General features: G+C 41.2%; 4 protein-coding genes across 8 annotated transcripts in view; 2 read left to right on the plus strand and 2 right to left on the minus strand.

Moving 5' to 3' along the window:
• Positions 1-29,222: 29,222 nt before the first annotated feature.
• On the minus strand, positions 29,223-64,485 carry FHDC1 (FH2 domain containing 1). The gene is given in 13 exon segments (XM_050338366.1): positions 29,223-32,454; positions 34,961-35,125; positions 37,323-37,440; positions 39,759-39,829; positions 40,724-40,831; positions 40,934-41,004; positions 43,665-43,765; positions 43,847-43,932; positions 51,904-52,006; positions 52,574-52,635; positions 59,370-59,680; positions 59,683-60,001; positions 64,390-64,485. Coding segments are annotated over 12 exon segments (3,411 nt in total). The 5' UTR covers positions 59,852-60,001; positions 64,390-64,485; the 3' UTR covers positions 29,223-30,408.
• A 5,496-nt stretch (positions 64,486-69,981) lies between these two features.
• Positions 69,982-111,123, minus strand: ARFIP1 (ADP ribosylation factor interacting protein 1). Of its 5 annotated transcripts, none has more exons than XM_050338154.1 (10): positions 110,964-111,123; positions 106,761-106,840; positions 101,038-101,139; positions 92,682-92,796; positions 90,084-90,155; positions 88,494-88,603; positions 84,616-84,837; positions 81,023-81,180; positions 78,764-78,938; positions 69,982-71,572 (listed from the first exon to the last, which is right to left on the minus strand). In XM_050338154.1, exons 2-10 carry the CDS (start codon positions 106,836-106,838, stop codon positions 71,417-71,419), a joined length of 1,188 nt encoding a protein of 395 aa, XP_050194111.1. In that variant the 5' UTR covers positions 106,839-106,840; positions 110,964-111,123; the 3' UTR covers positions 69,982-71,416. The 5 variants fall into 5 exon arrangements, with proteins under 5 accessions (XP_050194111.1, XP_050194110.1, XP_050194113.1 ...); XM_050338153.1 differs by having other exon boundaries at positions 90,060-90,155; XM_050338156.1 differs by lacking the exon at positions 90,084-90,155 and having other exon boundaries at positions 110,964-111,122.
• An 8-nt stretch (positions 111,124-111,131) lies between these two features.
• On the plus strand, positions 111,132-114,363 carry TIGD4 (tigger transposable element derived 4). The gene has a single exon (XM_050338151.1). The coding sequence runs from the start codon at positions 111,337-111,339 to the stop codon at positions 112,879-112,881; it is 1,545 nt and encodes a 514-aa protein (XP_050194108.1). The 5' UTR covers positions 111,132-111,336; the 3' UTR covers positions 112,882-114,363.
• Positions 114,364-128,902: 14,539 nt separating this feature from the next.
• Positions 128,903-134,627, plus strand: part of TMEM154 (transmembrane protein 154) — a 19,157-nt gene continuing 13,432 nt past the window's right edge. The window contains exon 1 of the mRNA XM_050338642.1: positions 128,903-129,051. Within this exon, the coding sequence (XP_050194599.1) occupies positions 128,922-129,051 (130 nt within the window). The 5' untranslated portion in view covers positions 128,903-128,921. The remainder of the gene's footprint in view (positions 129,052-134,627) is intronic.

The raw sequence follows: 134,627 nt of genomic DNA on the forward strand, positions 1-134,627 counted from the left end.
AATTAATTCAAGCTTATTTATTAGGACAGTGCCTAGGGCCCCTCAAGGTGGGGCCTTATTATGTTAGGCGGGTAAAAGCAGAACAAGCCTCTGCCCCAAAAAGACTTATACAAGTGTATTTCCTTGTACAAGGATAAAATATAAGCTCAATGACTAGCTGTCAAGGGGACTTTAGGATAATACTCTAAAACATGCTGGAAATTATTCTAGGAGGAAAGTGTCTGCCTGGATAGTTCAAAATGCCAACCTTTTCATACTGCCCCATCCTCAAGAGATCTGCTACAGAAGTAGGTAGTCAGTGTCAAATCCCACAGGAGGGTCTGCAGTCTGTAGTAAACACCTAGGACTTGCCTGATTATCAGGGTTGATTTTCCACATAATTACTTGGAAAGCTAATGGTCCCACTGCTTCAAGGGTCCTGGTAGCAAGTGTCCAAACCTGTATGCAGTTTAATACCTGACATCTGACCTGACATACCTGACACTCTTGTACCTGTTGACTTCTGAGTATTATTTGCAACATATGGTTTGCAACCAATTTGTTTGTATTTTGCAGCTTCCTTGGATTTTCTTTTCTCTCTTTGTCTTTTTTTCTTTTTCCCCACCCAAAGATGCCCCAGGTTGCACAGCCTTCTAGCATGTTACATGCACATTTCTGAATTTACCGTGGGTACATGGGACTCACTGGCATGGGCAAATTCTTTATATTAAGTAGTGCTAGTAGTAATATTGGCTATTTTTCTGTTCTTTTGTATCTTCAAAATGTTACATTAACTATCTAAGCTGCTAGAAAAGCTTTTCTCTAGCAGCATTTCAGATTTCACAAACCCATCTGTTTGCTCTGTGCCCAAACTCTCAAGATTGCAGTGCAGATACAATGGTAACCTATTGCAGAGAAATGTCAAACCTGACCTAATCTCCACTTGAGCACATATGTGGGTATACACAGCCCTGTAAGTTGGATGTGTCCAGCTAAGGCCACAAACAGTGGACACTATAACTGGGGGGGGAGCAGTTATATATGATGTGTAAAGAGTGATTTCAATAAGACTGACCCTTAGTTTGGATTAAGAGACCACAAGGAAACAACCCAAGCAAAAGAGCAGTTGAGAGAGTGTTGCACACAACTTTGTCTGTATTAGCCTGTTTGGATCTGGAGGCAAAATGGCTGTCAGGCTTTCTTGCCAGCTTTGACATTAACAGGAGGCAGGGAAGCCAAGGAATTGCACGCCGGCCTTGAAGTGAGAAAGCTTGAGCCCTATGAGCTGCTGGTTGAGTGACAGAAGGTGTACTTCACTTCCCCGTGCCTCTCTCTCCTTTCCCATCCATTGCCACTCTTTTAGATCATGAGCTCATATAGAGAGAAGCTGTTTTCTTATTCCATCTATGAACAGCAGAGCCCTGAGCTCAGCTGGGCCTCTAGGCACCAGGTTAATATATGTAATAATAGTGTGGTACAAAAAAACAAAGGCATAACAGTTTCATGACGGAACGCATCTCAGATGAGTTAATGTGTGCAAAGCACTTTGAAGTTGAAAGGTTCTGCAGTGTGTAAAAGCTGAGCATTGCTTTCATATGGATTTGTTGATCCTGAGGACTCACGAAGCTACTCAAAACATGCCTCTACGCAGCGAAGTGCAGAGTGCGAATCCCTGCTATGCACTCCAATCTCCAAATGGAGTAGTATGTCCAAGGAATTCCTATTTGAGGATGTCATTAAGAAAACCCATGTCATTATAAGCAAATATCCTTAGTTTTAGCACCTCTCTATATTAAAAACAAGCATCCCTAGGGAAAAATGCAAATAGGCTTTTCACAGTCGTGCTGATTTTGGCATTATCCCTTCTCCATTGCTTTGAGTCACTCTCACTTTCTGGTTCTCCTACGTTAAGTTGCCATGGGAAATACAAAAATTCAAAGAAAAAGTGTTACAACCTGCCAACAGCTTGACATAAATCTTAGCCATTCTGGCTCCTGAAGCTGAATTGGCTTTACAAGATTCCCTGAAGCCCAACTCATCCCTGGCCAGGAATAAATGGCATTTTGTGACTCCATATCCAGCCTTTCTGGGACTGAAGTCGAGACCCAGTCCAAACATTCCCCAATAGACTCCAGACCCTAACTGCTACTTAGGATCATGCTTGTTTTAGTTGCTTTCATACCTTACCACCCCTTCTGGATTATTATTTACTGCATTTCTGGGGAAGGGAGCACCCTAGCTCAGGATCAAGGACCTGTCTTGTGAGGTGACACTCAGGAACACCCAGTGATGGTCCCAGAGCTCGTCTTCTGACTGAGACAAGATGCAGGAACTGAGCAAAACACCCCCTAAAGAAAACAGAAGAGTTACGGGAAAACAAGGGGTAACACAGAGCAGTTTTGTGCCTAATTTTGGTGGTTCTGCATAATTTGAACTCTTCTGCACCGTTTTGTGTATCTATTACAATAGAGATCCACAGCAATATGCACGCTTACACATGCATCTACCCAAAGGGAGAAGAGCTGTAATTAAATCCGCCTGACGGACTCCCACCGTGCCCACGAGCCGTGTCCCCTCCCACGGCCACCGCCGTCCTTCCCAAGCCAGTGCCACTAGATGGAGCTGAGTAACAAAATTCCTCCCAGGCCACGTGCACAGCTGCAGCATCAGCGGCATTGCCCAAGTCGCAGGTTGCAACTTGTTTCTTGCTTACTGGGCACTAACGTTTCCCTGGCCAGTTGATACAGGGACAAGCCGTGGCGAATTGTCATTAAGAGATTGCAAAACCGTAGTTCCCATCCACGCTGATTCACCCTTAGCAGAGGATGATGTCAGTCCGGGTAGATTTGGCAGCCAGAAATTAGTTTGGGAAATGAAAGGAAGGGCTTCTGCATGCTCCACAGTTTATGGTGGAAAAACCTCCTCTGTAATGGCTTCTTTAGATTATCTAGGGAACAGAGAGTCTGGCAGCTCCTGGCCCTTTAGTGAAGCATTTTTGCTGATCAACAGCCTTCTGAGAGCCTGGGAGACAGGGGGGAAGCATTTCTGCTTTCCCTGTCGTTGCCTCTCCAGCCTTTCAAATGATCCAGTGACAGCAAACTGGACACGAAACCGCCTGTCCTCCTTGGCGAGGGGTAGTGCAACAGAGAGAAAGAAATACAGGGAAAAGCAATCATAAAATAAACCCTCAGCCTCATGGTCCAGACAGAGCAGAAATTTGAGGGAAACAATCATAATGCAAGCACATCTGGTAGGAAAAAAAATTGTCACTCTCATCTTGCATGGGTAGTGGTGCTCAGAGGTGAAAACTGGCTCAGTGGAAACACACAGCCCTGGCACACCCCATTTGAGAGAAGTGACACTGCCAGGTCTTGTTTACACAAAGGTTTCCATAGATAAACAAGTATGGTGGCAGGAAATCTGCTTATAATTTTTTAAAGATGCTACAAGTAGAGGAGATTAAAAAAAAAAAAAAGTGGGAGAAAGGTAAAAATAAAACCCATTAGCAAATCAGATAATTGCAATATCTACAAAAATTTTAGGATGCATACTGTCAAGCTGAATTTTCATTTTATCTGTTGACAAATACAGTGGACTGCTGTGAGCTGGGAGCAGAATGCAAACACAACCATAGTTTGTAACATCTACCATTATTTAGGTTATATGTTGAAATGGGAATAGGGATTAGCTATATCTGCATTACAGTGGGTCCAATATAAACTTCGGAGAAAGCAGTGTAAAAACAGAATAAAATCTTAAACTTTGCAATGCACTCATACAAATTACATGGACATGTGAGAAGAAAAGTCATTAACAAACCATGGAATGAATCTGCAAATATACTGTTTCTGCTCCAGTCTTATCCAGTATTATCAAAAATAAGCCTATTTTTGTATTTACCTAATCAAGTGGATATATCTACAGAGGCAGAGATACACCAATCTCTTAATTTCTTTACTCCATGAGTGTGTCATATTATGGTAACCTCAGTTTAAGATTATTACAGAATTAATGCTTTCTGCATCCCAGCTCTGTAAGGAGGCAAATGTCTGCAGGCAGACACTACTGAGATGTTGTAGCGGTACATTATGCAAAGTGGGTGCTGCACTAGTAGGTTCCTATAATGGTAGCCAAGTGGCTAACCAGTCGGAGGACCACTTTTTCCAAGCCAACAATACTAAGATACTTTGCAGTCAGGTATGTTAAAGCCTGCAAGAAAGGGTGTGGTACACTCACAAAAGCATGTCTGTGGCCAAGGTGTTCCCAGGAACGTGGGGTGAGTCACCAGTGTCACATTGTTTAATTGCTTGTGACAGGTGACCTCTGGTAGCCGCATTATTAATAAACAGAAGTATGAGTGAGCTTTGCTACATGCAGGCAGCAATGTGTGATGTGATCATCTGATGCTTTACAGAAAGCCTCAAGAAGCACACTGGACTGAAAATGTAGGATTATAGCCTGACAGAAAAAATGGGCCCTCTGTGCCTGATGAGCAGTTGTGAGGAGATTGATAACTTTTATGAGTTTAGCCATATAATTATCCCACTGTAATGAACGGAGATAGCTTTTTAATTATTTCTAATCTAATTTGATAGTTAAATTCAGAAAGCAAATCAGTATCTACTGTAGCTGATATTTGATGTTGGGGAAGCTGGAAAATAAAACTTTTTTTTTTTCCCTACCTTTTTGGGCTTTAGGTGAACTTAGATGGCATCCTTAGACAAAGGTAATTCATCATTTAACTGCAGCTGTGCTTCCTGACTTAAGCAAATGGGAGTTCTGGTGTGGCACTGTCACTTTACAGCCTCCTTGGCAGAGGTGCTCCGTTTCCCAGGCCCCACGTTGCACCATTGCCTGCGCCACCAAGGAGGTTTTGCCTCCAGACCTGCCGAGGCTCGTCGGCCACCCAGCACGCTCGCACACCAGCCTCTGGTCAGGACTCCCACTTCTGCTGGAGCACCTTTTGGAGAGGGAAAACTCAGGAACCTTCGTGCCAGCCCAGCCCATCATGCCTATGGTGCTCAGGGAGCTGGACACAGATGGCCCTGAGCCTGAGCGCCCTGGCCGGGCAGCCGGCAGCCCAGGTGACTCTCTGCAAGGGCGTGCAGGTGGCAGGGCTAAGCATGCCAAAGCCTGCCCTGAGCACAGACGTGGCCTGAGGGCTCTGCAAGATTTGCCTCTGCCCTGCAAGAAACATATGGTCACCTTGCACTTTTGGGGGCCCTCCTCTTGGCTGCTGTGCTCCCCAAGTTTATGGAGCAGCCAGCACATGGAGCCTCACTGCCCTAAAGTTCAGCTCAACCTCAGTTTATGGTGCATATGAAGAAGATGCTCCCTCATTCTCGCAGACACAAGGGGATGGTGGCAGCGTGGCATTGCCCCAGAGCCAGAGCCATGTTAGTGTCCAGTCTGGGGATCCTAAGCTCCCGGTCCCACAAGACTGATGTTATCTCCTACACATCCAGGCTGCTAGTGGTGACGAGGAACACTTTCAGCTGCTGTTGGCCTGCCTGCTTTCCAGTACCATGGACCCAGTGCCTCCTGACATAAATCTGAGCTGAATACAGCCTCAGGCTTCAACTCACATTAACCCTACTACAAGTTCATACAGTGTGGTGCAGCCAAGGAACTCAATGCAAGAAACTGAAGAAGAAAGGGCAGAGAGAAATAAAAAGAGAGGATGGAGGGGTTTGCCACCTGTGCTAGGGACATGGCAGAGAGCAACTGGAGGATTTCTCACAGCCAGTTTCAGATCATCTTTCATTTCAGAGGCAATCCTGCCTATGAGTTGCAACACCTTACCCTGAGACCCTGCATAAAAAAGGCAAGCATAAATTGGTTTTGCTGTTCAGGGGTTTTGCGCAAGGGGAGCTGTGTCTGTGTTTCCACCCAGCTGTCAGCCCCTCACAGCTGAGTATAGGGCTTAATGACCCAGTAAGCTGAATGGAAGGTACTTTTTTCACTGAAAGGCAGTGGTTTGTACTGGGAGAAGGTGGAAGAGAGGCTCTTTCAGCAGGGGCAAGGCTGCTAACACTGCCAAATCTCTGTCATATGGCCATAGTTTGCAGCATCTTCCAATTAGTTGTGGAACTGGGCAAACTGCTCTTCCTTTCTAACAGAAAGGCTGAAATTGCCCAGTAGGTGATGGGGGGAGAAAAGAGGCTAATAAATTCCTTGTTCTCTGACACTGTGGAGAGCTGAATAGCCTGGAGACAGAATGACCCCTTGGTTTTTGGGTCTGAGAGAAACAACATTTTTTTGTCTCAGGTTTTCTCTTCATCCACCAAACTCCAAAATCAATTCTTCAGCCAGCTCTAACAATGATTTTAACATCTAGCTAAGAAAGATGTGTATTCTCTGTATGTATATTACCACTGACATTGCTCACCATAGGTTTAGCACTAAACATGGTGGTGATGTTTCTTCCTCCCTGACTCTTCTCCTCTGCTTGTAACCCCCAGGACCAGTTCCTGCACTTACCAAGATGTTGCATGTCCTCTTAGGACAGACAAGAGATTGTTTTGAAGTCCAGCATCTGTTAGTTGTTGTTTACAGCAAAAGTGTTGTTTACAGCTGTTGTTTTCAGCTTTGAGCTGAGATCAATGCAATGGTTTTAAGTATTGGAGAAAGTGTAGAATTACTATAAATCTTCCTGTCATTTCCTCATGTTTGTCTACTGTGCATACGGGCTCCAGGCCACAAGCTCCAGTGAAGCCTCCAGAAACAGACTGCAAGGGGAGACATGAAAGACGTACACCCAGTTTTGTCAAGCTGCTAAAATTAAAGCTGGTCAGAGCAGTGTGAGGTGTCCTGCAGGTAGCAGTATGGTGTCTCTTTTCTAGGACCCTTTCACGAGGTAATGATGAAAGTACAACAACTGTCAGGGAGGCCTCTTGCTGCCCTAACTTCACACGCAAAAGCCTTATTTGGTTTGCCAAAATAAAGCTGGTGCCTCTCAACAGTAGCAATACTCATGCCTACAAGTGGCCTGTCTGGCCTCTCCCAAGTTATCTGTTGTGGTCACATCCAAAGACCCCAAGTCAAGATCAGAGGTGGGGCTGTGGTAGATGTTGCGGAAGTCCCACACCCTGCCACGATTTCCATGCCGGTGTGGAACAGGACCGGGGAGCCAACAGCTGTCTGTGGGGATGGTCATGCCTAATGGCAACACAGTCAGCCTGGAAACCGTGTTCTGGGAACTATTTGATTCTTCAGACTCACTCATAAAGGAAACCAAACAAACCCTTGTACAAATAAAGTCATTTAGCTTTGAAAGCTATCCCAGCCAGCTCTTGGTGTCCCTCACAGGCTGACGCAGACTGTCACAGCCTTTGTGGCCCCACTCTGCAAGGTCAGGGTGGCACAGAATCCTTCAAGCAGCCAGGAGGGGTGGGAGAGTGGAGCAGGCAACACTGCAGGGATGCCCCATCTCCTGCCACAGAGCGCATGCCTGGTGGTACCTCACCAAGGGCTGTGAGCGAGAGCCAGGGCTCCTTACACCCTCAGTAAGTCTGCCCCTGTCAAAAATTGGGTGGAGGGAGCCTAACCCCACACAGCTGCAAGGCAGTTACAATGGGAACGCAAATTAAAGCCACCCATTTATGTAAACTACCTCAAAGTACTGAATGCAAAAACAGATGCATGGAAACAAAATTGCAATACCAGTTTCAGGCAGGATCCACTGGAGCACAAGATGAATTATATACATATAGGATTTCAAAGGGGATCATTAGGACAGGCTGAGTTCTACCCACGTCTTAATGACCTGAATAGATTAGCCTCTCCCTCCTTGCTGCCTTGTGCTATCTGGCTAGGGGTTGACACTGCAGAGATTTTCGCTTCGCTTCAGGCCTTACAGCACAGTTTCAGCTTCGGGGAGAGGGCAGGGGGGCAATGACGTGCTGCTGCATCCCAGGAAGCTCCCACCACCCTTCCGGGAGTAGCTTGTTTGCAGAGACAAGCCCTGTGGCCAGCCTCAAAGCAGAAAATGGGCAAAGTGGAAGGAGAGGAACCTAGCTGAGTGCACTTGGAGTGGGCAAGGAAGAATAAGGGGGAAGAATGCCTGAAATGAGCTTTTCTGTGGTGTTTCTCAAGCATCACTAAAGGAAAGAGAGAAAAAACCCAGAATGAACAGAGGACAACAAAGGAAAAAGTATGATATTAACAGGATGGAGAGTTAAAGACAAAACAAAAAAAACCAAAAAGAGATGCATCACAGTCATAAGAGGTACCCGTGCACCTTGCAGATCCCTCCTCACAACCACTGCTCTCCATTCTGTGAAATAAGTGCCTGTTGTCCAATGGGGGAAAGGCTGAGCATGGTCTCCTCACAGCCCACACAGGGTTTCCCTGCAGGGCACGCGCTGCCCATCCCTGCGCGGAGCAGCTCTGCCCTTCCGGAGCATGGGTAAATAATCCCACGTGCACACACCTTGGGGCGAGTACATTTTTCCTGGGTGAATACAGCTTTTCCAAGTGACCGAGATAGGATAATCAGGAGTAAGAGACCGGATTATACAGTAGGGCTCAGAAATTTTCATGGAAGCCTAGGAATGCAGTGCCACGAGTAAGCCCTGCTGTCACCTCTGTTATTTTTCAAGACCTGTTTCCAAAGGTAATTTTTTGTTTGCAATAGCCTTGGAGCCGCTCTGGATTTATTCTCTGCAGATCACATCCACTGACTGTCCCCTTATCAGGGCGGTTGGTGTCCTTATGACCCCAAGCCTATAGCCCCTGAGGGAGCCCTGTTGCAGCCACAGCAAACACCCCATCAGGTTTCCCATGCCCTACATGCAGCTGAGGGTCTGGATGGCCACATATAAGAGCCGCCCCAAAGCTGTGACTCCTTGCAAGGCAGCAGGAGACCTTGGGATAGGGCAGATCTAGGGCCAGTGTTGGCATCTCTTAACCCCAGGCAGGCAGGTTCAGATGAGGCAACCTGACACAAACTATGTTCTTCCTCTCTCTGTGCCAGGCAAAAAGTGCTGCTGTTTGGGTTCCCATGGCATTTATTTTATACCCTTTTATCCTAAAGCTCTGTGTTCTTTAATGTAATAAACAAATCACAGGTCTTGTTTTACATATCTCTTTTCGGTACTTTTTATGCTTGTCTAAAAAATGCCTAGCAAACCGCTGCATTAAACAAAAATGAAGTCGAGCTTGGGGCTCCAGTACCCAGAGCCCTGGGGTTTCACAGAGCCTTCTTTGTAAAGCTTCTATTTCTGTCTGATTAAGCTATCTAATTCTCAGAGGTTAAGCTATCTAAACTGACTGGGTACTGAAGCATTTAAAATGTAAATGCACTGAACTTTAATCACAGCCTGCAGATTTCCCCTCACTCTCTCTCCAACTGTATATACATGGTAGCTGTTTCCTTGCAATTTCTTGATGTTACACCTGCATCTAGTGTCACTCACATATACCACAATGAACCAGAGCATGCTGGGGGGAAGGACAAGGTGTCCGGGTGTAGGAAAGCAATGTTGAAGGTGCAGTTAGGGCAGCTAATTTGTCCTTGTTTTCCCTCTCTGTCCTGCTGCCCCTCATAGCCTAGCATGCTCCATGTCAGTACCCACACTGTTGGCTCAGCCTGCCCTTCGTCAGGCAACAGTGCTGCCCATACGAAAGTCAGGAAGGGGGAGGAAGGCAAAAACACAGCTCTCCAAACAGGGACAATTTATGCTCCCACATTAACGCACTTCAGACAAGTGAGTGCTGCCAAGCTCTCCTCCCTCCCAGTACCTCACAATGATATTCAGAACTCCTTTGATTTTTTACATTTGAGAAAAATCCTTACAGAAGGAGTATTTCCAGTCTGGCACGGCGTGCCCTGGGAAAAGAAGACAACTACAGTTGTTCTGCAGCTCTGGCCCATAGGGGTTGGGGGGAAGAATGGGGCAAGCCTGATGCAACCCTGCAAATCCCAGGACTAGGCAGCTCAGGGACTTCCCAAGCTACAGGCTGCATCTGCAGCAGCAGATCTAACAGGCCTCTATAGCCTGCTTTCCCATTAATTTGCCTAATTGCTTTTTGAACAAATGTATAGTTTCAGCACCTGAAGCATCCCATGGCAATGAGTTCCACCAATTAATTATGGTTGTGTGAAAAAAAGACTTCCTCTTCTATGCCTTAAAAAATATCTGCCTGATGATTTCATTTAACATCCCTTGGCTCTTGCCTTATGACCAACTGCTTCCATTCCTCCTGCTGTTCATCACGTTGCAGACCTCTGCAACCTGTAGCTTCAAGTTCTCCCTTTTCTAGGCTGAAGTTGAGTGATTCAGTCTCCTCTCATACAGATAGCATTGCACATCTCTGATCATTCCTGTCATACGTCTCTCTGCCTTTCCCCATTCAAGTACAGCCTGAATTTCAGGAGTGCCACACACCCACAACCCTGAGGTTGCTCAGTAGGAACTGAAGACATTGGGTCCCACATCCTTTAAAAAACTGAACTTGCTGCTGTGGTTTATGCCCCAAAACTGGCTGCAGCCATCTCAGCGGGTGTGCTGGGGACATTGGCACTAACCCTGCCTTTGGTGTGGGGGTGGTAGCACCGTGCCTGGCTCCCACAGCTTCTGCGGACAGTGCCATGAAGTGGCAGCCATGGCCAGCTCTGGCACTTGCTTCTTGACACCTCTGTCACTAAGCCCACAAACAATTGGTGACTGCCACAACATTTGTATTTGAGATCATGTGGACAATAGAGGTAATGTGTTCATTGAGCAATTGTAAGCATTACCTCAATGAAACATTTATAGGCTCTTGCAATAGAAGTATTGCAGATAGGAGAAGAAATGACCTCAGACAGGATCAAATATGCAAAGCTAACTGTGGCTGTGGACTTCTCCCACAAGATAAACAAGTGGCTCAGCCCTCTAGGGGAACAGCAGGAAAGGGGAATCCCAGCAAGCTGTTCTCGTGCCAGGTTGTTTTTTTTCTGCAAGGCTTTAGTAGGAACCATGTCTGGGAATCCCAGGATGGCCCTGCTTGCCTGCAGTGGCCCTGCCTGAGGACAATGCTGTTGGACCTCCATTTTGCTGGAGCCCCTCATCCCAAGCCCTGCACACCATGGGGGTAGCAGGCCTGTGCCTACTCTGTGTCACCAGTTTCTCTGAAACTGAACAGGACACAAATACAGGCATGGGTTTTGAAAGGAGGCAGGGAATATTTACAAGGGCTGGGCATGCAAGGTGACTTTCTCTCACTCCTGAGATGCAGAGGTGATTCCAGTGCTCCACCCTCTCCAAGAGAACTGCAAGGAGAAAAGTCAAAATGCAGGGCAGAGAAAAAGCCATGACTCAAAGCACTATGCCCACCTCCCTGTATCTCTTGGGATAACAACGCACCAGCCACTTCTCCAGTCACTGCAAATCCCGTGGGGCTGCTGTGTGCCAGCTTGGAGATTATCTTTGCCATCTCTGGCATTTTCCTAGCTCAGTTTATAATCCATCTTTCTTTAAGTACTCTGTTTTTCTTAAACAACGTTGCTATTCTCTTCAAAACATAGCTCTGTTTATTCAAAACAAGCAAGGGTTGGTATCACACCACGCCAAATGGCAGCCGTGTTGCTGCTGGGTGGCGCTTGACAGCGCTGAGCTGCAGGTGACAACTCCTTTTTCCAGTAGGTGAAAGAGGCAAGGGCCAACAAGGATATGCCCACAATATCTGTCGGGGCAGAGATTTTTCATCTGGTTGCCAGCATGGATTACAGTCTGAATCTTCCTTTTCTTTAGGTGAAAGCGTTTACAGACATTTACACCATTCCTTCTCTAAAGTTATTCCGCAAAAGATGAGCGAAACAAATTGTTGGCTTAGCAGGAATGAGACAGCTCTTCTTTTACACAGGGGATTTTGATTGCGCCCTGTTATTTCATCTCTTTGGAATATTCACTAGACAAAGTAATTTTCCTGTCTCTGAGCAGTGCTAAGCTGTCAGACTCCTTTTCTCTGAGCAAAAGGTAGTGCAGCATCTTCTCCCCACACAAGTGCTTTTTTTGGAAAATAAAAAAGGAGAAAGAAAACCACCCCCATTCCCCACCACCACCACTCCCCACCCCCCCCTGCCCCGGTCGCTTATAGGCATATGGTTTTCCAGAGATAGCAAGAAGAAAACTGCGCCTGATCATATGAAACCCCAGCACCCAGAAATTACTCCTAGCAGGATTGCCACTCCAGGAGAGCCAGCCCCACCTGGGAGCATAATGCCATGAGGCTCATTTGGCAGCTAAAATAACCCACCCTGCAAACATCCTTCCATTTAGTTTTAAACAGCAGTGGGTCTGAAATTCAGCTTCAAACAGGATGGGGGGGAGGTGGGAGGTGAAGGATTGGGGCAGGGCAAAAAGAGATTACCCAGAGCCCTCCCTTGCAACCAGTGCAGACACTGCCCATGTTGTTTCTTTAATTGGGGAAACAATGTGCTCTTTCAGGGGCTGCAGGTGGCTTGGGGCATTGCAGAAAAGGGACATTATGACTTTCCATGATAGCGCGGTTGAAAGGTTTGGAGCCTATGTACAAAAAAGCCTTTGCTGAGGGTATTGCTGCTGCATCAAGTATCAATGAAAGCTGCATCTCTGCTGTTATGAATCTGATCACCACAGAAAATGAATGGGAAGCATTAAGAACAGCAAAATAGCATTTCAAGCTGCAATGAACAGCATCTAATTCATCAGTGAATAGCAGGCCTGGGTCAGTGAAAGAATAGCTCTGATTGAAAGAAATATGGAAGAGCCTTGAGCAGTCTGCAGGAGCAGATGGGCAAAAGAAGTAACCATATACATATACAGCCAGCTCCAAGCAGGGCAGTCTGGCTGGGTGTAGGGTCTGCAGCTCCCCATGTGAACCTGTTTACGGGACCTTTAATATCCTGCCACTCCCTTGTCTTTGGAAATAAGCTGCTCTGAAGAGGAAAAACAACCTGTATGTGCAACAGCATTATAACCCGGCGGTTTACCTCCAAACATCACGGTCAACCCTTCAGAACCCTTCAGAAACCAAACTCGATAAAGCATAAAGGTGTTATTAGCATTTCTACACTTAGGGAAAGTAAGGGTATGTAGTAAAGTCAGAAGCAGAATTTGACCTGACCCTGTTTCTCCACCAGCCCCTGTTCCTCTAATTTCTGGGATGCTGCAGTGATGAGAGCTGCAAAACCCAAAAGCAAGCCCTGCTGTCTCCACTACCACAGCAGGACAGCCCAGCCTCAGGATGTTATCAATTGGTGCCAGGGACCACTTTTGGCACGAAACACCTGCTTGTCCACAACCTCAGCCCAACTTGCCCTCTTGCCAGGATTTGTCAGGCTCTGCATAGGTTTTTTTCTATGTGTGTGGGATCCACCTGATGCTGGTGAGACCCTGTTGATGGTACCACAGAGAGTTAGCTGGGACTTGGGCTCTTGGCCCAATGGGGCTGAGCCAATGCCAGGACAGCGTCCCCCTAGTTCTGCACTGCTTTGGGCTGCACACTGGGCTTTTACTCAGGGATTTCTCTGGCTAACCTCTCCATGGCAGATGCTGTCTTCAAAGAGCAGTGACACAGGAATAGCAAGACAGCTGATGAGGTTTGATGGCTCTTTATTTAGGGGAAATCCTCCTGACTATTGCCCAGGGCAAATAAGACTCAGAGGCTTGAATTCCCAGAGGAGGCATTGATGCACCAGATCAAAGCCTGCTCTCCAGCTGTCACTGCAGAGGCATCACCTCCAGCCATAACAGGAGGTTATAAAAACAAAGTCTCTCCCTGACACATCCCAGGCTCCACTAAGAAACCAGCTCCAAAGAGGGGAAGGTGAGAGAGACCCAGCTACAAGTCCACTGTGGACTTTTTGTGCAAGGGGCAGGCTCCCAGAAAATGCTGTGTAATTGCGGCTCTGGATGTGCCAGAACCATGCAGGAGCTGGGGCAGGGGAGCATGTGTTCCTTGGCTCTGCCTATTTCTTGCATTAACTCCTATAGTCAGGGATGCATCTGTTTGCTTCCACTGTTACACTCTCACACAAGGGAACTGAAGTCCAGAGCACTGTGAGACTCCTGAGTTATTAGAAGTTCTGGGGTATTGGTTTTTAAACCAAGAGGGGCATAGGGTCCTGCCACTGGCAGTGTGATTTCTCTCATATGAAGGCTTTCCAAAAAGTCTCGCTGCTGCTGGCACCTCATAAGGAGCCTGACTACATGTGGGCACAGGCTCTATCAGCCTGCTCGTTCTACAGCCACAGGATTCACTTGCAGGGCACCATGTGTTCCCACAATGGTGGCTGCCCACTGGGGCCAGGCTGCCAGCACTGCTGGCACAGACCATGCCAAGCTGTGTCAGAAGCAGCTGGCAGCCCCACGGAAAGCTCACCGGGTGCAGAAAAGACCAAAGAGTTGAGCTGTGTTAGTTGACATTGCTTCAGTACTTTATATCACATTTTGTAGCTGTTGATGTTACAACTCCTTCAAGGTACTTCAGTATGAAAGATAGCAAGGTCCCTGCCTTGGAGACCTTACAGTCTAGTACAGACAGGTAAACATAACAAGTAGAAACATTAAACTTTAGGTAGGGAGTGGGGACAGGTTGAGGGAGTACGTACAGAAATTATCTTTGGCACATCAAAGAGCTGGAAGAAGTCCATCAGAAGAACCTTTAGGCTATTTATGTATTTCAGGTAGCAAGATAAAATCATGAATAATGAGTTCCTGCAGACTCTTTGCAGAACCAGGACTGAAGCAAGGCTTACAGAGACTCTTCCCTGCTAACATATGTCCTTCAGATGGGGAACACTGAATCCTCCCCAGATTTACATTGCTGTCTTTTAACCAGTACAGAGAAAAGAAATAAGAGGCAGCACAAGCACACTAGCATAAGGTGTTGGTCCCTGTCCATAGCTATATGATCACATTGTCTATCAGCCCAGCACCGTCCTCAGCATCCTTGTCTTTTCTTCTTTCTTGTCACCACAGACTGCTTTTTCTGAGCTCCCAAGATACCTACCTCCCCAAAACACCCTGTTTTCAAGTCAAAGTTCCCAATCTTTAACCCTGCTCTCCCACACCATACCCAATCCATGCTGCCTTCACAGAAACATTGCAGAAAGAGGGAAGTTACACATCAAAGAGAGGAACAAATAGACCTAGCTTCACCAGAGCTTGCTGTCCCCTCAGCCCCTGTAGCCAGATGGTCAGCGTCCACCAAGGTACAGTACAGGGGCCATCCTGGCAGTGCCTGCCTGCAAAGATTCTCTGGACAGGGGCAAAGGACTCAGACACTTCCCTTACAGGCTTTCAAAATTTCAAACTATTGGAGAAATCAGAATTTCCTGGGTGAAGCAGAAAGGCAGATAACCCACTTGTGCTATGCTGTCAGGCAGTGGAAGGTTCAGGCCTCCAAGTATCAGAGACAGTTTGGGCACAGACCAGGAGGTGTTTCTAGGTTTATTCTCATTTGTTAAGGCTTTCTTAAACAGACTGACACAAAACATGGACTCCTTCCCTTACAATGCAAAAATATTTCACCTAAAAAAAGGCAAACATACATGGCAGCACTATAGCCATTTTACTGCCAAACAGATCAAGCCAAGTCATTTGCTCAAAGGCATCCTGTGTGTAGAGAGGCTGGAGATCCTTCTCATCAGGTTGATGCAGGTTCTGCCAGCCAAAGCCCATAGCCATGGTGTGGAGTGCAGTTACAGAGAAAAAAAAGCAGCTCCTGCCCACTCTGCTGCTCCCATCTCCTGTGCTGCCTCTCCCACCCCTCCAGCCCCAGCACCGCTGCAAAGAGCTGAGTGAAAAAAAGCGTTAACCTTTTTTAAAAAAGGATTTTTTTTTTTTAAGCTGAAAAAACAACCTGGTCTAAACCATTATTTCTCTGACAGATAAATTCTACAATCCAATTCATCCTATAACAGCTCTCTATGAGCAACTTTTCAGGCTCCATCCTTCATCAGCCGCTTGGCAACTGAGTTAGGACTCTTCTACTTGATGGCAAATAATTGCAAGAGATTGCCACTGTTTTATTGTTGGTTTTTTTTCTCTTGCTGTTTCAGCCTCAGTTTGCCGGTCGCCATCTCACTTATCGTTGCTGTGGGTCAAGGAGCTTGGCGGCATTATGGTATTTTCAACTGGAGAAGGCTCTCCCCAGACAACTCGAACTGCTTCCCTGCAGCCTGCCCTCAGGGCACACGGAGAGACACAGGCAGGGCCATGCAACCCAACAGCAGTGGCAGCCACAATGCAGCTTGGGTGGTGAACTGAGTGGCAGGCAGGTCATTTGTCTTTGCATGGCTGGGGTCACACAGGGCTAGTGAGACGCTGCCTCTGCCTTAGCCCCCTGATGAAGTCAGAGATAACTCAAATTTCTTTTTCCCTCCTTTTTCCCCTTGTGCTCCCTCCAGCCAGCAATGCCAGAGACGTGCCCTCCCAAATCAGCCAGAGGGGACCTCCCTGTCCTTGCAGCTTTCCTCACACCTCTCCCCACCATGGTACCGCCCACCGGTTACACAAGCCGGGATACAGCTCCCTCCCTATCCCTTCCCCTCACCTACACACCCCCTTGTTTCCCTTCTGTTTTGACGACCCTATCAAACAGCTGTGGCAAAGTGGAGGCAGGTCTCCATCATCTCCTCCTCAGGCATGTGGATAACAGACACAGCAGCAGGGACAAGGCACAGCCTCCTCAGCCCATGCGAGCAGCCGCTTATCTCTACAGAGGGCATACAGATTTGAAGGTACAAAGTACTCCACAGTATATCTCACAAGGAGTTACAAAAGGCTTTTAAGTTACCAAACTTTCTCTTTCCCACTTATTTGGCAGTGGACACTGTAAATCCATGGTAGACTATAGACTGCAGCTCTCTGAGGATGGGGTCATCTGCTTGCCCTGGGGCACAGTGCCCAGCACTTTGTGCATAGCTACCCCCATCCATTCTGGGCTCCGCTGCTATAAAATAATTTTTTTTTTTTTTTAAAAAGCACCATGTAAGTGACAGGAATCACCAGTCTCTTAAAGGCAAGGTAAACAATCAGAGAGAAAATCCCTCGCAAGGGTTGGCTTAATCCATGCCAAGAGAAAAGGATATTTGTTGCACAAATAAAGTGAGTAGGAGCAAGACTTTCCGGCCTGACTAGTGGAGAGGTCTGTAAATCAAGGCTAGAGCTCCTAGCCACGTATATGAATCAATTAAAGCACTCAATGAATCATTTATTTTCAACATAGGCAATCAGTAACAATGGTTTGATGTTCAATTGATTTCTCATTTGTCTTGCTCCCCTGAGTAATGATGAACAACTCACCACTTACGTGGTTCATGCCTCAACCCGACTACTCCTGGAGCAGCTTCTTCTTCAAGGAATCACACCGGGCACCTGCTCCTACCTGCTAACATTTCGTACCTCTTGGTCACTACCTGCCAATGCCTTTGGCTCTGCTCATTTCATTCCCTATGCTCTTCCCTCTATGTTCTTCATTCTTTCTCCCTTAAAAACAAACAAACAAACAAACAAACAAAGCTTTGTTTCCAATGTGTGTCCATAGAGCCACAGATTCTTCATGAAGTAGCATCAGCATCCTACTTCTCAAAAGCTCAGAATATCAAAAACTGCCAGAGAAGCAGTACAGCAGTAATGTAAAACAGACTAAAGAAAGAAGGGAGTCTTTACAATATTTTCTATATCCATACACACTTTCTCTACCTCATATTCTGGGCGCCTCATGGTACATTTCCCTCGTTAGACCCAGGCACATACCAAAAGGAAGCCCTCGGTTCACATGCTGGGCTATGCTGAAATCTCAAGCGATTGATACATCGTGCCAAAGTGAGGAGTCCTTCAGTCACACAGTTAATTTTGCAGTGTGCAATTCACAATGCTATCCTGATAGCTATCCTGAAACAAGACAGCTTGGCTGTGCCTGTTGACTGTTCCTAGCAGATACAAGGCACCCCTGGAATCGGGCCAAGAAGAACACAAGCATAATCCTATTATGACAAATAAACTGATAAAAGATGGGGGAGAAAAAAAAATGTCGTGGCGTGCTGAGCTTTCTCATTCAGGAAAACAAGGTGCCTGCACGTATCTTGCAGAGCTGAGCACTGATTTGGGGACACTGGGAACAAGTTTCCTGGGGGGGTCCGAGGCTCCCACCACGCTCACCCATGCACTCCCCTGTGTGGAAGGTGGAAGGCAAAGGGGGGGAGCTACACTGCCTCCTATGCCCAGCAGGACTACAGCCTCAGCTTGGTCACTGCCAACACACCAAGGCCCAGTGGCACAACGAGTGTCACAGAGGCTATGAGTGACATCCAGGCATCGGTGAAGGACTGAGAGCAGACTGCTTGGGCTGTATTACAGTGAATATCGGGGATATATGAGCTGTACTTCACCTGTGTCACCCTGCCTACAGTCACCCTGGGAGCATCCCCTCCCCAAAGTATCCGCTACCCAGCATGTGGCTCTGAGGCTCCTTTTCCCCTCTGACAAGCCAGGCAATCAACCAAGAGATCTTGCTTCTTTGTCCTTCCCCACCACTCTGTAGCTCTTCAAAAATCATTTTTGGCCATATTTGTGCACAAAGCAGGCCAAAGAGAGCTGCGTGACCATAAACAACTTGTTTCCTCTGTGCTCAGAGCATTTCCAAACACTTTTGCTTTTCAGCCATTTCAGTGGACAATATCTTAAAACATCTCTTCCATTTATAGCCATGATTCAAAGATTTTAGCTCCTTTGTCCACCTCCTCATCTCTAAAGCTTTCAGAGAGCAAGGGCCACCTCGGGGAACCAGCTGCCAGTGCCACATTTCCAGCTCCTGTAGGAGTGAGATGTGGAAAACAGCAACCACCCTGCACCCCTTCCTATGCACACATACTCTGACTTTTTTAAAACAGGCTCAATAGAAAATATCCAGATTTTCAAGATTACCCAACACGCTGCACTGAAAGCTGTTGAGACATCTCTCCCAAAGTCATTTGCTGCATTTGGGGAGCGCCACGAATGCTGCGGTTATGACTCAAAGGAGTAAGAACAGCAGCTAAGGAAAGTCCTTTCAAAAGGCTCCAGATTCACCTCCGCAGAGCGGGCACATTCAGAGTTCACCGAGCCTGAATTCGATATTAGCTGCCTGATGTCATCGCGATTGCAACTCACTTCCTTAAAACCCTGCAAGCCAGAACAGAGCCGGTATTCACGGAGGACGTGCAAATAGTGCCCCTTGGTGCTCCGGCTCTGGCTTGGGCCATGCTCAGATGCATGCTTGCAAAGAGCAAAGTAGCTCTTCTGGTGAGGTAAAAAGCCTTTCATCTGATAGTTTCCATCTTACCTACAGAGTCATTGGAGACCTTCCCAAGTCACACAGTGCATTCCACAGGTATAGAGGCTTCTTTGCTCCAGTTTAGCAGCTCATCCCTTTTGCCAACTAAGCAATCAGGCTGCTGTGAGATCAACAAATGTTAAAGTCAGACTGGGAAGTTGAATGGAAGGAGGAAAACATACCAGCCCAATTTTCACAAATATTTCACATGTGGTGCTTGGTACCATTGGACTAACATGCTGCTGAGAACCACCACACTCATCCTCAGTCGAGATTTCCATGAGGCCTCTCCGTGACGCAAGACAACATCCAGCCTGGGGAAGGGAAAATTAGTGGATGTGAGCAGGAGGGTTTGGTGGTACTGTTTGATGGTCTACAGTGAGGAAGTCCCATCTGGGATCAATTTTTTCAGTCCTATCAGTGATTTCTTTATCTAACCCACACTGTTGCATGTGGTTAGCCACCAACATGCACCTAACAGAGTGAAGAAATGGAAAGCAGCTGCCAAAACATTACTTTGGGGGTTGTCAGCACTGTGCAATTAGCACGAACACGTGTTGATGCCTTTCCCAGGAAGAGGGATGATGGCCATTACACACACAGTTCAAGGAGTAAATATGCATGGGAGTTGGTCCCTGCTGACTGCTCCTTGCTGCAGCTTGCTGGCTTCCTGCATCCTGGGCACATACTTCAGAACCAGCAGATGTGGCACCTTGAAACCCCAGGGATCTCTGGGACTAAATTTCCTCCACTTTCTCTTGAGGTCTGAACTCCAGCTGCCAGCAATAGAAGCAAGAAGCAGCTTTGAGCTTCTTCACTGTCATAGACACAAATTCCAGCTTCATCAAATCCATCCCCCTCAACCTTTCTTAACAAACAAAAGGAGTTGATTTTTAATTTTTGTAAAATTCTCAGCCTTGTGCAACTTCAAGAGGATTTTAAAAAGTTACCAGTTTTCTGCACAGGTCTTGATTTTAGAAACCCACACATTTAAAATAAATAACTAGCACTTTTCATAGCATTTAAAGATTTGGGTTACAAGAAGGAGCACAGGATTAATAATTTTTTATATTTTAAATCAAAAAAGACCACTTGATGCCTGCTCAGAAAGCAGCACTCTCTTTGAAATAACGACAAATCCAATGGAAATGGAAAGCTGCCACAAATTAATTTTTTAGAAGAGGCAAAAGCACTTTATGTCAGCTGGAGTTAAACTTGAGTAAATCCTTCAGCTGGGTTTGGCAAGTGAGTTTGAACCAGTATCTCAGTAACTCAGCTCTGTGGGCAGGACACAGTATGCAAAGATTACGTCATCAAACTTCACATTGTGATCACCCAGAATAGGCAATACCGCTTGGAGAATCATGAAAGGAGATGAAAACAGTCAATGGTAAGAGAATTACTTAAAACTAAGTCCTTTGTAGACTCTGTGCCACATCATTCCTCCTTGCTTGACATGTTTTGTTATGAAAGCCACCTCAAATTACTTCTACGTATCTTGCAGTATCTTCCTTCTTTCCTTCTTTCCCTGCCTGAAGGATCTTTGCCTTGTTTGGTCCCGTAACACTGAATCACATACCCAGTTAGGTCACCAGCAAGTTCTTTGCTGGGATGCCATTTTTGCTGGCTCCGAGAGCAGAGCTCCACGTGACTTTATCCTTATTCCCCTCAGCAGGCGATGAGATCACCCTTCTGGTGGCCCAGGAATTGTTGCAAGTCTTCTCAGGCTGCAGTGATTCATGGGGAAGCTGCTGGAGGTGGCTTTGGTGGAGCATGGCACATGTGACTCACCGCTGTGCTGGATAAACACCCGCACCGCAGAGAGCTGGCAGGGCGCTGGCACAGGCCAAGCCGTGGCTGCTGGAGCAGGGCTGGTCCCAAACAACAACTGCAGAGCCCCTCCTCCCTCTGCCCCACTCCAGCGCCAAAGAGCGCAATTCCTTTGGTTGCCATAGCATGGGACTCCGCAATAACATCAATAAAGCAAAGTGACACAGGATGAGGCCATCTGTTTTATAGTCACCTCAAGGCACTGCAGCAAAGGTGTTGTGCTCAACTGAGAGATGCTTCGCTGCCGTAGCCCAGTGAGCAGGAGTGATCATGGAGCAGCATGGCTCATGTAGGCACCAAAAAGTAAAAAGATTATGGAAAAAAAGGAAAAGAAAGATAAAAAGGAGTCCTCTCTTCTGAAAATCAGCCTTTGAGAAAATGGTCAACTGAGAAGCAGGTGGCATAGCCACCGTTTAATCTGCAGAATAGCTCCAGGCTTGTCATCAAGTTAGTGGAAGGGAAGGAGGGAAGGAAACCCGGGAAAAGGGGGGACAGAGTCAGAGATTCCTTTTTAAAGAATGTCAGTAAATGAATCATTAGATGTTATCACTGTCTCCTCAATTACAGAATGCTCAACACAGCCTCAAGGGGGAAGGGAGAGAGGTTTACTGAAAAATGCAGATTCCTAGCTTAAGGGACAGGAGGACTGGACCAGCTGCAGAAGACAACAGGGGGAAATCACAACTCCGTTCTTGCAAAGGCTTAATCCGTGAAAAAGAAATATGATAATAAGAGCTTGCCAGTTTGGCACAAGCATTGTAACAGATCCAGTTACCAGCAATTAGACACTCCACCCCGATTAATTTGTGCTAGAAAATCCTATGACAGTTTTAAACAGAGAGCTTGATTATGTGTTGGAACTATTTACCAAAGGTTGGGGTGACTTCTCTGTCATTTAAAATATTGTATATTAAGGCTGGACATTTTATTCAGAGCTATTTACTGTACTTTAAATGAAACTTATTCAGAGAAGTACATTCATTAAACAAGAGGTTAAACTTGATCGTACAATGGACCTCTGTGATTAGTCGTGGACCCACTTTGCCAATTCATACTGCATTTTCAAGCTACACATTCTTGCGAATCTCTGCTTTATAATACTGCCAGTTGCTTCTGCAATTACGAAATGTCTCCTGCTGTATTTCCACATGCCCTTCTCCCACGAGTTGCTTATGCCACATTTCACATTATTTCAGATACTCCCTTTGTGCGGGCTGGGGACGCCACGGCCTCTGGGACTCTATGGGCACAGGGCTGTGCCCAGTGGCCTCGCTCCTCTGCTTGTTGTCCAGGTGAGGAGCAGCCCAAGATTTCAGGGATATTCCTCACAATAGTTTAAAGAGCTCCCCATGCTTACACCCCACTCATGGCCACTTGTCTGTGCCTCTGTGCTGTATCTTCAGCTGGCAACTCATCTGTAAATTGTCTTTTGGGGTCTGGTTTGGCTGGTATTGTTTAGTGGATCCAAGTGGTCAGTGAAAATTGGTTACACTCCTAGTGCAAGGTACACACAGGAAGGGCAGGGGTTGAGATTTGGCTTGTACATTTGTATTTTCCCTACAGCCATCTCCTTTGCTGCCTTACTCATTACGAGGTCCTTCAGAGCACAAGCTCTGATCTGGGACCATCTCCACTGGGGTATGAACCAGCTTCATATTTTGCAGAGACCACTAAAAGCACCATCAGGAGCTGCTACATGATACAGCCCACGCTCCATCCAGTCAAGTTACAAGTCTCTCACAACAGATTGCATCAAATCCGTCACAGCAACCCAGGCAGTATTTTGCAGCGATAGAAAATATTTTCTGGATTTATAGGCTTCTTGGTTAGCCCCTGCTTTCCACACTCCATACAAGTATTTGTATGACTTGGGATGCCCACAGCGGCTCTTCTGTAAGTCTGAGCGTCCTGGTTGTCCTGGTTTCATTCTTAAAGCCACGTTGAAAGAAAAGACAAGCATCAGAAGAATCGCATTTATCAGGAGACTTGCTGCTTAAATTGTACATGCAGAAAGACGAGGCATCCCATCCTGCAGGACACAAGTTCATCACTGGGAATACTTACTGTAACTTAGTTATTGTATTTGACTGGGTTAGTCCTTTAAGAAGAGGGTAAGAAGACATCTGCCAGGAAGGGCTGACCTGTTTTGCTCACAAGGGTCATTTCTCAGTTTCCCATGGATCGATTATGCCACTGCCAGCACCTGCCCACATTCACCTGTGCTCAGGTTAACAGCACTGGACCGATTCTCACCGTGGCTACTGAACATCTCCCACCTGTCCTCCTCTTTCTTCATCAAAACTGCAAATATCCACCCTTTCCCTCAAGCCTTTGCAACTTTCAGTGTTCTTTTTTTCCCCTCTGGTTTCTCTTAAGCCCCAAACTTCTTTCTTTCTTGCATTCAGTAGCTTCCTTCTGCTTTGGAGTTTTCCCTCAAATTTCTTGCCCAGCTCCTGCCTTTACTTGCTTTACTGACTTCACATCACCATCAGCCACCTAAGACAGGCAAGCATTAAAAATTACAATATATTCCTTGAACTAGGTGGCAAACACTTTTCAAGCCATAGCCTGCAGAAGAGGGGCATTTTCCTTAGCATTTTCCCATCTTCAGCACCCTTATTTCAGAAGCAGAATCTTATGCCTCCCCTTTATAACCACTTTGTGCTAAGAACAAAACTCTTTGGCCCTCAGCAAAGTGACCTATGTGTGAAATTAGCTTTTCTTGGAGCAGGAGGCTGGGCTGGGCCACCTCTAGAGATGCCTTCTCAGCTCAACTATTCAATGGTTTAGGCTATAACCTCCTGGGAGGAAAGACGTTCTTAAACAGGATTCAGTTGTTTTTAGAAGGAACACATGCGACACCAAATACTTGCAGCAATAAGCAGTGCATACCCTATATAAATATGCTGTGCATGCATTCCAAGTGCTTTCCCTTTCATGTAGTAATTAATCACTTCCAGCAGAACTAAAACTGAGTAGATATGCTTCAAGACCCATCTTTGGGCTTTCATGTGCTATCTCTTATAAAGAGGTCCGTTGTCCTGCCAGAGAAACGCAAAATCTCCTGGAGCATTAACCCAAATCATGAAAAGCTATGTGCACATTTAAGGAAGAGTAATACAATTATTTTGCTCCGGTGCACAGGGAAGCAGCACCAAAGTGACTGAGCAAATCTATTTGCTTGTGGTACCGAGACTATGGGTGGGGTTAGAAATCACTTCGCAAACGGCTTTTTTAAGCTGTCGTCGACAGTCTTTCATTAGGGCTTTTTAGACACCGCAAAGCTAAATTAGTCACACCTTTATTTGAACAGACTTTCCTCACCCACCTCTGCAAAATCACCCCATGTACTCAGCTCCTCAGCTCCCCTTGCTCTCCCGTAAGCTGCCTGGCGTGGAGGACGAGTGACATTCATATAGAAAAGAAGCAAAGATGCACTTCTGGGTAACAGCCTACTCCAGCTACTCACTTGCAGTGACAAGGCAAAGCTGCAAAATAGAGACATGCAAGCATTAAAAACTGAGTTAATTTTGTTGCTCTATTCCCACACCTTACTGGAAGCTGGCAGCAAAAAGTCTCAGCTTGCAGATTTTGCAGACAGACGTTTGGGGAAGGACTCACATTGGCAGAAACAAGAAAGCAAGCAATGGAGCAAAACAGCCACTGGAGTCAAGAAACAGAAAAAGCAGGATGAAGCAAATGGAAGAGTATAGAAAGCTTGCCACGTGGAAATAAGATAAAGAGAGGAATGAGTTATTAGCAGAGGATGGAAAATTATAACAGAGGAAACAGGAGTGGGAGGAAGCGGTCATGGGATGTAAAGGGGCAAATACAGCTGTAAAAGGGTGGGGAAAAATCAAAACCACATTTACACCAATTTTTCATTCTAAAACAGAGGATTAAAGATTTGCATAGGGAATATATCTGAATCAGTTTAAAATGCTGCGTGAGAAACACCAGAAACCTAAACACGAAGCTAGCAACGTGTCCTAGTTTCAGCCCCAGAACTCAAGCAACTCCAGCAGTTTTCAGAGAATTGCTTTCTGCAGTGATTCAGTGGAGTCAGGCACAGGGGAGTCCCAGTTTCTCCTGGAGACTGTGATTTAAACCTAGAGTTGCCAGAAACAGCAGAGAGAGAAAGTGGCCCATATGGGTTCTGAACACTTGTCTCCAGTTGTGCCTATCCATTTGATTTTGCCACATTTTCCCTTATGCACTTTTCCCTAGGCAGCACATCAGTTACTGGGCTTCAGTAATGCATAACACCCATTGTGCAGGTATCCACCTTGGAAATACATTCAGTTCCTTCCCACAGCTTGTGCTACCTGACCTGAAAGATGTAAAATCTTACTCTTTTGAAGAAACTATTGAAAGTGCACATAGAGAGTCAATCTGTTTACTTAACCCTACAAAAAAGGCCTATGAGAGCAAGCACTAGGGAAGTGATGTGGATAGCAGGTTTACATCCCTCAGCCCTGCTTTACTGCTCTCTATTGAAGGTCACTTTTTTAATTCTAATGACAACAAAATGGGAGACTAATGGAAAATAAAATTAATCATAAGGAATTATTTAGAAGTGGAATCAAACATTTTTTAGCCAGCTCCTCTTGGGTGCCCAAATTAACACTGTCTGGGTTCAGTTGCTAAGGTTTGTATTTCAGAGCAAAGAGGAAGCGGTCACTGGGATGCATTTGGGAGCTAAACAGTTCTTGCTTTTATGCCTATTTTGCTGCTGGATCACTGCAGCCATTGAAAATATCTGCTGCCTCTGTGCAGCAGAGAGTTATTTGAAGCTAACAGCTCTGTTTATGCGTCAAAGTCCTATTGTTTAAAAAAAGACAAAACCCAAAGTAGATAGAGTTTATATCTTTGCTCCACTTGACCCACGAGGAGGCATCAAAGGTTTTTGCCTTTTATTTTTGAATAGAACAAAAAAAGGAGCTATTGTTCAGACCTGATGAAAAGCAGAAGAGGCACATCTCTGTTCAAAGGGAGTCTGTCTGCTTCAGATGGTGTGAATGGTCTCAGAAACCCATGTAACTCTCTCCCCTCCATGCAGACAAGGCCACCCTTGCTGAGTATTTGCTCAGCCATTGCCAAACTCACCCTAAACAGCACCACTGAAGTCAACATGCTCATATCCCCAGTGCTTCAGTGCTACAAGTAAGGATATCAGCAGCTAGAGATTAATGAGGATTTTCTCTCTATTTTTTTATCAGAGAAAGTTGCCAGCTGAGGCAGTGTCTACCCTGCAACCTCAGCCTTAAGAAACCACCTATATGGCAAGAAAAAACAGCTGGCTGGAATCAGTTTTCTCTGAGTGCAGATAGTTGGTGCTGGTGGTGGTGATCACACACCTTACACCAAGAACCTTGACATGTCCCTTGCCTCAGCGTCACTTTCTTTTGAAGTTGCAAGGATATTTGCTCAGCTGCCACTTTTAATGGCATAAAAGATTTCCAGAGTGCATCTTTCAACCAGGAGAACATATCAAGAGTTTCTAATATCAGTTCACAAGTAATAAAAAAGTAACGTATTTCTGGCTATTTAGATAGTGACGTGGCTAAAACAAACTCCTTTGTTTCCAGCAGCTGTTAACAATACCTGTAGGGAGCTGTTCCCTAGGCAGTTATCTCTGGCACTGGCGGCAGTAGGATGTAAACAGCATGTATCAAGTTAATGGAAAACACTGAGCAGCCAAATCTGAAAGGAACTGTGTTTAGCTGGGCCTCTCTCACAGGGATTACGTTCTCACATGCAGCGGCGGACAGGTCTTCCTGGGGGCGGACAGCCGGGGCTCTGCGGCGGCGCTGCCGAAGCAGCGAGCCCGGCCGAGGGTGTGCAATTACAGCCACGGGGTGCGAGCTCGGGGTCAGCGCCCACAGAACGCGCCCTGAGCCTCCAGCCTGGCGCTGGCTCGGCTCGGGTTAGGAGGGAGCCAGCGTGTGGCTGTCTGCATCCGTCCGCACAGATGTGCCCTTGGATTAGAAAAATACCGATGGGCTATTTTGAATGAGACCGTCCGGACTTGTACACTGTGGGAGGTGTGATGGGAACCCTTTCTGTCTTTCTTGATAATTTAATGAGCTGTTGTAATGAGGGATGCACCGAGCCCCTCATTTGTATGCAGCTCCCACATGAGATGTGAATATTAAATTCCTCTAAGTATGAATCAGCACCCCTTACTCCCACGGCCATCCTCTATCTCTCAATCTCCACCAGGCTCCATCAGATTCCCTCATGGTCCCTCGGGCTCCCCCAATTCACTGCCACCTCAGCAGCCACCAAAAGAGACTGATGTACCCCTCGTCCCAGTTGGAAGCATCAGCCATTCAAGAGAACAAAGCTGGAGAAAAGGTTTCAGTTCTTTCTTGAAAACCAACTGCAACCAGGCACCCTGGCCTGTTAGTGTTTGGGAAAATGGTATGACATGGGAAATTACAGCTACAGGGAATCACTGTCTCTGACAGCTGGTAGTTTAAATAATGAATTGATAATTATAAACCCTTTTGACATAAAAATGAAGTTTAAAAAAACATAAACTTTTGAGACACACCTTTTGCTGGTAAAGGGCTTTCCCACGTAGATTCCACCAGCAGCCATCACTCAGCACTGGCAGACAGCAGGTGCTTGCCACTCCAAACGGGGAGAGACACACTCACCAAACTAGAAAAGTCAGGGGCTAAACAAGTTTGCAAATAGCAGCAATTCCAGTCCAGAAATCATTTCCATAGCAGAGAGGAGGAAGAGCTCCCTAAGGACAAGGAGGTTGGCTGGATTTCGCTTTTTTTCTGCTGAATAGATGTTCTTTTGTATGCAGTAAAGAATGAAAAATAATGGGAGAATGGGACAAAATTGAAAAATTCAGAATTGCCGTGTAAAAGCCACCACCTGCTCCTGCAAAACAGGTCATTCTTTATTTCCACAGTCTTGGGAGTTGTAGACCAGAATTTCTCAATAAAGTGTACTAAGCTAAAAGGCATGAAGATAGCGACAGATCCAGACTTGTTAGTGCCATGAACATTTGCCTTGGCCACAACATACAATATGTACACAAAGTGCTGCATCTACCATCTAATGCCTTCCCTGTTATACCTAAAGATGTGCGGAAAATCCCACCTCAGAAACATTCAGAAACCCAAGTTCAATTGCAGTTCTTAGTTCAAAAAGAAACCATGATTTCTGCTGCAAAGTCTTTCCACAGTCACCTACACCCAGACTCAGCTGCTTGAAACCTCCAGGACAAAAGCCAAGAGTATAACAGGAAGGAGAAAGTACGAACCTCATACCCAGTAAACGGGAACTTTATTAAACTACCGAGTTACTCCGAAATGTATAAATGTTCCATTAAATACAGTCAGTTTTCTTTTACACCGATTCATAGAAATTTATTTACATGTTCCAAACATATTTAAATTATTTTTCAAGCTTGCTATCAATAAAATTTGTTGGTTTTTTCTTTTTTAAAAAAGGAAAAAAGAGAATAATCTGCTCTTGAAGATGTGCATACATCCACACAGATACAAATAAGAAGGGAGATGCTTTTTTATCTAACCCACAAGGGAGGCAGTATCCAAAAAGCTTATGGCATTTCAAGCAAAATATTTGCTCTTGCCGAAAAGCAGGCTATATAAATTCTCCCTGTGGGACAGACTCAAACAAGAGGCCCTATGCAATACTTCATGGTGGTTGGGTATGATGTCTGCATCAAGATTTGCGGGTACGTGGGAGGAGCTAAAGGCGCCTTGCCAAATTCAAACCTCAAAGCTAGCTGTCCCTGATACTAGCCCGTGAGAAGAATGTGAGCAATTAAATGGCTCATTCTCACTGAATTATGCTCTCCCAGCACTGAGGGATAGAGCAGACAAACAGATCTACCACTAGTAAGTCAGTGCCCCTTGTCCAAAGAGATTTTCCTTTTATTTTTTATTTTATTCTTAAGTGAGGCTTTCTTCATAAGTGAATAAAAGGCAACTCTTTAAATAAGATGCTTAGGAGAACAGCAGTTTCCCTACCTACATACATTTCTCTTGGGGAGATGCACAGCATGCTGAATGAGTTCTCCCTCATTCTCTTTATCTTAGTATGACAGGAGTTAAAATTTGTATCTGCAAGAAAAAAAAAAGGTGTTTTTATTTTGCAAAAAGCTTATCAAATACTAGTTTAATTCCTTTAGAGTCTTTAAACATTAAAAGCCACATTTGAAGCAACCAAGGAGCTCTACAAAAACATTGTCATGCGTAAGCTCTGTGTTTCATGCTAAATATTCTTGTTGACAAGGAGAGGGAGTGGAGAAGGAGGAGGAGGCAGGGAAGCTAAAGGCTCAATCAGAGCCATTGCAACATTCAAGTAATTTGGTAGTATATAAACCAGTGGAAACATGGAATGGTAAGAAAGTGCTCGGCACTACATTGCAGCCTTCAAGAGCTGAACTGCAAACATCCTGATATGTAACATAAATATATGGCACTTCTGTATGACCAAAAGCTGGCAAGTTTGCTTGTGATCAAAACAAGTCAGGAGTAGTCATCATCCCAATGGTTACGGATGGCCCTTCTAACAGGCACAGCCTCCAGCTGTGCTATTCAATGCAGCACCAGCCATACCTACGTGTGCATGCAAGACAATGCTGCCACATTCTTGGAGAACGAGCCTCCTGCCCAGCAGAAAGCCTTTTCCAGACACACATACACATTCATAAAACATGCTATAAATTCTTCAGAGAGGTTAAAGATAGCCACAAACAGTAAATGTCTTGTTTTACAGTTTTTTGGCCAGCAGTTCCCAGTCTGTCCAATTGCCAGCAATGGACTTCGCAACAGGCAAAAAGATCTCCCGAATCCAAGGAATTGAAAGCAATGGAAAGCACAATCACCTAAGTTTGTTTTCAGTACTGTTCCACAGGATTCATTTTGACATCGAGTAAGAAAACCAACCAGCACAAAGGCTTGAGTCTTAGGAAGAATCTTATGTACACAAAAAAACTGGCCTATATCCACGTTTTCTGTCACAAAGTGTTTCATCTTGTAGTTAAAACTTCTTAAAACTTTTTGGCTTTTGGTGACCTTCTGTATCATAAACACAAAGATTTGCTCTTCTGCTTGCATTCCATCACAGTAGCTTCAAATACATTCAAATTCATAAAAAAGGATTTAGACCAGAACACAATTACTTGCCCTTCTCCAAAGTGTGCTGTACTTTAATGAGCACATGTTGCCATTTATTGGCAACATTACTGTTTTAAGGAATTTCACTACACAGACATCCAGTGCTTGAACAAGTGTTCACATTGCAAGGTTAAAAAACCCCTCTCCCTTATTTCAGTAATGGCTTCAGTATTTTACCAATTGTGGTCCGGTTTGCATCTTTCAGTTTAAGAGAGGCCTTTTCCACTGTTCCCTGCTCCTTTGGTGCAGGCTCTGCTGTAGTGCTGATGGCTTCTCCCTGCAGGATGCTTCTTCCAACCACTCTGGCACTACTCGCTCTCTTTAAGGTACTCACACTGTTCTCCTTTGGATTCGGATCATCAGAGGCTGCTGCTGGCTTCACTTTAGGCAGCCTCTGGGACACAGACCTTGTGATGGGTGGAGGCCTGGATGAGCTGGACAGATCCACTTTTGCGCGCTTTGAAGAAGAGGCCACTGTATTCCTCGCAAAGTTTGGGACAGCAGATGGTGTTTTGGGAATACTGACTGTGGCAACCTTGGTGTCATCTGTAGGAGTCTGGGGTTTTACACTGGAGCGACACATCTTTGTTTCGTCCGTCTTTGATTTGACATTACTCCTAACAGGTTTAGAGCTTGGCTTCTTGAGAGAGACTCTGTCCCTCTCAAAATGAGCACTGCTTGAGGTGACAGTGCCCCTTCGTAACTTTGGCTCCTCTACTGACATGCTGTGCCTGTAAGGACTTCTTGGCAGTGTGTCTGTTGTGCCCCGGACAGAGCTGCGATGAGACAGCCGACTTTCCACTGTACTAGTTTCACGAAGGACTGGCTTGGCTTCTGGCTTTTTCACACTGCTTGGCGCCCTGTTTGACCGAGAAATAGGCACCACTTTCCTCATACTTTCATTCTCAGAGGCATTCAAAGTTCTGACAGGTCTGGAAGGAGCTGTGTGGCTAGGACGAGTGCCACTGGGTTTTGAGGAGCTTGGAGATCTATCTTTTAGAGAGTTTCTCTTTGGTCCTGCTGGATCTTTATTTTTTACGGGCTTTTCTTTAGGAATGGTGTGCTTGCTATTGGCATCATCCTTATCATTTGGAGAAGTGTGAAGAGACAGGTCCTTGTCAGAAGCAGAATTCAGATTTGAGAAGAAAGTTCTAGCCCTGTGTTGAGCATCATTCCCAGAAGAGCATGCTTTGACAGCCTCACTTCTTATTTCATTGCCTGTTGATTTAAAATCATTTCCCTCTTCAGAGTCCAGTGTCAAAGAACAATCAGTTGTCGTATCTGACACGTAGCACATTGGCCCGTCCTCCCTACTTGCCGAAACACTCGTATCCACAGACATGGGGCTGCTGCTGCTGGGCTCTGAAGCTTCACTCTTGCGACCCACTGCCTTGGTTTGATGGTCATGGACCTCTCTGGAACTTCTGCAAGCTGGAGGCAGGTCATCATCGGCAGTGCTCAGGGAATGAAAGCTTAGATCATCTAGAGTCTCCAAGTCTGTTCCACCACCATCCTCTAAATATATTAGAGGTGCATCCTCTGCAGGCTTTGCTCCTTGAATGTCAAACTTATGTAATCCTTTAACAAGTTCACGCTCCTCAATTGCCAGGGCCAGGGCATTTATATCTGTGGACTCCTCGCAGGAAACGTTGGAAGTGTGCACGTTGCAGTCGGTGCTCCTCTGTGAATGACGGGCACCAGGACCAGCTGAGCTGCTGAAGTGACTGGGCTGAGCTGGAGGCACCTGCGCTAGGCCACCACCTTTCACTTCCATTTCAGATTGTTGGGGTAAGTTCAAGGTATTTAAGTTGAGATCTCTTGTTTCTTTGGATTCAGTCCAGACTGCGTTTGGTCTTGCTTGTCGGGTGTTTGCACGGGGAAGGCTGTTAAACTTGTTTGGATCCTCATCTTTTGAGATTTCCAGGAAACTCTGCAACTCCCTGTCTGCAGTAATCCCCAAAGAAAGTCGAGAGCGTCTAGAATTTGTGTTTCTGTACAAAGGGCTTTGAGGTCTCTGCTGCAAGAAGGGAAGAAACTCCCCGAGTCCTTTCTTGGCCAACATCTCCACATCATTTTCACTGCTGCTCCGCCCAAAGCTCCCAAGCTCTCCAGCTGCCCAGGATCGACGCTTCTCCTCCAGCTCCTTTCGCCTTTGCAGACTATGAAGCTCCTGCATCTCTCGCTCTCTGTTTTCCTAAAGGGGAAAAACATATATACATGACTCAGAGGACAGTGTCCTATGCACGAGAACAAGACACACTGGTTTATCTCTCCCTTTATTTCTTCCCATCGAAGTTAGCTCCTACTGCTATCACCCTCTCCCAGCCTCCAATAAATATGCACACATGACATCACCATGGCAACCACAGCCTGCAACTATTAACCCTATAGAGAGCAGTTCCCCACATAACTAATGATGACAACACATCAGTCTGGTCAGCATAGGCAAAAAAACACAAGTCTCTGCAAAGACCAACAATGTGACCTATCAGACCCAAGTAGATGTCAGGTCATAGAATATCCTGAGTTGGAAGGGGACCCACAAGGATCACTGATGTCCAACTCCTGGTCCTGCCCAAGACAGCCTCAAAAATCACTCCATGTGCCTGAGAGCATTGTCCAAGTGCTTCTTGAACTCTGGCAGGCTTGGTGCTGTGACCTGGGGAGCCTGTTCCAGTGCCCAACTAGCCTCCACTTTTGCTAAAAAGTTCCTACTGTAAGATGGAGCACTTGAAGTCCTCACTGAGTTTAAAGTTGGCAGTTTTATCAGGTGAGTAAACATCTATCTAATCATTACATTCATATTTTAAGACAAACTTGTTTGACAAGCACACAGCTAACAGCATGGTCCTTCCATCCTCCCTTACTACAATTGCAATTGTTCCTCAGGAAGTGCCATTTCTACACAATGCGACTTCCCTCTATCACTACAGATTGGAGATTTTGCAAAAAGTCATTGCTTAATTGCATATGGAAGCAAATAGAGAAGTTAACACAAACCCTCTCAATACTTAGACATCAACTAACACCACTCAAGGACCATTAATCAATGTCTCGCTCCAATTCTGGATCTCATATTCACTGCTGGCTTCAAAAACTGGCAACTATTGTAGAGAGGTTGCCCAGGATAGGATGGAGATTTTGGCAGCTAGGCTGAGGGATTTTGGTTCAGGAAGCCATAGAAGAGGTAGTTTGTCTTTGAAAGACAACAGAATAACACCTTTTTACTAAAATAATTACTGGTGATTTCCTGCAAATATCAACATTTTAACTGTCACCTCTAGGCTTCACATTTAATCCCACTGTACCTTTGGTTGAGCTTTCTGGGTTACTTTCTGAAATAAAGACTCTGGTTTGCTGCAGCCAGTACAGCTGTAGCAAAAGAAAGAAGTGGGAGGCTGGTCTTGACAGAGGGTTCAAAAATTACATAGTTTTCCAGCATGTTGTTAAATCTATTCTGATAACTGGCACACTCTTTAAAAAAAACACACCTATATTTGTCTGAAGCACTGTCTAGTTTGATCTTCCCACTGTTGTGACAACAGAAGAGCTGCATAACTAGAAGAAGTCACCTGAAAGCTTTCAGTAAACAAAAGCCTAATGCTTTTTGATGAATGGATTAATCTACACCTCTTAAAGTAGATTGGAGACTACACTGGGCTCTGAAAGATAAGATGCATTAGAGACTTAAGAAACCTGAGCAGCTAAGAAAGGAAAAATGTCTGTGGCAGATAGCTTGCTTTCACACATATGGAACAACAGAATGAATTCTTGCCAAGTGCTAAAGCTCAGTTTTAAATACTGCTTTGTAAAGACAAACGGTTAAGAAGAGGTGTAGATACTGTTATTATCATCATATTCCATATTAGATGCAGAAAATTTTAACCCCACCCAGAACATGTTTTAGGAGATTTTACTCAAATGAAAAATCTATTTTAAGCACATACAGACATGTTAAAAGACGGTAAAAAATGTTTAAACATTTGAAATATGTGCACACGGTCACTGTGGTACAAGCCACCTCTTTAAACTGCTGGTTTTGCTGTCCACACATCACATTCATTTTTCAGAACTGCTATCTTTATTCTGAATTGTTCTCTTAATTTTGCAGGAACGGTGGTTAGTCCATGCTTAGTAAGCAAATCTTCTCAATATTTCCAAGTAAGAGTCTAATTTGTCATATTTTAAAGCGTAGCTACTTACTACAGAGAGAAAAAAATCCCCATTGGACCTCAAATTAATAGCTATCCAACAACCACTCGTAACGTGTGACTATGAATTAAACCCCCAAATATCTGAACGTATATGCATGAAGTCATCTCTTGCTAAACTGACTGCAATAGTGATCACCACGTGGTTCTGTACATTTGTATAATGCTCACACACACGTGTAGCTACGTGCTGTCTCGGGTGGCAAAGGATAGGTGAGCTAATGGTACAACGGGCATGTTAGCTGAACATCCTGTCAGCTTGCTACGCATCCAGATGGTTCTCTTTTTGCCAAACTAAAGCTGTTACACAAAGTGCTGTCAAATGCGGATTGCATAAGGCACAGAAATAAAGAAATGTGTGGATACAACTAATTCATACTATTTATAAAGGCCTAAAAATAGTTGTAACAACAGGTAGACTTCGCTGAACCAAAACTGTAACCAATGCCAATACTTCTCCTTCGTCTTGGTAAACTTCAGCATTCTTACCTTGACAGCTGTGTTGAATCTTATGCAGAAGTCCCTAAATATCTGGAAACATTCATCCAACTTCATAGTTTCTTTATCTTCACAGAAAAAGTCAATGAGAGCATTTCCCTCCTTTTGCAATTCTCGTTTCTGGTGTTCAAGCTCCTTTAGATGTCTTACAGCAAACTGCAGCAAAAACCATATACAGCATGAACCACACAGAAAAATTAATGTCACTACAGGCCATGTACATATTAGGATCTTATGAAATTCATGTTCCAACCTAGAAGTTGTTACCAAGCCTGGGAAATTAACATTTTGAAGGAGAACTCCTACTAACAAAAGGAAACATGTCATCTCAGTCAACTGAATAAAGTCAGTCAGGAAAATTGGATAAACACCAGGAAGAAGTCCAAAAGCCCTTGAACAAATTTAGAACTTCAATTTTTAGATGAGTAAAACCAAAGACTGTACTAGGATACTGACAGATCACCAGGGAGCCCCTTAAAAGTTCTTCATTCCTTAGTTTCCCATTTCCCCTTCAACTTTCAACCAAGCATAAAGGATTAATTCCTCCTCCCCACTCTTCCAAAAAGGTACATGAATAGATTCATGGATATACATTACAAAATCAATTCCTTCCTAAGGTGACCCTAGACCACAATAAAAAAAGGTTTTCATGCCAGAAAGGCAGGGAACTGCTGGAAATACGTGTATTTTAAGACATTCAGAAAATGTTCCCATAAAGTAGCACTTTGAATCATAAATGTAGAGCTATACACACAGGATGGAAGTAGATCAGTGCAAACAGATTGAGGAGGAAGAAAATAAGGCTGTGATTAGACTTCGAGCTGCAGAACTGCTTAAAACACTTTGCCCAGGTGCTCCTGTCTCCTCTATCTGCATCACCAGCCACTCACTTCTATCCTTACCCAATGCCAGATCTGAGACCACATGTGACTTAAAGCAACCTGATGAGAAAAGATAATTTTCAGACAAGTATGTTCTAAGACTCTAACTCATGAACACCTAAATACTTTTGGTAATGTAATACTGGGGTGGGAAAAGGCAGCTGGAGGCACTGGTGACCATTTGAGCCAAGCTTACTTTCAGGAAGTTACCTGGAAGATTATACCAGTAGGGTAGGAACAAATATGACTTTCTAGTCTTAAGAAAAAAAAAAGAAAAAAAAAAAGGCTCACAATAAAAGCTGGAATGAAGATAAACTGGACAACTGATAAAAGCATACATCGAAAATCAGTTCCTACCAAATATTCGGTACTTTATTCATGAGGGTGAGATAATCAAAGCTGACTTTTATATCAGCTTGGCTATCACCTTAATTTAGAAACAAAAACCGGAAGTGCTTATGTAAGGTATGCATTTGTAAAATGATTTTTTTTCCCAACATTTCTTTTGGAATGTGGCCTAAACAAGGTTGTAGTGTTACATAAAACCAGCTATTAAATTTTTAAAAATCCCAAACATGTTAAAACATAACATTAAAGAGTCTGGGTGCAATGGATAAAAGCCAACAATTCAGAGTGAATGAGGACAAGTATTTCAATCTTAACCCACCCCTTTCTTCATCAGCTTTTCATCTCCTGAAAAACTGCAGGGACTATTAACTATATTTGCAAGTTGAAAATCAGGGCGGTTAAGTTCCGGATCAACACCTGCCTTCTTACTTTTAATAATTATCTATAACATGAAACACAAAAATAATTTAAGTATAATATGTATTTCTCCAAGCATTAGCACATACTCAGAAAATACCAAGAACTCTGCTTTAAAGTTAAGTGCCATACACATTCAGGCCTGTAAAGTCACTGCAGTACTAAAAGAAAAAGAAAAAAAGGAGAACCCACCCGGAAATAATGGAATGGCTCAGAATAAGACACTGTGCTAAGGGTGAATTAGTAGAGAAAACAGTCCCTTAACCTTCCAGCTTCTAGTACCTCTTCAAAAACCCAGCAACAAAGATTTATATTTACAGCACAGTCTCAGCTAAAATTAATGTGCTCCAGTATAATGTAACATGCAGATACTATATTTTGGGTAGCTGCAAAGTACAAAACCATTGACCACTCCAAATTGTCTTATATTTTAACTCCTGATCTTCATCAGTCATTTCACATGCATTAAACACGCTTGCCTAACAAGCCTGGGGCAATGTACACTCAGTATCCCTCCCTGTAAAAACACAGTCCAACACTCTTACTTGACAAATAGCATGAGGTTGGAACACCTTTGTACAACTGATAGGGGAGGCGTATTAAAATAACACTTCTGTTTACTAACATGTCCATACAAACTGAATTCAGCTGAGGAATGCTCCTGCATTCAGGTGACACTAACACATTAACACAGATACCCTACAAACCTGGAGAAAGCTTTCCATCTGGTGAAAGAGTTTTGGGTCTCGTCGAATGCTGTCTTTAACAGATCTTGCCTTGAGAGACAGCGAGTGGAGCTCTGCTTCTACATTATCAATGGATAACCTAAAAATAGCATATAAGGAGAATGTTTATCAAAGGAGAAGGAGTCGCCCACAGGTTAGCCACCACATGCTGCAAAAATGGATGTTTTACATGAGGTGCAACCTGGTCATCAAACAAGACCTGCCTGTTCAGGAAATCTTTCCAGAGTAGACACTGAAGGTTAGGAGAGAGATAAGCACATTTCTTCTAATTTGCAACCTGAAAAGATTCCCATGGGGTGTGGTTTCACAATTAACTACCCACCCTTACCACGAGAAAGGGTAATGCCACCCTGCCTCTGACCAGATGTTCCTTTTCTCTCCCTGGTGCCAGTGCTAGCACTCATTTTCTAGATGGCCAGCTGTATCTGTGTACTGAAAATTAACCTAGGAGAATGGAAAAGCCAATTTGCTTCCTTTGCTTGGTCCAACTGATTGCATCACTGTTCGAGTGCAGGAGCTGCCACAGAAAGGGGGCCGCAAGGAACTGTCAGCCAGGACTACCCATTTTGGCAGTAGCATCTGGCATCATGAAACTGCATGCTACATTCTTCTAAGCAGTCACAGCAACACAGTCTACACAGTATAAACACTGCAGTCATAACATTTCATCCTTCTACTACCTACCAGTGCTGCTCTTGTGGAGAGGTAACTCAGAAACTGAAGATCACAGGAAGGAGCTCTGATCTGATGTAATCTAAGCGTTCTCCTGGGAGACCCACGTTCTATACAGTGGCAGTTCCCACCTAAATCTCTCAGTCACTTTGAGAGTGAATGCTTCTAAATCTATGGCATTTCCTTCACAAGAGAACAAGCCTTTGCCTAGGAATTGAAGCACTACGGTCTCCCAAACGATAAAGATTAACAACTGCACACATACTTTGAACCAGCAGCATGACCTTCAAATAGTAAAGCTGAAGAAGTTGTGGCAGACCGACTGGAGTGCACGTGGCAGTGGATGGTGACAGCATGCATAAGTTTGTCAGTGCACACACAAATGAATATAATGTGTGCTGATTTTTCTCTGCTTACTTCATCTGCAAAGATAAGTTCCCTGTTCTGGGCAGATCATGGGTGTTTTTGCAACTAAGAAAAGCAGTAGAAAATACAGGCTACTTTTTTCTGCCTTTGAAGGAGGAAGAGGATAGCCTACAAGTAAAGAAGGCAAGACAATAAAAAATTAAGAACATAACGGTAGATGTTTTAACATGCTCTAATTGGGAGAATTTATGAGCAACTTGTACATGACAGTTCTCTCTAAAGATCTTCCTCATGACCCATGGTGAGGCACTATTTAATTTTGTTTCATTTTCCTGTACAGAGTGCATTCCCTGAATAGACTTCAGCATGAGTTACAACAGAAGATTTTCAGCATTAGCAAATGTGATCAAAGGACAAAGTGGTTAGAAAAAAAAAAAAATCACCAGATTTGGTATTCTGCCTGTTCCCCTGCTGTTTGCCAGGGGGCTTGGATGGCAAGGAAAGCTACATTCCCCAGCAGGCCACGTGGCAGACTGCCAAAAAGGTGTGTGGGTTGGATGGCAGAGAGCCACACAGGTGGTCCCTCAAAAATTTTTTTATTAACTCCATGGCCACTCCTTTCCTCAGAAGATTTCAGTCTTTTGCAGACATTACTTAACTCTCCATCAGATCTAAGAGACTGGATCCATTTTACAGCTGGGAAAAGAATGTAAATAGATTGCCCAAAGCTCAAGAGTAAGGAAGTAGCAAAACTGGGAACAGAACTTCAGCATTGCTAGCTTCCACATTTAGGATTTAGATCATGCTGTCTCACATAAGCAAGTACAGTTATCAAGGTACGAATCATGTTCAATTTAAAATTATGCAGCTTGAGACTTTAGGATGATAAAAATGCAGAGCCAACAAGCCCTTCAGATTTCCCATCTAAGACAGCAAATAGAGAGGAAGCAAATGGAACCTCAAAAATTATCTAAGCAAAGCCAGGGCCAGCACCTGTAGCTGATACCAGATTTGGAAAAGTACTGTAGCCTTCTCAGAGACAGATGAAAATTGATTTAAGGAAAAACAGTAACACGCTTTTAGTTCAATCCCTTAAAAGTAATGAACACGCACACGTACTTGACAGAGACAGAACTACCAAACCCCTATGGAGATCATGTAATAAAAAACCTCATACCTGAAGGCACATTGCAGGCATACTTCTGCTAGTAAATGGAAATTAAGCCCTCAAAGCTACAGTAAACATTTGTAAAGATCTGTTTTTGTGCCAAGACTTCCCTGAACAGGCTTCATTGCTTCACAAATAAGAAAATTCCAAGTCACGGTCTAACATAAGTTCTCAGTTTTCTTTTAACTCACCTGGCAGCATCATGAACACTCCCGATTTTTTCTGAAAAGTTGAGAAGAGCAGCATCTTTCTTTTGGGCTTCCTGAAACAAACACAACAAAACCAAAACACACACAATCCATTAACATTCCACCACCATGCCAAAGTCCCTAAGTCTGGCAGTTCTGAAGCTTCTGGGAGGGCACTTAAAGGTTTCTCTCTTGCATTTTTTTCCCATTCAATCCTAACATAACTGAGTGGAGGACATCCCTTAAAGAAAGGCAGGGATTAGAACTGGAAACTTTAAACTCCAGCTTCCATTTTCCAGTGTGCAATAATAGCTGATTCTGCTAGTGAACATAAGCCACATGTATTAATAAGGAATGTCAAGGAAAGAACAATTTAGTGATGCCATTGTTTGAGCAGATACAATGTTTCCTGTGCAAACATCAATTAATACCCTATTGTTTGCTGGCTGGAAATCTGTTAAGCCAGTTTGTACACAGATAACCAAAGTGACATATAGAAGTATTTAAATTCTCTCCCTTCTAAAATCAAGAAGTTTGAAAGGAAGGAAAAATAGCTTGAAAAAAGTCTGCAGCAGCTTTACAAACTTGTGTCAGTCACTGAAGGAGAAAAACTATCAAAAAGGCTGCTCAAAAGATCCAGTAAGAAGATTGAAAGAGTATTTTATCAAAATAAGCCACTTCCACAGTGTAAGAATTCAGGACAGTAAGAGAAAATCTACAATGATGAAGTTTAATGGAGGCAAATTTGTACATGATATAAAAACCTACGTTTTCTACGGGTTTCTGGACAGGATGACCAGGTAGAGGTAAACTGGTGAATTTTGTGGCAGGAGAAGACAGGTGAAGATTAGATCAAAGCTGTAAAAAAGCTGCTCTTTTCTGAGCAGCTATGGCCCCTTCTACTGTCTATCATTTATGGACCTACATTTGTAGCAGTTGCTTATACCAGCAAAATAGTTTTTCTATACCAGAGCAACAAAATGCAGCAGACTCATCCCAGGTTTGTTTGCTTTTGTGTCCGCCAGCTTGAGCAGTGACGACAGTTTAAATCCAACAGCATTGCCAGCATAACCTCCCTAAAAAGAAACGAGCAAACAGTTGAGGCATGACATCAGTGCACTGCAATACTAACAAGGAAGTATGGTCCATCAGCCATCTCCCTTTTGGATGTCACTTACCGCATTCATAATATTCCCAGCCTGAAGGACCAAGTGCAATATGGAATGCAGTTCCTCACAAGTCATTAGCTCTGTAAGGAGCAAGAAAATTGCTGTCTAACAAGTGTTTGTTTAGAAATATGCACAGTCAGTTACCAAACTCCTCTTCATCTCAAGCTTTTTTATTTAAAAATTTTAACAGGAAACTACAATAAACTGTGAAGAGGTCGTGGGAAAAATAATGCTAGTATATAACTCCAATTCACGAGCACAATTGACAAACCCCAAGTGTATGTTCAGACTTTAACTTAGCAAGTGTAGTTATTTCCAAGGCGACTTCCAGCAGCTAAGGAAACATTTAGGGCCTAATCCTGCAATGTGTGAAGTGTCTCATGCAAATGGTTAAGTAACCTCACCACCTACTAATTCCAGTGTGAGGCAAGTGTTCTGCACCCTGCAGGATCCATTTGCCATCTGCCAGGATCAGGCTTCTGAACAATTATTCTTTTTTTAGCACACTTGGCCATGAGGCCTGAAAAGATAACAGGCAGTTTTTAAATCTTCCTTCTTACCCCACTCCCACTATGAATAATTATTTTATTTCTGTATGATCACCAACTCAGAGGAGCATTTATTTTACTTCAGTCACATCAAAGATGATTTAGTATAAAGTTATATTCAGTGTGATGCAAAGAGTCAAATGGAATAAAACTGCCTTTTAAAGCTTTTCCATCAAAGAAGCCTGGTTTGTAGGTATTTCCATTTCTTGCAAAATGCACAGAACTGCTTTATCCAAATTCATACACCTTTCCACCCAGCCACATATGAGCAAAGAACAATACATATGCTTAGAAGGCACCAGAGAGATTGCCCTTGAAATGAGATGCAGAAATTCAGAACTGTAAAGAGTTAATAAATTAGCATTACACAAGTGGCACAGCAAACTAAATAACTCCAAATTTGCAAGTGCCCATATGGCAAGAAAATCACCATGAGCTGGTTTTAATGTAATATACTATACTTTAGACTGATGAACGTAATACGAGGTAGAATCCTTTTGATTGCAGTGTAAATACTTTAAAAATCTATTTTGTTTCCAAGTTCACATTCTATAATTTTTATCCTGCATTCAACTGCTCAACACAATACAGTAATCTGTCATTTTGGAAGCAGATAGCCCTTGTAAATTTGTATTTCAGCATTAGGTGCCTAAAAACATAGAACTAATTAAATAACCTTTGATCTAACAGACTATAGGTGAGGAAGCAAGGAGGAAGAAAGACGAGACAATACAGAAAAGAATAGCAAATTTCACAAGGCCAAGGAGAGAAGGCAGCTTGTAAAGACTTTGCATAGTAAGAGCCTGCTCTGCGTCACTAGGACATACATCCATTTGCAGGCTAGATGAGAATCCATCAGGCTATTTAGACCATCCTAACCCTTAGTGATTGTCAGCATTAAAATTTAAGTGAGTATTGTCTCAGCTTAATTACAAGGAAAGAAACCTAGGAGATAGCAATAGAAAAGCAGACATAATTCCTAAACAACTTCGGGCTATCAACAAACCCTGAAGTGAAAAGTCCAAATGGAGAAGAGCACATGACACAAGTGGACTGAAAACAGGGAAGGTTCAGTCAGTCTGATTTGCGTGACTGGCCTGTCGCAGGAGTTGGAGACCAAAGTGTCTCCTCTGGAGGGAATTAATTCATAAGTTTACAGATGTCCTGGGTGAAGGACGTGAAGGACACTAAGGCGCGGCTGCTTTTACACATAACATATTCCCTCACATATGTCTGCTCAAAACACGAAGAACAATGATTTGAAAGAGATCCTAATAAAAGGCCAAACTCAAACCTTATCCTAAGCTAAGGCACATTTTCCTAAGTCAAGGACTAGCTCAATCCCCACTGGTGGGAAAAACACAGCAGGCTTTTTTTCATTTGCTTTCATTTAAAAGGACTATCCTAATCACCAGTGCTAATAGTTGAATATTTTAGTACTGTGCCTTTTTATACCTCTAGAAGCAGTCTAAGCAGGGCTCTACTAGCCTGTCAAAAACATTTCCAGCATGAAATTGGAATTTCATATTGAGGAACAGGGCAAATAGCCACTCGAGACACTAGAAAGCGTCAGCATTAATGTTTAACTCAAAACAGGAAATAAAGTATTTTCCTGCAGAGCAGAAGACACATCTGCAGCATTTCAACACTTTCGAAAGGTAAAGAACAAAACAGACACGTAGAGAAACACAGAGAACTGAAACAGAAAACATAGGAATAGCAACAGTATTCTCTACAATAAATTTTAGCCTATTGATACTGCCACCTTAAAAGGAAATGGCATATGAAGAAATTTAGAAAGTAATTTTCTCTACGAATCTCTGAATTCTCTGAGCAGAAAAGTTAACAAGCACATTCCATCAGAAGGAGAATGGTGCAGGAATGAGCAAACTATACTTGAAAGACGACTTATCCTCATTTGGTCATGGCCACCTTTGCTTCTCTAAGTTTAAGATACAGTACTTGTGGGCTTTGGTAATGAACTTGTTGCTAGTGTGTCCAAAAGTCTCCAGATTTTTGATTTTGGAAGCAAAGATTCACCAGGCACACCCTGATGGCATTTGTCAGAGGGGAGTTAGCTTCCTTTTAATAGCTAAGGTACCTGAAATTCAAGCTCTAGTCTTCGTAATGCAGACTAATTAACATGCTAACAAAAACAAGAGTATTAGGCATGTCCCAACATATTTAATTACCTTTTGTTGCCCGTCTTATAATTTTCATGTCATTCTGTAGAGAAGCACAGGAGGGTGAGAACTCCCTCTCCAACACCATGGCTTCAATCCTAAGAGCATAGCTGGAGCACACAAACAGGTTTAGAACTGACAGCCAAAACAGAACATTTATTATGAACAGAATAAACCTGCTATCTCCTTACTTTGGCACCTGGATTAGTAAATACATGAAGGAATCAGCTTGAGACAGTTTTGATACATCTCCATCAAAGGCTTTTAATTTCTTTACCTAGAAAAGAGAAAAAAACACTAGCAAAGAATTTTATCAATTTTATCAAAGTCAAGATTAACCTGACTTTGGAAGCGAACAACTTGAAAAGCAGTAAATTTAACAGAAGGCATTGGAAAAGTCCACCTAGTGACTGAATGGCTTCACCGTCCCAGGCTCCTGTAATTTGTACACACCCCAACCGCAAAAAAAAATTAAAAAAATAACTCTTCTCCCAGAAAACACAGTCCAATGGAAGAAAATACAATGCCACCATTCTGACTGGTGATTCTGATTTCTGAGCAATGTTTGCTCTCATCACTATGTTTAGGACGCTGATGATGATCTGAAAAACGATCCTTAACTCTTCCACGACTCTGATATACACTTGGGCATAGTTTAACTGTGTTCAGAATTTCCAGCAGAGGACTGCCTGGATCTCTTTGGCACAATGAAGTAAGATGACAGTTATGGGGTTTTTTCCAAGATATTTGCTTCAGACATTCCCCTAAAACACTCTTAAGGGATAAACTGAATCCTCTTGAGTTTGTATTTTTTTCATTCATATGAAATATTTTAAAGACAAAGGCAATCTTGCACTTCAAGTAATTTGTTATCAGTACTCTGAAAACACCATTAACATGCAAAGGAAGTATCACCACATTAATATTGGCGATCTTCCTTCCCAGCTCCACCAAATCCATACATTTGCGTGATCTGGAAGCCGCTGATCTGCCCACATACTCACTATTTGTTTATATAGAAGAATTGAAAAATACACGCACGTATGTTTAAGTGTAACCGGAATTTCTTCCACATCTTCCAACACAGCATCTGGGTCCGAAAGCACAGCTCACTCTCAGTTAGCTGTGAGTTCATTCAACCAACACATTCACACCCAGCAGCAGTTGTATGTTTCCACTGATTTACACACCAGCCCATCATCCTTCTTTTTTATAACATTACACTGAAAGCCCATTAACAACCACATTTACACAGATGGTCTTCAGTTTTAGAAAGCATATTAAGTTATCCTGGAGAGAGGCACACTACATCAGGACGTCCACAGTTACCACGTTGCCATGATTTAGCAAGATATCAACAGGTTTTTTAAAAAATCAGTTTCCAAATTAATCACTTAAATTATTTTCCTCATCACAAAAAAATAGATGTTGACAACACATTAAGAAAGAGAAATAAAACCAGATTGAATTCAGACTAGAAAGGAATTCCTTTTCAAATTAAAAACACACAAACAAACAAAAACAACTAACAAAAACTTATAACCAAGAAAGAGAATCCTAATCAGAGAGCAATTTTTATTCAGGCTATCTAACTCTAGTTCCTAACAAACCCCCTTCTCCCCCTTTTAACTCAAGACACTCAGACAAAAGCTCCTCTAAAGATAAACAGTATACCCATTTTTTGAGGCCTGAGAAAACTCCTAATTTACCGAGTAATTCAAGAAGTCTGCCAACAAAAAAACAGGAAAGACAAGACTTGACAATGCTGATAATTCTAAAGTATTAAACGAGCAAGAAACAAACCCAAAATAAACACTTTTTGTACATCATGAAGTGGGAAGACATCTACTATCTTAGTCTTTTCTTTACAGGTGTTCTTTAACCTAGCTTCCAAAAAATAGTGGTCTGCAACCTAAACAAAAAACCCTGAGAATTCTCAAACCTCATTTTACCATGTTGAAAACATCAGAGTTTGTCTGAAAAGGATACAGGTATTCAGATATAGGAGAGGGGTAGGAAAGAAACAAAAGCAGCCCACCAAAAAACCCATCTCAAGTCACCAAAATGAAGATCATATAAACCACAGGTAATTACAGGAAGATGCAATTTGAAGACTTAACTGCACAAAAATTGAACAAGAGATCCTGAGATACTCAAAGGAATATTAACATATTCATGCTACCTGTACTATACTTAAATGTACTTTTGACAGTAAGTAGCAATCAATGTTTTCTATGTAGAATTTTAGTTTTACAGACTCTAGATGAAAACCTCTTTCTTCTACCTACTCGGAAAAATGCCTGGAGTGCTCCAAGGGAGTACTAAATCCCAGAATTCATTCAGAGGAGGAATGTCCCTAAACATGCACAACAGAAGACATTACTGAGGCTGCCTTTTGATAGGTAGCATGGGGAGTGAATGTCAAAATGCAAAAAGCTTTGGGTCATGGTCAACCCAGAAGACAGTCTATGTAACCAGACTTAAATCAATACCTGGTTACACTTTTCCCAGCCTACATCAACCATCTTAACTCCCACTTTTTCCTTAGGCATTCAAAACTAACTTTACAAGAAGCAGCAAAGCAGCTCACCCAACAAGTCCAAAATCCAAACATGGTAGACAGTGACCCATTCCACAGCAGACAAAACAGGAACGTGAAAGATTTATAAGGTTTTCACCTTGAAATTCAGCACAGCATGAATTTCAGCTTAGCATGATTCTCCATACGTGTAAGTTTTTCACATAGAAGACTAAATCATCCATTAACTTGGCCTTAAAGCAGTAAATAATCTGGGAAATAGCTTAAGGTAAAGATAGGACAATTTATTTTCTGATCCCTCTTTATTACAAGTTTCATAATGGAAAAAGACCAGTTATTTCACCATGAAGCAAAAAAGAAAGTTATTTGATTTCACTGACACTACCTATAAACTAAAAAAACAGGTTCTGAGCCTCAAAGCTAAAAATTCCTGGAACACATTTTTGATGTCTATCCTTACACATTCCAAGGGAGACTACTAAAAATCCCACGGGACCGGCCTCTTCTCTCTGCAGCCATGTTGTCCAAGTCTTCCCAAAGAGAACTGAGATTCTCTGATGGCTCTTAGAAATGAACGTCAAATTCAAATACCAAATGCAGACAGGAACTGCAAAGAAACTATGGGGATTGACAACAGTGTTCTCTGTTAATCACATTAACAGATATAGTAGATAGGTTTATTAGTCTGAGAACAGAAGAGAGGTAAAATTGCAGTGAGTAACCCTCTCAGTTCAGGCCTTGCCCTCATCTTTTCAAGCACAACAAAATCTTTTCCACAACAGTAGACAGCCACTTACCAAGATATGGCAGTGCAATGTATATATGCAAGAGAGCATAATTACATTGTATGCTCAGTTCTGTATTACTCAAATTGGGTGCAGAGCTACTAATTTTAATTTTTCATTATATTTGTATATGGAATATGCATTTGCACTGCCCATGCATGCCCATGCACACTAAATCAGATTTTAGATACAGAAGGTTCTCACATATGTAATTTGCTTAATTTTAAAAACAGTTATGAAACATAGAAAGCCTGATCTTTGAATTGATTTGTGAACAATTGCAGCAGATATGCCTATGGCAAGTATGTCATTATACCTCACAGACAGGAACGCTAATGCATTCAAGCTTTTGGTCATTTCTGAGCTACCAGTAGCACTCCCAGTGGAATTTTACTTTATGGCATAAAACAGGTATGTGGTACGTCTACGCAGGAATAAACATTTTCTCTGAGTTTTTTTATTTAATATTTCCATACCACTGCAAGTATTCAGAGCACTAACAAAAAAGACAGTTAAAAAATACCAAAACCCCAAAAGGCACCACAGTGGAATCCATCTACAAGGGCATGTGGGAAACTAATGTATTAGGCAGTGAGGCTCCATGGGGCACAAGTCCGGGCAGTGGCAAACCACTATGAGCAAACGATAAAAAGAAATGGAGAAAAACCTGCAGGTTATCATAAAGGGCAAAAAAGGAAGCAGGAGATGAAAGCTCTGAAGGATGGTCAGCCCTATACAGCAGTGGCTGAGGAAAGGACGGGGCAGTTAACTACACAGACATGGTTTGAAAAGGGTAGAGCTGTCTGACAGAAACAGTTCCAGCACAGCAGGTGACAGATGACTAGGGTTTGAAAACAGAGTATACAAGCAAAGGACAGGTTTGAGACATTATAAAGGAAGTTAAGACACCGTGTTGATAACCTGGGTGTGCGTGTGTGTGGGTGAGCTGATTACCAGTATGATATGCTCTCTTCTGTATATATTTAAAGTACAAATTCAGGCTATTCTAGCTCGTTAAACACTGGACTCTCAACTTTTACCAGTCTGGGCCTGCTGAGGAGTGCAATGATATGCACATAAAAGCAGCTAAAAGTTCCTTCTCTGCTTTGGTCAGGATGCCAGTAAATGAAAGCTGTCAGCCATTTCAACAGGATATCGTTAAGAAACAGTTAGGAATCTTTTTAGAAGTGATACAGCAGAGAACGCCATTCCATAGGGATGGTTCCCTGGGAAAAAAATGAACTGAAAAAAAAGAATGAAGCAGAGGAGATTCCAAATAGGCATTTCTTTCTCTTACAAAACTGCTTAGCACAGTATGGTGCAAACAGCAGGACTTCTAAGAAGGCTTATAAAAAATCAGTGATCTTATCTTACTTGTTAATATATTGAGAATTTTTATACATTTGCTTGGTCTTTTTATTTAACCACTGTATAGTGGCCAGGCTGGTGCCATACCCACAGCCCTAAACAAGGTTCCTGAGTGGAACCTGGCAGCAAGCTCCAGGTTTGCCACCTTCAAGTATTTGTCAACTTTTTCAAATTGAACATTTAAAAATGCCCAAATGTTTTCAGTTTTATGAAAGACTTCACAGCAGTGCCAATATTTCAACAGCAGTCTTATTCAGTTTGAGAAAACCATTCAGTAAAAAGCCAGTATTTGCATTTATACACAAAAAATCCCAACAGATTTGATAGCTGTTGGGATTTTTCATAGAAAAGAGCTAGAAAATTACCAGTACTGGTACCTATATCTGCATGTAAATAGAGTTGCCACAATACAATACCGCAAATGAAAAGAATAGTTTAAAAGTCAACAGATGACAAATGTATTTGGTAACGCAAGTACTTAGCCTCTGTTGTAAAAAAAGCTGGAACATCCATCAGGTACCAGAGATGATATCAACTAAAATTATGTAAAATGTGTCACAAATGTCAAGCTACTGACCAGGGGCACATTCAGGTAATGTGACTGTGTATCACAACACTTCTAGATAAAGTAAGATTAGAGTACAAAGCTGGCATTTATTCACACTAGACAAACTGTAAAGGTCTTGGTAAAAAAAGAAGAAACTATTTGGTCCAGAGCTGCCCTTTCTGCAGCTATGACCATGAAAGAAGGGTATTCCTCTCCCTCCTTTCACTTTTGCAGACTACGGATTTATGGTACCACATAAAAGAAAAAGCAGAAGACATCTCCAAACACAGTTACTGGTGTGGATCACAAGCACAGCATAAGGTAGTTAGTTGGCTCTCATTCCAACCTGCAAGAAACCTGTGCTGCTGGGAAACGTGACTCTAAAAACGTGACTGAGCTGCTGAAAAGAGCATGAAAAAGGGAGCTGCAGAAGCCCACCTATGGTTACACCAAGACCGTTTGCACTGGTAACTGAATAGCAACTAACCACCTAGGATCTGACTGCTTAAGTCTCTGCTCAGAGTAATTCTCAATCCCTACAACAACAAAGCAGTTCTTCAGGAGAAGGGGAAGTACCTAAAGGACAATCCCAGGGAATCCTTGCCTAATGACAGGTGCAACATTGTGCAAGGACAGGCCAATGTGATGACACCTTGCCAAAGCTGTCTTGTGATAAGATAAAAAGAAATTAAGGAGTATTAAACAGAAGAGGGAACAGCAGAACAAATAACACCACTTTACCTGGTATCTCTAGTGATTCTGGATTATTTATATGTGGGACTGTATATTTCTGATGCCTTTACCCTGGCAAATGGTGAATCACTATTCTAGGAGACAGGTATTCAGACTAGAAGGCAGACAATGAACACACACTTAGGGAAAAAATGCTGAAAAAGACAAAACCCAAAAGCCCTGAGGCTGATAAAAAGAATGAATTTTTTAACTGCCTACACTAAAATTTTAGGAGCCACAATAGTAAATGAGTTATCGGACCCATTTATTCTTTGACCACTTCAAGCATGGAAACATGAAGTCATGGAAACATTTTTCTGTATCAGCAGAAGCATCAGTCCCTTACACTCAGGATTTTCTCCCTGTCTTGCCTGCCACCACCCACCCAGCTTTCAAGAAGAAAACTCCCCAAAAGTTAAACAATTATGGGGAGAATAACAAAGAGAACAGAAGTTTTTCCTTTTTCTGATGCATGGAATAATTAAATAAACACAACTTCCTGCACAGTCGAAACCAGCCTCTTTCCAGCCTTCCCTTGGGAACAGCAACAAATCTACTGTCTAGTGTCCCCTAATTTCTAATACTCTACTGCACCATAAAGTATCTTTTTTTAATTTCTCAAGTGACTCCTTAAAAGCACTTTTTAGGTTCTCTGGTCCCACTATCTTGAGGAGCAAGTCTGTTGTCAAACCATCTACTAGGAAATAAACACACCTTTTCACTCTCAGCAGCACCTATTGGACAGCTAAAGCATCTACTTGAGTATTGCAGAAAAAATTGATAAAATTCAACAACTTGTATAACAGTTCTAGCTGAACGACAATATTTGTATCACATAGAATACATTATGTGAACGATTTTGTACTTGTCATAAAATAACAACCAAGATCTAAGCCAAAAAAAGAAGAAAAAAATACTTTTCTTTCAGTCTAATTGGCTGAATATACACAAGTTAACTAGGAGACACTAAGTTAGCACTCCACTGTTCACCTCTGCCTGACTCCTTCAAAGGAAGCAGATAAATTCTGTTTATATACAGGAATATGTAGTACAATTCAAACAAAGTGCGAAGGGAGAATGGGTCTGAGGTCCCAGCACTACTGTTGCCTTTTTTTTTTTGATTAATTACATTTCAACTTGTTGATATCCCTCCAATGCCAAATGATATATTAATCAAGTATAATAACACGATTTTTACATGATTCTCTGCAGAGGCACTCAATTTAGGGTTATAAATTTGACAGCAAAGCAGTATAACATGTTCTGCTGTTGCAGATTTGCTGCTACACAGAGGAAACAGAGTGCCTTGTACGACCTTGAAGTGGTAAAGCATGTGAGTTGACTGTTGATCTGTATGTGGACTTTAACTTAGCAATTTCCCAAGTTTCAGCCGTCACTTTGATGCGAAGCACTCAAGCAATTCTAATGCTAATTTTGTCGAGTTTGTGGTTTACATTACTCCCAAGTGCATACAAATGGGTCAGTGCAAATATGTGAGCAGACAAGGAACTGTACATCATTAAGCAGGGCTCCCAGGTTGGTCAGTGAAGCTTCACCTCTTTAATCCTGTGAACAGACTTGAAGTTTGAGACCAGGACGGGAGAAAGCTGTACTTGCATGTTGGTCATATGGAGAGCACGAGAACGTTGGGAAGGTGCTGTGCTAATTCTGTGCCTTCTAACACGACTCCTTTGAGCACAAAGCCATGTTAGCAAATTCAATGGGTGCTGCACAATGGAGCTGCCTTCCTATGCTCTTGAAACCAAATGACCCAGGCCCAGGAGCAGGCAAATCCCAGATGCACCAAGAAGGTCAAGGAACCAGAAGGCAAAAAGACAGTAGCATAGGGCTACCAATATTCAGCTCACAGACACTGTAATGGGAAAGCAGGAGGCAGATGCCAAAGAAGTGAAATTTGTTTGCATTAGAATATACTTTGATTCTGACTTTTCTGACCTCCCCATACCAGAGTTATCTGCACACACGAGGGTTCTAGGTCTTGCTAAGATGTCAGTGGGACAGAAGAGACCATCACAAAAGCAAAAGGATCTTATCAACTCCTTAAAAGCAGGTGGAATTAATTGATGTGAAGGGAATGACTACACTGCGACCTCAATACCACATGTCAAATGAAGATTAAATATTTGCACTCAGTGGTTTCCTATCCCCTGGTCTCAGGAAGGCATTGGGATTCCTCTTTTAGAGACCCTTCATGTTGGAATCCCAGGCAGTAGAACTCTACAAAAAAGGTAAGTTCCATGTAAAAACATTATTTACCTCCTCTGCTTCTGGTAATAATTTAAGAAATTCGTGTAGCAGTTCAGAACCATAGGGCTGACTTCTTCCATGATAAATATCTTCAATGATGGATTCAGCAGACCTTGAAAAAACAATTGAGCATACATATTTCTAACACTTGCAGGACGAATAGCTACACAGATTGTAAAAAACGTGCCTGAGTTACTCAGTGGAATTACAGTGAGGCTACGGATGCATCAGTGTCCACAGCAGCACTGTTCTGACACCACTTTTGGGCATGCCTTTACTGAAAGGCAGCATTTTCAGCAAATACATAGAGCAGTGAAACAGCTTGCTCTTAGAAGTTCCTCACCTTGCCCCTTTCTACTAATTGTTTATAAAGAGAGGAAGCCAGTGAAGGGCAGTTTGCATGCAGTATTCCATGAGGTATAAGGGCTTCCCTTAACTATGCCTGAAAACCTGTTAAAAACTGGTTAACATTAGCAAACTCTAAATGTTTGGTGCTAAGTCATAAAGGAACTCAAAACTAAACATATTGGAATACAAATTACGTCAAATTACGCTTGACAAACCTGAACAGAACTGTAAACTCCACGAGGAACAGAGCACAGTATACATTTGATGAGCACTATAAAGAATTTCACACGTCTGTAGCTTGCACTAGCTGCATAGAAAAATCAAATCTTACTTTTTGAATTGTTTGAGAAATATCCCAATATTCATACTTCTTTTTGCATCCAAAATGGAAACCTGAGAGAGAAAGCAAGAGAGATTAAGCTAAGAATACCTAGGAAAATAGCACACAATGCACACATTGTTTCTTAAATTGCTACAGATAATTGTGTGCCGTTTCCACCAAATCACAGGCCAAATGAATACAGTCACTTCTCACAACCAAGATCATGTATTACAAAACTAGTTTTTACCAGGGAAATGCACAGCACACTCAAACACCTTTGTCCAAGTGCAGAAAAAAATAATCCACAGCACCGTGTACAGAAGAAATCAATATTTTTATTCCATCACACAGTAAAAATGTTCTTCTTGCTTATTTCACAATGCTGCATGGGTGAAATGTTACTTTTCAGGTAGTATGTTGTATTACATTTGAAGGCCTCAAGGTTAGGAGCACCACACTTCAAAACCCACGTTATTTCAGAGGTTTTGTAACAAATGTGAGGATGGGATTTCTAAGCAGAGGTCAGTACGCACTACTGATTTCATTCATGCAAACTAACAGCCACACTGATTCACAGAAAGATAAGTAAGCTGATCTTGAATCAAAACCTGAGACAGATAATGCTCAAAAGGAAGCAAAAGAAAATCCATAATAAAATAACAGTCTCCCCCCACTTTGTATTTTAAAGTTGATTTGCTGCATCATCTTATGTGTATAACTCTGGAGATTAAGCAGAGAAAAAAAACCCACAACATTTTCCACTAATTAATTTCCACTAATTAAAAAAAAAAATTAAATAAAAGTGTTATCTCTTTTTCTTCCTGTAACAGTATACAAGTTTAAACCTGAGAAGTTTGCCCTGTTTTAGCAAACTGTATCCTTAAGGTTAAAATTTTACCACAGCTATTGGTGATAACAGTTACAAAAGTCATGAGATTTACAAGGACAAGAGAATTGTTTCACCTTAACAGTGCCACCTGACTGCTACAATAAAACAGCTCAATACATATAGATGTTCAAGACTACTACTGGACTCATGTTTGAGGTTTTGACAACTGGAAAGGCATTTTGACCTCTGTGACGGAGCTCAAATAATAAATACTTATATAAATGCAACATTGGCATTGCCATGAAACTGAATTAGCTTGCAGTCAGCTAGTGACAGTGAAAATATAGGTATGGACTATCCTCAACATACACCCAGGAGACAGCCTCCTCCTCTACTGAAAATAGTGAACCATATTGAAAAGTTTTATGAAATTCTGGGATTTCCTAACTTCTGAAAACAGCAAAGACTAGAAAACTCAGGAAATATCAGCATATTAGTTTCAATTACATGAAATTAGATTGCTAGCCTGAAGCCCTTCAGTTTTAGCATGCGCAAAGATAAGAGGACCGTGGTTTATTCTCCTGTTATCTTGGGAGTTGAGTGGCCCCTAACAGATCATTAAGGAAAAGCCCCTTAACACAGGACCTGTTCAACTATCTCTCTGCCTGCAGTATCTAATCTTTTTCAAACGTTTTACTGCAGGGACCTCTCACTGACCTCTCAAACTGTGACTCCACTCTCCAATTGCTCTGGTCACTCCTAATTATCTGACTTCTCTGTGGTAAGCCTATAAACTTTGCCATCATGATTTGGCTTTTGATTTGTTGGAGTTTTTTTAAGCATATTCACAATCAATCTTCTGTATATATTATTTTCAGTTAGTCATTAACTGTTAACAAGATGACTGACCATCAGTTGGGTAAACCTTTGGTTTTTATGGCACAACTCAGATTTACAGTACAACCTCAAACAAATGAGAGAAATTTTAAACATCTTTCCATGAGGAAAAACAACAGACAGGAACATACACAGCTGCATTTGTATTATCAGCACAATATAAAAATGTCATAGCTGTTCTTGTGTACTAGGGATTTTATACACAGTTCTTTCTCTGTGTATGAACGTACACTACTTTTCCCCCTAATTTCTTGTTTAAGCACACAATCAAAACACATCTCAGGTTTTGGTCATTCTTGGCTTGGTGTCTACTTTGAGCTTATCAAAAGTGTTTGAAAAAGCTGTCATTGCATAACTCCTTCAAGAAGTCTCCAGATGGGAGTGTGAGGAGGGGAACCTGGCAAATATTCCATAAATACTCTATGCCTTGCACACAAATACAGTATCATCCATGCCACATTCAACTGCATATTAGATTAATAATCTTAGCCTCAACATCTGTTTGCAATGTCCACTCTTCTCCACCGAGATTTCATTTGATTTCACCCTTGCAGAAAGCTGTCTGCTGTTGCTTTTCACCTTTCAAACACTACTGCAGCTGCTTCTAAATTCTGCTCAGTCTGCTCCAATCTTCTGTTCATAAAGGCCTTCAACACTGGGGCTGGCACAGCATGCTCCAGATCTCTGTTTGCCATCTAAAGAGATTTTAATGTGCCATCCACCAGTAATACCCTTGGACTTACTGACTCAAAGAGTTACACTGGACTGGAACCAAAAATTGAGAACAGACATTCCTATTCTCACTGGGATTCTTCATGTCAAAGAAAACTCTCATATGGATTCTTATGATTTACTTTAGATAAATTCAGGAGAGCTTTCTCCATCCCCATCTTCTTCAACTCTCTGAAACTGGAAACACTACAATTCCCACAGACACTTTCCATCATGTCAACACCTGCACTTTGCCATTCAATGCAAATCATCACAGGCTCACACATTTGCCACTTCTGCTTCATAAACAGTGCAATCTTTGAAGCATGGACACCGATTCACTCATGAATCTGCTTCTCCTCACCATAGTATTCAACCCAGTATGTTTCCAAAATCTGCAGCAGGCACAGATTACAGAGCCTCAGTTCAACAAATGTTAATCCACCACTGAAATGTTCACTGTTTCGATGTAATAACAGAAGGGGAACATAAACTTGAGTACCGTGGTGAAGCTGTGATGATGGTAAGAGGATATCTACTCTGAACCCTGACACAGATTTGCAATGAACACAAAAGATTCAGAGGAGTGTTCTGGGACACACAAAAAGCCTCTCATCAAAACTGACTTTGTAGTGACTGCAGAAATGCAACAGGAGTTTCTTGCCATGAAATAGTCAATGAGGAACAGGAACATGACAAAGAGGATTTATGACAGATTAGTGAAAGCAAAACACTGTATGTATACTTTGTAGAAGAACAACGGGGTTTCACATGATGGGATACATTTTACAAATTAGAGCAAGCATGGAATATCCTGGTGGCTCAGGTTTGGTACTGAAAGTTAGGAAGGATAAAAACAACTTCCTATTTCAACTTCCACTGCACTTTACAACAACTGTCGAGTTTAATATTTTGGCCTCTATTCTCTGAGCCACATGCACTGCCTGGAGTAGTTGAGGAAACATGTACTTCCACAGTGCAGAAGAGTGAACCTAGCAGGTTACTAAAGGGCTGTCCCACCCCTGTCATCCTCCCTTGTCACGTTCCTAGCCTGCTCTTTCCCTTAGGCAGGCACTGGTACTCATCTCATTTGGTTCTTGCTGTTAGTTCTTTGCTGGATTAACTGGTTGAATCAGCTTTCAAGAAGGTGGAATGCACATCAGAGCCAGTGCAGAGAAAACAGAGAGAGATGGGACAAGAGACATCCTCTTCACTCCTTCCATCTTCCTTCTCTCTCTTCCTCTCACTAGCCCATTGTACAACCTCTGGTATTCACTGTACCCTTTCACAAGTCATCAAAGCTGACTAAAAGAGCAGAAAGCAAACTAAGAACCCCACAGCATTCTGCTGAGCTACTTAAATATGTTTACGGAGGATCCAGTATCCCTATTATATTATCCAATATTAAATATATTATGGAGTGAGGTGAGGTACAGGAGCAGAGGGACAGTTCAAAAGACAAAGCAAGACCAGCTCCTCTGGCTGACAGCTGTTCTGCCCACTCTGCTGCCAGGCTTGCTGTAAGCATGGGTGAGTGTATTTTGTGCCATCCTGTGACACCACTGAAGGACGGCGAAAGTAAATTGGTGTGTAAACTTTACCTCTACACCCCCTATTTTTCAGAGGCTCAAATTACATGGAACCACAGGGCAAATTAAGCCTTTAGTCAAGGAAACATGTTAATTAATCTCCTAAGGGTTTGGTGAGGGATTGTTTACAAAAAGGAAAGCATTTGCTGTAGGAGTTTGACTCAAACCTCAAAAGGGACTTCTGTTATAATGACAATGTTACATCTAAATCACCAGCAAGTGAGGAATTAAAAGGACACGCAGTGTTGTAAGCTCCCAGATGCATAGGACTTTTCCCAAAACTGGTCGTAATTTTATAACCACCAGTGCTCTCTGGAAAAGGTATGAATGCCCCAGTCTCCTCCACAGTCTCTGGGGCAGTGCCCTAAATACTGGCTAAAGAGTCACTCTTTACCACTTCCACAGAAGCTACACCACTGCACTGAGGGAAACCCTACTGCTGCACTCTCCAGCCACGCACTTCTGTACAGCACTTTGGACATGTGCTGCTTTTTTCAGATTTGAATCTAAGTGATAGTAGAGTTCATGCAATTAAAGTAATTTTGGAAATTTCTTGAAATACTACGCCAACTAGGCCAACTCCAAGGAACATTTTCACTGCTAGACCACAAAGCACTTTCTAAAATCAGCTAAGAACAGAGGCAATGAAACAAAAAACATCTTGTCCACCTTTCCCTGCCAGCCAGCAACACAGCCACAAAGAGAACTACAGCTCCCTGAGCCCCACGCTAACACGCTCTCCACAAGGTCACACAGACACTGTGCACCTCAGCCTGCCTCCAGCTCCTTTCAGCCTGTGTAGGTTTTACTACAGTGAACTGAGGATAATCATCTTGAATTAAAGTAAGTGAGCAGCACCTGACAGCACCAGTGATGGGAGTAACAAACATTTCCCATGTCTCAGATCTCCAGACCCCTGGCTGAACAATGCCTGCCTGTAGTCACGTTAAGCAGGTGAGCTGTTGCGCATCTGTACTTCCGCACCTCCAATAACACGTAGCTCCTCGGGATTATCTCCTTCCCTCTTTGCTAAGCAGATAGGACTGCAAAGTCCATTAACACATAAGAAATTGCTCATCACTGTCTGACACACTGCTGCAGCATGCTTGACGAAGCTTAGAAACGGTGTTGAACGTTTTGCCACTTAAGTGGCATCACTCAGAGGCAAGTGCTGTTGCCTCACCACCTGCCACATGCAAAGTCACACAGGGAGCCCTGAACCAGGGTGCACAGGCATCAAGCGGTGCAGATGCACTGGACCACCATATCACCTCCACACAGATGCACAAAAACAATTAACTTGTAGCAAAGCAGGTTTTTGCTTCCAAGGCAGTATACCTTGGTGAATCCCTTATTTTGCAGGCCTCTAATTTTCATCTCTAATGCTGTATAAGTTCTGGAGCACACTGGGGTTTTTCTCTGCCCCAGTTACTGCACACTACGGGCCACATTCTGTTTTATGAAACTTACTGTAATTCTGTAATTTTTACTAGAACTAGATCTTCACTACACAGCAGTTCTGAAAGGGGGAGCTTCTAAGAAAAACACAGCATCCATACATGGCACAGGAAGTCCACTCACTACACTCCTGATTTGAAGATGAACATAGCCTGAACACAGCACAGAGGTTAATGACTACCTCTGATGATGGCTCCAATTACTACTTCCCGATGTCAGGGCTTCAGAGCCTGCAATACACACACCTTTCAAAACCTTTAATTTTAGTCTGTATACAACATGCACGCTATCAGTACATTGGTTTCTCATCTTGTCCCTGCTGATCTTATTTCGACATCTCCCGAATCTTGCAAGAAACCAGCAACTTTCAGTCCCTATTTTCTCACTAAAAATTGTTGCACTCTTAACCCCATGCCCTCTGTATTTTGTTTACAAGCTAACATGGATGTAGACACACACCAGTGATTAAGTCTGCATTTCAGCCCTCCAATTACTTCACAGAAAGATCAGCTGAGACAATTCAATTCAGGCTTCACAAAGAGGCTGTCTATAAATGAGGATTTAAGAACTAGAAAAGCTACTTATCAGTTCACTAGAGAGTGTCTGAACCTGAGAGTACTCAGTATGTAGCACCTCACCACCAGAACAGAAACCAGTGACAATCTTCAGACCTTGTTAGAAGGTTATTTTAATGCCCAGAAAAAGCCAGGTAGATGAAATAAGGTTTTCATGAGCAGGAAAGCCATGTTTATGAAAGGTGAAACTTTACCTCAATTAAATAACAAATACCCTTAATCACTATATTATGTTTTATATCCTTGCTGTCATTCTGACACTTCCCTTCCTGATGTCTCTAGGACACCAAGGGTATATACAGCATTAACCCTCGCAACAGGACCTTCTTCTCTCCTGCCTGGTGCACATTTACATGTTCAACATCTTGTCTGCACCACAGACATAGGGAAGGAGCTGAATAGAAAGGCAACAATCCACCTGTGTTCCACCCTGGAAACTCAAGGGCTATCCAACATGAGTAAACACAGATGCCTTCAGCTCCCTCCACTTATTCATATTTATTTTAACAGGTGATCAAATCACAGCACTTACCAAGTTAAAATAATAAAACACTGTTAGCTCTTTGAAAAACAAATATGTGCCACTAAGAACAAAGAGTTTATCCTTCCCATCGCTCCCCTCTCCTTCAAATCAAGACAAATTTGCCGTAAGGATGAAACTTGACAGAGAAAGAGACAAAGGCGAGGCAGAATTCACATAACTCCTACAGCATTATGTAAAAAAGAGGTTTTACTTCAATTCTTACCTCCTCTTTAGTCTCTTTAAACGAAGACTTTGAAGATCGACTTCGGGAGTCCTGGGGCTTGGTTTCTTCCTGCTGCCCAAACAGTTCCTCAATTGTCTTTGTATCAATCTGATACTGTGGTCTTGCAGCAATTGTCCAGATGTTGTTTTTACCACGGACTTGTTCTTCAGGGATAGTTTTCCAGAAAAAGCTCCGCATTCGTTTTTTTTTGCCGTGGTTGTCATGCCCATTTATCAGCTGTGGGGGCAGGGGTAAGTTGGGCCCAGGCAGTGGAGGAGGGGGTGGTGGTGGGGCAGCATCGCCGGGGGGAGCGGAGGGGCTGGGGGAGCCCCGGTGAGGGGACATGGTGGAGGGGGCGGTGATGCTGCAGGCTGAGAAAGTTGAGATGCTGTCGTCGTATCCTCGTTCATTAATCCCGTTGCGACTGGAATAGCCCCATTTTCTTTATCATTGACCAGGGAGAGACAATTCATAACATGCATTTTATGGCCTCTCCAAAGAGGAGAGTGTTACTTCCTTGGATGGGTTTGAAACATTGAGCAGTGAGTGCAGCAGCCACTGGTAACACTCCCTCTCAAACCCTAGTCTGCCAGCAGCAGCAACACAAGAGGGGACTGTATCATCTTCACAACCTACAACAAAGGACAATAGGGAGACTCAGATCAGAGAGACTGGATATTGTCCCTCGCACTGAAAAGACACCAAAATTAAGGTACAACAGCTATCAAGTTTTTAATCCAGAAGGGAAATTTAGTGACTCAAAAGTCTTTCACAGGGCAGTTGTGTAATATTTATCCACACCAAGATTTTAAACAGCTTTAGGTGCCTAGATTTCAAGAACATATATAAAAATAAGAATACCTCTTAAATCACCCACAGGAGATGTTGAAACTACCTATTAATCTCAGTTCATTGCAATTTTGTAAGAAAATATATTTATCTCAAATCATTAAAATAAACCAATATTATTCTACTCCTGATTTCAGATATGTTTTTAGAGGTGACCATACACAGTTAGAAGACGTAAGTATTAACTATGGTACTGGATTAACTGGATCAAAGAGACCTTCTTTGAATTCACAGCTCACATGAATCCAAACTGCATTAAAATAACAAACTAAGATTTAACAATGTAACTTAAGATATAACAATGTAACTTAATGTACTACTTTTTTTGTCTTCACATTTTTCACACAATTGTCAATAAGGGAAAAATAGTGTGCAGTCCCTAAGCTCTGTATGTTCACTGATATGAACTTATAGTATTGCTGGTCTGGTTATACTACCTCCCAAAACACACTCAGAGAAGAAAGACCACAGTTGATTAAGCTGCCCCTTGTAATTTACTTCAGCATCTAAGTTAAAAGAGCTAGTTCAGTAACAGAGAGGAAGGACAGAGGAGCTGACAGGAACAGGATCTTACACATCCTGAGCATTGTACATATGCAAAGATTTAAATATTTGGGAAAACTTTTACATCTAGCTTATCTCATGAAACAACAGAAATCACAATAGCTTTTAGTATTTTCTCTTACACTGTCAACTTCTAAATGAAGATGCTGTTACTGACAGCAAACCTTCAACTAAGAGTATGACGTCCACAAAACCTACAGTTTTGATAAGCCAAATCTTTTGAAACAGATTTCTCATAGAAAACAAATTAAAGTGATTTAAGTACAGATCAAAGAGGGATCCCGTGATTCTAAGGAAATTTGGAAGCTATCTAAAAAAAATAAATTTGGGAATTGACCAAAAAAAAAAAAAAAAAAGAAAAGAAAAAATCAAAGTGCCACACAATACAAATTTAGACAGAAGACATACAGGCCCTAAGCAAAAATCAGTCACAGAGAAACTCAAAAGAAAAAGTTGAAGTAATGCACTGGCACAAGAACAACATCAAATCAGAAATTTGGCACCAATTTAGTGGTATGCCTCTTCAGCAGGGTTCACATGGAGCTAAGAGCAACCCAGATCAATTTGACATTGTATAATAGTGATGAAAAAACTTCGCTACTTTTGCCAGGGATCCATCACCGTACACGAACAAACAGACACAAGTCACAGGAATAAGCCTTAGGGTAAATTCTCTCTTGGTCTGCAAGGAAGGGCTCAGCCACTCACAGCTTCACTGAAGCCAATGGAAACAGATAAAAAAATGATCCACTGTACCTTTTCTTCTCAAAAGCTTGCACAGGTACCAATGAAATCCTCTCTCCTACTTCAGACTTTCTAATCTTATGCCTTACGTTCTACAGGTATTCACAAGAAGAGAAAATGTATATCAAATGTGATGTTTAAATCACAGGAATGATGGAAAATATTCTAATGGTATGGTAAAAAGGAGAAAAGCTACAAAGAAAGTGGATCAGGATAGAGTGTTTCAAATTTAAGTCAGCATTAATATCCAGCTGCTATTACAGGGCTCTGTATGTTCACGCCTCTCCTTCCAAGTTCATGATCATAGAAGCAGAGAGGCATAAAAAAGCAGGTGCAAGGTGGTGGAAAGAGATTAACCACTCAAAGCAATTAAGTGTTGCATTAATTTAAAGAAATACTCCACTAGGAAAAACACTTTTCCTGCCTAGTACTTATTTAAAAATTAAAAATGTATTAGCTAGTTTTCCACCATCACAAAGCAGTATTCAACATTATTATTACTTTCTAACTTGGGTTCCCACAGATTAAAAAAAAAAAAAAAAAAGAAAAGAAAAGAGAGACAGACAGACAGACTGACCAACCATGCCCCTGGCAATGTGCAAGAACCTAATTTTGAAGCTTTCAATAAATCCAGATGCTTTAGGAAAACAGGATCAAATCCTAATGGAACAAAGTTGTAGGCGATGAATCATCAGAGTCCCAGCACTAACATATAGGAGTGGAAAACGACTGATCTCAGACCTGAGCGCTTCTGAGCTAGACAAGGGACACTCCTAGTGAAAGGAGTGGAGAAGGCACAGGGAAGAAAACATCCCAACCTAGATGTAAAGATAGATAAATAGAACAGGAAAAACTGTATTCAAGCCAACTGTTTTCAAGCCCTGTACTGCTTTAGATGAGGTAACAGTCAGCCAGAACTAGGAAAGGGGAAGAATCAGCATTTGGAAGGAAGGCATGAAAGGAGAGGCACAGCATAAAGGCTGGCATTCAGCTTTGTTTTCTGACAGATAAGCACGATTCAGGTGACAGAGGTCACCTGCTTGTAAGAGGATGGCGGTCTCAGTCTCGAGTTACCAGGTACCAGGAGACTGGTCAGAATTCCCTTCTCATGCTGCCTCTCAGAGTAGTGTCTCAAAGACGTTCCCAGTGCTCCCACCATTACCGTGGGTGGGAGAGGAGAGAAGCTGGCAGCCGGGACAGGCACTGGGCTGCTTGTTGGTATCAGCAGGTGCCTCTGAGCAGGAAGTACAGCAAGAGGAGGTGGGGAACAACGCAGCCGTTCCAACTGTGAACTACTAAGACACGCTGGGACTCGGATGCGTAATAGAAGCCAAGCAAAATTTTAACTCCTGAGGAGCCTCTCTGCACTTTTCAAAGGATTAAAGGGGAAAAAAAAAAGGGAGCCAAGAACAAACGTTTAAGGTGTCCCAATTATACACTTCATTATTGCACGTTTGTTACCCAAAACAGTCCAAGAAGTACAAGAGCTCTAAAGTAACGTCTTTACTGTACATTTTAATTGTGTCTATATTTGGCATAAAAGAAATATTTCTTTGTCTCATTCATTGTTTTAGCCAACCTAATGTAACTTGGAAATGTAATTTAAAATGTAGAGGGTGGAGACAACTTTCTCCCCAAATAAGAAGAGAAACACTCTAAAGTAATTTGTTTCTTGCAAAAAAGGCAGTTGCCACCGAGACGAACACACATTGTGTTTGCATACACAAATTAACAGGTGAAATGCCCGATGCACTGAAGGGCATTTCATAATTCATACTGCAAGATATTACTCCCTTTAACTCACACCTTAAGTTCTTTCCTGCCCACGTTTCTGTGTCAGGCGCCCTCCAAGTTCTCACGAGAACGCTGGTTTTGACACCAAAGCCCAACCACAGTATTTGGATGTCTGTGTCTCAACAACTACTGCACAAAGGGGCAAAGGGAGCCACTAGTTGCTGACTGCAAAGAGAGGAACTGCAAACACCGATAACCAGCCCCTGATCCTGCCAAAACCCGCGGGTTACAAAGAAGACAGAGCTTGAGCTATCACAGCAACTTCAAACTTCATCCCTTGATGCGTCCAACAAAACCCCTGGTAGGGAACCACGACCCTGCCAGACGGCCGGGATGGGCAAAGAACCCCCGAGCGGGTCCCCACGCCAGCAGGATGGGCATGGGCAGCGGGCCGGGACCTTGCGGGTCTGGTCTGGGAGCTCGATTCCAGCTGGGTTTGGCTTGGGCTCCCAGCCGCAGGAGCTTCCTCCAGTGGAGCAGCCCTCAGCCTCAGCGCCTTGTTTTCCGTCCTGGAGCAGGTGCCTGGCCCGCTGTGGGGTCCCTGCCGCCGGGACCACCCGGGGCGCCCCGAGAGAGATCCTTACTCCGCAATTCCCTTCCACCGACGCCACAGGCCACGGGGGCAACGCGGGGGGCGAGGGCGGCTCGGCTGGATCCGGGGCAGCACCGCGCCCCGCTCCCCTCGGACTCCCGCCGGACCCGGCGTCCTGAGGCGCCCCGCCCTCAGGGAGCGCCCCCCGCCCGGCCCGGCCCGGCCCGGCCCGGCCGGAGCTCCCGACCCCCGCCCCTGAGGGACGCGCTCGCCCCGCCACACAGAGCCGGGGGTCCCCGCGGCAGCCCCCGCCCCGCCGTGCGGGAGGAGCGGCGGCGGCTCTCAGCCCTGGACAGCGGGAGGTCGGACCCCGCGGGGAAGGGGAGCCCGTTTCCCAGCGAGCGCTCACCCCTCCGCCGCCTCGGCAAGGCGGGGAAGGACCCACGGACGCGGGCGGCGACCCCTCTGTCCTCCCCGGCAGCGCGGAGCCCCTGCCCGGCCCGGGGAGCCCCGCGCTCACCCCCGCTCCGCTCTCACCTCTCTGCTCAGCCCGGCTCTCAGCCGCGGCGCAGCCACTCCGGTGCCGCTGCCGCCTCCTCCTCCTCCCATCGCGCCCGGCCCGGCCGCCGGCGGGAGCGCGGGGCGGGGCAGCGCAGGCGCGGCCGGGCGGGGCCGCGGCAGGTGACGGTGAGGGCGCGGGCAGCGCCCCGGCGGCGGGACGGGCGGGCACCCTGTCCCTCCGTGCCCGGCCGGAGCCTCCGAAACGCCCGTGCGGGGAGGAGAGAGACCCGCTCCCCAGCGCCGGCGCCGCCGCGACCGCGTTCGGAGATGCGCAGTGGCGCCTGCGGCGGCACTCGGTCTAAGCCGGCTCCTGCTGCGCTGATCCGTTCGCACATCCATCCATCATTTCCACGCACGCTGTCACCGCAACTATCGCTATAGAAACAGGACAGCGGTGCTACCGGCAGCGCGCTCGGCTGGAGGGAACGGGCAGCCCCTCTATGGCTGAAGCCTTTCGCCCTCTGCCCTCGCTCCCAAGGAAGCGCATCCCCTGTCCCATCCCGCATCCCTCATCCCTCACCGGGCGCTCCCCGCCGGCTCAGCCCAGCCAGCCCCGGGGAAGCAAGCAGACAAGACGGGCGCGCTGGCTCGGCCCCTGGAGTCTCTAGAGCGGGTGATGTGAGAGAACTTCAGACGAATTTAAGATGGGATCATAGCCCAGGGTTACGGCGCTCTAGGCGGCAGCGCACGAGTTGTGGATATCTGGAAGCAAAAATACCATCCACTGATGAGACAGCAAACAAATACGTTGTTCTAAAATATTTTATCAAGAGGTTGAATCCTATTTCAAAAATAAAACCGTCTTCCCAAAAGGAGGAAAGGTGAAGAACTTCACTCGCTCAAGTCAACAAACACACACCAACACTACTTTTTACAGGAGGCAAATTCCAAGGTGGAAACAGAAACTTTTCCTGTTCTGAAGAAGGAGGGAGGAAGAAAGAAAAAACCCTCACCTCCAGCCTTGCTCAGTCAGCCACCAGAGCCTCCGAGCTGAGAATATGAGAGAGAAAATAACACCTTGGCACAGCAGGAGGACAAAATCGTGTCTTACTTCAGTGTGTAGTGCTTAAGCTGTGCTACTGCCTCTGCTCAGGGTTTGGGAGGTAGGAACCAGAGGAAGACTGGGAGACCAGATGGCCTCCTGGAGCCCAGGCCCATGGCTGCTGAGGTTACACCATCCCCTTACAGTTCTGTGGCCACAGATCTGACCTACTGGTCTGGCAAGACAGCCTGTCTGAGTCACTCAATTAAAAACAAAATAATATTAGAACAAAAGGAAAATTTAGGGAATGCAGTGTCAGAACCTGATCATTTAAGCTCAAAATTCACTGAGTGAGAAGAGTTCAACTGCAGTAAAAGGCAATTCCCATCACACCACACATCTCCACTTGGCAGGCTTAGCAGCAGCTGGAGAGGACACGCTTTGCTTTGAGCCAGCATGGACATTCCTCGAGAGTGTCAGGTCACCCCTGAGGTCATCAGCAAGGAAGGGCTTTGCCGCCTGGACTGCAGCTGCTTGTGTTGGAGCCAAAGAGACTTGTTTTCATTGCTGCCAGTCATGAGTACAAATGTTCACTCAAAAAGACGGAAAGAGCAAGCCAAACAAGAGACTTGCATAATGGCATTGTATTGAAAAAGTCAAAAACCGAACAGGACAGCAGAGGACCTGGAAGCCAGTCCGGATGTGAAGTTAAACTCTTCACTTATCCCCACCCTGTGGGTTTGTTCTCCCTGAACTTTTCCAAAACACTGTGTTAGCAAATTAAGTTTTTAGCTGATTTTTCCCCTAAACATGTTAACACTCAACAGGCAAATATTTTGCCCACATGGCTAAAATGAATCTAAGTTACAAAAAACAGAAAACAGGTCGTTACTGTAGGAAGTATTAGGCAACTTTAATAATAGGTAGATCAAGCAGCCCCACCTATAATAAACAACAAATGCACCTCCCTAGAACAGATAGCATTTAGATGAGTTGGTATACTACAAAACCAAAAGCATATTGTTAATTTTCTAAGATTTCTAGTTAATGAAATGCTCAAGATTGTTTTCAAGATGAGGTTTTTTTTCTTTGAGAGGAAAAAAACCCCTTGTCTTTAGTAAACTCCACTTTTCCTTAGAGCACAAAGAGCTTCTAATTCTTTAGGCTGAACATGAATTTAATGACTGAAGAGATCTAATGGAAAAAAAGCAGTTTATACCACCTGAACAAAAGATGTCATCATCTTCATTATAAGCCCTCAATTCTACAGTGTTTGGATAAAGGCAGGAGAAAAAGTTAATTGTGACACTCCAGTCACATTAAAACCAAGTTTTATTTGGTTTCAAAACTAAGCACTGTGGTAGTTAACCTCTCAAAACAAATCCTTGCAATTAATTACCACTATCACATAAAACTAGCATGATGCATACACACATGTGAGAAAGACAAATCAAGACTAATAAGGCAACACTAGTTTCCAGCATTATTTAACTCTCAAGTGCTTGAATTTAAAGGCTTTAGTATTCTTTAAAAGGCAGTAAGATGTATAATTATTTCATTAGCACAGTAGGACACCATTTGCTAAGTACCATTTAGTAGGAACACAGTGCTGATAGCTGAACTGTTCCTGACTGAACCAATGGATTTATGCTGCCATAAACAGCAGTAACAGGGCAAACCTGAACTAAACATTTGTTTCAGGTTTATTTGTTCTATATCTGATCGCTGCACTTAATTAAGAAGTCTTATCAAACAGCCACACTGGTACCCATCTCAGCTCTACCAACCGATGTTGCAAGGGGACTCTGCAAAGATACTCCTGATCTCTCTTTCTCCTCCTCCTGGAGTAACAAATACTCCCATTTTTCCCCATAGCCATTCTCTTTATAACAGGTTCTCATAAGAGAGAAGACTGAGTGTATCTGCTCAGAAAACAAAGTTCTGTTCACCTACAGCCATTATAAAAAGTTGAACACATCCTTTATTGAGTGTAAGCACTTAACAGAAACACACCCCCAATAGTGGACAGCACAGAATTGTTGCTGCTCCTGCTCCCTTCTTAAAACCCTCTTTTTCTTTTTTGTTTTTGTTTTTTTTTTCAGAAAGGCAGCTGAAGTGTAAAAGGCAGTGCTTTTGTGCCAGCGCTCTCAGCTGGAGGAAACAAAGGATTTGCAAACCACAGACTGAGCTTTCATGTCCAAGTCCACTGCTCTGCAAGGTTCATATGCTGCTGCTCTGCATCTCAGTACAGAGGCTCTGATGAAACAGCAACACATCATTTCCACTGCTTCCTCACCAATTCATGCCCCCTTCTCCAAGGCAGGCACAAGCCATCCTATTACTGCTGCCATACCACAGGGTAAGGTGCTTCCTTTGTTCATTTCAAACTACTGCCATGATGACAAAAACGTGTAAACACACCCTGTCTACCTGGCCATTTGGTTTCTACATAAGACTCATAGAAATGAAGAGACAGGACTTTGGTAAAAATAGGTGTAGAGAGGTGAACAAGACTGCTGGCAGACACACAGCTGTGCTTTCTAAGTATCCCTAGCTTTAACACCACAACCACCAGAAAGAACACAAAGATGTCAAAGAGCTATTAGGAAGGCCAAGTAACAAGAATAGAGAGAAATATAAACCAAGCAACAGTCAACTCCTCTCTGGATCTTCTCATACAAAACCCCCTTTCAATTTGACACAGCTTAGTTGTCAGTAGTGGGGTAAGTTTAGAGTGGGGACTATCACAAAATATGAAGAGATTAATGACTAATACAAAAAAATCTGTGACTAGTACAACCCTCACACCAAGCATGCAGCATGGAAAAGATAACCAGACTAAAAAGAAACAAGCCTAAAGATAATTGCAGATGGGGAATGCTAAATAATTACAATATCTTATACTTCTTGTAACACCACAACAAGGAACAAGAGCAGATAAGCAGAGCATAAAAAGTGCATATACCCCCCATTCAGTTCAAACGGAGTTGAGGGGAACATTTAGCTTTCCTTTTGCATTGCTTTGATCATTTTTTGAAGGACAGACAGTCAAGAGATAAGGTTTCTGGGAAAACCAGTTGACTGAAGATTGAGAAAAAGCTGTTACTTTAATGATGCTGGTGTGTTACTGTACTCTGCTTGTACAGACCTCTCTTCAAACCAGAAAGGTTCTTTGTAAGGGGCTTGGCAAAGCATAGACTAAGCCAAAGAGTATTTTTAGAGCAGAAAAGCTGCTGGTAGAATTCAGACAAACAAAATAACAGGAGCAACAAGTTTCAAACAAGCTGGAAGTACATATAACTTACAGTATGGCCACCGAGGATCAAAACAGCTCCCTGGGTCTCTGGTGCAGCAGCTACAACAGCATATTTGAAAATGCTACTAATTGCTCTGAATTCTTCATCCTGAAAAACCTTGTGCAACACTATAAGCTTTAACAGAGAGGAAATCTTTCATGGACAAGACACCACTAGGTGGGTATTGCCACCTCTACAAACAACCCCCCCGCCCCCCATTCCTGACAAGTGTCTGCCTAGATAAAAGCTGCATTATAACCTTAAGATATTTGTGGTGCTTTTCTGGGATCATCAGAAAGCCTGACAACCATAATTACTTTCTATTAGAAAATCTGGAAGTGTCTTTTCTTTTACAATCCCTTGATACAAGTTTCTAAATTTGGTTAGATCTAAAGAGCTAATTTTGAATATAAAATACGAGCTTGAATTATTTCATAGGCACGTATATTTCAGTGGAGACAAAGAAAATAAGTTAAAAGTACTACAACAGGCTACTATCAGTTAATAATCTATTAATCAGCCAAACAGAGAACCCTCTTCACTGAGGCTACCAATTGCAATAATTGCTTTGGTGAGTGAAATGGAAGCAACTCGTCCTTCCCCCTCGTCTTAAACAATACACAAACAGGTTTTAGAAGGTAATCTCTTTGGTCCAACCTTTTCATCCAGGTGAAGAGGCTCTAGCAGTTTTAAGCCATTCCAAAAGTTTGAGGGTTACACAGAGCCACATGGGTCATTCCTTCATAAGGCAATGGCAGATTCAAGTTCACTCTTGCCATTTCTGACAGATCAGCTCCTTCTGAGCAACAACTGTCCAGGAGACACAGCAGGAGACACATGAATCTGAGACAGAAAAAATGATACATATATCCTTTTTCTACAGTGTTCTGAGAGCTCATACTTCAGCTGTAGTCAGTAGGCTTGCATTCTTCATCCCTACAGTGCATTTCCTAGAGTCACAACAGCTGACCTTTCTCGCACCAACACACCATACGCGTGCCCAGATTCACAGACAGTGGAAGTCAACGGCTTCATAACAACTGGAAATGAAATTAAATTTCCTTTAAAATTTCAAGAATTACATATGCTGAAAGATTTGTTTCACTATGAGTCTGCTTTCCAGTTCAACTTGCACACTGTTAAATCACCTGGAAATAAAACAGCATCAGCGTTACCACCTAGTACTGCTTTACGAGAAATTCCTGGGCAGGGGTGGCAACTCACATAAACAGGACTAAGCTTTCATTACAGAAGCTCTGTTCTAGTCTTAACCATCACAAGTCCAGGAAGTTTGACTGCAAACACCTTTAATATGAATACAAAATTCACATAGGATATACATTCTGGGGAACATAACAGAGCTATTACAAGAGATTCTGACAGAACAAAAACATAAAGAAGGCTCTGTCAGGCCAAGAATTTAATGAGGAATGATTAAAAAGTTTGATTTACAGTTACATTACAATTGTGTTAAGCATTGAAAACTTTAAGAATGTCAGCTGAAAGGCGTTTGAACATACAGTACATAAATCATACAATCCACACCATTGTAAATAACATATTTGAAGTATTTAATTTTACTTAACATAACAGAAAGCAACATAACATGTGCAAATGAAGACTCAATATATTGAATTTAAAATGTCTATGATAAAATTGACATATAATTTTACATTTAAGGACTACACAAATGATGGAGAAATTTAAAAATAACCTCCATGTTACTCCCATTGATGAAGTATGCTTTTCAATTAAACAGAAGAAAACATACTGGCCCGATTTCATCTCAAAATCATACCTGTCCATGAAGTTTAACTAAAGCTTTAACTTCCTCTATGTGTACAATGACACAGCATTTACACAGTCTCCTTCCCCTCCTTGGGAACTGACAAACTATTACGTGAAAGGGTTCTTGGATTATGTACACTGGTGGAAAATATTATCTTATAAAAAGGCACATACCTGTGATTTAAGGCTAGTATGGTATTTGTTTCATAGAGAAAGAAACATTTTAAATGAAATTAGTACATTGCATGGTTGGCCTCACTCAGCAAACCACTTGGTGCAAAGAAAAAATGTGTGCTCAGAAGCCTCAGACTGACAGTGATTCTTGCTTTAGTGTTTTTAACCCTTGATGGAAAGGTACCTCTTTTAAAAAGGCATTTACTGCAATTCCACTGGTCAATGAGCCATCTACTACTCTTGCCTTACATGCAGATATTGCATATAGGCCTTATATTATTCATCTGCAAAATATTCTTTTAACTTCCTCCTTTTTTTTAAAAGTCATATGAAAATTACTAAAGGTGTTTTCTATATTCATCTATAAAATACCAGATGTTGGTACAAATCATGTAAACCTCCACTTGGAAATACTTTGACTAGCCACCAAAATGACCAGAAATCACAAGCATCATTTGTCAGTGCAAATCTATAATAGTTTTGTTTCCCCTCCCTCTTTCTCTCCCCCATCCCAGTTACAGAAATAACCACCAACCTTTACGTACAAAAGGAGTGCTCTATATTTGAAATGACAGAAATTACATTTGGTTACCTTAAAGTCACCCGCTTTGCTATCAAATTCAAATTTAGCATATTATAAAAGGGGAAAAAAATTAAAGCTGTCCGTGCAAGAATCACTACAACAGTCCTTCAACCCCAACCCTTAATTATCCTCAGATTTAAAGATATTTAGGTTAACATTGGGTCCTCTTCTATGATCTGATTACTGTTCTTCAAGCCAGGATGGGGCATCTGCTCCAGGAGTTTTCAATTTGATGTGGAACTGTTTAAGTGTCTGTTCAAGCTGCTTTTGATTCCCAGCAAAGTACGCCGCAATGGCATTGTGGAACAGAACGAGCTGATTGTGCAATACCTTAACCTGCAGGCAAGGAGAAAGAGAGAGATTAAGAGGAGGAAGCTGATGTTAACATCATCACAGGTCAGTTTTAAAGAAATAGGTGTATTTAAGTTGCTCAGACTTCATATAGGTTTATTTAATAAAAGTTTAAAAATACAAATACCAAATGCAAATACAGAATTCTTTAGGGTTACAGAGATGTAGAGTTTTCATAAAGTATGCTTAAGAGTCAATATCAACTCAGCATGCACAGACCAAACAATTCACTTAAACAGCATATTGTTATCAAATATAAAAAGCTTGATTACAAGTACTTGATTCCCTGAAGTTAGATGCCAAACCTCTAAGGTACCTGCCAGCAGGCCAAATGGACCTCCCTGAAACAATACATGACAAAGGCATTATCTAAGTACACAGTTCATGTATTTGCCTCCTTTGCAGAACTGCTGTTTTGTAGCTCATGTATAGCTAAATCAAATTAAACTGATCTTTTTCCCCAGCAGTATTTCTTGCCCACCTCCTGTAACACAGGATTATTTACAGCACTTTGTCAATATCTTGACTATAACATTTGTGCAAATTAGTAACAAAATACACAGGTCATAGCAGCAACCAAAACCTGGGGAGAAGGAGCACAAGGGCAACTGGAGGGCACCACTGTTTTTCTCTTCCAGCCTAGTCTATGATGACAAGCTGTAAGACCTTGACTGATGAATTCAAAGTTAAACAAATCTTGCATTTCCATCTTAGCACACCAGGAAACCTGAAGTCGTGAATGAACAGCAGTATGCTGAAAAGGCATCTGCAGTTTCTCCTGTAGCCAAAACCTGTCCTTTTTGTTCCCTAGTGTACTCTCAGCCCAGCACAACCTTATTCTTGTGTCAGAGCCCAAATTGCCTATGGTGGTGGCCTTGTGACTGTTTTCAGCCTACAAGGTGTTGAGCCCAAGAGCATTTAGCCAACATAGAAGAGAATGGAGGAACAAGGCGGTTGACTGAGCCCCACGTGAGGATGTGGTAGGTAGCAGATTAAGCTTTCTCTACTCAAATTTTAGATCACTGCCTCACATCTCTCAGCACAATCTACAAGGGACAGTCTACTCCTGCCATGTTGGGAATCAAAACTGTCCTTGGGCCAGGTTTGGCCTGTGCCAACCAGTTGGCCATGCCTGTTTAACAGGTTATATGGCTGATGTGCTTTTCTGAAGTGTATGCAACTTGATACAGAAATACGTTATAGTCTTCATTTAACAGAAGATCTCCAATTAAAAAAAACCCCACCATTATATTTGACATGCTATGACACTAGAAGACTGTAGCATGTACTCAGAGATGTAATATATTTTAAAAAAATACTTTGAGAAAAAAGGGCTGAGCATGTGTGTGTGTGCATCCATGTAAGGATATATAAAAAATGTCAGCATGAAGTTGAAACTTCTATCACCCTTTTTTTTTTTTTTTAAACTGAATAATAGATTCATTTCACAAATTAAGTTTTGACTGTAAACTAACAACTGTACAGACCTTGGTATCCTGCTTAAGTGATAACCTCTCTTTGCTGTCTCAAATTTTAATCTAAGTTGCTCTGGCAATTTGAAAACTGGTATCCCTACGTTGTCTCCCTATGTTTCTCCTAATAATTCAGGCTAATTTAACTAAATACATGTCAGAAAACAGGCAGTGTAAAATGAGAGCTTTCCTCCATCAAGAGGTTCTCCATCAACCTCCATCAAGAGGTTCCCCAAGAAAATACAGGAGAGGTGTGTATGGTTAGAAAGGAATTCCCCGTGCCCATCATAACCTGAGACAAAATACTATCTCTTACAAGTGCAAAGTGTCACAACAACATAAAGGGTTTGCTTTTAAAAGTTTAGAGAGTACAGTGCTTTTCTTGAGCAGATTCTTTCATCACTGACATGCAAGACTTCATGCAATCCAAGCTAGGAATTCTACACAGAAGTACACTCACTGTTACAGCACATTATTAAAATGCTACAAGAGTTTTACTCAAACGGTTTATAGGAATTCAAATAATACAGGAGTAATGAACCTACTCTCCCAGCCAAAGTTCTTCAGTCTGAGACCTAGTTTGGTACTCTGTTAGGATAGCTTTTAACACAAAGCTTCTGTGAACTGCCCCGAAGTCTTCTATAATTTTATAAATCCAGTCAGGCCTGGGCTTAAGTAAACGTGTGCACACACACAAACATACACAGGGGCAGGAACTGACAGTGTAGAGGCAGATGATTTGAACTGAAAAAATATGTTTTGTTTTGGTGGTATTTTTTGAACTACCAGAGCTACATCATTGTTATGAGGTTCTATCCCCAAGCCAGATAATTGTGGTATAAATTTTGTGATCACTATCAAACTGGTTGCAGAGGTTCAAGGTACTAGAACTTCTGCTCTCCTCCTTCAGAAGCTAATTGCTAAGTGAATCCCAAAAGTGCTAATGGGATCTTCTTATCCACAGCTTCATTCAAGTAACTTTGAGATAAAGTTTCTAGAAAAAGACCACTTTAACTGTCTGACACTGTACAAAGAAGCTCTGCTATGAAGCAGCAGCCAGTAAAAAGAAAAAAGCTGTAACTCCTCAAAAGACTTTGTGTTCACTGCAAAAACACCTGCAATCACAGCTAAGAACTTGACAACAAGTACTCTGAGCCAAGTTCAAATTTACCCACTTTCCCCATGAAAGAGTCTCACTCCAGCTTGGGGAATAGGAAAGTATCCAACCCACTTCCATACCCAGTCACTGATTCCTACCTCCACACTGTATTTCACCTTAGCTCTCTGTTGGCAAAACATTCATGCAGTTATGTAGTAAGTTGGATCAGGGAACAAAACTAGATTAAAATTAACCAGACAACAACATATTTGCTTTTACCTGGATCAGTTCCCCAACGTGATTCTCTACACAGCTGCAAAAACACTTTTACAAACAACAAAGGAGGCAATGGGGGGAAGGGGAGAGAGGATGAAGGGACCTCTTTTTCTTGCAGAAAAGCCTTGAAGCGACTGTCAGATTACAACAGTGAAGGCCAACTCTTGATCACCAAGCTGTAGCACCTATTCCAGGAAAGGCCTGTTTGAAGATTTGCCTTTCAATCAAAGAATGTTAATGGTATGCTGCTAAAATACAGGTTCCAATATATGACTAGCATGCCTGTCAAAAAGCTGTTGTGCTTTACAGTTGAACAACTTCTAAAAGCATTGTTCCTTATTAATTAACTACATAAACCTATTCGTTCCTAATTATAAGCAGAGTAAGCACTCCATAATAGACTTGGAAAACTTATGTCTCAAACCAGAACTGAACTTTGTGGATAAGCATAAAAACCAGGCATGTCCTCCACAGGAGACCTTAGGTTGGATTTGACTTTTCACATTTCTTCTGCATGCTATGAACACTTCAGTTCCTTTTAAATATTGTCCTCTTCCCCACCTCCCACTGAATGCCATATTTTCCATGGCACAGTACATCCATGTTTCTTTACATCCTCCTCATTCAGACTGTTTCAGTTGGAAACAGTATGATAATCCTTTCCCCAAACTTGGTCTAAACAGTTACATTTTCTGTGTTTCCTATGGATTGCATACTGCTTTCATTTGCAGAAGCAGGCAGTTAACAGTCAAACTCGTGAAATACAACTCACAGAAGCTTTCACATTCAATTTCTTTCTCTATGCAGAACGGTATTTGACATTTCTCAAGTGCATACAAGAGTAACAGTTTTCCCTTTCTCAAAAGGACAATGCCTTTTCAAAAATTCTTCAGTGATAGAAATCTAACCTAAGAACAGGCCATTATTCTTACGAAAACAACCCTAACAAAACTATTTGTAAACTCCAAATTTTGAATGCTTATACTCGTTACCAGATGCTATAAGCTTCTACAGAACTTTGCCATCTGGGGATAGAACCAATACAACTTCTTAGTTATATCAAAAAAAAAAAAAAAAAAAGAGTTCTAACTTCAAGATCAAATGCTGTAATAAAAGTGAAAGAAATCTTGTGTATCTTGGTTTTACACACAGAAACTTGCAATTCCAGCTTTACTGTAATCCAGTTCTCAGAACCTTTGGGGGCTTTTAACTGAAATATTAACATATGAACCCAGGAGAACAGGCACAATGAGACTGCAACCAGGCGATGCCTTTTCCTGATATAGGGAAAAGCTAGATAGGGCCAGTGAGATTGTGGGTTCTTTGGTGCCATTTGCAGCAACGCAGACGAAGTGGAGCCCACCATCCAGTTAAACTGGCTTTATAGGTTCTTTGCAGCACCATTTAGTAGGAACACAGTGCTGATAGCTGAACTGTTCCTGACTGAACCAATGGATTTATGCTGCCATAAACAGCAGTAACAGGGCAAACCTGAACTAAACATTTGTTTCAGGTTTATTTGTTCTATATCTGATCGCTGCACTTAATTAAGAAGTCTTATCAAACAGCCACACTGGTACCCATCTCAGCTCTACCAACCGATGTTGCAAGGGGACTCTGCAAAGATACTCCTGATCTCTCTTTCTCCTTCTCCTGGAGTAACAAATACTCCCATTTTTCCCCATAGCCATTCTCTTTATAACAGGTTCTCATAAGAGAGGAGACTGAGTGTATCTGCTCAGAAAACAAAGTTCTGTTCATCTACAGCCATTATAAAAAGTTGAACACATCCTTTATTGAGTGTAAGCACTTAACAGAAACACACCCCCAATAGTGGACAGCACAGAATTGTTGCTGCTCCTGCTCCCTTCTTAAAACCCTCTTTTTCTTTTTTTTTGTTTTGTTTTTTTTTTCAGAAAGGCAGCTGAAGTGTAAAAGGCAGTGCTTTTGTGCCAGCGCTCTCAGCTGGAGGAAACAAAGGATTTGCAATCCACAGACTGAGCTTTTATGTTCAAGTCCACTGCTCTGCAAGGTTCATATGCTGCTGCTCTGCATCTCAGTACAGAGGCTCTGATGAAACAGCAACACATCATTTCCACTGCTTCCTCACCAATTCATGCCCCCTTCTCCAAGGCAGGCACAAGCCATCCTATTGCTACTGCTACACTACAGGGTAAGGTATTTCCTTCTTTCCCTTCAAACTATTGCCATGATGACAAAATGTCATCTTACACATTAAATAGAAAAGACCAAAGTAAGGGTTACATCAGTAAAGCTCTCAATAGATAATTATATTTAAGCCAATGTTTAATCATAAAGAAAGTAACTTTTTATTTGGGAACAAAACTGCATACAGTCTTTAGTAAATATTTTTACATCTCTAGTGTCAAAGCTGAGAAATGTCAACCACTGATAAAAAGGCTTAAGCATGTAAGAGTCCCCTCTGTACTAATGTAAAAGACAGGAAGGAAAAAACAATCTCTTTGAGAAATAAAATTTGTAGGCTCTGACTGCTAACAGGATGCTTGAACTAATTCAAGACTCAGTAGGAAGACAACTTCTTTAGTGTTCCCTAAACTATTTAATTTAGTTTAAAAAAAAATAAAGAGTTTTTTTGTACAAGATGGAAATAAATTACTTCACTCTGAAGCTTTCCTATCTGTATAAACACAAATTGATCATTCTGTTATATAGGTAATGGAAACTATGAGGAAGCAAGCTAAGTGTTATTTTCAATCAATCTGAGCTTAAGCATCAGAATTCCTGTAGAGTTGTGAGCTGAAAGGATCAAACAATTTCAATAGAAGTAGAGTAGCAAACAACTTACTAAAAGATGAAAATAAAGATGGGGAAGAGACAACTTCAGCATACCTGTTTTCAGCCTAGTATAGTTTTAAAACTCAGTTCTTAGGAGCATTTAGATTAGACAGCGCTTAGATTAGACTTCAGCTTGTTCAAGAAAATTAATTTCCATATGGATTTTTTCAGTTTTAAAGTTAATGGGCTACAAGTTCAGTAAGAACAACAGATTTTAATCACCTGATGATCTGGTCCACCAACTCTTAATGCTTACAGGATTCCAGATCATGGGGTCCTAATGCAGATGCCCATATGAAGCAACAGTGCTCAGGAGCTATGTTTTAAGCATATATTGTTTTGGAAACCAAAAAGTCTGTCAATTTTCTCCACTCTTCTCCTCTTATCATCTCTTTCTTCCCTGACTTCCATCTTTATTCTAAGTAGCTGATGCAACTGCATATGTGATAAAATATTCAAAAGTACAGAATTATACTCCATTTTAGTTGGTTTAGCTTGTCCCATGATTTTTGCCTTGAAGTTCCCTCCTTCCATGCCAGGAGCATGGTTTGCTAGTGCTATCACTGGGGGCCAGTCCTGTATTCTCTAATAGGCAGTTGTTACCTGTGTTCAAATCTTCTAAATAAATGAATCAACCCTTACTGAAAACATTAATCCACTGAGAGACGTGGACAAACTGACAACCTACTATCCCTTACGTAAGTTTTAATCATATTTTCCTCCCTATGGAGACACAGGAATTACTGTCACACGATAACCATTTCATTTACCATGACTATGAACAAAAATCAGATCTTGAAACACTGTAATTTTCGGATCTAATTAGAAACAATTTAAAAGGACTTGTTTATCAAAGAAAGCAGTTTAAAAGGGTGTTTTGTATGGCAGTTCTATTTTTGCCTGATAAGAACAGTAAGAATCCCGTCATTAAGAGGGAAGAGATGAAATGGTATGGTTGAAATAAACACTTATGGAAAAAAAAAAATCTCCTTTAAATCAAGTTCAAGAGTCCTGTTTAAAATTAGGAAACTATAAGGACATTAATTACAAAAAGTTGTATTTCTCAGTTCAAAACCTTAAAGAAAGCCTAATTTTGAAGAAGCCTCTTCATAGTTCTCTCACTTTCTTTATGCATAACTTCCACGGTAGTGTTGTCAAACCTAAATATTACTTTGAATATTAAATCAGTAGTTATATGACTCATTTAACCGTCACATGTCATAAATTGGAAAAGTAATGCTTTTTCCAAACTCAAAACCTTCTGTATCAACAAGACATTTGTCATAATATTTGTCATTTGTAGCTGGAGCAGCTTGATAGGGTCTTCTAAGGCTGCCTGCTCTAAAAGCGTGTCCTCCAGTGATACAGCAGGAACTCAGAAAATTCAGCTTTCTTTGCTTGCTCTACTTTTAAATTAATATACATTTTAAGATCTAACAGCTAAAATATTTCTAGAAAGCAGCAACTTATAGCACAAAACTCCTAAACATAATATCAGAAGTAGTAGCTTACCTTATTTTCTTCCAAAAATTTCAATTTGATAGATACATCATTACGCATTTTGTCGTATTTCTCCTTATGCACTTGAAACAGTTGTTGTGATTGTTCAATCTTTGGCAGAGTGTTTGCATCACGAGGGCCAAGATTCAGCTCTTCCAGGTCTGTTCGATAAGCATCATATTCAATCCTGAGAAGAAAGAGGAGGAGGGGAAAAAAGAAATCTAAAGGGAGCATCTCAAAACTGACCTCACATACAAGGCCAAGTATAACAGATGATGAGCAAAACAGTTAAGGGCAGAAAAAATAAAAAACCCAGGCAAGTTTTTTTCTCCCTCCTCCTATTCATCAAGCAAATCCACCCTGAAGTACACTGTACAAGACTGCCTCAACAAGCACCCTCCCTCTTCTGCTCCGGTCTCAGCCACATGTTCTCAGCCCTGTTTTGTATGGGCTTCAGTGGTCAGAGCCTTTCCTGGGACATCTCAGCCTACTAACACAGATAAAGACAGCAAATATTTTTCAGGTCATTCTTCTGCTGTTGAATCAGTTCAGTGGAGAGTTTGCTTTGAGTGCAAAAGACACATCAAGAGCTCAACATCCCCTTTAAGCAGATGTTTGAGGAACAGCTCACTTATAGCAAACTCTGACCTAAATGATTTTCATCATGCTCCAGGCTTCTCCATATGTATTAACTGGAACAGTTTTATAGTTCTTCCACAAACAGTTCTGTGAGGATTTGCCTGTCCTATGGAAAAAGAGGCTGCAAAAAGATGGTGTAACCCTGCCCAAAGCTTCACTCTTCCTTCCACACTTCTTTGTAGCTTTCACACTATGGAACCCAGCATATCAGCCAATTTTAATGGGACAGACCATCCTATTTTTTAGTTTTTAAATATGCTTTCTTGGAAACAAATCAGGATTAAAAACTGGTTATAAAACAGTTTTTCCGTTGGTGTAACTGCTCCAAAATAAAATAAAACATTTTTAGAGGCAAAAGGAGTAATATTCACAGGGCTCTTCCTGATTCTAACTGCTAGTCTGATTCAGGCTTTATTTAAAGAGTTTATGACTGAATTCCAAAAAAGGAAACAAACCAATAGAGAGCTGATAGAAGAGGGGAGCAGATGAATGCTAAAGTGCAACTGGGAACAGGGCAGAAATAAATGTGACCCGTTTTCACACTGAAAAATGAACCAGGTAAGTGAAGAACCTTTGTAATTTATTTGCCTTATTAAAATGGCAAAATACTTGATTAATGAACAGAAAGTAGTGAAGGTATTTCAGGAGTTAAGAACTATGTATTGAAAATGACTGACAAAACCAATTGTAGCAGATGTATTTCGTATAAATTTTCAAAGGGGTACCTGGAAAATGTGTGAAATTTTTTTTTTTTTATATGTTGGTGTCAAAAATAAGGCAGTACCTTATATACACATAATAATTCTGCCTTTCATGCCTCTTGGAAATTTATCTAATTATCAAAACAATAACTTACAATTCTGTTTATAAATAAGCATTAGAACAGAAAAAACAGAAAAGGGGGAAAAGAACTTCAAAACTCAGACAGTTTGCAAGTTCTGACCAAAAAAAAAAAATCACAAAAAACTATATGCATAAACTCCATCCTTTCTCAAATTAAAAGAAACACACTTTATACTATTAAGTGAAAGAAAATCAGAATGGAACCACCCATCAGAAAGGACCACAAGTCCCTCGCAAGAAAAAAGAACCTGGCTTTAGAGTATTATGCCACATCCAAAAGTAACCTTCTCCAGGGCAGGAAACCCATTATCTACTGCTACATATTATTCACTAAGAAATTTCTGTTTCATTTTCCCCTTCCTGAAAAAGTCTGCAACTTCTGCATAAAAAGTGTTAATTGTATGCATTGTGCATCAACAGAAGCACAAGACTAAATGTTCTTCAGACAAAGAGATTATTTCACCTCTTGCAATGCAGCTGGATAAAAGGGTTAATCTTGCACTGTCATGCTACTTAAAAAGCCACCTTAATCTAGCACGTGGGAAAAAATAGCTATAATTACTCCTACAGCTGACAAGTAAAATTAAATCTACAACAGGACATTCACAAAACATTTGAAGATGCGTGCAATCAGTTACAGTTAACCATAAATCCTAATTATATGAGAGTTGCATTATAAGGTTTTTATCTGGCAGGTTAGTTACTCCAATACAAGGACTAAGCTGATACAAAGCCTGCTTCCTGAAGATTAATTGGTATTGAAAAGAGCTAGACACAGGAGATAGCTACCTGGCACTTTCATACTGTTTCACAGTCAATAACGTATCCTCAATTGTTTTATTCACCAATGTATTCACACTGGCAATAAAAAAGTTAATAGCCCCGAGAAGCGTTTCTCCATTTTTAGCTAGAAGTTTCTGCGTATCTGCATTGTAGCCAAACTCCTCCTATAAACAAAGAGCAGAGAAAACAAAGCTGTAGATCAATTGAAATCATAACATTCTCCAGCAACTATATAAAAAAATGCAAACACAGATGTGGCAGTTCTTTCACTTCTCTTTGGATACGATTATGATTAAACCAATATGATTACAATACAACATTCAGTTCACAGTTTTTACAAAATTGCTCTAACATCAGTAAAACATGGTTTACAATTCTGTTACTATGTGTGATGTTAAATCCTATTTTATAATGTGACTTGTCTGCACTCTGAAGTCTTGAATGTTACTTAAAAGTAAGTGTTAATGCAATCTTCACACTGTCGTTCAGCAGGGTTTTAATCCGGTATCTCATGTGGTTGTCTAGGTAATGCTTTAATACGAACAGAGACACCACTACATTAAATACAGTAACGTAACTAACTTCACAAGGGCACACAGCATTAATTAGCTATTAAGTCTTTATTCTTACATTCTGGAAAAGAGCACTGCAAAAAACCTCAACATCTATCACAGTTTAATAGGCTGTAAATAATTGAAGAGCAGAGCATTATAATGAATAGCAAATAAAAATTTTAATGTAGCTCAGCCATAAATTTCAAACAGACAAGGACAAAATTATTTCCAAGGCATTTAGGTCACATCTAGATACATGTTTGTTCACGTCTCTGTTAGCAGCAGTGTAAGCTGACCAAGGCTGCAAAGATTTTCCTAATGCACGGATGCCAAATGAATCCAATTATTATATTTATGTCATCCATATGGCATCTTCATATTCTACAGATGGGAGTTCTCACAAAAGAGTACAATCCCTGGTTGTAATGACTGTAAAACACCCTACATTCATATTTGGAGCTTGGGTCTTTTTAGACTTCCACACTGCCAACAACTGACTCAGAAGTGCTGTATTCTCCCAGTTTCGTTTCATCTGTCTAGAAAATGAACACCAATGCCAAATGATATTTCATGTTAACAAGTTCATGACAGTAGAATCCTCTAGAAAAGGAGTTGCAGTGGAAGTGAGCAACTGAAGAAGAAGAAAAAAGGAAGAGAACTTAGGGCAAGTTTTCATAAGATAAGCCCTGTAAACACCACTAAAGATCTATAATCTTTGCTTTGCGCAGCTGCTTGGGTAGCAAAAGCAGTCAGCTAAATAGCTATAGATTTTGCTGAAAAAAAAAGCAAACCAAAACACCAAAACCAAAACAACCCCTCCAAAATATTTTCCAGCTGGTTTTGCTCTAACATTGCCAGCTACACAGCTAACACAAGCCCTAGCTCAGGGAACAAAAAGGAGCATGCCAGCAGAGACAACAGCTGTACGACTGCCCCTCTCAGCAGCTTAGTCCCATCTCCTTTCCCTCCTGCAGGCAAGACTGCAATTAGTTTTCCAGCTCGTCCTCTCACTCAGATCATCACAGACCCAAATGAGCAACACCACCAGTTCACAGGAGGGAGGTAAGAAGGACAGGACTGCAGTGGCCTGCAGGACTAAGGAACATTATAACCAACAAAACTGTCCTTCTAATGGCTCATACAGTTTCATACAGACTTTTGAGTTTTGTCCATGACCTCTGCAGATACCTCTTACAAAACGGACAGCAAATCCTTTCTGTATCAAGAGTTTACGCTCACTTCATACTCTATGCACAGGTCAATTAAACTGGAGTTCATATGTCTATATAAGTAGAGGCACACGAGCCTGGAACCAGAAGTTATTTTTGTATCCAAAAGAGAAACAGTAACATGTTCCCAGTAAGTAATACCTCTGCAGATACCACATTAAAATCATATTTTGTTATCTTGAATAAAATAAGAAATATTACCTTGAGAATTTTTTTTGTGTGTGTTTTTTAATTTTATTTTATTTTACTTAAATTTATATACTGTTATCACGTTAAACATTAAAGACTAACTATTCAGAAATTTTACTTTTAGCCTTGCACAAGTTTTAGAGGCAACAACGTTACCCAAATATCCAAGAAGTGTAGGCCAGGCTACAGATGGCAATACAGTACAGATTAAACAGGGGAAACACAAAGAGGAAAGAGACAAACATCAGGCAAGTCTCCAAGAGGCAAAGGTTAGATAACTTTTATTACAGCAGCAGAAACCTTTATTTGATTTTCATCAACAGCGCCATTCAATAATCTACACAAGAGATGAATGACGGAAACAAATTCCAAGACCAGTACAAGAAAGAACCTGGAAGATCAGTATTCCCATTAGAAGTTATAAGCTAATCATGGGAAAAAACCCAACATTCATTAAATGAGTATGACGCCAGATTTCATCCAAGTTTTGGAAGAAACATCCAGCTTCAGCAAATATTTCATAACAATCAGTAAGTTCTGCCACAAACCACATGCCCATATTTGTGTCAAGAGTAAACTGATTATTAAAAGCTTCTTTTAGCAGATAATTTAATTTCTTAGCTGCTAGAAGTGCTCTACATTCACAGATTTTCATCTGTCAGACTAATATTAAAAATTCCTGTACACCAGTGTAGGAGTCTCAATGTCTTTCAGCTAGCTATCACTTACGGTTCCTCTGTGCAAGCAAGAACTCCACCTCCTCCCTTAAAACTCAATGGCAAAAGACAATTAAGAAGAAGACAGATGTTTTTAAAATCACGAAGATAATTTGAGCTGTTCCAGCAGCTACGTGTTAGGGAATCATAAGCCACTTAACACTGGTTTTCCAAAGGATCAAATTGCTTTAACTTTGCAAGTACAGAACAAGTAATATAAAAGAAGCAGGCCAGCTACTCTACTTTGTAAGCAACATCTACCTTTTCTCTCTTTACAGCAGACAGTTTTATTATTGGCAACAGAAAGTGCCAGTGTTACATAAACTTCTAAACCATGGAATCATAACAATCCAGATATCTAAAGATTGCCTCTCTTGCTCAGCAACTCCAGACAGTATAAGAATACAGATTAGTCCTATTAGTAGGAAAATTCTGATTAAAAAAGGACTTTGAGATGAAATCTCAATGCTTAAATATGCTACAGAAAAACAATTTACTCACATTCAACGTGCACAAGTGAAGTAATGTGCCCTAATCTAATTACTCCCAGGCACATTCCCCAAAGACATCCTGTAATTGAAATGACGTAACACTGTGGAACACTTTGATGACATTTCATAAGAAGCAAAATTAATAGTAAAATGCATCTTTTCTACAAAGAAAAGTTGTCAGTTCTTGAGTCCAACCATCAACTAGAGGCAAACACTTAAGAAACAAAGAACTACAGTAATTTCAATAATTTCCTTTAGTTTTAAGTGAATTACATAGGCTTTTAACACACAGAGCATGTAATATATTGTTAACTACAATGTTTATAAAAGCAGCTGCTAACTACTATATGCCCTGCACAAGTCATTTAGGTTTATCTTCATCTCTGCCACTGTATTTTTTTAACACTATAAAAGTCTTACATGAAGTTCCAATGATTTCAAACTCAGGTCAGCAAATGCATCTCCAAGTTGCCTTTGGGTATGTACCATCTGGAAAAGCTGCGTGGACAGCGTCTGTGCCAGTCTCAAGATATGTTCATATTTTTTTTTGTTATCTCTCAGTATATCAATTTGAGCTTCCAGTTCCAGATCTACTGTTCTTGAGCCACGACCCAGCTTTTCAGAGATGATCTGACGTGTACACTGCAGAAAAAATATTAAATTATGAAGAATCAAATATATTCAAGACAACACAGCATACACCCATTTTCAGCTTCAAGGGACGTATAATTACACACAAATTCTTTCACAATCACCCCTCCCAATATAAGTTTGCACAACAAACCGAAAAAACAACACACTCTTTAGAAGTTTATCAGGACTCAGCAAGAACAGTTGGACAAGTCTCAACTCCTACTAAGATGAATATTCAAGTTAGCAAATCAAGAGCATAACTAATTGTTTCTCAAGTAAAAAAACACTTATCTCTTTATAGGTTCGGTGAATCTCATTAAGTTAAAAGAAGCTTTTTAGCCTACTGCAATAAAGTCAGTTAATAGGAGCATTACTATTCTGCATAAAAATATCTAGTTAGTAATCTTTTGGGCTTTGTCTACCAATCATCTGATTCCAGAACATCCATGCTGTGCTTTCCATAAATGTTATTTTTGAGGGTTTTTTAGGGGGGAAGTCAGAAGGTGGTGGTTTTCAGCACATTTTTGAAAGCTAACTAGAAAACTCTGAACTCCTACTGAGAAATACACAAAAGTATTAAAATGCACTCCTTATTTACAAGCCTATAAAATGGAGATGATTGTCTCAGAAAGACTTGCTTTTCTGTCATAAGTCAAATTCTTAGAAATTCGCAGTTCATTAACACAGTAAGCAGAAAATGTGCTCTTACAAGCCATAGACACTTTCACCCTGTGTATGGCTGTGACAGATCAGGCTGCTACCACATTCCACTTATCTGTAACCTTCTCTGCCAGAGATTCAAGCCCAGCTTGGCAGTGAGCCTCCCAAGATGCACACTGGGGTTTCCCTTGACTGAGACATAGAGAAGCCTTTTGCAAGGCAGATGTGTAGCAAAGCCATACAATTTTTCTATGAAAAGCAGGAATTATTTACTGCTATAGTTAAGTTACTTGGAGTTAATCTATGTCCCAAGAGCTGAAGAGATAACCAATATAAACAGACTAAAAATTATTGCGGAAACAAAAATTATAAGGAAATAAACTTAGTAGACAAGGCCACAACTACTCTGAAAGGATTTAACTGAAGTGCAAAGCTGCTATTTTTTTGGGTGAAATAATGTCCAAGCCTACCTTATATTATACTCCCCAAATACACTACCAGCACTGGATTTTCCAGGTTTCCCAGTTCAAAGACTTTTTTTTTATTCCAGTCTCGTGTCCAGAGGAGACACACATTTAACCTGCCAGAACTTTTATGTCCTTTCTAAATGTAATAGGTGAACACAGCAAAGACACAAGAATGATCAAGCAGAATAAGCTGGTCGTGACTCATAAGCTTCAGGTTGGAAGGTACAGACTATTTCAGCTACTTAATTGGATTCAACTAATTCACAAGAAAAAGCACAGCTCATCTAGGTGATATGTGTCTGTCAAGCATCAGAAATTTGGGAGAGCAAAACAAATCGAAACACAGAATACAACTTTACTACCAAAGTCTCCAACAGAAATTGCAAAATACAGCTTAGCCATAAGCGTGCTCAAAGCAGAAATAAACCTGTCACTAGGAACTATGGAAGAAATGGCCAAATTTTGGTTATTTTGCAAAAAAGCTGAGGCACACATATGTACACCCCCAAGGAAATGCAGGAGAAAAATCTGAATCATGGAAGGCAACATTTTTGGAAGCAAGAATAAATTACAAATGAAGAAATTATTTTCAATCAAGGGGTATTTGCTTCAGAAGTACAGCAAAACACCTAAAAAGGGCCAGCAGTGACAAGTTAGACAAAAACAGTAACTGAAAAGACATACACTGCATGCTTTGTTAAACTCAGATGTAGTGAAAGATGAAGATGCCCCTATCTGTTTTCAAGTACTCTGGCTCTAAGCAGACTAGTACTAACACACAAGTTGCTATATATTCTCACCAGCAAACAGAGAAAATTCCACACATTAATTCCACAGTGCTTTGTTCTAAGAGTATCTATAAAGAAAACTGTCACAAATAAGACCATGCTACTGAAAAAGAAGTCACCCAGTGCAAAGCATAAGAAAAACAAAGAAAAAACCCCACCAAAATACATTTCAGAGAAATATATTTTAAATTGCATACTTTGAAATGAACAGGGACACTACTGGGCATGTCTCAGAAGTAAATGTTCCATTAAACAGACCACTATTAGAGAAGCTTGTAAAACAGGCTTGCCTTTTTTTCCCCCTCAAAGTTTAGGAAGTTTGATGAAAAAACAAAAAGATAGCTTTTTGTTAGAATTGTTGAAAGTCAAGAAGACTCATGACTTACTTGTCCCTAAATGTTTTTGCTAAACTGAAAAACCTCTTTCTTATCCAAAGGGGAAGGCTGGGGCAGAAGAAAGAACTGAAAAAGATCTTGTCACTAGACCAAGGAAAGAAGGGCAATTTCTTTTGACACTAACTCACAATTACTAGGGAGCATACGACTGGGAAGAGTGACAGGGGACAACAGTTGCAAAGGCATTCACAGATGAGAATGACTTCTGAACATATCCAGTCATCTTTTTTGCCCTCCATTGGACATACTCCAGGAGCTCCATGTCTCTTTTGTACTGAGAAGCCTGGAACTGGACACAGCACCCCAGTGGGGTAGAATCAGCTCCCCTGACCTGCTGGCAGTGCTCTTCCTAATGTACCCCAGGATACCATTGGCCTGCGACTTCTGCAGTCGCTACAAAATTTAGATGGCAAGAAAAGTAGAAAACCTAGAAGCCATTTAGTTAAACATTAAAAAAAGGAAACTTTTGATTCTAACACAAAGACAGCATAAACATTTGTTAGTGGGTAGAATGTCTCCATCTCTGCTTCCCATCCTCACTGGGGAAAAAGTCCTTATCCAGACTTAAAGAACACTGGAGGGATTCAGACTTTTTTTTCCACAGAGTCTTCATTTCTTCATGGTTTGATATAGATCCCACTGACGCACAAACCACCTCTCCACAACTCTCTCATTTAAGTTGCAGGCATAACAAAAAGCTATTTTTCAAAATTCGTCTTTAAAACTCTTGACAGGAATGTATTCTCTGACAATTGCTCCTTATCTTACGGCTTTTTACTGAGAGTCGCTTCTGGTAAAATGGTGTGCTTTAAGATCCTTTTCATTATTCTTATTATTTTATTTTCATCAAATCCCAACTGATCACAAAGAATCAGCATATAAAACACACATTAATTGAAACAACAATTACAACACTAAGAAAAAAACAAACAGCCAAGACAGAACATCAGAATAGCAATTAAGGTATATGGAACTTGTAAATGGGCCTGACTTTTTCATCTCAGCTAAAATTCTACTGTATTAGCAATCAACTCAAAAATGGCAAAAAAGATTTAACTGCAAGCTTTAGTGCCAAAATCTGTACATTCTGAATGATGCAGGGGACATTAGAAACGGAACATCCTTTACCTTGCTAAATCAATAATACCTGTGAAAGATTTTCCACTTAAAACCAGGGATTTAAAAAGGCTAACAAAGAACGCTCCACTTGGAAGAAAACTAAACCCTCCCTTGCTTAGGCTTGCTTAATGCTCACTGCAACAACAGATGACTTTCATACAGCTCTGGTCCTACCTAGTAGCAAACTCATTTCTAGAACACACAGATACACACACACAAATACATGGCTCGCATACCTTGTAAGTGTTTAGGCTCCACTTTCTCACCAATTCCAGTTTCTCCATTGCTGGATTCTTTACTTCATCTGCTAACACAACAGGCCCACTCTTCTGCTGAGCTCTGTTCCCTGTGTCAGACAAAGCAAAAGCTTTGGGTTTTGGGGAGTTTGTCTGTTTGTTTTATAAAGGATTAACAGGAGGTATGTAAGATTTGTGCAATTGCATGTACAAAAGCAAAGCAAGGTGACAGTATGAACTTCAGGTGAACAAGCAGATTTCAAAATCACTTCCAGAAAGAAAGACTTATTTTAAAACTGATATAAACCATATTTTATATCCCAGTATTTCTTGTAGTAATAGACTGAACAAAGCTTACTGAATGCATGTTTTACTAACCAACCTTAAAACAGTTTTTGAGACATGTTTATTACTTAAGGTATGTTTTAAAACTCCAACAGTTGAATACCCTGTTGGATTTAGCCATTCTAAAAGTCTGTTTACAAACTGCAGACCATTAAATGAAAATTACTGGCAGACATATAAAAACTGTTGTCCCAAAGTACAGGTTTTTTTAATTTTTGCCAGTGAGCACCATCCTTTCCAGATGATGTGTTCAGTCAATATCTGACTTATTTATTTCAATTTTCTTAGCTCATTGTATTAAGAACAATTAATTCTACAAACCACCAGTATAGAAGCAACACAGAACAGGTTTAAAGCAATAGATTAAAATATCCAGGGCCAATCACCACATAAATTGCCCTTACTCAGCATTTTCAAGCTAGTATGGGATATCATGTGAATTCTATATTTTAGTTTTGCAAAAGTAATTCCTAGTGTCCTAAATACCAGAAACTGCTAAAATTAGTAATTTTTAAGCAACATTTTTATTTATTCATGTACAATTCTGACTACTCCCGATTCCAATCCCTACTGCTACTTACAGTCACCTTAGTCTTGCCAAGTTATTTACTTAAGCAAGATTTTGGAAAAAAAAGTCTATTCAGATGCCTCACGATACTCCTTTAGCATCCTACTGTGTTCTTTACATCTTCAAAATGCTGTGCAAACATAAAGTAACTAACCCTCTTAACACCCTTATGAGGCAACTGAGTAAGTTTTCTCTTTTTATACAGCAGGAAACAGACTAAGATATTAAGTAATTTGCCCAGAGGCACAAAATGAGTCAAGTGGCAAAGCCCAGTTTGGGTGCTATGAATTCCTAATGGCTGCCTCCATAGTCTAGTCAATTGGAATATGTGATCACTTTGGCAAAAAATGCCAAAAGTTTCAGCTTTAACCTAAATAAAAGATTTTGGCCTCTCCTATTTTAGCTGTTTGTTATTTAACTGTTTGTTACTATTAATATTTGGTAGTTATATTTCTAATTTTATAGGGTAAAAGCAGCTGACAGAGAGGAAAGCAGAGGTTACTTTGTGAACTGTTAAAAGTCAGAAGTGAGAGCCACCAGAAACCTGCAGAAGCTGTATTTCCAACTAATAGTAAATCAAATCATTAGAGATGTGGAGGGGTTAGTACAGTGTCAGCAGAGACAAGGGCGTTATCCACTCAGTGCTTTGATACCTGTGGGAATAATTAAATCACAACCTTGTCCAGCCAGTCTGCTAGCTGCTGCACTGCTAGGAGCTATAACAGATGATTTGGGTGATGCTGAGGAACCTGAAAAGGGGACATTTAACCATGAAAATCCATCATCTTCCCATAGAAATCAATGCACACTTTTACACAGACATGGGGGTTTTTTTCAAAACAAAGAAACATTTGCTCCAGCAACAACAGAAGCATCCACACAAAACGTGCTGGAATTTCTGATGGAAATGCTTTTTAAAAGGTGCAGTTGTCCATGTGAACTATGCCAAGTTTTCATGATTTAATCTTTTTCTCTACATCATGATGACTTATTTTTTTCTGTAAAAGTAATCAAAGCACAACTGACAGCTGCATCAGTAAAGTACATACCATAAACAGAAAATTCCATGTAAGAATATTATATACAGTTTCTACAGCTGAAACATCCTTTTTTAGGTCTAGGTAGATTTGGCTCTGCACTGTCACTGAATGGTACTCAAAGCATTAAGGGGTGAAGTAAGCTCTGAAATCTCAGTCAATTTCAGATACATTTCAGTGACGTCGGCCTTTAAGTCAGTGTAAACACGCAGCAATAAGTTATCCTAAAGATCATAGGAGTCATTAGCTGTGGAAGTGTGTAAACTCATTCCCAAAAGACAGATTTTACATCACTTGTTTTTTTTCTTAGAAAAGTCCAACCAAACAAAAAACAACTACCTTGAAATGACATGCACTCTGTGTGTTCTCTAAGCTGTTTTAGGATTATGCTTTTCAGAGCTTTGCCACTCTTTCATAACAGATAAATCTGAAGTGGCATACTTGTGCAATTTTCAGGATTTAAAAACCAACCAAACAAATTAGCTTTTTCTCTGTAGTGATGAGTGACCCTCATACTGCGGGAGAAACTTTTATTGCTTTTGCTGAGAAATTCCAATATACTTCAGGGTCAACAGTGTAATAACGAGAGGAAAGAAAATCAAACCTAAACTCTAGTGGTTTCAACAAGGTGTACTTATCAGGAACACCAAAAATGCCACTCAAAGTAACTGGATCAACAATTAGCTTTTGTCTTTTAAACATACTACAGAGCACTATTATCATGGGGTTAAGAAAATCCAATGATTTGGATCCAAGTGCACAGAAAAATGAGACAGACAGCTCACTTGCTGTGTTCTCCTGTAGCAATACATTGCATAAGAGCTGCAATTGGATTCATCCAGGCGTAAAAGTTTGACTGCAAGATCCTGCTAAAGGCCTCAAGACTGAATCATTTCAGCAAGCGAGCCAAGACAAGCAGTTAAAAAATCCTTATCATTTGACAGAGTATTAATGCAGCCTTATGCATGCTTCATCATTCAACATCCCCCAAATCCTAAAAGCCCTTCCCCTCCAGTATTGTCTACTCTGCATTCAAAAATAAAGCCTTAGTAAGGGCAATAAAACAGAATTTTTAGAAATAGGGCAATCCTACAGTTTTTGTGCACAGTTTCATAGGAAGCCCTAGCTTTTATCACTTCTCTCTGTCTGATTTTATTAGAATATCAGCAAAAATCTGAAGAAAATATCCTTGGAGGAAAACTGTGATATATAAAGTGTCCAAAGCTCATAATTTGTACACAAAAATTTTCACAGAACATTTCCATTTCAAACATATTAGTGTAGCTTTAAACACATCTTATACACTTTTCCCTTACAGGCTAATGCACTTGACAGCTGCAACAGTTATCCTGCTAATAGAATAGAAAAAGGCAAAAATGGTGAGCAGTTTGCCATCTTCCCAGTTTTTAGCTGGATATTTTGCTAATTTCAAAGATAAAAACCCACAGTATTCACTTTGTAATATATATAATGTACATATATTGTATATACAGCATACAAATCACTATTTTCACAAGCACAGAATTTTACTAAACAGGAAATGAAGCAAAATGTAAATTAAATCTATGACTACAAAGAGACTTATCTTCACAGCTGCGCATTTGAGATCATTTCCAGCCTTTCAAATTCAGAAACTGTCAAAGCTACATAATTCATCAAATATCATTTGCACATACTATATCAAGGTATTCTATTGCTTTTTGACAGATAGGAAACACTGACATTATTGGCTTGTTTATCACTTTGTATTTCTCACTGTTTGATACTGGCTTAGACCCTGTAAGGCATACATTAATACAGCAAAGAAGAAGTCCACCTAATAATCTGCTCTAGGTAATTAAACTGCATAGAAAGAAATAAATAACTCTCCAGTTATGTCTCAAATCAGAATAAATTCAAATCAGAATAATACCCTGCAAAATTTAAAGAAAACTCCTACACAATGTAATAGTAAAATTCTTCAGCCTGTTACCAGTTCCAGGTGCTCAAGGATCTCCCTTCTTGTAAATGCAGACCAATTTAACACTAAGTAGTTTCCTCTAGTCCCCTGACTGATACTACAAGTGTAGCATAAATTCTGTATTTTAACAACTCAGCTACCAGAGAAGATAAACTGGTTGCCACTAATGCAAATCTAAATGTGTACATTTACACCAAACTGCTCAAAGAAGCTACAGAACATTGTGTTCCTGACCATGCAAAAATATTTAAAATTGAGAAACACAAAAGAGCATTTACCTTTACTCGGAAATGGTCCTGCCTCAACAACTCCCTCTTTGGCACTGTCAAAGCCATGAGGTGTTATTTTGGTTTCAGAAAGTCCAAGTCCAACTGGTAACGAATATTTCAAGTCCTTGAAAATATTTGAATAAAAGTCGAAAGTTAATGTTAAAAAAAATTAATGTGACTCAAAAGTATTATAATGCAATTTCAGCAGCTCTCAGACAAGCAATTCAGTCTTTAGCCTGGAATGTCCTCATTGGTGCCACAGCATTCTACTGCTACACAAATAAAAAACCATAAATGAATGAGAAACACTCACTCATTCAAGTACAGCCTGAGTATTCACTCTAGAATTTTTTGTTATACTGATGAACAACTAGAATGCCATCTCTTAGAGCAGCAGTTACCAAAAATGGGCCTGAAGCATCATGTTATATGGTCTAAAGCTGGTCCAAGCAAGCATATCAGTTTAATAAAATTTCCAGTTAAAAACTTGGCTGATAGGGATGCAGAATGGTCTAAGACTTTCAAGCAGACAACATCTTACAAACCAAAAATGTGGAAGCAATTATCATAATGTTAAAGATAAAAACCCCATCACTCTAAGCAAGAAATAGCTTTAAAAATCATAGCATCCTTATTTTTTATAAATAGCACATGAAATCTTTTTATTATTTAACATGGGAGAAACGTCCGGAAAGGCATCACTTCAATAGCTTCCTCCTGAGCCTACAACACAAGTGCTCACAGCACAAAGCTGCCATTGTTTGCTTTTCGAAACTCATTGATTTAAAATTGCTTGAGATCACCTTGTTTAACTTTGGAGAACTAGATTAACTACTACAACCAACTTTCAAGCAATCAAAGTCTTCACTGAAACCCAGCACAGGCCTACAAATCCATACACCATGAACTATGAATCCATACACCACAATGAACATACCATCCCACTGCCCATTTTTGCTGTCTTGTCCACCTGTACAAATAGCTCCCCCAAAGGTTTCCTGGACTGTATTTCCAGCCTTCTGATTGAGGTTTAAGTCTCTGGTGTTATGGAATTATATTTAGTGCTTTAAAATAAATTCAGGTTTTAAAGCAATTTAAAGTCTGAAAAACTACTATGGAAGTGAAAGGAAAAGGTAAAATTTACAGTTTCAAAACAAAAACATGAAGAAATCAGAAAACTGTCACTGTCTGGAGTCAGGCATTTTTTTTGCATTCCCTTGCTTCCATACAGAGGCCAAAAAGTGAAAAAAGTATAGAAAAGCACTAGTGAAATTTGCAGAGAAAAGCTACACATAACTTTAAGATGTCAGTGTCTGGATAGGTGTAGTAACTGTTTATGATACATGCAATAATTACAAAGAAAACACAACCTTTAAAATCCAATTCATGTTTGAACTATTACTGTAGTCACTTGATCTACAAACCAGAAGCGGCCTAGTACATAAGAATGGTACTGCCTAGAGGCTCAGATTGTCAGTGAGTGGCTTTGGATCACAGGATCACATCCCCACAGATTTAGTTAGGTGTCTTTAGTTTAGGACAAATTTCTGGGAGGAGGAAAAAGAAGAGCTACAAACATAAGAATTCCAGCAAGACAGAAATCTTGCTGACATCAAAACCCCAGGATGTTACAGTGAACAGGGTAACCAATTCCAACAGTCATATTTTCACTTACATGAACTGGCTAATAATAAAGTGTGCTGTATTTTTGTACCCAAAGAATTACACAAAAACAAAACAAAAAACCCCAAGCACAAAACAAAGAAACCACCCAGCATGAACAACAAACAGTAGTCACATGCAGAACCTGATCTCACAAATTAAGCATATCACAACATTGGATACATACTCTTTTCAGTCTTCACAACTGACTTAACACTGGTGCTTCCATTTAAGTACTTGCAGTTGGTGGTATGATGGAAAGCCTTTGTTTCAGCTTAGTTTAGCTAATACACAGAGTCCATTTAACTCGAAATGTAGCAAGTCACCAGAAGCTGAAAAATCAGAGGGACTCGAAAAAGGATAACTAGACTGCAGAGAAGACGCACTGATTTAACAAAAAGGACATGGCATGAACAATTTTTTTCCTGAAGGCACCTTGGCGCCTTGTAGTTTTCAGAAATATCTAAACCTGTAGCCAAACAAATGTAGACAGCTAACCTGCTTAAGCATGTTTGCAATAGGAATCTAAGCAATCTGTATTTAATGTTAAAATGCAGAACATCTGCTTTGTAAAGACAAAAGTTTAGATGTAAACTTAAGCAATTGTACTACTTCTGTACATTCAGTGTAATACTAATTTGAAGCTAAACAGAGGCTGGACCAACTGTAGTGCTAACTAAATCAGAATATTACAACATCTTTCTCTTAAATAAAAACTTGGTATTTTGGATTATGAAAATTTTTAAGATCTCCGACTGTATATATATATATATATATATATACACATACACCAGGTTGTTTTAGATAAATATATGCCTATGTGTATGTACACAAACACATATTTGTTCTAAGAAATCTAATTTTTTTCACTGCCAAAAAGGCAAAGTTCAGTCTAAAGAACAGCCTTCAAACCTGTTTTTAAACACTTAACTAATGAGTTCAAATATATCCTGATGAAGAACGCTATCCTTGCATAAGAATTTAAAAGAGCTACCACACCATACATGACCAGAAATGTCATCAGTGACTATCAAAACAATACCTTTTTTGGCATTTATAAACACGCAAGTTATTGTTCAGTGGATACACAGTGCTGCATGTAAACTTCAATTTTTACCATGTCATTGGTAAAGAAGGGTAACTTAGGAAGGACAGATTCCCCTACTACAGTAAGGTGATTATATTTTGACAACATACTGCTCTTTTAGCTAAGTGTAAGATTTCCCCCTTTCTTTGTAAAAGGTAAGTCCAAGTCTTTAGAATTGATCATAATTTGTTGATATGTTGCAAAACCAGGAATCTATTAAGGGATCACCATTACCAAAAAACAAAAAGAAAGATGCTTCATTCCTAGTTTTCAATTCTATCAAATTGTTTATGCAATTGTCTTCCAGAAAAAGTATTTCAGTATTGTAACTTCGCTGAGACCCAGAGCTAGAGGTATAAAAAACGCACAACTCAGAAGTTTCCCAAGGAGTTTAATGTTGGACTACCTACCCCACTCTCAGCCATTTAGCATGCTTAAGGCTCAAAGAAGCAAAGCATGAAATGTAGGTGCACAGAACAGTTGCACTGGCTTAATTAGGTCTACTCAAGACAGTGCAAACCTCTATGGCATAGAACATTTCACCCACTTCAACCATTTGTTAAAATCCCATTTTAATTATTTCAAATCACCACATTAAACTAAACATATTTTAGTCAGGTTAGCTTTATTTACACAACTCTAACAGGGATATTATCAGTTTATTATACAGATCATCTAGATGTACCAGTATGCATTTTTGACATAGCAATCCTGTTGAGACAGTAGACACAGCAAAGAAGTCACTCAGAATGCATGTTCATGAAGGAATGTTGGCTGAATTACAAGCCTATTTCCAAAACAATACTTCCCATTCCGTGCTATCCATAATAATCTAAAATGAAGAAGGGAAAGACCAGAACTGTATTTTCTCCAAAAGTAGAAACTAACCTAGCCAAAACTTACTTGCTTTGTAGAAACTTACTTAACTAAGAAGCAACTAAGGAGATATCACTGTATTCATTTCTTAGTTATGCCAGTCCATTATCAATGCGTAATTAAGCATTACCTTCTCCTTAGTACCAGCAATAGGTTTAACAGATATGGTTTTACTTGCCTTTACTACCGTGTTTTTAAAACCCCACATCACTAGCTTGTTCAATGAACATATGTGGAGCAACTAAACTGGGACCAATCATATGCTTGTTTATTTTTTAACCTCAGGCCACTATAGGCAATTTGATTTGGAAACTTTTTAATGATGGATGACTCCAGTTGGCTTCAGGAAAAATTTGCAACACATCTGATTGTAAAGTTCACAGTTTAAAGTCCAATGCTACAGAAAGTTGTGTAGATAGATATAACATCTATTCAGTAAGATAGATGGGCTCCGAACTTTAACTTCTTATCCAAAATCACGTACAAATAGAGCTCCTTGTACATATTCAGCATTTTCTTCTTCTCTTTGCCCTATTACATCACTCAGTTCCTATTTTCCATGAATTAAGCTGCTAGATCCTCCAATCAGCTTAAATTCAAGCATAAATAAATGTATTCTCCAATATATTAGTCCTCACTAAAAAGACCCTTTCTACCATATCCCTTTTGATTCACCCAGTATCACACCGCAATCCAGTTTTAAATTAGTTTCCCTTCCACTCTCGTCATTAACATGCATATTTTTGGTTTTTCAGACTGTATGAAGACCACTTGACTTTTTTGTTTTATCTCCTGAAAACAGTTTTCTAGAACTGACAAACAGAAATATATTTTAAATCAGCCTACATTAATTAAACTATAATTACCTAAAGTAAAAATCCAACTATGTCAGTGAACCTCGTAAAACCTCAGGGACGAACTCAGATGTTGCAGGCAGAACATGAGTGACAAGGCTGGTGGTTTTTTTCCAGAAGGCAAAAGACAAAAAAGAATCGACCTTATCTATTTGTGCAGTCTGGCAGTAAAATTATAGAACAAGATACTGAACACAGGCACTCAGAGTCATCAGATCCCAGAGTGTATTTCATAATTCTAATAAGATAAATTGAAGACTCACAATAGAGTTGATTTATCTTTTGCAGCCTGAAGCTTATTACTGGTATTATATACATGTTTAATAATGATTTTGTTCCCATAAGAGTACAGTAAGATCCTTGAGAAAAGAGTCTATACTGAAACTAAAAGGAAACAATTGAAACAACCAATTCAGAGACTCAAACTGATATGAATTTTATATAGATTTTGTACAAGTTTAAACATAACAAATTGCTTAAAGCTGCCTGAATATCTTTACAGGCATATCAAACAGTTTTCTGAAAAATTAAATTTGATCCTATGCAGCTTTCACACAACATGGCATATTATTGAATATAGAAATAGAAAATAGAAATACTATACTTCACTCCTTCCTACAGTTCTCAGCTCCCAGTCCCCACAGTGACATTAAAACACCACTATGCTAATCACATAATTCTAACAGCATGGCAGGAAAACTGTGTTCTAGAAGTCAGGGATAAGTGAAATAAAAATGTGAATAATATAAACCAGCAATACTCAAAATATTCGCAAACCGTTCTATACACCACGTTCTTAAAGCTTAAGTGAGTTCCAACAGAGCTTAGAGAGCTGGAAAGCACTGGGTCAAGCTTTTTCTTAATGAAAGAACATTAGATATTTGATCCAACGATGACTGAAGCTACAGCTTTTTTTAGTTAAAGAGTTTCCATACATCACACAGGCAGGACAAAACTTGTTGGAATTCCACAGGCATGTTTTATTACAGAATTAGAATGTAGCAGCATATTTCTGAATGCGATTTTACAGGTAGGAAAACACTTATTTAAGTTGCCTTGTATGTAGGCTTTATACCAAGAAGATGCATCTATTAGTGCTATATCACATTCCCACAAGACTGGAACTAACACGCTTCCTTCTGAAATGACATTATGACAATCTGTGCTGTCTGATGTTCTGCAAAACTAAAGGAAGAGTTTTTTCTTCAAAGGAGGAGCAACACTGCACTGCCTCCCAAAATTAAATACTTCTCACGCTTGAGTGCATTTGCTGAAAAATAAATGTGCATTTTCAAGCCTGAGCAGCCTGAGGTCTGACGGAAGTGCTAAATAGAACATGAGTCTAGAGGAAAGTGTAGTGTTGTCATCAAAGAAGTCTAAAGAAAAGGTTGTACAACCACCTACCTCTTCATTCAGTCTATCAAAAACATACAATCTAAGCTGCTCAAGTCTTTGTCTCAAAATAGCCGTAAAAGACCAAAAAATACAGAATAAATGGTATTTTACTGTTTACATCTGAATTGTAAAACATCTAGATGAACACGTCTCTGATCATAAAAATAAGAAAGCAGGAAACCAAAATATCGTTGTTTTCCAGCTCCTCAAGGAGGTGCAATCAAAATCAGCATATTGGAATCTGAGTGCTCTAAACTCTACTGTGGTCACATACTCTTACCAAGCACTGTGATAACAATTAAAGTAGTTATGGTTTCTTGCCCCTTTCTTAAGCGACCTCATAAAAATCAGTACTTGGCTTGTCATTTCTGTAAGTTGATAGAATAAAAGACCCCTGAAAACTCAGCATGGAAATTTTGTGGTGCAATGCATATATTGCTTTCAGTTAAAAAATACCTGGCAAGGAAAAAAAGAGAAAGCATGGCATTAAGCATTAGAAATAACAAACAGGAATCAAGATGAATAGAAGGCTAAATACTAGAATTTGAGACTACCAGATTAGTAAACAGACCTAGATGTTAATTCCAAGAAGTTTGTTTTCTTTGTTTTGTTTATAAGAAGCCCTGATTATCACATATTCTGACTTTAGGTCACACATGCAGGTGTTAACTTGTATAAGATAGTTCAAAAAAACAATTGAAGTGCACTTCTTCATTGATCTCAGAAGAAGTACTGAGAAAATAATTACAGCAACAAGTTCAACTATGCCTGCATAGTATAAGTTTTCTGCAATTTGACCAAATATTTGACCCACCTCTGTGGAAGTAGAAGTTTCAAAATATAGTTGACTTCAAGTCAGCAAAATTATTAGCATGCCAGCAAAAACCCACTCTAAGTTTTATATATGGCCATAGACAGAAACTATCTTAAAATTTCACCTTTACATTTTGACTGAACAAGGACTCTAACCCAGTCAACAAGAGTGCAAGTTCCACTTGCTGTGCAGAAGCATTGCATGCACTACACTGAAGAAGCAATCATAATTTAAGGAGAAGGTAACTTCGACAGCAGTCAAGTCACAGCAGCAGCAGCAGCTTCAAAATAGTAAATCTGTTTCTCTACTTCGAGGTGAACCCAAATTCATTACCACTTCAAGACACATTTCCTAATGTTGTCCCCTTATGCATATGTACCATCTTTATAGAAATGTAGTTTTAATTTTATTAGATACTGTCCTAGGTTTTACAATTATGTTACTGATAGAGCTTAGTTGAATGAAAATCTTAAGAAACATAAGCCTTCCCTCATTGCAGTGCTATTCATAAAAAAAAAAAATCCCGATACAGCAGAAGCAGAAAAAATGCCCAGTAATAAGTGCAGTATTTTTAATAAGAGCTCTAATATGAATGCCATTTCCATCCATGAAGTTTTACACTTTTCTTACAGCCATGCTCACTATACAGCTACCCTACAACCATAGTCAAATGGTCTCAGATCTTGTTTTCACGATATATTTTTTTTTTTTTAAAATACACGTTTATACACATTTAAATAACATTTATAATTAAAATTATACATGTTTAAAACCATACTTTTAGTAAATATATTTAAATGCCATTTTTCTGTCTTATGAATAAAATTCTTGGATTAAAAATCAGTACCCTCAAGGCTCAGAATCAATAATTAGAAATGCATATACTTGATTGCATATTACAGAGTACCCAGTACTTTACAGCATTTAGAATTCAGAAAAAAAATTTCACTACTAATATACCTTTCACACAAAAAACTGATTGCAATGTGCAGTATGTGCCTTGTTTTTTTAGTCAACTTTAACAATAATTTATCATCTTTGAAAGAATTTTTCCATTAAAGTAAAAACAGAAGACAAAATTAGGCAAATTCTTATTTTATCAATATTCAGGATGTATATGTAATTTGCTTTTAAACTTGTAAAGGTTCTCCTCTCTAATCAGCATTTCAGGAGGACAGAATAAAATGTTGAAGTTCTGCTAAGTGTTCCTTTTAAAAATAATCCTGCAGTGCAAGTCATTATGGGATTGTTAGAACTCAGAGATTTCCTTAAAATCTAAGTCTCAGCAGACATCAAATAAACGTGGACAATTAACTAGTCTTTGTATTTCCAAATGAAAATCAGAGTAAAAAGAAAAGAAACCCAACCCCAATTCCATATGCTGTAGCGTGGCGCTCTCTGCTGGACATCCGAACACAAGGGAAACTGATCCTTAATGAATCAAGGTTAGGGGAAGGAATCAAAATTTGCCACTGTTAACATGTCTTTTATACAAAAAAGATTATTGCAATGTGTGATCACACTATGCTATGTCAACTTTAACAATGATCTATGAGCTTCAAAGGAGTTTTTCCATTAAACCTCCAGAAAACCCCAAGCGAAGTCTGCTATGCCCTGCACTGTAACTTCAGCTTTTCTGATAACGATACTTTGGCAGACAGCAAAGAAAATTCTTACCCTGTTAAAGCTGTGCTCATGAGAATCTTCCAGCTGTCCATTGCTAGTCACAGGAATTTCTGCTGCTGAATTTTTGGGAGACTCTTGAGCCATTGCACTTTCCTATAGTATAAGAAGAAACAGGTTAGCATTTGTCTTAAAGTTCCAATGAGCAATCCCTACGAAATTATTTGATGTATGGGTTTCATAACAGATGATTTTATTTCAAACTTCTACTGGAAATATTCTCATATACTCAGTCTGCACACATTTGTTTAATCACATCCCTGAATCACAGTTATACATTAGCACACCTCAGAAGTAACTTAAAGATCTAAGAGAAAAGAAACACTACAATTTAACCCATTGATATTGGGCAAGTAAGACACAAATGGGACGTGGGGCCAGACAAATGTTTTCCATGCACACTTGAGCCTTAGTTTCTGTGTCTCAAACTATATAAAAGGTGAGCTTAGCTAAAAAAATTGTACTAGCTATAAACAGCAATAAATACTAGAGAAGTGCAATGAGTTCATGTGTTACAAGAAAAGCTATGATTCCAAACCTTAAAATAGTTTAAGTTGCTTCTTATTTAGCCATAACATAGTGCCACCTTCTGACTAAACTGCTGGTATGCAACTCTCATGCAGTCAACAGCAGCAAACTTGAAGTGAAATGCAGAAGCACTGAAAGAACTCAAAAGCACCAATGCAATTCAAGAATCAAAGTTATTTTCAAATGCAGTTGCATCATGAACAGTAGCAGCAGCTGTGAAACTACTGCTTTCAAAAATGACCTAAGGTATAACCTAGAAGAGACATTCCCAGGAGAACCACACATCATTTACAAGCACCTGAAGAGAGAATGGCACCCTAACACTCTCCAAAATTGAGAGAAACTGAAAATTTCATCCCTTTCAAAAAGCTACTCCTACCTCTGCAAGGCAGCTTCATTAGTCATCTTCAGTGTAAACAGAAGGAAAATCAACACACAACCAAGGAAGTGTTTGTTCAATTACTTACATAAAAGTTGTCTGAAGTCTTCAAACCAGCCCATGCACTTGTGTACGACTGGCAAGACAAGGTATAGCATCAACAGGTACTTGAGAATAGACACATTTCTTCCCTTAAAGCTCCTAAATCATCAAACTAAAATAGTTCTTTCCAGTCTAAGGGTCAGGAAGAAGCCCAGCCTGAGACGAGGCTGAAGTACCAGCAGCTTCTCCAACCACACCTGACGCTTTACAGGATAACAATGTAACACAAAGATTTTACTGGTACTTATTGAGGATCACCTCCATCATTCTAATTTGGCAACATTTTCTATCCAACTGCTAATATTTCTATTTTCATGTATTAACACTTCATTTGCATTGCCGGTGCCCGGCAAGGTTCATGGAGCAGATCATCTGGAGTGCAATCACACAGCACCTACAGGATGGACAAGGGATCAGACCCAGCCAACACAGGTTTCGGAGAGGCAGGTCCTGCCTGACAAACCTGATCTCCTTTTATGAACAGGTGACCCACTTGGAGTGGATGAGGGGAAGGCTGTGGTTGTAAACTCCCCGGTCTTCATCAAAGCCTTTGACACCGTCTCCCACAGCATATTCCTGGAAAAGCTGGCAGCCCAGGTGTACTCTGTGCTGGGTTAAGAACTGGCTGGAGGGTCGGGCCCAGAGAGTGCTGGTGAAAGGGGCTGCATCCAGCTGGTGGTTGGTCACCAGTGGTGTCCCCCAGGGATCAGTGCTGGGCCCTGTTCTCTTTAATATCTTTACTGATGATCTGGATGAGGGATTGAGTCCACCATTAGCAAATTTGCAGATGTCACCAAGTTGGGGGAGAGTGTCAATCTGCTGGAGGGTGGGAGAGCTCTGCAGAGGGATGTGGATACGCTGGATAAATGGGTTGAATTCAATGGTAACGAGAATATTTAACAAGGCCAAGTGCTGGGTCCTGCACTTTGGCCACAATAACTAGGGACTGAGTGGCTGGAGAGTGACCAGGTGGAGAGAAACCGAGGGGTTCTAATCAACAGGAAGCTGAACATGAGCCAGCAGTGTGCCCAGGTGGCCAGGAAGGCAAATGGCATCCTGGCCTGTATCAGGAACAGTGTGGCCAGCAGGACCAGAGTGGTGATTCTGCCCCTGTACTCAGCACTAGTTAGGCCGCACCTGGAGTGCTGTGTCCAGTTCTGGGCCCCTCAGTTTAGGAAGGACACTGAGGGGCTGGAGAGTGTGCAAAGAAGGGCAACGAGGCTGGTGACGGGACTCAAGAACAAGTCCTGTGAGGAGAGGCTGAGGGAGCTGGGGTTGTTTAGCATGGAGAAGAGGAGGCTCAGGAGAGACCTCATCACTCTCTACAGCTACCTGAAAGGAGATTAGAGTGAGGTGGGGGTCAGTCTCTTCTCCCAGGCAACCAGCAGTAGGACAAGAGGGAACAGTCTTAAACTGTGCCAGGGGAGGTTTAGGTTAGACATTAGAAAGAAATTCTTTACAGAAAGAGTGATCAGACATTGGAATGGGCTGCCCAGAGAGGTGGTGGAGTCACTGCCCCTGAAAGTATTCAAGAAGAGACTGGATGTGGCGCTTAGTGCCATGGTCTAGTTGACAGGGCCATGTTGGGTCATGGGTTGGACTCGATGATCTCAGAGGTCTTTTCCAACTTGACTCATTCTGTGATTCTGTGACAAGCCACTCTAAGAACCCTGCATACCAACTACAAGCTGTAGAAGTACACCCAAAAAAACACCACCTGAGGTGATACATTGTCCCCCTTTGAGGATAAATACTCTCTACAACTAACTTAGCAGAACTGAATTGAATGCTGCCCTTTCAAAAATAGTGCTTTATGAAACCTTTCCCGAGAATAAGAAGCTAAACATTTAGGCACAGCTTTTTAAAAAAAATCTAAATACAGTTTTCAAATTTCAAAAAAGAGTTTTCAAATCATTTAAGAAAAAGTATGCTATAAATTCAAGGAAGTGGTGACTTCATTACACAGTAACTTATCCCATCAATCCCTCTCATGGAGGATCCAGAAAGTACTCTCTTTCAGCACTGGCAAGGAATACCTCCTATGACATATATTCACATTGGCCCAGCATACCAAATTTTCTACACAGTCCAGTCTTCACCCACAACTGGAGCACAGAACTTTTATTTAGGTCATTCTTAATGCAACTGAACAAACTCAAACCTTGTAGACTTTAAGTAAATGAAGATATTGAAGCACACCAAAAGGTCTATGCTTACTTTTTAAGTACTTTTAAACCAGTAATTTGTTTCATTTCATAGAATATAGAATATCTCAAGTTGGAAAGGACCTATAAGGATCTTCACAGGGAGCTGCTACACACCACCATTAGATCAAATGTTCTAGTTATGTACCATATTAGATTTTGATTTAGGAAATCTGTCCAGTAGATCAAGTTTCTTAAGCTTGCTCTGAATCTCACATCTGCTGCTTAAGCTCTAAGACTGCTAGGAACTACACTTCTACTTGACATGGTCAAGTGAAGTATTGTTCAAAATGCTTGGCCTGTTACAGCTACCTGCATGATACAGAAACACTGGCATAGGCTAACACAGATATTTTTGTGCTTCTTTCTGCAAATTATCAGAGAATGCAGTGCAAAGGGAAATTCCTGTACTGCCAGGGGATACACTTTGTTTGTCAGGGATCACAAACAAAAATGCACCTCTAAATTTAACTAAATGCAAAACAAATACTTGGTTTGGTGCTTTTCATTAAGAATCTCAAATCACTTTGCAAATATTGACATTGATATATTTTTATACATTTATTCAAAGATATACCCACTCAGGCATATGCACGTCTCTAGCAAATACATATATTAAAAAATAAAATTCATCAGCTTCTCTGGACAACTTTTGAAATCTACTACAACCTAGAAGCAATTTCATTATTTTTTTAGGCATTCCTACTTGAGTCAAACATGGGTATGTAGTTCAGAGAATGCAAAAAATTACTTGCTAACTTCACTTTCATGCTATGTTTGAACTATAACATAATTTTCCATTGCTGAAAGGAGGACATTTCACCACTCTACTTTTCCAGTCCCTACTGTGAGCCACACAGTGTCCCACCTCCCAACCTGGTGACCGCAGTCACCACACACAACTCACTAGCTTGGCAAGGGACCTTTTCACCAGGTTAATTTTTTCCAGCTTCAGTGAGTTGAATCAGTTTGCAGTGAGGTCAAACAAGTACCAAAGACATGAAACGAGCAGCTGAAAAGGGGAAATGAGATAAGCTGCTAATTTGACTCAGACATAACAAGAAACCACTGCCTGCATTTTAGTTTAAGCTAACACTGCTGTCAAGAAAAAGTCCTTGCTCTTTTCCCCAACTCTTCCCCATATCAGCTTTCACCACTCCTTCACTTCTTCCCTGAGCCAGAGCAATGTATTTGTACACCAAACACCATTCCAGAAACACTGTAGGTTAAAAGAAGGTGACCTATGCTCAAAAAGAGGATGGATAACTTCTCCACTCTCATCAGTTCCCCAAAACAGTTCATCACATGGCTCCTACACTTGCGCCTATGAAACTGAGGGGGTGATAATACAATAAGAAAATACTGAAAATGAAGGATCGCTCTTGGTCACAGCATCAGCTTATTTCAGCAGTGCAGTATCTCAAAATACTTACTATACTTTCTGTACTGTACCCTACTATCAAAAAACCCAGCCATTTCTCTTTACCTCTGCATGTGTGTTCCTGTAACCTCAAACAATCATGGTGATCTTATGGATCTGAGAGGAAACTAAAGCATCAAACCACAACAGTACTTCTGCTGAAAAAGTATGATTGCTGAATCAAGTGCCCCCTTGGCAAGTGTAGCCCACAGCTGACCTAAACTAAGCATACAAAGAAACTGAATCCTCAGAAGAAAATTTATCATATGTAGGAACAGCCTAAAGTAAATCTTAATAAGTTCCTAAATTTGTATTGATGTATCAAGCATAAATGACACAAGCACTACAGAAAAGCATGACATTTCAGATGGCCTTTTTATTTAGAAAAAAATAGAATCATCCTTCAGTAACAATTTACAAATATCAGATTTGGAGATATGCTAAATAGCTGTGGAATCACTACTCTGTTTTTACTAAGAGTTTAAAAACAATTCAACGGCATTGAAACTCTAATAGTGATAAAATCAGCATTAGTTTTTTCATTTTTACTCTAGAACAGTCACAAAAATGTTTATTTTTGTGAAACAGCCTCCCAAACACATTCTGATCAGCTAAATAATATCGAGAACCTTAGGAATTTGTTCATAATTTCAAAATATCACAGACTTCTCCATAAAGAAGGAACAAGCTGTCTCTGCTCCCAAGAAAAAAAAAAAGATTCACTACTTCAGCAGTAGATAGAATACCCTGTTGTAGTGAGATTACACAAAGATTGTTGCCTTTTAAATACCAATCCTTTTCCTTGCAGTACTTACACATTTAAGAATCCATGCCTAAATCTGTTCAACTTACAAAACAAATACTGCAGCACAGCAACTGACTACTGTTTGAAGCAATCCTTCACTGTGAATTAATCGGAGTGCTCTTAATAGTGTCTCAAAACCAACCCCACCCGCTCAAGATGCTGAGCGTGAGCTCATAGCCCCACACTAACACCACTGTGCTATGTATAGCCGAATTTCTGGCAGCCTGAAACTGGTGTCTGGACCGGTTGAGTACACTAATATAACTATCACCCAATCACCTCAGAGCCAGACTGGACCTCTTCCGCAGCAGGATGAGATTCATCAAGTGTTGTGGATTCGCTGCTGTGTTCTGACATACCTGAAAACCAAATAGGTTTGGCATGCATTAATTGATGTGAAAGGAGCTGGGCGCTGCACCTTGCAGACACTGAAGCAGGTTTTCAGAAAACATTTCTTTTACAAGTTCTGCTAAAGCAAAGTGCAACCTCCTCCCTTTGATGCCTTTAGCTCTCCACAAATCTAACTGAGACTAGGAATACATTCTGCCATAAGCTTCCACTGCCAAAGCAACCTTCCCCCACAAACGACTAAACTTGCAACATAAAACCCAGGAAGTCAAACAAGGTTCTTCAGCTGGTGTATACTGCCACCTGTAACAATACACTGACTACCATTGCAAAGATCACTATTTTGTTTACATGAAACTTATCCAAATATTGCAAGTTTATATTGATGCTGAGCCACTGAAACCTACTAAGCTGCTCAGTCTGTTACGTCTACTGGAAACAGAATCCCTTTCATTTTAGTCTCAAAAAGATCTCTGCTACAGAGGCAAAGACAGACAATGACACTGAGCACATGCACAAGAAATCAACTCAGTAAGTACTCAGTAAGTGATCATGGAAGATGAATCACATATCTAATATAGCTTAAATAAGAAAAGTATCTAAATTCAATTTCAAATAGCTGGTAACTACAGGTGACACTGCAATTCTCCCAGCTGTTTGAGAGAAGGAGACAACCAATCATTAAAAATTAAACAGTCTGTCAGTATTGAGTATAATCACACATGACTTCAGTTCATTAAGTCTTGCACCATTTTATACATGTTCAGACACATACCAAATTAAGAAAAATTATAAAGAGATCACTATTTGTATTTATATTGCATTTCAAATGCCTAAGCTATAAAAAATTCTAATTAAAGCAAATAATTAATAAGGTAAGCAGCTCGCATGACCAAAGGCTGAGAAACTGAATCACCTAAATCATCTAGATCATATTACATTGAATTACATTTACTTTGAAAAACCAAATGTAAAGTAAGACACTTGCTCCAGAAAAACACTGCATGAAGTTGCATTTTTCTACTATCAATACAAAATTCCTTTTGAAATAATTAAGAAATAGGTATAACATCTGCACATATCTTTCTCAATTTTCCAAATTCCTTTTGAATATGAAAAACCATATGGCAGAGGTGCTGTTTTCCCACAGTCCTGTCCAAACTTTGCTTGTGGTTGAAAACAACCTCTGTGCTTAACAGCTTACTTCTGAGTAGCCAAAAAAGTCCATTATGGATTAGAAGAATAAGTGAGATTACCACGCTCTGCTGGTTAAACAAGAAGCTAAATTCATCTTGTAGTACAGTCTTCATTAAGGCAATCTGTTCCTCAATTTTACCACATCTGTGTTCCTAGAATTATGTTTGTATATCACATACAAACTGACATACCACAGGAACACTGTTTAAAACTGTTAAGTGCTATAAGTAGTAAAAATAATTTTGATAGACTTAAGAACTTTTAATAACCTAACCTAGAGGCATAAACCGTCTCACAAACCCATGCAGAAGACATTGCATGAAGACAAATAATTAATTTTTAAATCCAAATTAATTCACCATTTGTGTTAATTCACCAATTTTGTTGTGCAGTATTGTTTTCCTGCAAGAAGTGCCAACACTTTCTACTCTGCTCTGCAGGATCACACTGACCAAGTTTAAAACATGAGAAGAGGAAAAAATGTAGATTAAAGGTGGCTTTCATTAAAAGTTCAATCGCACTTCCTAATTTAACTACAGAATTTCCTGATGACTGCTTCCACAGTAAATAAAGTGGGGACATAAACATCGAATGCTGGATGCAAGGATGAAAACTTTCTACATCTTCACCAAGATTCAGAAGTGAAGACATTTACATGAAATTGCAGCAATGATGGCATCTGCATACATTTATCATTTATATTTAAGGTTCCTTTACAGAAATGCACACAGACTCTTGAATCTCTGTAGTTCTTGCAGGTGCCAAAGGGCTGTTCTTTATTGGAAGTTGCTCATCCTCAGTCCATCATGAATTCTGCATTATCTAGTTGTTGGGGGTTTTTTTCTACTAAAGTAGCCCCAACTTTGGAACATATTAGGTGACTGAGTGGGGTACAAGAACATTTACTACTATCAGCTGCAATTACAACACCACCGAGATATTCTACTTGGGAAAAATATGCTTGATCCATAACCTGACATGAATTTAAGCCTGAAACCCTGTCCTTATCACTCCACCCTTCTGGATTTTCATTTGTCCCCCCCAGACCAGTTCTGCAAATCCACGCAAATACTGCAGCAGAGCAGAAGGGAGGACACAGACTAAAATCAAGACCCCTCTGGCGAAGCTACCTTAAATGCATATTAGATTATAGCCTCAGTCATTTTAAGTTTTGTTCACCATAAATAAAACCACACAATTTTTAACTCCTGGGGATTTATGTATCACTTTTTCATCTGGCAAAGTAAAAAGCATACCAAAGCAAAAACTTGTAAACAACATAATAAGCTTCCTCTAGGATAAAGACTTCAGAGACATTTAACCAATTATAATTAGTGGTTAGACGAGCACACTTATGAACTTTTAATAAAAAAGGCAAAATCATATTTGCTTATTTATGCAAATATGAATTACATGACATCAACAATAAATTAGTTTTGAATAAGGAGTTTATTCTTCACATAGTTACATCACTTAGGTAAATAACTTATGGTTTCAGAGATGAGAACCATGGGATTCTCAAGAATCAAATCTGCTTTTCTAAGCAGGATGCACTGGCTCTTTTGCTTGTTTTTAATTAATTGCCAATAACGCAAAAGCAAGATAGTTTCTGCCTAAATGAAGTTACTACAAACTTTTATTGTTGTCTTATTACTCAATGGCACAGATAAGCAATACAAGTTTTTGTAACTCGTAACTGCAGAAAATCCAAGTGCTGGGGAAAAATAATGATTTTACACATATTTTCTTAATTTTGATTTCTAACTACGAATACTTTCACTAATTCTTGTCAAGATAAAGATCAATTGTTTTTTTAAAAAGACTGTAAAGAGCTGCATTAAACACTTTCTGCTGGGATCATACCATAGTTTCCTCTTAATGCTATTGAAGTCCCTAGCTGCTCCACTTACAAGATCTAACTATGACTGAGAGAGAAGATATGATGGAGATAAAGACTGGACAACAGGGCTGTCACTAACTTCCACATCCCCACGATAGGTCAACCTGCTCCTGAACACTTTAATGTTCTTCTTGTCTCCAGATTAGGTAAGCCACGGGCTCCCATTATGGCTTCAACTTCTACCAAAACGGAAAGAAGCAATATATGAAGATACTGCTTCCAATCTGTTCTCCTGTGTAACTTAATCCTTATATTTTTACTATGTGTCTGTACACCCATATACACATAAACATATATACAATTCAGAATTTTGGAGCTACACTGATCAAATAACTTCTTTCTCCAGCCCTGCAAAAGAACCCTTCAGTTACCTTTTCTAGAGAGTCAGCACTTAGAGCCACCCACTGCAAAGTGGGTGACTTTCTTTGCTACCGGTGACACCAAGCATAAAAAAAGCACACATGAGACACTGAAACTACATCCTGAACCGGACCTTCAGGATGATCCCCCTCAGAGCCCTTCATGCGAAATGGAAGGCTATGAGGGGGTGCCACTTAAAAATTACATATTAGAGATTTACTATTTACTAGAAGATTTCCTAGAAGAACTGCATCTAGTTTGTAAACAAACACCACACACAACACCCGCTTGTCACACGACGTTCCTCACAAAGCATGGGAACCACAGCGTTCCCATGCTTTAAGAGCAGCGAGCAAGAGACAAATTGGCACACTTAAAACTGTAATTGCCAGGGTGTGGAGCAAGTCCCGGGGGCACGAAATTCACGCCGCTTCCCTCTCTTCTCTCTCTCGTGAACCAAGCCCGGGTTCTGCCCTCCCTGTCCGGGCGCCCAGCGCCCCCCGCCCCGGAGCGGGGCCCTACGGGACGGGCAGACCCCGGCCCGCCCCGCCCTCCCGGGGAGCCCCGCGGGGTGACACGTCGGACGGGCCGGAGCGGGAGGCGCGGCCCGGCCCTGCCCGCCCGCCGCGAACGCGGGGCCCAGCGGCTGCCCCGGCCCGGCCCGGCCCGGCCCTCACCTGCGGCGGCGCCGCGGCGGCCCCGGGGACGTCGTGCTGCGGGGGACGGCAGGGCGGGACGGAGGCAGGGAGAGGGGGCAGGAGGCGGCCGGGCGGGGCGGCGCCGGCGGCCCCTCTCCGGCTTTATTTTCTTCCTTCTCCGGTGGCAGCAGGAGGCGGAAGCGCCGCGCCGGAAAGGGGAAGAGGGCGGCGGCCGCTCTGCGCTGCCTATGTCTATGGTCGCGGCCATGGCAACCGCGGGCAGCGGCCTCGCCAAGTGCCTGCCGTGCCCGTGGGATCGCAGCGCCGTCTGGGAACGCCGGCCGGCGGAGCGGGAGCGCGCCTGCCCGCCTGTGGATGTGGATGTGGATGTGGATGAGGGGACCTCGCTGCCATGGCAGAGGCGCCGCCCGAACACACAGTGAGGAGGAAAAAAAGCCTGTCTATCGAGGAGAAAATCGACATCATAAGCGCCGTGGAGAGCGGCAAGAAAAAGGCGGACATTGCAGCCAAGTATGGCATAAAGAAAAACTCCCTGTCTTCGATTATGAAGAATAAGGAGAAAGTTTTGGAAGCCTTTGAAACTTTGCGGTTTGATCCCAAAAGGAAGAGGCTGAGGACCGCTTTCTATGCCGACCTGGAGGAGGCACTGATGAAGTGGTACAGGATCGCGCAGTGCCTGAAGGTGCCGGTGAACGGTCCCATGCTGCGCCTGAAGGCGAATGATTTTGCCCAGAAGCTCGGACACAGTGATTTTAAGTGCAGCAATGGCTGGCTCGATCGTTTCAAGTCGAGGTATGGTTTAGTTTTCAGAGCTCAGCCTGTAGAAGCAGCTGCTGCTACTACAGTGGATGCTCCAAATGCTCCAACCCTTTGGTACCAGAATGCGCTTCCTTATTATTTAAATGATTATCAACCAAAAAATGTGTTTCACGTACAGGAGACTGGATTGTTGTATCAGATGTTACCACATAACACATTTGCATTTAAAGGGGAGACTTGTTCTGTAGGTAAACTAAGCAAAGAGAGAGTAACTGTAGTGGTGGGTACAAATATGGATGGCTCCGAGAAACTTCCACTGCTTGTTATAGGAAAAAACAAAAGTCCACGCTCTTTCAAAGATGTGAAGTCATTGCCTGTGGATTATGAAGCAAATGACAGCGCGTGGATGACTCCAGAAGTGTTTGAACAGTGGATGCATAAACTCGATGGCAGATTTCAAGCGCAGCAGCGCCGAGTGGTTATTCTTGTTGATCCTCTCCCAGCTCACACCGAGGTAAAGAACCTGAAGTCTGTCAAATTAGTGTTCTTTCCTCCAGACTCCTCTTCATGTCTAGCTATGAAGCAAGGGGTTATCAGAAGTCTGAAGGTTAAATACAGGCACTGTCTTATCAAGAGATTTGTTGATTGTGTAGAAGGTAATAAAGAGTTTATGCTGACCCTTCTTGATGCAGTTGAGATGTTGAACCTGTGCTGGAGGGAAGTAACACCACAGACTATTGTAAAAAGTTATAATGGAGCAGGATTCAAACTAGAAACCGAGACAAATGGTAACAGCAAAGAGGTTGAAAGTGACCTTGATTTGATTGCACATGCACAAGCAGCTGGAGTGGAGTTTCCAGAAGGCTTATCTTTGGAGGAATATGCAGCTCTAGATGATGACTTGGTAACTTATGAAGTGCCCACAAATAATGGAATGATGTGTGCCAAAGAAAGTGTGTCAGATAAAGCTGGGACATTTTTCGGTGATGAAGATGAAGATGAGGATGAGAATGAAGGTTGTCAATTTCAGGGAGCTGAACAGGCTTTGCCATCCAAAAATGAGGCTCTGAGTGCTTTAGATACCCTTCGGAAGTTTCTCAGAAGTCAAGACACAGATGATTCTCTTTATGATTCCCTAGCTGACTTGGAGAATTTTATTCAACATGTAGCATGTTAATAAATATTTTAGCAAAGTTGGAAAGCATGTAATTAGAAAAAAAAATTATGTAAGTAAACAAAGGCAGATTAATAACAAGTATTTTGAAATGTTCTCTGGTGTGTTTTGCTCAGGTTACTAGATGTACATAACAAAAGAAATTTGAAACTATGAAAAAGGGCTGAAAAAACCCTGAAATTTTACACAAAATTAGGAACAAATGACACAAATTTGGGGTGAGCTGAAACCTGAAAATGATAAATATAGTAAGTACAGTGGAGGAAAAAGAAGTTTGGTGCACTTGGGATAAACTGATGAGCACTTGGAATTCTTTCTTCAGGAAGAGATTAGCACTTCTATGCATTAATAATTCCACTGGTGTCTTTGGTTTTTTGACGGTGTAGTAGTGCATATTTATCAGCTCGGTGCTTTTGATATATAAACAAGAAATTGGATAACACAGAAAATATGTGCCTAAATTCTGAGAGTAAGGGTTTTTTAAAATAAACATTTTTGTCTTTAGTCAAGAATTCTGGCCATCATTTATTCTTGCAGCAGGTGATGAACAGCAGAAAGTTACCACAGCTTTGGATGTGTTGTTTTGGTTTGGGTTTTTTTTAAAACTGCACACGTGGATACACACGAATGGCATAATTATTAATCCAAGAGGCAAACAGACAAAGCTTTACTTGGGCTTTGAAGAGATCCAAAAGGAAGGTCATTCTCTGCCTTTCAGCCTTTTTGGTACATGGATTTGATGTAGGTCTTTCTCTGCAACTCCGTGTATTTCTACAGTAAATACAGAAAAAAATCAGCTTCTGCACTAAAACCCTCAGTGATCTCTTTGTTTTATTTACAGTACTTGAAGACTTTGCTGTAGGATTCAATGCACTAATGTGGTTTGTCACTGTAAATCCCATTAATGAGCGTGCTGTTTGCACAAATGCAGTATGAAGTTGAGTAAATCACCGTACATTTACATGTCTTCAAGTATGTGTTTCAAACAATGTAATCATAGCAGAGCCAAAAACCAGAGTCTATATCAAGTGTTCTGCTTGTGGCTTTTTTCAAAACCTGTTTTAAATCTTTTCTGTCTCTATCAGTTAAAATTTCTTTCAAAAGTTTAATATATATAGATATAATAGATATAATTAGAAAAGTTAGAAATAATTTTTCTAATTTAGAGGAAGAATAAAATATTTTATGGAAGCCCTTTAGGAAGCCTGTGTAATAAAGAACATGTTATGGTGCCTATAATTAAACCATGGGAAAAAATCTCATGCTTATTTGATTCTTCACTTTTCAATAAATGGTTTGGCTAAAGCTTCGTTTACTGTTTTTTCTGGTGTAGGACAAATGCATCAAATTGTTGGAAGACAGTGAAAATACCAGGGTGGTTTGGTGAGAAAATGCATATGGCTAAACTATGCATGTTTTACTAGAACCCCTACCAAAAAACCCCACAAACTTCTGGCTTTTTATTGTGAAATATCTGATGTGAATTCCTTTCAAAAGATATTCTGATTAAATAGGAAATTTCTGTTGAAATCCAAATAAGTAAAGTCCTACATGAAGATTTATAGATTCTGTGAAAGAGGTACCCCTCTGAATTAGCTCTTTTAACTATTTGTTATTTTAAAATACAAATGCAAAGTCTTTTAAATTAGGAAGCTGTGTGACATTTTGCTTGCTTAAATACTTCAGAATGAACTTGTGAAAAGTACTTTCTATTTTGCCTAAACTTATTTGAGACTTATAGATAATTTTCCTATAGTAATCCTTTGATTTAAAACATATTTCTTTGCAACAGCTTCTCCAGCTAAAAGCAAGTTTAGGAAAAAGTTTCTGTTATCGATACAGTAAATGTGTATATTCATTACAATATGACTCCCTGTGGCCCTTATTGGCCCAAGTGCCAGATAAAGAGAGCCTCTGTTTCCTTCTGAGAGAATGCAGAGTGTGAAAATGTTGGATCTGAATGAGAAGGACTTGTGCGTATAAGCAGCAAATCTTGGTTAACCAAGGATTCAACCTACAGGAAGTGCAATCTTCACAAGAAGCAGCTTAGGAAATCAGGAGGTGGGAAATAACGTTGTTAGCTGGTAAGGAAGGAAGTAAATTACTGAGTACTGTCATACTTGTGGCATGTAAACAACAGGAAGGATTTACTATTTGACCTGGACTTTGAAGGTGAGTTGTGAAACTTGCTTTAAAAAACATACAACCCATGGAAATCCTGTATTTTTAGAGAATATATTTTTTTTCCTAGCCTCCTAGTTCATTCTGAGAAACTAAGTTAAAATGCACTCACTGAAACTGATTTTGTAGGTCACACACTTTATATTCTAACGCCATAGCTTTCAAAATTATTTAGAAGCCCAAATATTTCTCTTCACTTGGATTTTGGTCACACTGATAGTCAGAGAACGGCAAAACCATTCTGAAGCTTGTTGCTGTTTTGGCTGTCTGTCACAGGGAAATGCAGACTTGCAGATCTGAAATGCTAATGGCAAAAAAGGGAGTGGTGTGCTATATAAATGTTAATCAGTTTAGCCTGTGTACACAGTCTGAGCTAGAGATTTCTTTGCATTGTCTATGTAAACCACCAGGACACTGGCTTTTTGTGTCTGCAGTGGTTTCGTTTGGAGGGAGAGGAAGAATATTGCTCTAGACTGCACCATATTTAAAAGAAGAACCTTTTCTACAAAAGGCAGCTTCCTAAGGCTGTCATTTGCTGTACTAATTCAGATATTAGTGTGGACAACTGCGTGCTTTTTTCTGTAGCATTTCTGCTTCATGCTAGGTTAGACAGTGATTATGTTCTTCAGCGTCAAGTCAGTGAGGTTACTTTCAGTAACCCAAAGTGAATTCTAGAAATGTGAACTGAAAATAGGAAGTTTTAAAAATATAACTGAATTCTAGACAAGGCCAAGATAGAAAAAATATTTGCAAAGTACATTTGATATAATCAAAAGCATCCTCAGATTCATTCTTGAGACAAGTAATATGTAAAATTAAGTATACTCTTCAAAAATACATCTGTATTTGAAAATTTTAATAAATATTACCCTGTGATATAGTTTTTTGTGGTTTACTGTTCTGGATACCTTTCAGATCTATAAAACTACATCTTCTTTTGAAACTGTTACTGAAAGGAAGGTTGCCACCTCTAACGGTAAAAGAAAATTATTAACGAGTTTTTACACTTCACCGCACAGGTGAAGTGTAATCCATGTGAATTGTCAGCCTGCACACAGGTCATCCACTGGCTGTATCATTGTGGGGGGTGAGCTCCAGAGCTGGTTTGCATCGTCCACTTCCGCACTTGTGTTACTTTGTGTGCCTCTGCAGGGCTTGGTTATAATCACCGGGGTAGTGACTCACCTGTCTGAGAAAGTTGTGGTCTGATGGGATGGTGCAACCTCACCCCAAATGCCAAATGAAATAACTCATAATCTATTGTTTGAAAACTGTGAGACCGGGGATTGCTGAAGAGGGCAGCAAGTGGTCTCAACTCTCCTGGGCTCTGCTCAGTAGCGAAGCTGAAAGAGCTCTGCTCTCTGGAGCGCTTCCTTACAAAACACTTGCTAATCAAGAATTACTTCAATGTGTGATAACGAGTTCCTGGATTTCTCATCTGAAGTCATCCACTTCTCTTGAGAGATGTGCTGTGGGGCTGCCACTGTGTCATGAACAGAAGAAGATAACCTACTGAAAGCACTGCTTCTAGCAACATTGGTGCCTCATACTTCTAAACTGTATAAATGATGCAATATGATATTTTGCTATTCAAAATTTTTTTTTTCCCCTTCTGGCCTTTTTCAGCCATTGCCTTACATCATTTTATAATAATTTCTATCCTGCTAATTCTAGCGTTAATGTTAGGATTGTTGGCCCGACCTCCTGGCAAGCTGCTTTCCTCCTTACTCTCCTTATTTCTAATATTATCTTTGTAGGTGGTATTTTTGAATCGTCTCATGTATCAGCCAGTATCACCCTCTTGGTACATATCCTCGTGATCTCAGGCCCTAATTTCTCCATTACTGTATTTAGTGGCCTTCCTGAATCCTTGCTTCATTTAGCTAAGAACATTCAGTATGTCCTTACTTATTTTTGGTCTCCCAGGATCTCTGAGAGAAGTGGTAACAAAACACGCATCTTTATCTCCTTTCAGGAGCGTCTCAATTTTTTCTTTCTGTCAGTGGTCACTCCTGACCTGTTTGTTTGAGATTCTCAATTTGACATTTATTATCTTTGTTTAAACCTTTCCTTTTTCTCTTTCATCCCTTACCCCTATCAGCCTGTACAGCATCCTTGCCACAGTTCACTTTTACATTTACATTTCTAAATATCATACCTTTAGCCTTAGCTCTTTAGATCTTTCTTCCTTCCTCTTTTACTGGCCTTAATATTTAAGCTACATTTCAAAATCCCTTTTCCTCCTTTCCATGATTTGGTGTCCAGTTCTCTTCTCCAAAACCAAATATTTAACTCTTTCTGGAGACATCCAGTTTTTTACTTTCCATTTTATTTGGCATGTCTTCATGTTACCCTTACATCAAAGATTATGTAGTGATAAAAATATGTAATTTTCCCTAATTTTACCTCTTTGCATTTTATTTTTTCTCCCATTCTTTATTCTTAGTCATTTCAAGTCTTTACTTTGTTTGAGCCTTTCTTTTACACTCCTGATCACCAGCATGAATTTTATTCGTTTTTTTAAAGCTTGTAAAAAACCAAACTCACAAACAAAACCTGCACAAAGATAGAGTTTGGGGCTGTGTTACAGTGTTGCATAAAATAAGTCAGACTGAAAGCCAGTTCAGATATTAGCTAATTTCTATCAAGGTTTTTTATTTGAACTTACATTTTCTGTTGTTTATTTCCACCCTTTTCTATTTTAGTAGTTGTTTGTGAGACTTGAGATATTTGTGCCCTGTTTGGCTTTGTAGCCAGCCCGTATGGCCTGAGATAATGGAGAAAGGCAGGCGGATCATAGAAAAGGAGGAGTTAAAAAGCAATGTCCTGGTCTATTGAAATTCCCCTGCAGGAACTCAGGGAGAACTTGCAAGTCAGGTTAAGCAGAACTTATTATTCAAAACCAATATCCAGAGTCCTCTCTAAGTCCATATCCATACACAAATTAGCCTCAGAAATTGTTACAAGAGGCAATACCACAGGTTCTCTGAATTTCAGGGGGTAAGAAATGGCCACCCATAATTCAGTTCCACTTCAATGTTAATTGGCACAAGTTTTTTTTGTGTGTGGTTTTTTTTCTGTTTGTTTGTTTGTTTGTTTTTTCCTAGAGCAAAACGAGACATGATCTATGTAAACTGCCTGTCACTGCACTGCCCAGGGCTCACCAATGTTCAGTAAGCAAACAGACATTTATTTGCCTAGAGACAAGGCAAGGCATTTCTATGTAAGAAGTGTAAAGTCTAGAAGTTGCAGTAAGAGTCAGATGAGCTTAAAAATTGGCATGGCTTTTCAGAAATTAACTAAGAGACACTTAGTAGGACAGATTTGGGACCTGAATTAGAAATACTTTTTACATGCTGTTCCCAACAACTGTGGAACTATTTTTCAAAAGCCGGCTTGATGGATATAAATTTTACTGCTCTGAGAAAAAAATTACTATCAGCATTACATGTACATTCAATACATGTCACAGACAAACACAACAATTCAAATTCCAGTAGAGGCAGTTCCCTGTGAGAGCTGAGGGTGACCAGACTTCAGTGCATTTATATGGGGAGCGTCTGCAGAGAATTAGGAGCAGATGTGGCATACATTGTAGACATGCAACAGCAAGATAGAAATACAAGTACAGGCAGACAGAGCTACAGGCTCTTGGCTCTGTTTGTTGAATGACTAAAAAGAACCATCCAATAGCACATCAGAAAGGCTTTCCCTGTATGTCCCATTACTGGCACAATTTTTTCAAAAAGCAATAGAAATTCTCTTGTGAACCAAAAGAGACTTAAGGTTTGATAATTTCCTGCCAAGTTGATAATGCTGTGCTTCATACTCTTGGAGCATGTAGAAGTTGGCAGCAGAAACCCAAACTACAAAAGGTAAAGCTGAAGTAAATGTGTAATAAAACCAGTAGTTTTTTCTGTCCCATTCTCATCTGGTCTTCACTCATCCCATGTAGAGTTAGGTGCCCTAAATCATACAACACCTTAAAAGATTTGTCAAAATCTAATTTGTTGCCAGCAACTTGCCCACTACAGCTAACAGAAAAACATTTGTCAAACTTAACGCTTGGATGGTTAATAACCATTTTGCAATTTCATAGTTAAATACCTTCAAAAATAACTTAATAATTCCCTAATGATATTCACACCATTATCTATACCCAGCCATAATGCACATGTGCAACTCCAACATGTACTCCTTGGGAAATGCCTGCATTCTCAGTGATGATCTGTTGAGGACTAACACTGGCATGGCAGATAGAATCCTGGACAATGAGATTATATGAAATTTACATTAATGTAAGCTTCCTAAGGGATTATTTAGAATGGGGATTAGGGAGCTTTATGAATTTAAAACTTCCTTTGGATTTCTTCATCGTCTTACTTCATCTCACAGTGGGGAGAACCCAGTGGCTTGTATTGATGTAGCCTCACAAAGGTGATAATTTTGAACAGTGTTCTTTGCAGGGAGCTCTGCTAGTGTTCACCAGCATATTGGTCTGCAACAAGTAGGAAGAAATCTTGCAGTGTGTGTAAAACAGCCCTCACTCTCCAGCCAGGAGGAGGTTTAACTGCTGCTCTGCCTCCTGAGCGGGCTGAGCCAGTGTCTTACTAGGATGCCGACTCCTCAGGCAAGGCACATATTTGTGAGATTACATCTTCCAAAAGCAGTAATGCAGGTACTGGTTTGCTTTTAATCATTCATTCTGCACTCTTCTTTCTGTCTGCCATTCCATCTCCTCAGATTTAAAAATTTAAAAATTCCCAGTCAGCTGCCTGCCTGACCTGATTGATCCCCCAGTTCAGAAATCTGGGATAGTTCTGTGCCATCCACCCGCCTGATATACAGGCTTTAAATATAGCTCCTATATTTGGCAGGCATATTTTTTGTCTTTTTTTTTTTTTTTTTTTTGAGTAGTAGATACTTGCCTTCTCTAAAAGCATTTTCAGCTCTACTGGGAAAAGAATGGGTTGTGAACCTCAAATGAACACCACATTTATCTCTGTGTGGAGATACAGTGATAATAATTTAAACCATGTGGAGATCTGCCCTTACTGACATTCAAGGGGGTTGTAGAACACAGGCTAGGTGTGAATTGACCTTTGCAGATATGGTAGAAGACATAAAACTTCAGAATTAAGTACTCAGAACCAAAATGGATTAAGAGGAGAATTATACATTCACTTTTAGGAAGCTTCTATTTCCTATAGGGCCATATCTAAAATTCTTTCCATCAGGAGTTTCTTTAGCAGCCATTACTTAGCATTGACCTCTTTTACTTTTGATGCATCTGCCTGTAACTGGACAAATGCCAGTTCTCACAGAATTTTGGTGTTGCTTGCCTTGTACTTAGACTACACCTAAGTATAAAAACTACCTTCTGATAGAAGATTAAGTTTCAGATAGGAGGATAGAGGCAGTACATGTAGCAGCCTGTCAGGCCCATGATCTTCTCACTTCAGACCACACTTGGTGCATCTACACTTTGGCACAGGTGACCGTGTGACCGTGGCGTGGATAGATATGTAGAAAAGGAGCCCTAAGAGTTAAGGGGTATCAGTCTGGGTACTGCTATTAGGTTATGTAATGGGGCTGCTAGCCCATACTGAAGTGTACGTCACAGATCTCTACAGCAACCAAAAAAATAGTGAAGGTAAAATAGTGAAGGTATGCCATCTTGCACTGCCATCACGGAGATAGGTCAGAATATGGATTCCATCTGAAAAGGAGCTACAGCACATCTAACCCAGCTCTTTGGGAAGGATTTCTCCCTGTACCAGACTCAAGCAGAAGGAAGAGGACATACGTGGCTGCTTGTATTTTGTCAAACTCGACGTTTCTACAATTTACACAAATTTATGAGGTTTCACTAAGTGACCTTTTGGTAAGGTCAGCACTTACATCAAATTCTTAAGGTTTCACTGAGTGACAGCTATATTGTAACTTAACAGGAAGCCATTCTGTATATTCAGACATGATGAAGTGAATAAACATATAAACTTACTTCAGCCATATAATAAACTGGTATAACTTCTTACAAGGAATAAGAAAGATATATCTCAGAGGGAAAGAAACAAAAATAATGTAGCAGAAAAGACATAAGGCAAAATTTATGATTTTTTTTTCTTTCAGATAGTCTTGGAGCACTACTGTCAGCAATACTGAACTGGAAGTTAGATTTAAACACAGGGTGTTGAAAAGGCATGCTTTCTGTCACAGTTCCTTTCAGCATATCTCTCTCTGGGTTGTAACCGATGGTGTTTTGGATGAGTATCACTAAAAAGTATTATCACCTGCATGAAGACTTGGTCAGTGATTAAATACACCACATGTTGGGATGGGGTACCGTTTCCAGAGAAATAAGAATTGTAGGTAAGATACTACTCACATTACCACCTGAAAATGAAGGTGCAGGTATGTAATTTTCCAGGTTTCAACACGGTGCCTGAATGATTTCAGATCCTAGACAAAAACATACAAATTCCTGGAATAGCATCCTTGGTATTGCAAAGACTGTTGAAAACTGTTTGAGTTAGCAATGTGTGGGTTTAACACAATCACTCTGACAAAGGGATGTAACACATTAACGTCTCTGACGGTTGGTCAAACCAGTAGTAACAATGTAGTGCCATATCCAAAATCTTTAATTGCATATTTTTTTAAAAAAGATGTGTTTTGAAAATATATGTAGTTCCATTTTCAAATAATCACCACTGCTTCATTCATTGCTTCAGTCCTAGTTTCCACTGGTGTAGAGGAGCAGGCAAAGTGCCTTCAGGAGCACCAACACATTTCTGTATGGGGGCCTGAAGTTAAAAAGGCACATGCTCAAAATGCAGACTGAAAGCCATCTCAACAGCCTTAATTTAGCCTCTTGCTTGCACACACATTATAAATACAGACTCTCTACAGACTATCACACTTTTTTCCTTTAATATCTGTCTGGTTTTCAGCTGGACGCTGTTTCTTTGATTCTATAGGGACTATTTACATTCTTAAATATATGCTCAGTTCCTGCTGGAGAGCTGGACCAAGACAGGACTGGAGGCTGCTTCCATGATTTTAAACATTGGTTTGTAACACTAGAGTAGAATTGGTCACTTGGGTTAGGTCCTTTAAAGCTATTTAAATGACAAACCTTTCCAAAATATCTATGAACACAATTTGCCCCAGATCAGATATCCATAATCTTAAAAGTAGTTAGTGCTTATTTGCATCTTTAGGTATCTAAGTAGCTTTAAAAAAGCTTTAATGTTTCTTTAGAGTCTGGACTCTATATTAACTATTTGTGAAGTTCAGTAATTACAGTGAAAATATGCAAAGGAAAAGGAAGAAAATATTTTAATTCAAGAACAGAGAAAGGAATCTAGATGGGAGGATCAAATGAGAGCTCCCAGAGCCTAAAAAAGTGTCAAGCAACATTTAAGCAGAATTATTTTAGGACATCAAAGATTATCTTAGATGCTTTAGGTGTGGCTGGAAAAATCTTAGTACTCACATTACAGTTTGGATGTACTGCTGGGTTTTTTTTATGGTCTAGTATTACTGAAGGAATGTGCTTTTCAGATTTTGTTCTCTTTTTATGAATTGTTCACAGCTGAGAAAATATCTTCAGACAGTTAGCTGAAGCACCCTAGAAATAAAAGTGAGAATGGTTTTAAAAAATCTAGTTTACTTTCCCTCAAGTACCTTATTTCTCTACTCTTCATTTCACTAAATTTACCAATGATTACACCCAAGACAGATTTATGTTTGGTTTTCAATCCTTTACTTCATCAGTCTCACTTTTTTTAATCTCTTTAAGAGAAATATTTCAATTTCTATAGAGCACTGTGGGTTCTTTCAAGCCAGATCTTAAGCTAACACTGACTTGAAAGTGGCAGCGAATGAGGAGGCACCTCCATGTCAGACACTCAGCACTGACATTTCATGTAAAGATAATTCACTGATTGACGGCTTTTTTTCTTTGTTTCCGTTGCTGAGTGTGCATCTCTCAAGTGAGCTGGCACATGAAAGCCTGTGGCCATCAAGGCTCTGATCCTTGTGCTGGACACCCAGGTGATGTTTCTTCTCTCACTCCCAGAGAACGTCCGTTCTCTGAAGTGTTTTTCCAAATTGCACAGATACTCCTTTTAGCACTACAATTGTATTGTCTGACATGTATCTGACTGTACTGTGAGGTCTGCTCACCTCCTGTGCCTGCACAGCCATTTCTGTACGAAACAGCTTTATTCCTGATACTGGAGGCTGCTGTCCATTTCTGTTCTGAACAGGCATTTGAACCCACTCGTGTCCCACTGGAAGGCACCTCATTCTTCCTAGTTTATTACACAGCTCTACTTTTGGAGTTCAGTTCTGCTCAGATATCTTCCCCAATGGGGACTGGAAGGGGACCCTCTCCTCTTAACAGAGTTGAAGTGCCCTGATGACCCACTCTTTCCTTTAATTAGTTTATCTTAGACTGTCTTTATCAAATGCACACTTAATAAAAGTTTGGGATACAATGCAACCCTGCAGAAAATTTATATTTATATCATTTCAGTCTCTAGTTCCAGCTTAAACCCTAAGCATTGTAATACGACATGTATCTAATTGTTTTCAAAGAATGAGACAAACCTTTAGCTCATAATTCCCCGTGCTGTTCCTCAAAGAAGCAAAAGCCTGATTTATTAATAAATAAAAGGTCAGAAAGGTGACCTAAGCTTTTTTTAAAAACTGATATTTTTTATTTCAGTTTCATTCCATCACTGGCCTTGAAAGATCCAAATATAAAAGATTAATAAATTGTAAATTTCTGTCACTGTTAGAATGACTAAAAGTGCCTGAAAACTCTGTTCTCAGAATTGCATTGCTCAGACCTTGGCTGCTTTTCTGAGATACTCATGGCTTCATGTCTCATGAGGGTACTCAGTATTGTTTTGAAAATAAGTGGGCCACAGCCTCCTGGTCCAACCACCTAGATTTTCGTGTTAAAACAGACAGTTTTGGGAGCAGAGAAAGGCACAGCCACTGTTGGAGCTTAGAGGAGCACTCTGAGTTGCTTTCTGACAAATGAAAACCTGAAGTTGTATTAATTGTGTTAATCCCACCTTTATCCAGCCTGCATTGAGACAAAGACTTCATGCAGTCCCACATAAGTTTCAAAGGAAGGCGTCTTGAAAGATTGTGGGTGAAGGATTTTATGGGCAAAGGCCACGCTAGGCTAGAGGGAGGTACTGCAGGGGCACTACCTACACCAGCTAGTAAAGCTGTGTTTCTCCAGTGGTCAAATGACAAGATGACTTTGCTGACCATACACTGTCCTTTCAAAAATGCTGTTTCAGCTGTGGATTTTGCCTGAAGGAAAGCTAAGCTCCCAGGAGGAGGCATATTTCAAAACACTGTCAGTACTGCAGTAGAATGGAGGCATCACCTATTTTAGGATTTTACACAAGTCACAAATAACTTAGGAAGCTTTTGGCATGTGCAAAATCTATAATCCATGTACCACTTTCCAAGAAACAAGTAGAAACGAAGTGTCCAACTGCACTTCAATGTACGTCTGCCAGCACCCCTCTGCAATTTACGGCCTTTTTCATTTCAGATGAGATTTTCAATGTTAGAAGTCTCTCTTAGGAATCTGTTTTTCAATTTGTTAAAGGAAACTTAGATACAAGATCTGCATATTTTCAAGTATAGTTTTGTATTTTATTTCTGTTCCTATTGAAGTATCCAAAATATTACAGCCATGATTTAACAGCCTGTATTGTGTGTAAGGAAGAAAATATAGAAAAAGACAAAAGAAGATAATTACAAGTCCAGTTAAGCAAAGAGGTTCTTAAAGCTGGAAGGTACTTGTTTTTATGCTTTTATTGTCACTCTCATTTTAGATATTTTTGTGACACCCAGTTAGGGACTAAATCTCATTGTTCTAAGCATTGTTCTAATTTATACTGGTGGTATTGGTTTCAGAAAGATATAAACCTTTTTCTCAAGCACTTCTGTGGCTGAAATACAATGTAACTTGTCTTTTCAAATAATCTAGACTTGAGAGAGTTTGCTGGAAAGAGAGTTTTATCTTCTGCAACTCAGGCAGGCAATGCTTGCTCTGAAACAAGTACAACCATGGATGCGGTTCCAAATCCACGTGAATTTTCTACACAAGGATGCTGTGGATTTCAGCCTCAATTCTGCAAATCTTACTTAGCTCAGCATCCCACAGAAGCACCATTGCAGCCAGGGCTCTGGTTGGCTTGAGCAGATCTCCACGGGCTTTGCACATTCCCCTTTGCTTTGATGATTATTTGTTTATTTATTTATTTTAATGTGGCAGTGAATTGCAATACAGTTCTACTTCCCATTCTTTCACAGTGATTTGTGGGAAAATTTCATCTGTCCTTTCCCAACGTACGTCAGAGGCAGAAATAATTCATTAAGGGACTAGCAGAACTTGGCTGGCTCTAGCCCTTGCCTGCCCTTCAGAGCAGGTGGATTAACTGCCGATGTCTGCAGCAGACAAACTGCAAGAGCAGGGGTTTGTAATGTAAGCCCTATAAGTAACCCTAAACTTGCCACATGAGTTGCAAAAGTTTAGCTGTTGTTGTTTTCATAGAAAAAAGGAACAAGAAGAGCATGAGTCAAATGGCTGCAGCATTACAGCACATTCCTGTTTTTCTGAAAATGTCCCGCTGGTGACATCCTGTAATCTCAGTGATGCAAATCCTCCTCTAATTAGGGAAGAACTTTAGCAAAGAGCCTACCTAGGTGGTCAGAAATCTAGGTGGTCAGAAATGCCCTTTATAGTATAAAGACCAATGAAACGGTAACATCAAACATGCACAGAATGTTTCCAGCTGGGTAACACACATTGAAAGCACCCAGGAAACTCAGTTGTTTCACCTGTGAAAAGACATTCCTTTTTGCCAAGGTGCGTTGTGAATCCTAGTAAATGCACTAAGGCCTATGAAATTATCAGATACAATCTACCACTCTTACAAAGTCATCTGTGATTGAAGTTTCCAAATACATAGTTAGTTTTGCAGCAAGACTGTCAGTACAGTTTTTGGTTTCTGCATTTCTGCTATTAAGAGAGGTGCATGAGAGTGAGGAACACAACCAAGGCAAAGATTGCTAACCTTACTTCCCAGGCAGGCAAAAGGGAGCCTGCTGGGAGTGCTTCAGGGGAGCATGATCCTGTTGCTCCTGGGGATGGACCACGGTAACTGCCCTTGCTTGACAGCCTGATTTATCAGCATCCAAAATACCTCATTCCTCTTTCTCTACATTTTTTTTTAAATTAAAATACTCAAATGTGTGCCAAACTGCCTCTTCAGAGTGATACCACTCTGAAGTCTTAATTAAAATGTAATGGGGCCAAGAGTCACTTTCTTGTACTTTTATTTGCCTTAGAAATCATAATTGTGTACACACCACTGGGTGTCTGTCTTGCTCTCAAGGGGCAACAACAAGCTGTTAGCCAAACATGAGTCAAAAATATTTGATGGGAATCTGTGTGGAAAATGCTACAAGCTATGTAGAAAGACTGGAAAGGAAAAGAGGAAAGGATGTAGTCTTTTACACTAGAATTATGAGATAAAATGCATCAAACACAAGTGTTTTTCTCTTTTCCAGTTTCTCTGTCTGGGTTTTATGTTTTAGTAAGGGATGAGTGAGCTGGGCTAAGTCTACAGAATGGGGCAAAAATGCCAAATATGCAGGGCAGGATAAACCAGAGGAGCATGTTTGCAGTCCATGTGGTATTAGAAAGACCAAGAGTGGCAAACTTGGGAAGGAGATGGGGAAGAAGTAGAAAGGAGTATAGCACATATATTAAAGCAACAAAAACACTGTGAAAAAGTATGATTTTCCTCCTGTTGTCTTAAGTTCAAGAAAAGCTGCGGATGGACAATAGTAACAGCTTTGCAACCTGAGTCTATGCTCATGAAAACACAGACAGGCTTTGCCCATGATGGCCACTGGCCCATTACCATTTTCCTATTGCAGACTAGACAAATCCATGGCACCTCTGAGCACGTAGGAGATGCCTGGTAGCCTCAATTTCTTTACTTTCATAAGTCAAACCATCCCAATTAGACATTATTATTAATCCTTGGAGGTTTTGTCCCTTTTTAGCAGAAAAATCTTAAAAGTATTGGCAAGTCTCACCTCTGAAACTTCTGTCTGGTAAAGTGTTATTGTGTATGACTGACATCACATTAAACAATATCTCCTAAAAATATTTCATTGGTCAGTCAGTGTCTTCAAAACTCAGAGCTCCTCTTTATCATCTTGTAGCTGCAATGTTGTAACTTTGCTTTTTCCCCACACTGTTTTATGGAGTGCATAAACGTACATTGCCAATACTAAGCAACTAGTTAGTTAACAAACTCATTCAAGTGTTTTAAATCTGTCAACAAACTGGTCATTATATGAATCACTGAGCAATTTCTCAGCTACTCAAGGTAAGAAAACTAAAACTGATGACCTATAAGAGCATCAGTGTGTTAAAAAAAATTATTAGTTGGAGTAATTGAGTAATTGGCAACTTCCTACCTATCTGAACAGAAAGATTCAGCAAATTAATCAGAAATCAGATTTTGACACAGATTGATGTCTAGGGGAAGTACCGTGGAGCTCCTACATGGGCACCTTTCATGCCTTCTTCCTTAGTTTATTACTGGGAAATTTTATGCAAGTATTTAAAATGACTTGAATCCGTGATGCTCTGAAGTAAAATCTGGAGTGCAGACTCTACTGGACTCAGAAGGATGAGGTTTAGATCTAGAACTTATTTGTATAGTGGAGCAAACCAAACCTATGGTCCCACCACCCTCCCTGCTTGAAGACAAGGATGGTTTAGACCTGGGTCCAGTTCCTAGCCCTGCAGAGGCCCACCCCATATAGCAAGAAGGTTGAAAATGTTGGGTTTAGTGTTGAGCACATCCATTGCTCCTACCCAGTGACAGGCAATATGTGGAAGCCCCTGGTCAGCCCTCACATGTTTCTGAGTGTGTGGACAATGGTGGAGTGGTGGGGACAGAGGACAGGGCAGCGCTGGGGGGCATCAGCTGTGCCCTGTGGTCTGCACACCCAGACAGAGAGTGCCAGGGGGATTGAAAATCAAGATTAATACGGAAGGGAGGCAGGATTATCTGCCTCTCGCCACCTCCATCAACTGTGACTGGACCCCTGTGCCAGGCAGTGCACCCTGGTGGGGCCTGAGACCTTCTGTCTCCTGTCATCTATAGCCATTGTCACACTGATGTCTCAGCATTTTCCAGCCAAGCCACCTACTCCTAACAAAAAAATGATGTGGTTTTCTGCTTTCTCCTCTTCCTTGGTACAAACCAGTCCAGAACACCAGTGACAGGCTGCTAAGAGAGTCAGCAATTCATCCCATTTGTTAGAGACACCCCACTTGGGGTTGCCTTTTGGGGTCATAAATGCACTCAGTGTCCTATCGTGCTTGAAAAGCAAGGCAAGAGAGGAGGCACTTTTGAAATTTGCTTGCTCAACCACCCTGAAAAGTGACATGAAACCTTCCTGCTAACTCACAGAAATTAAATTTTGTGTCTGATTTGTATTGGTATGATGTCTGTCCCTTTGGTACTGTGTGTAGATGAAGATAAAAGGTACTGAAGTCAGGCGTGAAAGGAGAGGAGGAGAGCAGGAGCTCTCTCACCTACAGAATAAAGGTGCTTCAGCCAAGTTTGTGCTTGAAGTGCAACTTCTGTGTTTTTTTTTTCCTTCTTCTTTCTTTTGCAATCATTGCTTGCTTGACAGGCCCAGACGGAATTACATCACTTCCTAAAACCCATCAAAGAGAGTCCATCTCCTGAAGAAATGCAGCTCAGATGCACCTTGGCAGGAAGCAGGAAATGTAGATGTTTGGGTGCAGCAGGGAGCCTGACGGAGCGCCCCTCGTGTGGGAGCACTGCCAGGGCAGCATGAGAAATCCCAGCCTTATCACCCTGCTCTCTGCCCTGTCGCTGGCTGGAGGATCTGTTGGGAATGGTGAGTAAAAAAGCGCCTTTTGCCTGCCGAGGTGGGACCGTGTTTTATGCCTGCAGCGATGGGACTGAGTTGGAGGGCAACACCCTCCAAGCTAAGCACGGGGAGAAGATCTGTGGGGACTTGCTCTCTGCTGCTTTTTGCTATGTTTACCCTCTCTGCTTAAAGCTGCCTGTCTTCTTTGAAGGCTTGACTTTTTCTCGTTAGATCTAACCCTAAACAGCAGCAACCTAATCCTACAATTCCTGCGTTTCCTAAATTGCAGTTGTGTAGGGAACTGGAGTTTCCATGCTGACCCACCAGGCATTTTGCTTCTAATTTTAGTTATTTGTTGAAATTTTTAAATCCCACACCCAGTACTACCAGCACTTAACAGTAAAGTTAAAGACAGAGCACTGCTTCCATTCAAAAGCTGACTGCCAATTTCCGCAGTCCCGGTGCACTGAAACTGGTTTAACAAAAGAACAGCCGGTTCCGGAGACAAATATTTTGAATTCTCAGCTGCAGAACAAAGTGTCCGCCAGCATGGATTTAGGTCCTGACCTTCTGAAGGGAAGAACCACGAGTGAAAAAGCCACTTGCGACAGAATGCTGGGTGGTGCTGGGCTTGCAGAGGCTCTCGTCGGTTCCACTGGCATTTTGGCAGCCTGCGACTGCACATGACAGGCAGTTCTTTCAGTGAAACCTTGACAGGTGGTGCTTACAAACCTTTCGGTGTCAAACAAATCCCTGCCAAAGTGCCTCAGTACGGACTAGGAGTGTTTGCTGCCTCTGCGGAAAGCAGGGAGAGAGGATGGTCACTCTCAGCCATCACTGGACTTCTTCTCTTAAGGCTTTAAAATGCATTTCTGGAAGAGGTGGTTTGGTCAAAACCAGTACTATAAGCACCGTGTAAAACTTGGCTGCAGATGCCCTGTGTGCTGCTGAGCTGCTTGTACTTAGGAGCCTTGCTCAGCTGTAAGAGTGAGTGAGCTAAGTGAGGTATAAAATAGTTTGGTCTTCGTTGTGTTACTACAGCTCTGCTGCATTGCAGGCACGTTAGGAAAATATGCTGCAAGCATTGAACATGCATAGCTCAGAATCAAAGTGGTCAGAGGAACAAAAATCCTGCCATGGGCAGAGCAAAACGGAGGTCTCAGGGAAAGGGAGGAGCACAGTGCAGGAAACACAGTGTGATCAGGCTCCTGCTTCCTTAGCTCATGTACTGATCAATACTATTTCATCACCTCCTCAGGGTGGAGGGATGCCTTAGTCCCCAGTCCCCTCAGCCCCCCTGCCCTTCTTTGTCATGGGCATTAAAGGCTGCTTGGAGCACTGGGCAGATGTCAGGTGCCCCAGCCCACACCCCGACTGCCTTCAGAGGCTTCCTACCAGTACTTCCCCCTTTAAATTCTGGTTATTTTTGGCATGGTTCCTCTTCAGGAGTGAGTCAGTGCTGTCAGAACCCTCCCCAAGCCCCATCAGCCCTGACTTTCCGGAGCCAGCCTGCAGCAGCTGGGGAAGGGGAGGAGAACACCCACCTTTGCTCCCCGTACAAAGGCACCTTTTGCTTATGCAATCAGCCCTAAAATGTAGCTGGGGGAGTACTCTGACTGCAAGGGTGGGAGGTGGGAGGGGGAAGTTTTGAACTTGGGCCTTCAGCGGGAAATTGAACTGGTGGGGTAAAAGATTTTGTAGGGCTTAGGTACCCCAGAGGCACTGGTGGATCAAGAGCCCCTCCACTGAGGGCAGCCTCCCAGAGAGATCCTTTGCTCTCAACCCTCCTGGCTCACAGATCAACATGGCAGGAGTTTTAAAGGAGCTTCACAATTTACCAGACACAGTCCTCACCTTTCAAGTGGTCTGCTGTCTAAATACCATTTACAAAATCGTCAAACAGAGTATGATTAAATCTTGCAGCATAGACAGATTAAAGCCTTTATAAATCCTATTCCCATACCCTGCCAGAGCCTTGTAAAACCCTAGCCTTGCCATTTGGATTATGCTTTATTCCCATCTATGCTACAATTACTCTAATCCAGTAGCTCCTTAGAGCATTCCTGAGGTCTCAGCTCTGGGTGCTGGCCTTCTCACAGCTCCATACTGAAGAAACATTGGGATTTGCACCAGTTGCCTTTCCCTGGCTTTAATGCAGCCAGAAAGCCCTACAGGTGACAGTGGCTCTCTCTGCTGTAGGTGATGGTGCTCACTGTTCAGCCTTGCAACAGCCCTAAACACCTACCTGGCTGTGTGCTGACCCTAATAACAAGCATTTAGACCCTTACTATAGCGTATAGGGACAGGCTCTGACCCTACAGTCATTTCTCAGGGTATGCCATCTCCCACTGTGTTCAGTGAAATGCATGGGAAATTGCAGCATAAGCAGTCTGACATGGGGAGCAAGAAAATGTGTGAGAGAGAGGAACAGTAAAACCTGTAAGATCACCAAGTTGAAGACTGTGTCTCTTGTGCTATTGTTTTGAGCTGTCATTTAAAGAAACATTGCTGTCGAAAGTCCAGATATTCAGCAGCTTGTACTGTGAGCACAGGCAGCGACTCTCGCCTTGGCAGAGAAGTGCCTTTTGGGTTAAGTCCCTAAAAAGACAAGGTCTCTAAGACAGTGATAGTTTTGACCTGTTTCCTCCTAGAGTAATGAACTCAAGAATACGTTTGAACCCATTAGAGTCGCCTGTGAAAATTTTCTATAAAAGCAACAATATAAAAAATGAGGATTTGTCTACATCCTCATGGATGTAGAGGACTGTCTTTCCAAAGTGCAGTCCTCTAAAAAGCAGATGAAAAATCCTTTTTACTGAACACATGAATTTTTCCTACATATTTATTCCCATTCCTTGCTTTTATCCACATACACAAACAGTCACTGTGTTTTATTCGAGTGCTTCAGGGAGATTTCAGAAAATCTCTCATTTACATCAGCAAGACTCTATACTAAATTTCAGTCAGTGACACTAGTCTCTTATCCATCATGAGATTTTACGATAGCTGGAAAGCCTCTGGAGCTTTTGAATCTTTAATTTCAGAGTCCTCTTGAGAACAAGGAGCACTAGAAGATTTACATCACAGTGAGGTTGCATGGGTATCACAAATGCAGCGCTAGAAGGCCATGAGACTAAGTAGAAGTAACTAAATGCATAAATTGGTCTGGAAAACCTTTAGCACTGGGGATGAGAAATGAGACTCCACTAAGACGTGTGCCTGAATTTGCAATACCAGCAGTTGGTGCAGCACTCCAGCTGGATGGAAATACAGTGAGGAAAAGCAGTTTCCATGGTCTATAAATGAGCTTAAACAGTTGTTTCCTCTTTCAGGTTATACCTAGATAACGCTTTCTAAGCACCTCGTTTTAATAGGATCTTGTCTACAGATTAGCCATCCTGAAATGCCTGTGCTCCCTCATCAGAGCAGCATATACACCCAACAGCTTGCCTGCAGGCTTTTAAGGATTCCTCTTCCAGCCAGACTGACAGGCGAGACCTGCCTCAACAGGCACCTGGGCAAGCCCTGGCCATGGCAAGGAACAGCCCTTCTTACAGCAATCTGAAATGTGGGAGAGGAACAGTGCAGGGATGAGCCAAGCAATACAGGAAAGGATCATAAGGATCATGTGGAGTGGTATGATTATACCAACAGAAGGAATGTGTGTGTAGAACAGAGTGATATAGGATGTGGTAACTTTGTTCCAGCTTTATAGTCTTTTCTTGTTCTGTCACCTTCTCGTGGGTCTTCCTTTCACTGCATTTTTATAGCTTATGGGACAAAAATTTTCCTTTCAAACTAGTAAGCCTCGCTATCCCACTGACACAGCTCTTGCTTTTTTTTCTACCCCGTTCCTTTCTCTTCTGTAAGTAGGTGCTGTAGTGTAATTTGAAAAATTCCCTTCAGAGACCCCAGTCCTTGAGTCTGATGGTAAGGCAGCAGGTTCAGTTTTACAGCAGAACCGAATGTGCTGACTGACGGCTATTTTCCTTTGCTATTTTCCTCTGCCTAGCATCCAACCAAATTCAGAAACCTGTTTGCCTGCTTACTTAATCAGGAAGCTCATATCACCTCCTCTGAGTGCTGCAGCACAAACCTCAGAGGAAGAAATGCTGCAACAGGAGAAATGTTTGTTTGATTGAGATGTGGTTTTTCGGACTCCAATCTGTAATGCCACTTGGTATATTCAACTCCCTCTGTCTCCCATGAAAAACAGGTTTGGGAGCACCTCCAAAACTCAAGCAAAGACCATCAGTGATCTGAGCATATTTTTGAAGTAGAAAATACTGAATAACACCTTATACCATAGTATCTATATAAAGGGACATAGCTTTTTCATAATTTTTAAGAGCTGTTGATTGAGCCTTTTCTGAGATGCTGCTAGTGCTTGCTCAGGCATTTTGGTCCCTTGAGGACTAGATCCTCTAATGGTGGAAACCTGAGGACTTCTTAACTTCTGGCTCCAGCTTCTTAGCTTACAGTCCCAGCTGTGCCCACCTCCCTGTCAGGGTGGGACACAGCTGCGTGCCAGCCCCTCTTCCTTCTGCTCTTGAAACCATGGAAAGTGACAATACGGGCTGGGCTGAAGCTGTGGTGTGTTCCCATCCACTTCCCTGGACATGGGAAGAAGTCACCAGTATTTATGCCCCAGGCAGTCCAGACAAAAGTGAAGCTGACATGGTTGTTGTATGAGCACATGCTCCTTGGACAAGACGTGCAGAGGGATGAGTATGGATGTTGGACTGTAGCCAACACCAGGAGGCTGAGCTCAGCAAGAGAAAGGGCACATGCTTTGCAAAGTCAAGAAGATATGTACATGATCAGATGTGACTTGCTCCTTGTTGCCCTCCTTTGGCCTTGGTTTTCCATCCCAATGTGTTATGTTATGGTCAGATTCCCATTTGCAGGGAGCTAATAGATCTCTGCAAGATGAAACTCCAGCACAGCTAACAAGACAGTTCATGGTATGAATTACCACTGCACATCTGGCACGGAGAAAACGTTCGAATAGCATCTCACAAAATCCCCAACTTTCAGATGACCTTCTGCTCTGCTCCAAACCTTGCCACACCCAGCTTTCATTTACCCTACAGAACAGCTACTGGGGTCAGCTGCAACACAGCCCACTGCTATTTTGAGCACTTCAGATTGAAACACGGTGAAAAACAGCAGCTCCCTTGAGGCCAGCCACGTGGGTCTCATGGCACTTGGCTGCGGAGAGCCCTGCAGCTGCACGGGGAGGCCTGAGCCTGTCTCTGCCTGTCAAACTGGAGGCACAAATACTTCCATGGGGCAAGCCACCAGGCCAACCCAGGTGCAGGTTGTGCTCTCCTACTGCGTAAGAAGTGTGATGTGTGGGTGGCCTGAGAGTGAGAGCAACTGCTGTGTGACAGGCAGGGCATCCCTGGAGTCCGAGCTCCAGTCCTCAGAGGTGACAGGGTAGGGAGATATGTTGAGGCAGCAGGAAATAAGAGCAATATCCTTGCAAGAACATTCTGCAATTGTCTGCCCTTCTGCTGAAAGACGTATTTAATTCACTCAGAGAAAAGATCTCTGTAAGAGGAAATGGTGTTCCCAGAGAGATGCTGTTTTGTCTCTGGAAT

The sequence above is a fragment of the Myiozetetes cayanensis genome, unplaced genomic scaffold (genome assembly GCF_022539395.1).
Source record: "Myiozetetes cayanensis isolate MyiCay16 unplaced genomic scaffold, myiCay2020 scf7, whole genome shotgun sequence".
NCBI lineage: Eukaryota > Metazoa > Chordata > Aves > Passeriformes > Tyrannidae > Myiozetetes > Myiozetetes cayanensis.

Excerpts from the sequence above, each read along its gene's own strand:
- ARFIP1 (XM_050338152.1), bottom strand. The coding sequence starts at position 106,868 with ATGCATGCCAAACCTATTTGGTTTTCAGGTATGTCAGAACACAGCAGC. Across the intron at positions 84,838-88,493 it reads GGAGCCTAAACACTTACAAG|TGTACACGTCAGATCATCTC; the intron begins GTATGCGAGCCA and ends TTTTTTCTGCAG. Across the intron at positions 81,181-84,615 it reads TGAAATCATTGGAACTTCAT|GAGGAGTTTGGCTACAATGC; the intron begins GTAAGACTTTTA and ends CTTTGTTTATAG.
- TIGD4 (XM_050338151.1), top strand. The coding sequence starts at position 111,337 with ATGGCAGAGGCGCCGCCCGAACACACAGTGAGGAGGAAAAAAAGCCTG.